Source organism: Dipteris shenzhenensis, chromosome 10 (assembly GCF_047967505.1).
Source record: "Dipteris shenzhenensis isolate YYH24624 ecotype China chromosome 10, Dip_SZ_1.0, whole genome shotgun sequence".
Lineage (NCBI taxonomy): Eukaryota > Viridiplantae > Streptophyta > Polypodiopsida > Gleicheniales > Dipteridaceae > Dipteris > Dipteris shenzhenensis.
In genome coordinates, this window is record NC_141605.1 from 14705249 (window position 1) to 14849427 (window position 144179).

Here is a 144179-nt window from a genome sequence, read left to right on the forward strand (position 1 = left end):
CCTCACGGGCAGACGCATTAAATAAGGTCATCTATGAGAATCACCATCGATTTCTCCCACTTGATCATCCTAGATATGTTGCCCCTTGGAATGAAGTCCTCCCACATTCACTCACCGCGGGAGATTGGATGAGAATTTGGGACAGTTCCACGACTCCTCCACCACTTAGCATGAGCCGGTAAGGATTTGTAACTATTGGCTGGAAGTAAAGATTGGCTATATTGGTTGAAAGTGAGGATTGCACGCTAACACTTTATTTTGTTTAGATACTCCATCTTTTATCGTTTACCATATTGGTCCCACCTCAAGATCAATCACCTGCTCGATCCCATGCATATCTTCAAGAATGTGGCATCTACCATTTGGGAGCATTTGAATGGGACACGAGATTCGGCAGGCATAAGGGAGGATCTACGTACCACAGGAAGGATGCGTGAAGCTTGGCCCCAAGAGAGACCAAATGGACGTGTTTTTTTACCTCGTGCACCGTGGATGTTATCAAAGCTAGAGATGGCGACGGTGAAGCGCGCTATTACTACAATTCGTACTCCCACTGGATGCATGAGGTGTTTGAAGGGAGCCTTTACAAAGAGCAAGAAAAGAGGTGTAGAGCAATTATATGGCTTGAAATCTCATGATTGGCACAAGATGCTCCAAGTAAGTATTTTATGTGCATAATATCTTTTTTCTTTCAAATTTGTGAGTGAATAATTATAAGCAACTAATCAACCACCTCCTTGTGGGTTCAGTTCATACTACCTACTAGCATTTCACGTAGTGCATCAAAGGACGTGAAAGATTGTATTTACAAGATGGGCGAGCTTGTGAGGTATGTGAGCTCAAAGGAAATAGATCCCACCACGCTTAAGAATGCTCGAGTTATGTCGGTGGAGGCGGTTTGTTTAGTGGAGGAGACATTTCCACGTTCTATTCTCACAAGCCAACTACATCTCATAGTACATTTGGTGGATGAGATTGCTATATGCGGTACTATACATGCACGATGGTTGTTCTTCCTCGAGCGCTTCATGAAGACCTTGAAGGGCTTCGTGAGACAAAATGCAAGACCCGAAGGTAGCATGGCCGAGGGTTGGTTGGTACAAGAGTCACTTGTATATATTTCTGAGTTTCTTGTTGATGTGGATAGCTCTCTCCCACGACTATGGAGAGATGATGAAGACCTAAGGATGACCTCTATTGTGCCTCAAGGAAAAGGACGCAACAAAGTAATAGACACGGAGTTGCGTAATAGTATCAACCTCTTTTGCGTGCTTAATAGTGATGTGATGAAAAGATGGGTGACAAGATATGAGGATGCAAAGGCAAGAAGACAAGAAGAAAGGGCCCTCTTTCGTACACACCACGGATCTCGTGTGCCATACCCTTAGCGTCTAAGAGCACTTCCAAAGGATATTCATGTGGATTGGCTACTTGATGAAATGGAGAAAGCAGAGAAAGACGAGGGGATGCATATCACAATGGAAGAATGGGAGTATGCTAGGGGATGCATGAGCAAGGTCGGTATATAGAATGTTATGCATAAGTTAGGAGCTTTTTATAATTTAGATTGCTTATTTAATTGATTTTTTCTTGGTGTAGTGCACTATGTTCAATGCTATATGGTGTGAGGGCAAGCATTTTCGAACACAACGGATTGATGATAAGAGAAACACACAAGATTGCGGCGTCATTGCTAGCTTTGAGGGAGCCAATGGAGTCATGGATGATTATTGTGGCATAATCCAAGATATCATTATGCTTGACTTTCGACGCTTCTTTGTGTATGTTTTGGATGTAAAGTGGTTTAAGGACGTGGTGGAAAGAGGCCCTAATGCAACAATCAAACGCCATGCAAGTGGCTTTGTAACTATTGACTCCACAAAGTTTTGGCGAAGTAGGAAGGACACACTAATACTACCGCAACAATGTGAACAGGTACTGTGCACACACATAAAAATACTCGCTTTTAAATATTTGATGCAAGAAAAGTAACATGATTGTATTTGTGTTTGAATTAGGTTGTCTATCAACCAATGGTGGATAATAATAGGTGGTGGCATGTCATACCTATTATGCCACGTTCCAAAGTGATGTATAGTACATTTACTAATATGGAGCATATGGAGGATGATCATGGCCATGGACGTGATGATGACCGTGATACAAGAGAGGAGGATGATCATGAGATAGGAGATATAGATATTGAGGCCGGCATTACTCATGAGGACGAGCCTACCATTGGAGATCTTGATTTCGATGAGCACATGAGTGGCACAAGTAGTAGTGGGTTGAATGTATTTGTAGATCTAAACACTTGTTTGGATTTTGAAGTAGATAGTTTGGCAAGGGTTGATCTCATTGAGGATGAGATTGAACCGTAGCTCCACAATTGATATTAGCAAAACTATTTTACATATTGTCTCATTCTCCTCATTTCCCTTAATTCTTGTATATGTGGGCTTGCAAAAAATTATGTGCTTTGGTAATCATGGACAATGTTTGGAAAGCAATGATGTACACCAAAATCTCACTTTCTGTATTCTCTGGAGCGCGTCTATTTACGCGTCTAAATGCGCGTTTGATTCTCAGTGTAAACGCGCAAATAAACGCGCAAATAAACGCACAAATACACGCGCTAATAAACGGGATGATAGACGGGTCCGTAATTTCTTTGGTCTAACGCGCAAATAAACGCGAATATTGACGCGAGAAAAGACGAGGATTTAGCCGGGCTAATAGACGCGCCCGTAATTTCTCTACTAAAACAACGCCTATAGACGCACCCGCTATTTTACGCGTCTACCAAGCGCGTCTATAGTTGCTTTGTGTTGTTGTGACCTCTAAAGGATTTCCTTACCACAAGAATTAAACGTTTTAGTAGATTTTCTTTTTTTTCCAATTTTGAATGTGGGATGTAATATGTTTTGAAATGTCCAATTTAATTTGATAATAGGACTTGACACAAACAATTGGATTGAGAATCGAATCTACTTCCTCTTTACCTTACTATGTTGAGGTAATGAACTTCTAATTATTGCATTGTCTATCAATAGAATCTTCGAATTATTATTTTTAATGTTACATTTTCTTTATGACATTTTGCTAAAGTCTTACAAAAGAATAATGGATGTTTGTAGGTGATAAATATGAGTGAGGAGGATGAGGAACAATCCTCTTAAAATATATGGATGTGCCTACGATCGATGACATGTACAAAGGGCTTAAGGCATTGCATGCCGATTTTAGAAAGGCTTATGATAGTTTTAATAGTTTTGCTAGAACTAAGAATAGTCATAGCATTGATACCATGAGAAAGGAGTTGGTATCTTGGCTACTTGCTCATGGCAAAGTTAGAGTACATAATACTTGCAATTTAAGTGTGGATGATGTAGTAATCTTACCTTAGATGCATGTGCATCTTGATAGTGTAAGCATGAAACTACAACATTATTATTTTTTTAAATTGATACAATTTGACTTATCATCCAATTAATATTTACATATTTTCTTTATTGCAAGTTTTATTAAATAAAAATTTTCCTCTTTGTCATATATATGCTTTAAAGTTTATTGATATGTGATTATTAAGAAAGCTAGAATTTGCTTATGTTTATTTAGATCTGATTATTGAGGAAATTATAATTTGCATAGAATTAATAATCAATACAAAATGCCTTCTCTGATTTTAATGTCAAGTGGAGAGCATGAGTGAAGCTCAATCTCATATCGTAAAAATGGCATTGAAAGCATAACATGCAACCATCATACCCTTTCTTAGGACGAAGCAATTTCTTAAGAGGGAACAAGCTTAAAAATTGTATAAATACCTCTATTAAGAAATTCAATATTTAAAAAAAACCTGGTTACAACCTCTATAGGCAATCCTTTATGAATAATTTTAAATGTAGAGAATGGCTTAGGAAATTATCATATATATAAACACTCCCTATATAAAAAACTCTTGAGGAGTTTCTCTATATAGGAAACCATTATGGATAAATTTTCTATGTACTAGATAATAGCATAGGAAATTTCACTATATAGCATACTTATGGATAAATTTTCTATGTAGAGAATAGGCTAGGAAATTTCACTATATAGAATACTTATGGATAAATTTTCTATGTAGAGAATAGCCTAGAAATTTTAGTATATAGAATACTTATGAGTCTACTAAAATTCCCTGGTTTGCCAATCTAGATAATCAACCATTTTACCTAGTTTGCACTTTTCCTAGATATGTTCGTTTCAATCTAGTAAACCATCTAGAAAATTGCCCTTTTTTCTATATAGACATTAGTCTTTTCCTTGTGTTAAGGGGTGTTCAAAAAATCCGTTACCTATGGAATTTTATAATCTACATACACCCTTTTAGTAGAGTAAAATTCACTTTAAAATTACAAAACCCTTATATATGTGTAGTTAATGTAACTCCCCAAGAAAATTTAACTCCTTTTGTTGAACGTATATATTATGTGACATACTGCTTAGCCATGTGTGGAAATTGTAAAGCAGCAGTAATAGTCATTTGTACATAGGTCAAATAAACTTTATCTTAGCAACCTCCTCGAACCAATTTATTTTCCTTTTCCCTCTAATCATTAGATTCAAGATTTATTTCAATGATGCCACATGTGAGGTGTAAGAAATACAAGTGTCCACTATGTTGGTCTCATGAATTATGCACATAGACCTATAATATTTATTTGACTTACTAAGATCTTCTATGGTAAGATTTATATACAATTCCTTTGATTGAAAGTACAATTGCATTGAGAAGCTAATTTTCAAAGAAAGTTCATAAGTATTAGAATCTTTTTTACTATGTTTATTTTTAAAATTTCTTATCTCCAAAAGCACTTATCCTTGTGAAGTATCCCAATACTTAAACGTTAGACTACATAACAATTGAATGTAGATTCCAAGGCATTTAAGACATTTGTCACATATTAGTCGAATCTTCTTCGCGATTGTAATATGTGGATCATGGAAGAGGCAATTATAGCTAGATTGCAGAAGTCTAAGAGCTCTAAGAGTTTTTTGAGGGAAAGTAGAGCATGGAGAAACGAATATGAAAAGGCTTGAAAAGCATAAAAAGCGAAGAAGCACTAAGCTTATCCACATTTCGGGCATAAGCTTGGAACGGACCCAATTCTCGTCATCTTTCGACTTTTTTTCGTCTTTCGTTCAACGCGCATGCTCTTTCGCCCATCTCTGCAGGCTTTTCAGCACATGCTTCGATTGCTTTGCTTATTCTATACGATGAATGCGAGTGATCTCCTTGTAGCTCTAGCTCTTCCGTCTCTCATCATTCCCTCCCAGTCCATGCAGATGTGCTACGTACAGTAGATGCGGCGGAGCTCGAATCCAGAACTGATGTGTGGAAAATGTGAAGGTGGCACGAATAATATGTTTACTGTAGGACTCGACGCAAAGGAGAATAGTACTTTGTTTGAGGGAACTAAGGATACTAGAGACTAGAGGGGAGAGAAGTGTATAAGACGCGCGCAGCGAAAGGCTCGAATTATGGAGGTATACACGTGTGAGGGGTCGAGGTGGTGAGCGATGCGAAAGATAGAGACAGAGAGACGGAGAGAGATTTCCAATGGGGGGGAGATCGACAGAGCGATCAACGTAGCGGGAGAGAGAGACGTCGGTGGAAGGCTTGGAAAGCTCTTTCGAGCTGGTGGCCGTGGTACTGCGCTGTGGGACAAGCTCGCGTGGGAGATAGCTTGTAAAGATTCTATATAATTGAACGCTTGCTTTTGGAATTCTAGACTACATGTGGGCGAATTTATACAGCTGGGAGTGATGCTTGATTGAGCTGGGTGCGCTATTGGGGTGTGTCCGGTCGAGAAGAAGCCGGCTATGGCGACACGCGAAATGATGCAAGACGGGCTCTGTGAGTGACTGAGTGAATAAAGTGTGCACTGTGTATGTATGTGAGTGTGTGTCTCTTTCTGTTCCTTGGCCGACCCAACGATAGTCTTTACTTATCGCCATCTCAAGGGATGCCGCGACTTCTATCAGACAACAGAGCGGAATGGCTGGACGGCCGGGGATCCAACCGAGGAGGATATGGTGAAAGCAAATTTCGCCCGACCAGCGAAGCTGCAAAGCAAGCGACTAGAACAGATGCTAAAAGTTTAAACTAAAAAACTTAGTCATACAGATCGAAACCAAACCGGGGTCCGGCAATGCTTCATTAAGAGCAGCATAGATGATGACGTGGCATAAGTACACAGGCGTCTCTGACGACGTGGCAGGATGACGTGGCGAGACGATGTTGAGCCCGGAGCCACGTGAGAGGGCATTTGGCGGCCAAGATGGCGGCAGCGACGTTTCAAATGCGGCCAAGATTCCGGCCGCGACGTTTTACCGGCAAAAAAAAGAAAGCAGCGGTGCCGGGGCCAAAGGAAAGAAGGGCAAGCACAACCGACCAAGCCCCTCAGAACACAAGCTCACCAGATTGGAAACGGCAACAGCGTCTGGTTTCCACCCGACGAGAAAAAAACGGCGACCATTAAAGAACAACCCAGAACAATGGGACAAATGCCGTCCACAGAACAGAGCAGAGTACTATAAGTAGGGCAACAACTAGTATTAGTAAAGGTACATTCCCACACAAACTTCACTGTCGTCCGGACTGCCGTGCCCTGACCAGATAACTTGTCCTCTACTCACTTTTGAGTTTGTGTGTGACTGTTCTGCAGGTGCACCCAAAGCCCACCCCTTTCAAAGCTTTTACCGTCCATCAATGAATGACAAAGATGGTTGCAATTTCCCTCACCTTACCTTTTCCCAACTCCTCGATTCCTCTTCGGAATCAGTCTCCCCAACATCCATTCCCTCTTCTTCTTCCTTTTTCTTTCTTCTTCTTTGTCCTCGGTACTCCCGCCCTCTTTCACTTTCTGCACACTCTCATTATTCTTCCTTCTCCCTGTCCAGCCCCCGCCTCCCACGCCATTGCTCTCCTTCCCAGATTTGTTCTCCCTCCCTTCCCAGATTTGCTTCTCTCGCATTATATTCCTGTACGGGACGACGAGCAGGCAAAGCTCCATTGCTGGCGTTTGAGCGAATTAATTAAACTTGCGCGGTTCCTCTCTTGTATGTACATCTGCAGTTTGGAGCTACACTTATCTTCTTCGCTTCTCGTGGAGCTCCAGCTCCTGTCTTTCAAGTTCTTTGTTACGTCCAAGTCGTATAGACAGCAGAAATTTTTCCCTTCGCAACGGCTAGCAAGCGTTTGATCTCTTCAGTAAAGCAGCTCTCCGTCCGGCCTCTACTCTTTCCCGTCCATTCCAAGTGTCGTCACGGTTCGTGACGGTTCTCGCACTGCTTGTATGCGCCTTTTATAGCATTGCTGTAAAGAATTGTCGTGAAGAATCAATCATAGAAAAAAGTGTTTCAGCGGCATCGTACAGATCATTTCGGTAAACCCAGCATTCTGTCGCTCGGTTTCCTGCAAGCAAGAAAACCTTACAACGACCAATCTTGTGATCTTAAAATGGCTTCTTTTGTATTGTGTGCAGGTGAAAGCGCATTGGCTCCTTCGTCATACGACCAATAAGCTCCGCGAATGGAAGACGACGGTGTTTTCTAAAAGCCTGGCGGCGTGCATTTGCCCTAGGGATGGACGCAAACCAGACAAGACATCTCACCTGTAAGATATTTTTGCATGTGCAGTGTGCACCATCCGGGTCCATCCCCTCCTACTCTATAAATATTTAAACTTTCCGTTGCGGATCGCGGAGAGTTTTGTATTTATGATATGAACAGTAGAACTGAGTAGACGACACAGTGATCTGATGATTGATCACTGTTGCGACTGCGTAGCTATAAATCATTCGGACAAGCGTACAACTAGGAGCTTCATCGTTATTAGCTGCACACAGGTCGATGTCCTCCCTTGCATAAAGCTCAAAACCGGGAAGGAGCATTGGCCGAAAGTTCCCTCCTCCACGGCCCTCAGCTTCATGTTTCCATGCCGGGAAACCACTCCTATCTTTCCCCCCGTCTCAAGTTCCCCTAAGCGCAAATTCTTAGGATCGAGGAGCCCCGAATGGTTTGTTTAACTACGCTTTCGATACTTGTCTGACATACAATTTCCAGCTTTTCTCCTGCCAGATCGCTCTTCTCTTCAAGGAGTTTTCGTGATCGTGACGAGCGGCGGGCTTATTATGTCTACATACTTCTTACCTCTGGTTTCATCCGAGCACCATAGACCGGTGCAGGAACAAGACAAGAGTGATCAGAGATTAAGAGAAAGTACTGCAAGCGTGGCAGCCAACAAACGGCCTTCGGAAGATCAGTTATGGGGCAAACTTGAAAATGCTGAATTTGATACTTGGAACACGGTGAGATCTGCAGCAAGTTTCCATGCCGGCACTGTGGAGAGTTCGAGAATGATCCCAGTGGAACTATGGGATCCCGAGAGGTTGCCACTGTCTTATGATCAGCGGACCCGGGGTTTCCAAGACTTAGCACAACGGTATCCTTCTTTGGAAAGCTTTCAGGTAGCAACAAGGGACCACCTCTCACCGCTTACACAGAGCCTGGATAAAGCAGATGCAGCTGCAGATCCGAGGAGATTGGCAGATCAAGATCTTGTCGATGTAATTGGAACCACATCGAGAGACGACTGCGTGTTTCGATTTGCTGAAACTTGCGGTGGAATGAAACCTCCACCTCATTTAGATGTTACTTTCGAACGGAATTTCCGTATCCAAGACGGAAGTCCGGGACCGGAGACAGGTCCTGTAAGCGAACCGTCGTCCGCTGCTCATCTGAAGTTCCATTTTGATTGTCAGCTTTCCTCACATCAGTGGAAATTGGCCAGGAACATGGAGAAAGCCGGGTTTCCAGATCACTTCAAGCAACAGGATTACCTTGCAAATATCGGCGAGGGTGTACACACAGGCTTATTTTCAGGAATGGCACTCTCCGATCTTACGATGTGGAGCCGAGACAGCCTTATTAATGCTGATGCACAGTACAAGTCCGTTTATTGCGGTCGGGATTTTGCTAAGAGTCTACAAGCGGAGAAGCAAACAGATTCACAGGCACCACGTCAAAGCACTGCAGCCCGATCAAACTATTATATGAGTCGAGTAGATCAGCCTCAGTTGTGCGGATCAGATGCAGAACTGAAAAAGAAAAGGGAGCGTGCCAGCAGGGGAGATGATGGTTCAAATCCAGCCTCAAGATATGCTCAGGAGCGCGGAGCTGTACAACATACATCCACGAAAGCTGATCGAGTGATACGTCCTTCTGGAGGAAAGGATCGACACAGCAAGGTGAGAACATCCAAAGGACTCCGAGACCGGAGAGTGAGGCTCTCTGTATCCACAGCAATTCAGTTCTACGACATCCAGGACAGGCTTGGATTCGATCAACCTAGCAAGGCTGTCGACTGGCTCATGAAGCGCGCAAAGGCAGCCATCGATGAGCTTCCCAAATGTCCGAACGCTCCTGCAATTTCAGATCCGGATTCCAAATCTTCACAGGTGTACAAGTCTTCCGGCAAAGGCGAAATGCCTGTGTATTCGGCTACAAGCCAAACTATGTCCGGTTCTTCCCATGAAGCTTCAGGTGCACCCGGCCCCAGCTTCGGCCCTGAGCACCCCGATATCCGTGATTCCCAAGCACTTGCATCATCCGAGGTATTGTCCGTCGCCAAATCTTCGTATGCTAAGAACGAAGCGTCTCGAAAGGATGCAGGCTCTCTACAAGCAATAGAGCATCAGGCTTTAGCTCTGCAACGAGGCCATCACAAGTCGAGGGATTCCACGAGCAGCAGCGCATCAGACGGGAGCAGAGAGCTTGAGAGTGGAGCGGGGGGAAGTGGAATTAGCATAGCACGATCGGAGTCAAGGGCGAATGCAAGGAAGAGAGCTCGAGAGCGAACGATCAAATCCAAGGAAGGCGGCAATTTCGGTATGTACATCCGGTATCCTGCTCCTTAATCCATTTCAAAATTCCGTCCTTGCTCCTTCCATTTCATAAATCAGTTCTGAACTTTTAGTGATATCTTGAACGTATTGACAATTGTAAAATCTTACGTTTGTTTAAGAATCAACTCGCGTAAGTTACTGTAATAAGAAAAAACAATAGCCCTAGACTCTGAGCAACTTCGATTAGCTTCCAGTTGAACCGAAATCCTTGATCTGCTCGTTGGATACTTTCTCTTTCCTTAAAGCATCATCTCATTGAAAGATTTGCGGTGTGTCCTGCGCACTTGCCTGGATTCCTCACTCGCATGTGCTGGTACCAGTCACGCATTACCTGTTTGTCATGTGCTGCTTCCCCACAGCGAAAGGACTTCTAAATTCTACTCTTGTTTGTCCAGCTCACAAAACACCTCAGATTTTAGAATCTTGGACCTGAAATTTGCTTGCTCACAACGATGTTTTCATATCCGATGTAATATATCGTATAGTCAGAGTGGTTATCCAATCTCATTCCTGACCGACAAGTATCTCGTTAACGTTTCTGACGAGGGACTCCACATCGAAAAGATCCAATTCCTGATCTGTAGAGTGCCATCAGAACTTCCTAAGCTGCACGTGAAGCCTGCATACCAAGCTTCAGCCTTCAAGAAGAAAAATTCAATTCTTGTGATCCGAGCTCTAATCACGTCTCATTCTTAGACACGCAGGTTGCTTTGTCATCTCGAAGGAGTCGAGAAGCACGTGAAAACTAAGCACAACATCGACAAGTTAGTATCGCCATGTACTAAGGGTTCAAACAACCTAGCCAACTAACTCCCTTTCAGCCAGCTGGTGGAAAGAGTACGTACTTTAACCCCATGTTTTGCATTTGAAAGTACATTACAAAAAATATGATGGAGTCAACTTCCAAGGTGAGAGTCCAACAAAGGGTTGTAGATGTAGGATGTGAAGCTATGCACAAGAGCATTAGTAGAGAATAAAGCTTTATATATAGTAGCTATGAGTTTATTAGAATAGAGGTTTACATCGAGAACTTATTCTCCACAATATTTTTAGGTTGCCACTACTTGATGTAATGCCTATCATTTAGATGTACTCTTTAGACCCCTTATCAATTTACTCATTTAAAATTTCATCTGTGAAACTACTATGCAATGGTTCCGTGCGAGAAGCATTTGTGAAATTGATTTATGAGGGACATCACGAGAGTACCAGTGTGACAGTGGTTGCGATAATTCTTGCCATGACAAGGAGAGTTGCATGTGTCATTACTATCAAGTTTTCCAAGGTTAATCTATCCACAATCACAAGTGCCTCAAGCCAACCATATGTAAGCCAATTAGATTCAATTAACTCAAAATGATTTTAACTCAATAATAGTCCATCTAAGTACATTTGATGCAACTTAGGTCCAATCTACCCGAGTTGGTTCATGTGTCATGTTGATTGCTTGAGAAAAATCTTACTCTTTTGACATATGTTATTAAATTCCCAATGCTTTGACATTCTCATCAACTATTCTTAGTCTTTCATCTTTTACATATATTGTCCTACATAAAGATTGTGTAGCTTTTTAGTTTCTTCACCAGCCTTTTGTCTTCTACCTTGGTTATTCCTAAAATAACATTTTGTAACTTCTTAAGCTTTTCTGCCTAGCATTTCAAGATATGGTAATCAATCAAGATTTACATAATTGTATCCTTTTTTTAAAATGTGGAACAAATCCTAAGACGCTAACTATAATCATATCTAAAAATTGTCATGCTTAATTGTGTCCTTTTTTTAAAATGTGGAACAAATCTTAAGAAGCTCATTGTAACCATATCTAAACATTGTCATGCTTAGGAAAGTCGAAGTGTACCATGTACATTTGTTGCACATTAAGTTAAGAAGAGGCATGAAAGGATTAATTAGCTAATTGGAAACAATATACCTAGAGCCTTAATGGCGAAGATGATATATGTTAGGGTTAATTAAAGGTAGATTACAATAATTTCGAGTTCATTTTGTGAATCAAACAATGTTCCTAGAGCCCTAGTGGCATAGATGATAGTTAACTAAAGGTCCATTACAATAGTTAATAGTTCATATTCGTGGATCAATTCTTCATGGTAATTATAATAAAGGCAATTGGCTTAATCTGATCAAATTAACCATTGTATTAATACCTATTAAATATTAATGATAATTAAAGTGTAAGGCTATATGTAGTTGAAAGTAGCTCCAACTAACAAATAGTTGCATGTCCATTAAGGCCCATATATGTGTTGATTTGTACTTCTAAGTGTCCTTGACTTTTCAAAGGCCTAAGCATCGCTCTAGCAAGCATGTTACTCTAGGATGCAATCCCATTAGGTGTATCTTAGGCATCACCTAGTTTCCATATGTGGGATATAATGCTCCACTTACACCTATCATCAGACAATTTAGGGTCCTTATGTCTTCTCACATTTTAGTAGGCAGGATATAGGGCATAGTTTCCCAAACAATTTAAACTCATATTGCAAGTGAATGCCTCTCTTACACCTATCATTAGACAATTTAGGGTCCTTATGTCTTCTCAAAATTCACTAGGCAGGCTATAGGGCATAGTTTCCCAACAAAAACTCACATTGCAACTAAATGTAGATCAAAACAGAAGACAATTACTAGGCATACAAATAAGGTAGTTGGCTATCATGCATGAGAGACTACCGTGTAGCATATCACAAGTCATATCAATATTCTTCACCCACAATCATGTTTGTGAATGATTTAGACATGTCAAACATCATAGAGACCATGCCAACAAACAAAACCACAAGGTAGTAAGTCTACTAGAATTGGTTAGCATCCATTTTGCAAGATATATGCTCGACACACCATTGATCATAGGAAGTGAATATATACAATGCTATCCCTAAAAGAGTCATGTTTTCAATGTAAAAAAATCCAAGATGATTTAAGATGTTATTCTTAAAGTCATTTCAATAATTAAGCTCTAACATACAATACATAAACTTTGTTCCAAGGGATGATAAATCCATGTCCATGGCTACTAACTTGAGTGCCACTCCATTTCGACCGATGCTCTAGCTTTAGATGGAGGTTCTCTCCAACAAAACCTTCCAAGTGACCTCAACCTCAAGTGCACTTTTCTTGTAGTGCCCTTGGCATCCCTGCAACTTTATTGTTTATAACCAAGTACCCAAACATTAATAAATTGAGGTTCATATAGGCTAACGCTCTATTATGTGACGTGCAAGATCCTTGTTTATTTGGAAGAATCTTTTACTTTCACGGAAAAAGGATCTCAAAAGCTACTCTAGGTTTGTTGATGTTCTCTTTACCCACCTTCAAGCATGCATTATGATTGGCTTGAGCATTTATTACTTTCATGTATGTATGTATCTATGTATGTTTGTATATGTACATATCAATAGTTCCAGTAATAAAAAGAAGAAGGATAACTAGTGATTTTAAATGTGAAACCAAGGAATCATCTTTGCTTTACCAAGGTCTTTACATCAGAGAAATGAAGACAATCTTGCAACAACATCAAAACCAGTTGGATACATTTTGAAAATTTTAGATCAAGCAAGGGATTTCGTATAATAAGCCAAAATGTTAAAGATTAACATGACATGTACTATAAGGAATTATGTATGTATTTATGTAGTTACATGCATCCAAACATATGTATGAATGTATCTAAGTATATATGGGATATATATGTTTGTATATATGTATATGTTGCATATGTATATATGTGTGTATGTATGTACACTTGTATGGATGTGTATGTGTGTATGTAAGTATGTATGTACATACATACATGTGAGTGTTGTGTTTAGATTAAAAAGTTCCATCAATAATTGAGCCATACAATTAATTCCATCAATTGGACAAAAAGTAAAAGAAAGGGGAACATATAAGGAAAAAATGTTTAAGACATCCAAGTTGAAAAATGCAACAACTAGAGTTTGCTAAATTTCCACCAAAATTAAGAATTTTTAATAATATTGAGTTTGACAAATCGAATCCTCAAGAAGTCCAGGTTCCAAGGTCAAGGTCCACTTACCTGCACCATCCAAACAAACTAGGTGTTAGAACATCATAGTTACATTTGGGTAGAAAGGTAATGCATGTTTTCCCCGACTTGTTATCATTTTACCTAGGAATATAGATAACCATACGGATTCTTAGATAATTAAAAAAGAGTTTAAGTCACAAGTGAAGTTTAAGTCATAAGTGGAGTAAGAAGCAAATGAGTGCACGGGTTGAGAACAACAGATTAGTGGAGATATGGGAGGACTAGTATGCTTGGTATATGGGGTGGTTAAAAAGAGAGTGTAAAGGATAGATTTCACCGGGCGTACTTAAAAGAATAATTCATAGTTAGGAAAGTATACACGTGTGTGTGTATGAGAGAGTGTGTGTGTAAAGAAATAAGTGTATGTGTGTGAGAGATACATTTACTAATCACAATTATTGTGTTTGTGTGTATGTGTGTGTCTTCATGCATGCGCATGCGCATGCACACACATACACATGTGCATGTTATTGCATGTGCATCTGCATGTGCACATGTGTGTGTATATATGTATGTGTGTATATCTATCTATCTGTATGTATATCTACCTACTCCTTACCTTTATTATTTCTATCACTTATATGTGCTCCTTACATGCTCTAGGAAAATAGAGCATGAATTCTATTCTAGCATTACCATCATTGATAGCGTACCTTGGAGATTTCACACAACCTGTAGAAAGTACATCTTGGAAGTTTTGCACAACCCAAGATAAGGGAACTGGATCCTACTCAATGTGATTTCTATGAGTATCTTGCCGATAAGGAGAATTATTAAAGATCCTTTTCCATGAGGTAAGTGGGGGTGCCCAGTGTGCTTTGATAGGGGTGACAACCATAATACGTTGGTGGATGTACCCATATCCTTCTTTAGATGTGGAATGCTAAAAAAGAAATAGCAATCTAAGTTCTTAGGACTAGAAGTAGTACGGGACAAAGCAACTTTCCTCCTTTCAAAATGATTAGTATTGAGTTACATGTAGTATGGAATCACTCTCAAATCAGTTTGGCTGTGATGTGTTGTATGTGCATGCATGCTTGCATCTATGTGTGTTCATGTGCATGTGCACATGCATGCATGCTCTATACAAGTGTGCATGTGTGCACGTGTGCTTGCATCTTTGTAGAAATATGTTTATCAAAATTAGAAGCACCATCATTGGAAAAATACAATTTACAACCTTTCTTCTTGCTAAATTATGATACATGGAATATGAAGGTTGTGTGTGCATGAGTACATGTGAATGTGCATGCATGTACTTGATATGAACATTGAGTAGTGCTCATGTTGCTCATGACAATTGTTTGTGAACCTCAAGCTTTTATAGTTAGTAAAACAAGCAACAAAATATTCCATCAAATGAATGGATTGAAAATAGAGTAAGTGTAATGATTATAATAGTCATTCTTAATATATGCTAACAAGTAATATCTAGAAATTACTAAGTTTTATCTATAAAATTAGACTTTAATTACTCAATGGAGGTCAAAATTACTTATTTTGTATGCAATTTATCTATCATTACTAGCATACCAATCATTTACCCCAAAAAGACTACATTTAAATTAGTAATAATTTTCCATCTTATGAGATGTTGATTATAAAATGTACAAAAGAGGAATTTAATAGTTTTATTAAAGCCTTTAGAGGTTTTAGGATGTCCAATGAATAATTAAATCTATGCAGCTCTTTACTTCCATGTCCGTTTTGCAAATTGATGTGTAGGATATGCTCATGAATTTTATCAGCTTGACAAATCTTCTCTTCATATTTGTTTTCAATCCTCAATTTAAAGTTTCCTCATAATATCAAAAGTTCTACTAGCTATATATCTTTCTTTGTTTTGAATCCTTTCTAGATGCACTATGCCTCACTCGCAATTTTGTGATATAAATTCCAATTTTCAATTGCCATTATCTAAGTAAATACACTAAATGGTTAGCTATGTGAAATCCTAGTGTACTCATGGAAATGTAATTTTCAATCACCATTATCTGAGCAAAAATATTAAATGGTTAGCTATGTGAAAGAGTAGAACAACAAAAGTATAGCCAAGTTTCTCAAATGATGGGTAATCAACTTATAGGATGGAAGAAATGTACATAAAATAATTATAATTAAAGATAAATCATTGTAAAGAGTATAAAAACAAAGGACAACGATGTTTCTATCTATTTATAAAGTCCCAATCTCAATTCTTGCTAATTATGTATATAGACAGGAGATAGAGAGTAAGTATCAATTTGTATTTTTAATGGATAAATAGTGTGAATTGGATGACATAGTTAACCAATTTGTAAAATCTCTATTTTGCTTAATTAAAAAATGTCAATACATTTAGCTATCAGTTAGTAATTTAGTTGAGTCTAAGAATTTGAATCATAATAAAGTATCTAAAATCAAATGCTTGAACTTTCATACATTGAATATATGCATAGGCAAAAGGGTAAGACAAATCATACTCCTAGTCTAGAATTACATGAAATATGACTTTGAAATAGCCTAGACCTTATCTCCATATACTTGCCTAGATTGATAAGTAATATTCCTAGCAGTTTGTTGACATATAAAAATAGGCCTACAAAAAGAAACACGCTTTCATTGCTAAATACGTAATCAATTGTGTAATTACAAAATGCTAGGAAGAAATCTACTATGGGAAAGTAATAAACAAAAATAATATCATAAACAATGTTTTATAGATGTTGTTTATATAAATGTTAGATCACTTGGTATTCTAAGATTTTAAACCCTAAAAATCTTGCAGTGTTATGCATATACTACTAGTGCTACTTTTTAATATCTTGGATGTGGTGGTAATTCGCAAGGATTGGAGCTCCTATTTTGTGAAAGTGCAAGCTTATTTTATGATAATTTGTTAAAGAGGGAGTAGTATATTTGACTTTTATAGAAAAGTGCCAAGACATTATTCTAAATTGTTATTTGTACTAGCAATGTATATGTAACAATTAATGTATACATAATAATGGAAACATTTCAAGTTTATGGTATTTCACTATGCACCATTGATTTAATTGCATCTTTAAGCTCCTTTAATATTAGTGGAGCATCAAGTTCTTATTACCAACTAGGGTTGGAGGGGTGTTTAAATCTAATCCTAGTTATAATTATTAACTTAAACCATGTGGCTTATGTAGATTTATTCATGAATATATTGCCAAAACTAATTTACTCATAAGCCCACTTAGTCATAGTCATGCATGCTTTCTTACACATATGTATGGGTAGATTTTCATTATAGATGTATGCATAAGGTAAAGCTCACACAGTAATTGAAACACATCCTTGTTTCTTTCTTAAAATAACAATTCAACAAATGGCTTACCATGCCTATAGGAAAGATTTCATAAATGGTATTGACTTGCAAATATAGAAGAAATCTCATGAAACATGTGCAAATAATATAAGTACTAACGGCACACGATATGGGACCCAAATATGAGAACCACCTCAATGAGACTTATTTCATTTGCCAAGGATACATCCAGTTGTGGAGAGAGAGAGAGAGAGAGAGAGAGAGAGAGAGAGAGAGAGAGAGAGAGGGAGGGAGGGAGGGAGGGAAGGTGAATGAAGAGATAAAATTTTAGAAATGAGTTTTACACTATTTCCAGATGCTTGTTAGGCTCTAAAAGAGCCTACAACATAGTTCTCAAACCAAAAGAAGGTCCACCCATGAAGAAGAGGTTGTGGAGAGCATATGCACAATGGCATTTCAAGGAACTTCTAAGAAGGGAAACCCAGAACTTAGAAGCAAGGAAGAGGGAGAAAAATAGTAACTTTACTCTTTGGCTACGTTTGGGTGTATTACCATGGGTGGAGTATCCCCCAAGTTAATGAGAAAAATTTAGAGATGAAATTTTGGTGCCCATGATTTGGGAACATGGATTTGTAAAATTAGGGCTTTTGGATTTACAAAATCAGCAAGTAGTTACATCCTAGGTCATTGTTAGCCTTATGCAATTGCATCTCAAGTGATAATTATCCTTATCTAATTACATCCTAATTATTATAGTTAGTTATTGGATGAGATGATTCATCAGCTAGCACACCAATTTTGCTAACTAGTCGGTTCATCTTATCAGCTAGTTAGCACATAAGTGATAGCCCATCTCTTGGTGATGAAACCTCTAACTTTAAGAAAAAGTCATAATTTTGTCTCATGGTTTGATAAGCCTTTGGTTCATGGTTTTGATTAGCCATGTTTGGTGTAGCAATCCATGGTTTTTCATGTAACTGATGGTTTGATCCAAACGGACATAGTTTAAATGTAACCAAGCTAATGATCTTAGTATATGTGACCAAATAAGATGGAAATAGCTCCCATCCAATCAAACTAGTTGAACTTAGTTTTCCATCCAACCAAACTAGGTAAAATTGGTTTCATTTAACCAAATTAATGGAATTTTACTTCTTGAATTCTATTTGTCCTAATCGAAGGGCCTAGTATTCACTTCACAAACTAAGAATTTTCTTAAATTTTAACTTTCCCTTGATTATCCACTCACATGTAACTATGTAAATTATTCCCATTTCTCATAAGTATGTCCATCGGCAAGCTAGGCTATTGGAGTCTCCCAAAGCATTGGCACATGGAGTTTACTCTTCTTATTCTCTATATCTATATCAAAGGTAACTTACCATTATGTCTTTCATGCCCATCATCAAGTACCCATCATGGCAATTCATAGCAACATGCCCATTGCACATATAGATGAATATACTAGCTGCATATAGTCTTGTTATACTAGCAACTCAATGAACTAAAGATGCTTGATCCGATTTGCATTCTAGTAATGAATATCTTGGTCACAATTTGCATATAAGTTTCACATGTAAGGGTGAGTTCAACTCTTATTAGAAGGTAATGTATGGTTATGAAAACTACTAGTAGATAGCCCGCGCTACGTTGCTAAAGTATATTGCTTCCCAGTCTGATATAAACAATCTTTCATTAGATGAAGATCGATACGATCAGTCGAAAAGTGCACTCGCTGAACCGATAGATTCCTGGCACAAAGCCTTGCCAAAATCTCTGTAGTTGCTCGAGATGGTCTTTGACCTACAACCACCTAGTCGTGGTCTAGAAAATGCAGCAGAACTTTGTTCGTATGGAGCACATGAACTTCCTTTACGCCGTTGCAAGTGGACCAAGTCGCTTGCAGCCAAGCTTCTCATGAATCTATCCATCATCAAAGGACGATGATTCCTATCTCAAAAAATGTACGTCTCATTCCAACAGCAATGGATTGTATGAGATGTATGCTTGGTCTCTTTTGATCAGACATGCGCATAATTCTCGTTGTGAGAATTCGTAATCGAAATATGAAGAACCTGAGGCTTAAAGATCAATCTTCCATCTCCTCCCCTCGTAAAAACTACAAAGGGAAGAGTCACCTGTTCATCACTCTTACCCTAACGATCCATTCTAAAGTTTTCAGATTAGTTTCTTTCAGACTCTTTTGTTCTTGAACGTCGTGCGATCATCTAAAGTTTCATAGTTTCATAGTTCCATTCTAAAGTTCCAGATTAGCTTCTTTCAACTCTTTTGTTATTGAACGTCGTGCGATTATTTGTGTACAGAGACAGCATATCACATAGTATGGAAGCCAGTTTTCTTAGGTAAATCTTGCCTACAAATCACCATAAATCAGAGAGAGAGAACGGGCGGATTGTCTCATTTTGGTCATGAGTCCAGTGACGTCAAATCCTTCCTGTCGACATCTAACTAAGTTTTAAATCTCGTTGTCCAAGACCTTGGTTGTAAATCGAATACAAAGACCTCGCCTACTTTCACTTCCCAAAAGAAGCAATGGATCAAGCCACATACTGTAATGATAATGCCTTCTTTCCTCCTTAGAGTTGAACTGTCTCATCCTTCGAATCTGTGGGAATGTAGATTGAGTGCAGATTGGCCGATTCCATGTCCACCTACACAGCCGTCGAATCAGCAATAGGAGATTTGGCTATATTACACCAACACAATGATAGGGAGATTACATGACGAATTGCCTGTGAATTGTTGATTGAAACAGCAACAGGAGATTTGGCACATAATTTTTTTATGAAATCTCATGCGGGTGAGGCATCACAAAGGGAAAAAAGACCATCTACTACGTCTGCGCTCTCAACGAAAACGAGATGTGAAACTTCACGTAGTAACTGCAAACGTAAACTGCAAACCCTCCATTCTCACGCACGCTCTAATTTTTAAGAATTAAAATATAATCCAACGGTCTGCAATCCGATGATGGATGAATCTCCAATCGCCTTCCCCCAAAGCTCTCCTTAAGAGAGAAAAAGATACATATAACATTCCTTTCCATTTCTTTAGCAGGTAATCACAACTATTAAGTCTTTGCAGTTGCCAATTTTAATAGAAAATGTTTCACATATAGGCACAATTCTCAATATCTTGGTAGGTCATTATGGACATCCTCTTCATAGCACCATCGTGCCATAATCAACGGTTCTCGTTACCTTACTGCTATAAGTCTTCTTGGATTTTCATATCTAAGATTTCGTAGATTTTAGATTTAGTAAGATCAAAGCCATTGTATGAACCTATTACCTCATTTTAGGGATGACCTCACATTTCTCTAGAGATTCATATACTAGCAATTTGTCAATTTTAATAGAAAATTATTCACATATAGGCATAATTCTCAATCTCAAAGTAGGTCATTATGGACATCCTCTTCATAGCACCATTGTGCCACAATCAACGGTTCTCATCACCATCGTACCTTATCATAGGCATTTGCCTATTTTTTATAGAAAATGTTTCACATGTAGGCATAATTCTCAATATCTTGGTACATGTCATTATGGACATCCTCTTCATAGCACCATCGTGCCATAATCAACGGTTCTCGTCACCTTACTACTATAAGTCTTCTTGGATTTTCATATCTAAGATTTGGTATATTTTAGATTTAGTAAGATCAAAGACCATTGTATGAACCTAGTACCTCATCTTAGGGATAATCTCACATTTCTCTAGAGATTTATGTATTAGCAATTGTCTAGTTCATCTTGATGCCTAAGTAGACATTAGTGTCTAGCAATTAGCTCATTCATTTTGATGCCTAAGTAGGCATCAACCACTAGCAATTAGCTAGTTCACCTTGATTGCTAAGTGGTATGAATCAGCATCTAGCATTAACTAGGAGTTTGTAGTTGCCATTTAACTTCTTAAAAGATCATTTAGATCTCTTACGTTAGCATTTACTTAAAAAACTACAATAGCCTATTTCTTTATCATGAGAGAAAGAATATCATCTTTAGCCACCCCATTAATATTAAACACTCTTTTGGCCACCCCATAAGTATTAAATACTCTTTTGGCATCGTTGGATGCTACACTATTACTTGGATGCTTGGACAATAATATTTTCATTTGATTATTAGATAGCTTTATACATAATGAAACAAAAGTTCACATTATGTGTTCATATATGAACATCAAGCTTGACAAAAAGGGTTTCTTCCATCTTCCATCTAGGAATGATCTCTCTTTTGTAGTATTCATAATGTTCTAAAATTGTCCATATATTTTTTATCTAGGGAAACAAGTCCATATGAATAGGCTTGCTTACTTGCATGCTCTTGAAAGGATCCCAATCGAGCAAGTGGCAAAAGGTATACATTTTGCAAACCCCGTCATGCCATCTCCATACCTCCATTGTGAAAGAAGAAAGAAAAATGCTTCTTCCTAGGAGTTTTTTAAACGGAAAGTTTTAAGTCATTAAAATCAATTAAAATCCATTTGAATCAATTTAAACTAATTTAAATGATTGTAAATTAATAAAAACACCTACTTTTTTGGCCAAATATGATAGCTAGTTAACCAAGAATTTACTAAATATATCTCATTTCATTGCATGGGATACTTACTATATACAAGTAATATTTATCACATCCATGTTTTAATGGGAATTGACCAATCCACTAATCAATAAAGAAAAAACCCCTGTATCAAGCTGCTTTTTTAATAATTTTTATTTTTGAAGATCAATCTAATGAATTTATAGATCTGTTTTGAATCAAACTATTTATAACCATTAGAAACCTTTGCTTCTTCTAATACCAAAGTTTGTCACCCATCTCCCTATATCCGTAGCTTGACAAATGGGTTAATTAGAATCTAAGCATAAGCACAAGATCTTTTATGCTTGAACATATTATATTTCTAACTAGGATTAGAAGTACACATGAATCTAACTATTGTTAGTAGTCTTTAGCTGAATCCATGTGACTTTTATGAATTATCTTTGAATATGCAAAAAGTGATTTATTCATAAGCCCATTACTTGATGAAGCATTCTTAGTCATAATCACGAATAATTTCTTAGTGTTAAGTAAAGATATTCTTTCATAATGCATGTATGTATATAATCATGCATACATGTACATTCTATTTAAAATACAATCATCACTTCTTCCTTAACATTTAATATAATAATTCAAAAAGGGCTTATCATGCCATATAAGAAAAGATTTAATAAATTGAATCAAATTGCAAATAATAAAGATAACTCATAAACACCTACAAATACTATAATTACTTAGGCTCATGATATAAGACCCAAATAGAGAGTCTCCTTATTGAGGGGACCTTGTTGACTAGTTAAGGATAATTTCACTCAGAGCCCTTGATCAATCATCAAGGCACCACGGATTCTTATGATCTCTAGCAAGATGCAAACAGACATTGATACGAGTCTTTCAATAGTCAGATAATGTTGCATTCCCAGATTTTACATATGCAGGGACACCTTGTAAGAAACAGAAGCAATATCAGGCCTAGTGCAACGTTACTAGATAGCTTGCAAGTAGCAAAAGAAATATCAAGTTGAGTGCATATTACTAGATAGCAGATGGTACCTACTGCCTAGTGACATGTTATTACAGCCATAGAGTCCTACTGAGATTGACTTCTTGGGGACATCGAGAGAGTAAGATGAAATCCAACTTCCATGGAGTTAGAATTTGTCATAGTTCAACATATTGAAACTTCAAAGAATATCCAAAATATACTTTTATTGTGAAACAATGTAATAGAACCATAGAAGTGTTTTGAACTTTCTAGATACATTCACAATATTCAATTGGAGCTATATCAAACATCCCAAATCATAAGGATTGCGAGTTCTTGACTTGAGTTAGGAATTCGAGGTCATTTTAAGCAAGTAGAAGATCATCTACATAAAGCGCAATTATACAAAAGAATTTGGAGTTTTCTTCAACCACACACTACTATTACTTGGGGTCACTCAAAGTTTGTAAAAAACTCATGTTGTCACTCAAAGTTTGTAGAAACGTCATGCTTGTAAATAATCATAGAGATGATTATACTATACACATGGCAATTTCTTCAATTCATAAATATTCTTAAGGGTTAAGCAAACCTTTGCTCCATCACCACTAGAGATATAACTAGGAGGTTATGACATGAAGACATGTTCTTGAGAAAGAAAACCATGCAGAAAATCTATCTTTACATCCATCAATTAAAGATGGAGTCCTTGAATAGCTAAGAGTACAACTATCACCAAGAGAGATTATATCTTCATCACTAGGATGTATGCGTTGGTGTAGTTGGTGCCATGTATTATGGGAAGTTGTATGCAACCAAGCAATCCTCGTAGCAAGCAAGAGATCCAGCTACATAATGATTTTCTTTAATAGACACTTGGAATCTACAACATTTTAGTGGCTCGGGTGAGCACCCATGTCCAATGTGAATACATAGAAATGAAAGAAGGAAAGCAGAGAAAGATAGATATGTGCACATGAGAGAGAGAGAGAGAGAGAGAGAGAGAGAGAGAAATGAATATGTCCCTTCTTGATGTTATGTTTGACATGGTAATACCAAATTAATATGCATGGTACGATCATTTCAAGCTTTGTTGTTGGCTATGACAATGCTTGGCTCATTTTTATAATACACAGTGAAGGAAGCCATCAAGGGAAAACTGAGCTCACCAAGAATACCATGAACCCACACACTATAGTGGAAAGAGAGATGTATTCGGCTTCAATAATTGAGGTTGTCACATTAGCCTACTTCTCACTATCCTACAAAATAGGAGCCGAAGCAACTTGAAAGAAGAACTATATAGTAGATTGGTTAGAGTTGATGTCATCATTCCAATCAACATCAGACCAGCCAATGAGCATTGGAACTGGCTAAGCATGATATGTAAGACTAAGTTCCTATGTGTATAGAAGGTAACAAATATTCTTTTGATTAGAAGCTAGTGAGGCATGCCTAGATCTTACATGTGCATGAAAACTTGAGTGGTTGCATAGGCAAGACCTGCTTGCATGTAAGACAAGAGGTATTGTATGCAACGGATTGCCTATCAATATTGGATAGTATTCATCTAAGCTCGCTGGCCAAGGCAATTTGGGGACACTTTCCGTGGCATCTTGAGACCAACCTTCATTTTATAGGAAAGAGTTGAGCATTCGCTATGTTAGGATATCACGAACATAGTAAAGTTATATCACTTGTAGAGGGATCTTGCTGGATGTAGATGCCAAGTATGTATTGTGCAGGACCTGTGTCTGTCATCTCAAATTTCAAAGAAAGCTCAAGCTTGACTTAGGTGAGTAAGTCTAGATCATTACATGCGAGATTAAGATATATATAGATTAATGATGCAGTAGTAATGTTTGCTCTTTTTCAAGTAGATAATGCTATCACTAAGGATACAAAGAAAAGCAATGCTCTCAAGAACTCATGCACATGTCTATACCATATGCATGGAGATTATTTGAGCCCATAGAAGCTTTTTGCGGGCACTTATATCTTGTCTTCATAGTTGGGAGCTACATAGCCTCGAGGCTGCATCATCAAGACACGTTCTTTCAGAGGTAATACATCATTGAGAAAGGCTATCTTCATATCATCCTTCTAATGTACATGAAGTCCCTTGGATGCAGAAATGGTGATGATGATGATGCATAGGCTTTGCATGGACATGATGGGAGCAGACGTTTTTATGTAGTTGATGCTATAATTCTACTGGAACTCACGAGCTACTGGAACTCACGAGCCATGAGCCTTTCTTTATAATGTGCTTGAGGTCCATTAGAGTGAAACTTCTTCTTGACGAGCCACTTAGTGTCAATGATGTGGTTGTTTTAGCATTTTGACATGAGGTACCAAGCTCAATTCTTTTGAAGAGACTGGAATTTGGCATCATCACTACAGCCAACAAAGGGCTTTTGGGTTTGAGAGCGAGGTCAAGAGGGATGTGATCGTATAACTAGGGAAATGATATGGGAAAGTTAAGTGAACAAGGAATGAATGGAGTCCCTGAATCTCTCAGAGAAGGCTTCTCTAGTGAGGTGAACGAAATGCTGAGGCTGTGAGGAGGACATAGGATCAAGAAGAGGAGGTGAGGTTAGTGGAGAAGATTGAAACTCAAGAGGTTGATCCAGAGCATCAAGTTAAGAAGGGCCATCCACTTGGTCATCATGCAATGGCAGTTGATGCTTGACATACACGGTAATGAGATCAAATTGTAGACTTTGAGGAGATTGCAATTTGCATGCAATCAGGAGCACAAGCATGTAAATATGAAAAATATTTTCTTCATGAAATGGGCAACGGTTAGGTGGTAGTTGTAACCGACTGATTGGTGGCAGGGCACAGGAGGATTTGAGGGCAATGCCAAACCAACATGATTGGCTCATCTTCCTCCTCATTGGTGATGATGATATGGATAGATTGTTGACTAGTATCTTGCATTGCACTCGAAGAAACTTGTTTGGTGAAGATCATTATTGCAGGAATAAATAATCTTCCATGTTCGTCAATTGTACAATCTGTAATCCTTGATCCCATCAAGGTGACTGTAGCCAATGAGCACATAGTCCTAAGACTTAGGATCAAAGTCGTGCCAATCATTTGAAGGAATGCATGCATAGGCAATGGAGCTAAACACACGGAGATGATGGAGCTATGGTTTGATGACCAATCCAAAGCTCAAAAGCAGTCATGTTGTGACCATGACTATGATTGGTTTTGAAGGTAGTTGGCCTTGACGAGTGCCTCATCCCCTAGGGAAGCCACTATGTAAATAACTAATATAGCATGTGTAATCAATGGTATTTAAAAAATCCCCTACCTATGGATTTTTATAGCCTATATACACCCTTTCTATAAATTTTTCGATGATTAAAGTATCCCTTATGTAAGAAAATTTTCACTTTTTGAATTAAAAAACCCTTATGTATGTATATTTTGTAACTCCATAAAAATCTAGAACCCCTTCAGTTTGATTGCATGTATTATCTTACATATTTCTTATTGACCCCCCTCGGCTCATCCCAAAAGGAGAGAGAGAGATGAGGTTCAATTCAAAGAGCATGGTGTGAGTGCCCTCTACAAATTTTTGATTCTTTTCTTCAGGCCTCATATTTTATTCATCATTATCTAGAATTGTCTTTTGGTAAAAGATGCAATGTATGTGATAATAGTCCTAAAAGATGTCAGCGTAGTATTCACCACCATTATTTGCACAGAGCATCTAAAGAATTCAACTTGTATAATCTTGGGCCACATGATGAAAAGTGGTGAACCTGTGAGTGCTTTACTCTTCTTGGAAAGGAGGTACACCTTATGTAAGAGTTGTAACCATCAATGAATGTAGTGAAGTAGAAAAAGTCCCCCGATGGAAGCAGTTTGCACTAGACCACAAATGACCTAGTGAGCAAGCTAGAGAAGCTAAGTGACCCATGTGTCTTCGAGGCCAGCAAAGGTCATCTTGTGTTGCTTGCCAAGTGCATAGGATTTGTAGAAGAGTTCTACGACTTTGAGGTGACAAGGGGGAATACCACTACTAGCTATAAATCTTTTAAAGGGATTGGAAGTTGAGAGGAACCATGTGTCGATGCCAAAGATAAGCATCTATCGGTTGAGTGAACACGACATTGTTTTCAAGACTTGGACTTGCATCACCTATGAGATTGAGGTTGTCCATCTAGAATCATCTGATTCAAACATTTTAAGTCAAGTAAATGATGCAATGGTATTGGAAAAACTAGATGCTCACTCCACTACTAGTTTTTGAAATAGAAAGAAGGTTCTTGTGGAGTTTTAGAAGCAGATAAACATCGTTAACTACATCTCGTAAACATTATAAGGTCAAATTTTAATGGCTCTATCTAGAACCAACTTCTTCCAGACAACTAATATCTCCAAGATACACTAGAATGGGCCAAGGGAAAAGATCGAAGACATGTAACCATGCCTTAATTTGAGCTATCATGTGGTGGCATAACACAATGTCAAGATAGCATGTTGTTGGTGCAAGAATTGGCCAAGCAAGTGGCCAGGCAAAAGTATTTCTCCGAGAGGTTTATGCACATAGTAGTGAAGGGTTGGGTCGAGGTTTGTGCACAGTTGGCTTCAAGGAAGGAGAGTATGGGAGTCCATTGATTGTAGTTTAGTTTCCTTTGTTTGTCAAAGTTGTTCCATTCGGGAAGGTGCCGTTCAACTGGGAGCAAAGGGTGACAATTTGTACCTAAGTAGATCTAAAACCCTTAAAGTCAGATTGATTTCCATTGTTATGAAACCAACATTGATTGTTGCCATTTCCTTAGTTGGTAAAGAAGACTAATTGAGCCAACTCATTTTGTGCATCATGCTATCTTCACATGATGTCTTATTGCAAGAATTTCCCTATGATCGAGGGCCAAGTCAAATGTGCCAGGCATGATTATGTCATTACAAAAGGATTCCATGAGAGAGGTAGAGCAGACAATAACCTTGTTAAGTCCAGCACTCACTATTTGATCTAGGAGGGATTACCATTATCGATATTTGGAGAATATTTATCGATGTAGTTTGATTTGTGTTGAAATATTTGTGGTCATAAGTCGCCTTCATTTTATCCCCAACCAACTTCATGGTCTTCAAGGTATGAACCAACTGTACCTAAGGATCCCCATAATGGAGGATGATATCAGACCCCACATTATCATCTATAAGTTTCCATGCTATAGAGACAATTGAGAGGCTGGTGCCTAGATTTATGGAATTTTCATTCATGTGATTCACAATTCAGAATGGCTGAGAAGCATCTCCATCTTGATTGACTAGATGCAATAGTTCATGTTTGAAGGCTTCTTGATCTTGTACGTCCTTGTGCCTGGGGTTGCCATTGTGTACACAATGCTGAAATGTGTGGTCCTAGGAACATTTGAGGACGATGTCAATGGCAATTTACAAAAGTAGGCCAATCATCTTTGTCTAACTTTTGATCCAATAAGAAAGTAAGATGAGGAGATCCACCAAGAAGTCAGCATCACAGGTTCCTCTCAACTCATCAAATATGGGCTGTAAACACAGAACTACGAGGAGGGGCCCCCTTTGGGACCGAAGAAATTTTAGATTTTAAATGGGAATTATGGGTAAGTATACTAACTCTAATACCATGTGAATACAGAGAAATGAATTAGAAAAGAAGAGAAGATAGATATGTACACCCATCAGTGAGTGAATGAGTGTGTGTGTGTGTGTGTGTGTGTGTGTGTGTGTGTGTGTGCGTGTGTGTGTGTGCACATGCATGCGTGTGGGTGTGTGTGTATGCTAAGCATGCATGCACATACTGCATGTGTGTGCATAGATGTACGTGCATGTGGATGCTTATGCATGCGCATGTGTGTGTGTGTGTGGGCATGTGTGTGTGTGTGTGTGTGTGTGAGTGAGAGGGATCGATTGATTATATTGTCAAGAGATGGAGTTACATGTAGCCAATCATACAATCAATTATTTAGGTAATAAAATCAACATGCGGACTTCCATTCATTCTAGATTATAACGTGTGGACCAATTGAATTTGTGTATCAGCACAATATAGGATGATATCGAGATCAATCTTTGTAGTCTACTGGAAGTTGTTCTCTCTATGTATTGAAGGAAAAGAGTGTGAAGCATGGAAGAACGGTAATTAATACATCTCAATATATATGTCTGGCAGTGTCAGCCTGGATTAAAGTAATAGTATCTCCTTTTAATGAACCATATATGAGAATTTGTGAGGCAAAAACATGAAAGTAAAACAAAGACCAAGCATGCACCAAGTCTTTTAAGAACATGAATAGACCAAATTTCAAATGGACATACTTATGGAGCATGGAAACCACAGGTGATTCACATAATTATATGTGAATGGATAATCAAGGGAAAGATGAACTTGAAGGAAAACACTTAGTTTATGAGACAAATACTAGACCTTTGATTGGTAAGAAAAAAGCTTTGGTAACGAACTATGGTTTGTGGTGTGTTTTCTTAAATTCTTTGCATATCGAGGTCCTTTTATTCTCTCTTAGAGGTAGGGACACCAAGATAACACTCTAATAAAGAATACACGTTTTTTCTTATGTTTTCATGTAATTCTCTTGTTATTTACATGCTAAAACTACCTCTAGATCTAGATGAGCATCTAAATGTTATGAGACTTGTTTCCTTTTCCTTCGATTGTTAGAATACAAGGACAAAGATGATGGAATGAGCAATCATGCAAGATGGTAATTATTAATCCATTAACCAAATCAATTTCCATCCATAAGCATATCCCACCTTGGTGGGTTGGATTGTGGAGGTGATCTGTACACTCGTCGATCAATAAAAGGATAAAAGTCTACATGTTTTAAATATTTAGAGGTCCAATCATATGGTATAGCAAGATGCAAGAGATAGTGGCCACCCCAATAGCAACTCAAGAAGCTTGAAAGATACTTGAAAAACCTAATGCTTGAGAGAAAGGTGAAGTGAGTCAGCTTAACTAACCCTTCTTTTTTTGGCATTATGAATTTATATTCTATAAGATCTTAGCATTTATGAAGATTTTAAAAAGAATTCATATTTGGGAATCACACAAGTTTCTAGAAGATAGATAGCATTGTGGTGGTATCACTTGGCAAAAGGGCGTGTTGTGAGAAGTAAGAAAATAATTTGCTTTCATTTGCAAACGAATTTTCTTAGAGTTGTCAATTTATGCATGGTGCATCTAGAAGCTACTATAAGAATTTACAATAATGATTTGCCAGTGTCTTGGTCCTCCTATAGGCACTGAAAGAGTATATTGGCAAACCTTAATGTCATGATATGGGTGCTTGACACTATCTTGCCATCTCTTGACATGTGATTGATAATATTGTAAAGACAAACGTTGACAACATTGTAGCTTTGTCCAAGGAGAAATAATCCAAGTAGAGGATTCCCAAATTCTATGGATAAATAAATGCTATATACAATAATAAGTTAGAGCTTGAAACAACTCAACTACCACTAAAAGTCCAAAGTTATCCATCTTATTTCTTTCTCATAAGCTAAATTTTTGCAAATCTTAAATCTTAATCTTCTTTCACCAAGGCCTTGAACAGAGCCATGTTGAACATATGGGTTTGCTTCCTTGCAATCCTTATTCCTTATACAATCGATTGCTCTACATTCTCCAAGCTCCAAAGAGTAGAGAAGCTTCTAGGGATGAGGACCCTTACTCACGTAATCTCTAAGATCATACTAACCAATTTAAGAGTGTATGGTGAGGGAAAATCAAAGTTATTATCACAGTCAATTAATGAACATTGGATTCCAAGTATTAGGTAATTATTTCTCGAAAGGTATCACTTAAAAAATATAACCATATGACATGGGTTTAACATAACAATTTTTTAATCTAATGAATTCATAGAAATATATATATATATATTTCTTTCATTGAAATCTAAATATACTTGAAGACTAAGACACATAAATACTAAGACGCCTAAATATACTTGAAGACTAAGATGCCTAAAGACCTGATGAAACAAATAACCAACATGGGTTTCAAGCCAATGTTCCTCAAGATTTAATAAAGTAAGTAAATAATGTGCATAATTAACTAATGTGCGTAATGATCTACTGAGTAGAATCTCATAGGAACTAAAAAGCAACATTTGTAAAATGCTAAAAATCTCTTATTAGACCTATACATAGCAATGAGAGCCACTACTTTTCCATCATAGCAATTTTCCAAGCCACTCCAAAATGAGGTGAGAGGAGATGTAGAATGAAAAGGACTACATGCCAATATATGGGCACTACAATCAATCCCCAATATACTGGCTCTACAATAAGTCACCATCAACATGTGGGACAAATTATACATCTACCATGTATGACTAAGGAAGGCAAGTTGAATCCCAATTACACTCACTACTATAGTTGTAGGATGAGCATTACTTTAAGGACATAGCAAGAATCCATATGCTATAGTTGTTTCTATCAACAAATTTTTAACATTGCACATTATAGTATGATAGAGAATAAGATGATAAGATTTTCAAATTAAGGTATACAATTAGCTTACATGATGAAGAGGTTGAGGAATCAAAAAGATACAAAAGCCAAACTTTGGCTTGCCATGCATCTATTTCTTGAGTGGGAGAAAAAAACCAAATGTGACTAAGCGATTCAACATGGGAGACAATATTAATAACAAATAGAGGGACATTAACACCGTGAGATGTTTCAACTATGGTCATTTTGGAACTATGCATAAAATTGTACCATCAAGATGCCAAAAGCTGAAGGTATGCCCAAAAGTCCAAAGGAAGATGTAATGACCGTGGATGATGCTTACCAAATCAAAGAATCATTTGGAGGGTGCTAGTTAAAAGTTAACTCTAGGGCTACTCACCACATGTCCCCCATGTAGTAATGTATGATGGTGGACTATGTAGAGTTCTCTCACCACCACGAGTAGTCCACATGGGCAAATCCAACATTCAGTATGGGCTTGGATTTGGAAGAACTAGCGAGTAGGAGGTGCATTCAACTTCACCAATTCATGTACATTCCTAGCATGCAAAGGAACTTTCTTTTGATAAGTTATCTTGACAACGAAGATAATTCATCATTTTCTCCCATGGCACCTGTGTGATTAAAAAATTTGATGGAACCGTTGTAGTCCATGTCCACTGAATAGGGAACCTCTATGAGTTGGCCACCAAAGATGTTGCCACCAGAGTCTGCAAAAGACCAACATACTGGCAACTTGTGGCATCATGGATTAAGACATACAAGCATGCAACGCCTCATTGAGCTTCAACGATATCAAATGGTACATGACTTGGATCATGGTTTTTTTGAACCACACTTTGTTTTCCCTACATGCTATGCTGGGAAGTACTCATGATGGCCTTTTCCTCATCCTAGTAAGAAAACTACTCATGTTCTCCAACTAGTTCACTTTGATGTTAGTGATATGGTATAGACAAGCCTTGGTGGTTCCAGATACCTGTCGTTAACCTTACTCTCACAAGGTTTTTGTCTACATTCTTAAATTTAAGAGCAGCTTTTCAGCAAATTCTGCTCCTTTAAAGCCTATGCAAAAAAGTAGATGAGAAAGTGGCTTCTTACTCTTCATTCTGACAGTGGTGGTGAGTACTGCTCTTTGCCTTTATTGATTTTTGCCATGATGAAGGTTTGATAAGTTTCCCATGCTAAGCCCATGCTCATGCTTCACAAGAGAATGGTTTGGATAACATGACCCGTTGCATGCTTTTTGATGCCCAGTTACTCACTCCCTTTAGGGCTGAGGTAGTTTGCATAGTTGCTGATATCCTTAAGTGCTTGCCAACACGGGCCTATACCATGTAGACCCCTAAAGAACTCAAGTATGAAATGAAGCTTGATGTATCTCGATTCAAGGTTTTTGGCTGCTACATTATGGTTCAAATTTCTGACACTGCTTCAAATTGGCTCCCAAATCATGTATTTGTTTGCTGATGGGATTACAACTGGCATCCAAGGGCTATAAGCTTTACTGCTTGATGAATCACAAAATCCTTTGCAGCAGAGATGTATGTTTTCTAGAAGAATCCGAGTGACCCTATATATCACGTGTGTTCAAGGCCTATTTATAAAATTCTTTATCTGTAAATCTCAAATGCATTATCTGCTATGTTCATGGCACCCTTAATTTCTCCATCTCTTATCAAGCTAGTGTCTCTACTCTTCTTGGCTATGTCGACACCGATTGTTTCAACAATGACCATACCTTGCAAATCCACCTCTGGCTACATGTTTCTTCTTGCTGGACGAACAACCAGCAAGTCATCTAAAAACCAGGATTGTGTGGCCCTATCCAGTACGAAAGCAGAGTATATTGGCCTCAAGTTCATCGCTTGTGAGGCTCTAGATGGCTTACCTACTTCCTTGGTAAACTTCATCAGCAAGCCACCTCCCCACTTCAACTTCTCACAAATAATCAGGGTGCCATTTGTCTCTTTGAAAATGGATCCTTCCATAAGCGTACCAAACACGTCGATGTACGCGATCATTTCATTCATCAAGTCATTTACGATAGAGTGCTTCATCTACTTCACTAAGCCACTCTCGACTGATTGACATCAACTTCTTTGCAAATTCCTTGGTTGTCTGCTTGGTGGAAGTTCTTTCAGAATGATGGCAAACTAACTTTTAACTAAAGAGTCCATGCTAGTCATTAGGTAGGAATTTGTCAGTCTAGACATTAGGTCGGAGTCAATCATTCAATTTTTTGGATGGGTAGGATGTAACAAATTATGTTAACCTAGAGGTTAGGTAGGATTCAATCATTCAATTTTTCTGATGAGTAGGAGTGATGTAACAATTAACATCAATAATAATGTCATCAAAAAAACTAAAAACAGCCTCAGAGTTGAGATTGGGATTCGATTCTTGGCCTTGGGGTGCTAACTCCCTTTAGTAAGAAAGCCTATCAAAATCTTGAGTATGAGATGAATTTAATGATATGCCATAAGTAGAACTTATTCAAATTAACATGGTTGTATTCTACACTAAAACAGCTTCAAATATGTCTTTACACCTTAAAATTTGGGTAACATATGAAAAAGTTACATTAATTTGAAAGGAGATGGGTTTTCATATTTTAGTGTATTTTTTATTTTACCCCCCTTCATCCAAAAGACACCCCCCCTTGGGCCTCACATAATATGAAAAATATGTACAAATCTTATATATTTTTCAAGGTATATATCTTATATTTTATCAGAGGGGGGACATAAAATTATCATATTTTCCCCTTGCATATTTGAAAATTTCTAAGGAAAGCCATACATATTATATATGGATCTTGTCCCCCCATACCCTGAATTTTGGATGAGGGTAGTGACATATTACATATTAAGTTAGCGCCTCAAGTTCTTGTCGTTCTTTTATTTTGGCACTCTTTGTAATAAAGGCCAATTGATTCCAGTTAATCGAGATGGTAATCAGCATGTTTTGCATTCATGCCATACGTTTTTCCACTTCTCTGAGTTTCTTGAGTTTCTTGGGTTCCTTGAGGCCATTGTTTGCTTCAACAAAAGAATATTGACTAAAGAAAACCCGTAAAACATGTCAAACTTGGTTGATGCAAAGAATCATATACATTTAAGTTTTCGCAGTGAGTTGTCCCATCCTCAGCAATCCATGGGAAGCAATCATACCTTTTGGTATGGTCATGGCATGACCTAAGGCCCTCAATGTGCAGTAAGCTATGGATCAAGAAATGAACTCTCTACAATGCAATTGCTCGTGGATCTTGGTACGTCTTTCAATAAATCAAAATATTCTTGGATCAAAGTGACTTGTTAATAAGAAAATGAAGATAAGTTAATAGCTCACTATTTGCCTATATTTACTCAGTACATCACATAGAGATATATGCCCCTATCATAAAAATGAAACTCCATGTGGATTCATGGGCTACATCTGCATTAAATGGATGTCAAGGCGATGTTTCTTAATAGAGTTCCTTTGGATTCTCAACATGTTTAGATGATATAGCCTCAATGTTACAAAATTTGAGGTGAGCAAAATACGGTCTATTTAATTCTTTGTAATCTCTATGGTCTCAAATGATCTCCTCAAGTTTGTTACTATCATGGGCTTCATAAATATATTGAGTTGATGTATTTTCTTAGAGTTTTTTTATGGCTCAATATATTCAAAGTCCATATAGAGTTCATTATGTCTCATAATCTTGTATGTGGATGATCTCCTCTTGGCTTACAACAACTTAGATTTTCTTCTTCAAACAAAAGTGCAATGCTCGAAATGATCCATAACAGCCCTCCTCAATGTTGTCTTGGCTAAAAGAGATTCTAGATGGATTCTAGTGGGGGAGATATTATCTTCATCAATAGAGATCATTTTTAAATGTTTTCAAATGCAAATGACCAAGCCTATGGCCACGTTGATGGGAGTTAGACTGAGACTCTCCAAACACTATTTGTACAATGTTTTATTATGCATAATATCCCTTACCAACAAGATGTTGGTTGTGTGCGCTACTTGATAACCTGTTCTAGACTTAATATTGTATATATGCTACAAGTCAAAGTCTCTCAAGACCCTAGAATGATACACAAGCTTAGAGTCAAGTGGAATTTTGCATTCTTTCCTAGAATCGCATCATTATTCACATTCAAATTCTCCAACTCTTCAAGATTGGTTCGATATGGATTATGGGGAGCATCTTGATTCCGACGAGTTCACTTCTAGTCATATGTTTTATGCGGGTAGGAGGTCCATTTATTTTGTATTCTAAAATTTAAATTGCACATGGCTCTTGCTATTGCCAGGATGAATAAGGATATTTAGCTTCATACCGTACTACAATCAAGTTACTATTTACATTATCAAAAATAAAACTTCTTTCGGGCACATGAAGCACATGTAAAACACCACATTGATGAGGGTCTGTTTAATATCTCGAAGTCTTGTAATCTGGAAACATGTCAATAAACATACTTACAAATATTCTCCCTACAAGTACACAATCAACATTGTGTGGCATTCTTGAATGACAAATCCATGAGCTCCCTTGTACTTTGTTGAAGTTGAAGTTAAGGGAAGGTATTAGAATAATTATGCTTATCAGAGGTATCGCTATCTAGTACGTCTTGTCTAAGATCGGTTTGGTAAGGATATTCCATTAGATTGTGTTAGTAATTTATAATAAGGGTAATCTTTGGCCTATATGTTGGGTAGGCATATATGGTCTATATGTAAGTTGAGGAATGTAAGCTTTATTTTCATAATCATCACGCCTATAAGTAAGTTGGGTACGTCTATATGGTCTATATGTAAGTTGAGGAATGTAAGCTTTATTTTCACAATTATGACGCATGTTCTTTCCTTGTGCATTCTTCGGGAGTTATGCCGAGGTCAATGCACAACAGTGCATCATTAGGAAAGACAGCAATCGAAGGGTTGTGGCAAAAGGAGTAAAGTGTGTTTTTCTCTCTTATGGACGTGAATTAAAGGCGTTTTTTTGAGTGCTACTTCTAGCACCAATATCGGCTATGGCATGGATAGTTTGTCATGCAAATCTGAGAGCTATCAGAAGAGATGCACAATACAGGAATGCTGACAGGCTTTCAACTTGCAACGGGTTCAAGGCTAAGAAGCTGTGAAGCTTGTATCAAGGACAAGCAACGTCACCATTCTTTTGGAAGCAAGGGTAGACGAGCATAGTACTTCTTGAATTGGTACATAGTGATCTTTGTGACCGAATGAATGTTGTATCTAATATTTCATGACTTTTATAGATGATCTTAGCCGGAAGACGGAGGTATTTTCTCAAGGAGAGAAATGACGCCTTTAGCTATTCACAAGCAGATGGTTGAAGAAGAAGTTGAAAATCCTCGAATCGGAATTATTGTAAGAGGGCATCTTCAGACCGTTAACAGCCCCATATATGCCAGGATACAATGGAAAATCAAGCATTGGTTAATGCTGCAAAAAATATGCTGTCACAGGGCGTGCTTAGAAAGTCAAAGCACTTTCCGGCAGCTGCTGTACAGACGGCTCCCTATGTACAAAATAAATAATGGACGACTGCTTTGGATGCTTGCATTCTGGAAGAGAACTGATCTGGTGAAAAGCTCTCATTGTAGGTGTTTGGTTGTCGTGCCACTTCGAATGTATCTGTCGAGACGTGCACGAAATCATATGCATGGAGCAGAAGAGATACTTGGCCTGGCGAAAAGCTGTGTCTCATTTGTAGGTGTTTGGTTGTCGTGCCACTGCAAAAGTACCTGTGGAGAAGTGCACACAATCAGATGCAAGGAGCAGATTTAAAGAAGAGATACGTTTATGAGATATTTGCAAGGGCGCTATGGGTACAAGCTTTGGAGTGACGACTCCCGAGTCCCAAACAGTCTCGCATCATTGTCAGTAATGATGTAGAATGTGTGTTGATCAATGAAGGAGATGATGTCATGCAATCTGACGAAGCCTAAGAGTGATGTTGGCAATGTTTAATGAATTCATTGATGTCATGCAATCTGAGAGTAGTGTTCACAATGTTCATATGTATCAGGAGACATTCAATAAAGGTCTTATGGGGGGAAATGGGAACTTTAATGCCAAGGTGGCATCTAGTTGACAAAGTGAGGATCCTATTCTCCTAGTCACTAAGACAACATCCTAATACAACACTAATCTACGGAGGATGCAACCTAAGTGCAAGCATGATGAAGAGAGTGCTCATGACATGTATCTCAAGTCAATTAGGCTCCAAGATAGATTAGCTTGGACTCATAAAGAGAATCTTGAGATAGTGCAAAGTGCTTGATTGATATTACTTCAAATGAACCTCCCTTTTATAGGTGAGGGTACTTACATCCATTTGCTTACTCACATGTGGGATATCTCCTCCATGCCATGTGGCAGCTTACCCTTTGCTCATACCTTTGCTCTACATGTACTCATGGCACCACAACTCTCAACACCTCCCCTTGGTGCCATAATCCTTTGGCTACTGCAAGGTGGTCAGATGTGAGTTACAAATCCATCACCTCCCCTTAGTGCATACATTGCTACTTAAGGTGGTCAAGTGTGGCTTTTACATGTCAATACCTCCCCTGGGTGCTTTCATAGCTACTCTCAAATGGTCAGGTTTGATTTACAAAACATATGCAAGGTTGGCAAGGTTTTTGCTTTTCAATACATTGCATTGATGTCACCTTTTGGCTCATGGCTTGATGACGATGCGTTTGCTTCTTTGCTTGGTGTAGCTGGTTGCATGATGCTTTGTGCTTCCATGTGCCTTGATGCTTTCTGTGTGGATGCCATGCTTTCCACTATGGTCATCTCATGCACTTGTGCTTTTGGCATGCTTTTTACATCGATGTTTGCATTCATGCTTTGCTTTTTCATTTGTTGCAAAGGTCTTACCAATTGATTTCTTTCAATATTGGCAGTGTCTAATTGCATACAATGATTCTGATCTGACAGGCGCGTAGAGCTCGGAAAGACGATCACTTTTCCTTTTTGGAGCGTGTCCAAATTCTTCCTGGATTGCAAGTTACGCCTTGTTGAAGGTTTTGTGAAGAAGAGGGGCCTTTGATGATGTGGCTGGGCTATTCACATGCTGCTTGCAGGACTGTGCTTGGGTAGCACTGCTGACTGTGCATGCTTAGGTGGCACTTTAACTCACCCTATCTACTTGCTGACCAAGGTTAATTCTACCCAGGTTACATTAACCAGCAGTCAATGACCACACCCAACTAAGTTAACTCATGGTTACACAAATTTTACTATGGTTCAATAACCCAGGCAGTTGAACCTAACCATAGTTAAATATAATCACCTTATCTGCCACGTGTCCTAAGGTAGACCTTAGACAAGAATGAAGGAGATCTTTGAAGCTTCTGCGACGACGGCGACGAAGAAACTCAGGAGCTGCGAGCTGCGGACGGAGTGAGCCACTATAGAGAAGCCGAGTATGGGCTTGAGAAGCTTGGGAGCTGCGTGTGCATTGCAACGCTCAACTGGATGAATTCATCCGCAAGCGGGCTGTGAAGGCCTTGGAGCAGTCCGATACAGAGAGCTATGAGCCGCGGAGGTCATTTGGAGCTGCTGTGTCGATGTTGCACAGGCCGACTGAAGGACCTCAGTCGTGCTTTAGGACTGGAGCATAGTTAGAGAACAGTCAACCCGTGTGCATGGCGCGGCGCTGGAGTTGGCGAGGGAGCTGCTGAGCCTATGCACTGTAATGTTCCGTCGTCACCAGTTCCTTGTCTGGAGGAAGGCCCTTTGTTCTGTAGACTGCCCGTTATATTGGGGCGACGTATGCTGAGGAGTCGACAATTCGCCTGAGCCACCAGTCGTTGGGAGGCTGCAGTTTGTAGGATAGCCAAACGTGGGCAAGGCTTTTGGAGCGCTGCTCATTGAAGAGGTGAAGACGAAGGGTTGCTGGTCGTGGTAGAAGCAAAGGTTCACCGTAGGGACTCAAAAGGCTTGCTAGTCTATGGATGGCACAGCTGAGCTGCTGTTCTATGAGCTAGGAGTCGGCCTTTTTGTAGACGGAGTCGCTACTGCTTGAGTGAACACTCAAAAACCTCAATATCTCATAGAAGGAAGAAGAAGAAGTTCTAGTTCTCACAAGAACGAAAATATCTCAAATTTTCATGGACGGAATTCTCTCAATCTAAAAACTAAAACTAACCTAAGAGAAAACGTGTGCTCCTAATGCAACCTACAACTAATCTAGGAGACTAGACCTAAGCTCTGATACCATGACAAAGTGAGGATCCTATTCTCCTAGTCACTAAGACAACATCCTAATACAACACTAATCTACGGAGGATGCAACCTAAGTGCAAGCATGATGAAGAGAGTGCTCATGACATGTATCTCAAGTCAATTAGGTTCCAAGATAGATTAGCTTGGACTCATAAAGAGAATCTTGAGATAGTGCAAAGTGCTTGATTGATATTACTTCAAATGAACCTCTCTTTTATAGGTGAGGGTACTTACATCCATTTGCTTGCTCACATGTGGGATATCTCCTCCATGCCATGTGGCAGCTTACCCTTTGCTCATACCTTTGCTCTACATGTACTCATGGCACCACAACTCTCAACACTAGTCCCCCACCTTCTTTTCCCATTTTTTTCCCACAAAACCAGGGAGCTCTTGAGTCTTGAGCTCAATCTCTTGATCTCAACTTGGGGGATTTATGGGAAAATGGAATTAGTGAAGCTTGTAAAGGCTGAAAATGACATCTAATCCACATTTCCACCAAACAATATGATATTCATCATGGGGAATTGACTTTTCCCACTAAAACCTTTTTCCCACCATGTCATAAGGGCTTAAGATGCCCTGCAAATAAATTATATCACATCTTAATAGGTGCCCCAAACATTCAAAAAATCATATTAATTAATTAGTTGGGGGAGGGGGGGAGAGGGGAGTGGTATATGATGGCAAAATATATAAGCATAAAGAGGGGAGGGTGGGCAATAATAAGTCTCAAGGGGGGGAGGGAGAGAGCTTGAATTAAATAAAAAGGGGGGGGGGGAGGGCAAGGGTGTTTACACACTCCTAGTGCCCAAGATGCAATAAATGCATTTGGATCATGGGTGGGATGTGGGGTGAGCAATCTTGCCCGTCCGTAAGCCCCACGAGCAAGTAATTGTGTAAACATGCTTAGAGCACGGTCATGTTAACAGTCCAATTCTCAAATCAGTAGGCTGACACCGGCATGAAACACAACAGACCCATGAAGTACTTCCCTTGCACCCTCGAACTAGCGCCCATCCTCCAAAGGATGGGCGTTGGCCAAGAACCAACTTCGAGGATTATTACCTTCTCTTTCACTAAATACTAGTGAAGAAATGGATTCCACTAGTTGATGCAATTTTTTCACTCCGAATCACTAGTTGGCATCTCTAACACACAATTCATATAAGAAATCTGCTCAACATTACATCATGGAGAAATGTTCTACCGAAGTAGGGTCCTAGCATTCACGACCATGCTCTAAGTATCATGCTTGCATCAATAAACTTAAGTATAGACCATATAAGCTAGAAGATGTTTATTATTATAAGTAACTCTCTAATAGTACGATATGACGAGCCATCCTTACTTAAACTAATGTAGACATGACCTAGGACTTAGATAGAGATACTCCTAATAACACAAGTAGAGTTATTCTAATGTCTCCCTTAACTCTTCCTTAACTCAAACTTAAATTATAAAGTATAGGGGAGCTCATCACTCTATCATCTGATGAATTCCACTTTATAACCATCCCTTTATAAGTATGTCTATAGATTGTATGCAAGCATGTCTATAAAGTATAGGGGAGCTCATCGCTCTATCATCTCATGAAGTCCATTCGATAACTATCCCTTTATAAGTATGTCTACAGATTGTATACAAGCATGTCTATAGACTTAACAAACTCCATGGTAAGAAAAACTTCAAAAACATGATGTTTAATAAAATGATACTTCAAGTTGATGTGTTTCATGTGCTTAGAAGAAGATTCATTTTTGGCAATGAGAATAGCAGATTTGGATTATTGTAGTAATAAAAAAACCAAGTTCACCAAGTGATATGAAGCCAAACACCCTCAGCCATGGTAGCAATAAGAGCCATATATTTGGCTTTAGGAGAAGAAAGAGCCACCGTGTCTTGCATTTTAGTATACTAAGCAATCGGACCCAAATGTGAATAAACAATGCCGACATTATATGTATAAAGTGGGTAACGAAGAAATCATTTGACTACAAGCTACTGAATTATCCTAAGACCTTGCATGTGTTGCTTATAATATATGCAATCTTAGGTCTTGTGTGGGTTACCAAGTATCGCACATAACCAATTGCTTATAGATAAGGTACAGTATGCATGGCAAGGCATTGTGCAAGTGTGAAGAGACATCCATTTGGATAGTATCAGTCCGACTTCCATAGCACTGGCCAAAGGTTTGGTTGTTTGCATCTAAACACATGAAAGGATATCAAGACTACATCTTTATTGATGAAGCTTCATTTCTCCTCTAATAGAATCTCATTGAATTTGAATGCCAAAACAATATTGAGTAGGGCCATTTGACAAAATATGAAGAGGGGAGAAGAGAAGAGTGGAGATGAGGAGAGAGGGCATAGCTAGAAAGCACACCACAAATGACTAACTGTACACTAGATTTAGTTGAAAAAATAGAATATATCCTTTTAGGGTTAGGATTAGGGGATCTAACCCTTTCCTTTATAGCACTCTATAAGGTTAGTGCTATGCATATATGATCACGTGATGGTGCTATGCACACATGATCACATGATGTTGAGCGTGAACTCTCAACATCTTCCCTCAAGATCAACATCATGAAGTAGGTCTTCTCTCAAGATGATGATTCTGGGGAATCGAAAAAGGACTGAGCATTACATTCCATCACACCCCTTTAATGGGAATGTCCTTCCTCTGCGTCAAACTAAGAGCTAGTCGGTGTTTCTTGAATAGCTCTTTACCAAGTGGTTTTCGTAAAGATGTCTGCAACATTTTCTTTGCTATTTGATTGTTGCATCAATTCGAAGCATAAAAAAGAAGCAATAGGGGCAAATAAATGTGTTTAGAAATATTTCAAAAACACGAAAGAAGGAGGGGAGAAAGAGGAAAGAAAGGAGAAGATAAAAGAGGGGAGAAAGAGGGGGACATTGTTGCATGGAAGGGGCTAAATATGAAGGATGGACATGCACTAATGAGGAGAATAATACATAGGATGGATGCATGAGGAGAAGAATGATTGATATAGGAGAGAGGGGATGAATCATAATGCTACAGTGTGATGTCACCAAGTAACACTCTTTCTCTGATGAAGTACTCTCTGACATCAATGTGCTTTGTCCTGGAGTGATATACTGGATTTTTTGCTAATGCTTGACCGATTGATTATCACAGTATATTGTTGTTGGCTTTGACTCATCAAAGTAATCTATTTCTGACAATAGTCTTCTGAGCCATATAGCCTCACATGCACCTGTACTGAGTGCTCTATATTTTGCTTCAGTCGAAGACAAAGAAACAGTTGGTTGTTTGTTTGACAACCATGATATAGCACCTTGACCAAGGAAAAATGCATATCCCTATGTCGATCTCCTGGTCTCATGATCTCTAGCATAGTCACTGTCACAGTATCCATGTAACGGTGGATGACTTCCTCTGTATTCTATCCCAAACTATCTTGTACCTCTGATGTATCTCAAGACTCTTTTGGCTGCATTCCAGTGAGACTGTTTTAGATTTGCCATAAACTATGCTAATGAGCTTACTGCATAACAAATATCTGGCTGTGTGATTGTCAGATATATAAGAGATCCAGTGAGTTACCTGTAGTATCTGTCATTGACTGTAGGCTTTTCTGAATCTTTAGTAAGTTTCAAACTCTGTTCCATGGGAGTGGCTGCAATCTTGCAATCTGCCATATGAAACTTCTTCAGGAGATTGTCAACATACTTGAGCTAACTCATGAATGTGCTATCTAAATCTCTCCAGAAAACAATTCCAAGACAATAGTGCATAAGTCCAAGATCTTTCATGTCGAACTCTACAGATAAGTCTTGTTTCAATTTTCTGATGAAGCTATCCTTGCTTTCTATCACAATCAGATCATCTACATACAAAAGTACAATAGTAATGTCTTCCCCTTGAACTTTGTAGCAGAAGTATGATCTATATTGGATTTCATGTATCCCAAGTCAGCAAAATACTTGTCAATTCTGTTGTACCAACTTCTGGGTGCTTGTTTTAAGCTATAGAGACTTTTCTTGAGATGGCAAACCTTATTCTCCTTTCCTGGTTCAACATAACCTGTCGGTTGTTGCATGTAGACTTCCTCGTCTAGGTAACCATTGAGAAATGCATTCTTGACATCGAGCTGATACACATTCCATTTGCTGAGTGTTGCTAGTGATATCAAGAACTGTATGGAATCCATCTTTGCTACTGGAGCATAAGTCTCATCATAGTCTTTACCATATTGTTGTGCAAATCCTTTTGCAACTAATCTGGCTTTGTATCTCTAAATACTTCCATCTGGATTGTACTTCACTTTATATACCCATTTGTTTGCTATGGCCTTCTTTCCTGATGGAAGGTCACATAATTCCTAAGTATTATTCTTATACAAAGCATCCATTTCTTCATTCATAGCAGTTTGCCATTCTGGCTTATCTACTATATCTTCGAAGTACACTGGCTCTTCTATAGCCATGATAGTAGTCATAAGAGCATAGTTGGTGGTTTCCACCTGAATTGCTTTGCCTTTTTGAGCATATGTCAGCTGGCTGGAGGTCTACTTTCCCTAGTAGACCGTCTGAGCTGCTGTGGCTCTGCTTGGGGTGTTGCTAGCAATTCTTGCTCTTCTTCATCAACCTGTTCTATAGATGATTGTGAAGTCGATGCTTGTATCTCCTGTGTAGGTGAGGTTTTTCATTCTGATTCCTCATCAAAAATTACATCTCTGGAGATAATGACTTTGCGGTTGATGGGATCATATAATTTATATGCTTTGCTTTCTTCACTGTAGCCAACCATGATGCATTTGCATGACTTCGCATCCAATTTCCTGTGATGATCATCATGTATGTGGGCATATGCTATGCAACCAAATATGCGGAGATGCCCAATGTGTGGCTTGTGTCCAGTGAATGCTTCATAAGGAGTCATACCCTATATCGGTTTGATAGGAAGCCGATTAAGCAAGTAGTTAGCTGTAGCTATTGCTTCTGCCCAATACTGATTCAGAAGATGCTTTTCACTAAGCATTACTCTAGCACTATCTGCTAAAGTCCCATTCTTCCTTTTAGCTCTTGCATTCTGTTGAGGAGTATCTGCACATGTGAATTGTCTTCGAATGCCGTGATTTTTGCAAAAGTTCTTGAATGCTGAAGACATGTATTCACCTCCTCTATCTGATCTCATGACCTTGATCTTTCTGCCTGTCTAGTTTTCTACCATGGCTTTGAATTCTTGAAATCTGGAAAACACTTCAAATTTCTCTTTCAAAAAATAGACTCAATAATATCTGCTGTAGTCGTCGATGAAGGTCAAGTAATAAAGTGAACCATTGATGTTGCAGGTCTGGGCATAACCCCATACATCTGTATGAATCAAATCCAGAATTCCTCGTGCACGAGAGGTACTTCTGACAAAGTTGGTTCGCTTTTGTTTGCCAAATTAGCATGCTTCGCAAACTTTTTCAAGAAACTGTAGCTTCGGAATCCCAATTGCCATATTCTGATTCCTGAGATCTAATAAGTACTTGAAATTAACATGACCATATCTCTTTTGTCATTTTGCTGATAGTGGCATCTATTGCGGTTGAGCTGACATGGCATGCTTATCTGGTATTGTAGCTAGCATTCCGTATAAGTGTCCTTCCTTGACACCTTTTGCTACTAGCTGACATCTTTTGGATTTATCTTTGATAGTGCATTCATCACCATCGAAGATGACTTTGTAATTGTGTTTTGTCATTTGACCTACTGACAAAAGGTTCTTGCTGAGCTTTAGAACATAGAGCACATCTTTGACTAATCCTTTTGTACCAGTGAAATTATTCATAGGGATAACACCTGTCCCTTGAACTATATTCGGTGTATTATCTACTGTGTAGATGACATTTTTCTGTCCTTCTAATGGCTTCATTTCTGTGAACCATTCTTGATGATTTGTCATATGAAATGATGCACCGTTGTCGATGTACCAAGGATCCTATTCCACTTAGTCGACTTGATAGCTGTAATCCTCTTTCGGATTGAAATCAGTGTCTAGGTGCATTGTTTCAGTCTGATGCAATTTCTTGCTTGCAAGAAACATATTTCCATGTTCATTTGCAAAATGACTGTGACTAGAATGTCCACCACGATGATTTCCTCTTCCTCGGGAATTCCCTTGATTACTATTGGATTGACCACCTTGGTTGTACTGCTTCTTGCGGCAATCTCTTTCATAGTGTCCAAACTTGTGACAGTAGTTGCACTGAATGTTTAACACATTGGTGGATGCATTCCCTCATCCTTGGAATCTTTCTCGATTGGAATGATTTCCTCTTTGCTGACTCTGATATTGCTAATGCTAATGTTGATTCTGACTTTGTTGATGATGACCACTTTTCTGATATGATCTACCTTTGCCTCTACCTTTGCCTTTGCGTCCGTCTGAAGCTATGAATGCCTGATCATTAGAATGACCTTTACGTTTTTGAATGGCCTGAGTCCTGAGTTCTTCACCAAGTAGGACTGATTGAAGTTCTTCCAATGTTGGAATTTGCCGTTGGATGGCAATACTCTGGACTAGATTCTCGTATCCCTCTCCTAGTCCATTCAGAATTACTTGAACCATTTCTGTGAGGTTCATAGTCTCTCCTGCTGCTGCAAGTTGATTATTATAGTCTTTAATGCGGAGTACATAAGTATGACCAGTTTCATTGCTGTTGCAGAAACTCTGGTTGATTTGGTTTCTCAGGGTGAGAATCTTGGATGTGTTCTTGGACTCGTAGAGAGCTGTGAACATATCCCATGCTTCTTTTGATGTCTTGACTATGTTGAGTTATCCTAGCATGACATCTTGCACATTCTGCTTGATCAGGCGATAGGCATACTTGTCTTTCTTATCCCATTCTCCTTGAGCTCAAGCAATGGTAGGATCTACTACTGGTGCAGAAACTATTTATGTAGATGTAGATCTCGATGTAGATTCGGTTGTTGATGCTATGATAATAGATGGAGTAGAGTACTTGTGGCTGGATCAGCCAATGGTCTAGGTATAGACCCATCGACATACTCCCATTTGTCCTGAAGTACAAGAATGGTCTCCATTCGGTATTTCCATGTACCATAATTGGAGTTATCTAACTTAGCAGATGCCTCCAGATTGAGGTTGCTAGTCGACATGGTGCAAGAAATGTACTCAAAAGTGTCGTGAAGATCTCTGTATGAATCAACTGTAAATACACTAAATATGCCAAGTAAAATCTTCAACGATCTAGTACCCCTAGAATTTGCCTAAAAGAGAGGAATAAGCTTGCATGGTGGCTCAGGAAATGGATGGACCATGTGTGCATAGTGAGTAGCCAAACAAGAACTACTTTAGAGACTTGAATAGAGAGAGAAAAGAATATAGGAATGGAGACTCAAGGAAAATGATAAAAAGTGACTTTCATTGCCATGAGAGTAAGACTCCACTCAAATACACTCCAAATACTACAAACACAAGGGAGAAGAAGAGGTTTCATACATACAAGAGGGTGCGGAAGCTCCAAGACTACTCATAGAGAGAGAATAAAGTAGAGAGAAAACTAGAGAGAATAAACTAGAGAGAGATGGACTCAAGAGTCTACATAAGAGAATATCTACAAGAGGGAGAGAATGCTCATGGACGAAGCTTGAGGAGACTGGAGCTATAGCAACATGAGGCCTAATGGTGGAAGAGATGTTGAACAAGGGAGAGGAGGGCTCCTTTTATAGAGATTTCATCACCCTCCTTCTCCCCTCCTTCACCCATTTACAATTGCTGCCTGTAGATTCCTTTCCCCATCAATCACATAAGCTCATATGATACCATCCATGTCCTTTTTGGCTACTTTTGCCATGTGTCTCATCAAAAGATGCTCAAAACTCTTAAAATATTGAGAAAGGCAAGAGTCTCCCCACATGGACCCCATAGGGACCCTTTCTTTTCCATATGTCCACATTCTCCTTATTCCACATAGGAATTCTAGAAGGATTCCTCTTGACTCCACACTCCTCCACATGCCTTCCACACGCTTGGCATGCGGCCTCTCTTATATTATTGGAACATGTGGACATAAGCTCACCTCTTTATATGAGTCACTCTTTCTATTTTTTAAAAACCCCACAATATCCCATACATAAATAACTCTCATCCCATACCAAGGTATTTAATATAATTCATACCTATGGTATTTATAATGATTCATTCCACTCATCCTCTTAATCCCATATAATATCTTAGAAAATAGAAATAAGTGAGAGCCGCTAGGCTATCACTTGATACTCAAACTCTTATCAAACATAGAGAAAAACAATACCAATGCCAAATTAAAAACAATGTTTGGCATGACAGTGTGTATGCATGTATATGCATGTGTGTGTGCATGTGCGTGTGCATGTGCATGTGCATCTGCATGTGTGTGTGTGTGTGTGTGTGTGTGTGTGTGTGTGTGTGTAAAATTAACCTTAAATCTGAAACTCCGTTTCCATCGTTTCTTCCAGTGGCCAAAACTCCGAAACACCGTTATCACCCGTTTTCGTTTTCCGTTTTTAAAACTCCTAGGAACGATGAATGTGATATCCTTTGAGATTTGAACCAGCCATCGACCACAGCTCCATCATCTCTATGTGTTTAGCTCTATTTCTAGGCACATGATCCTGCAAAGAACTGGTGCAAATTTGATTCCAAGTCAAAGGAGTCTCTATGGGTATCAAGCAAGGCCTATAGATGTATAATTAATAGACATGGAAGCTTCTCTATTCATGCAAGGTGATCTTCACCAAACAAGTTTTTTCAAGTGCCTTGCCCAACACGATTCAATTCAACCACATCATTATCACAAATGAAGATGACGAGGCAGATTTGTTAAACCAACTATCAGTCAATCTGATTGTGCAGTAGTCCCAACCATAAGTCAACTCGCCTCTTAATCCTATGAAACCCCAACCACCTCAACTACAAAGCACAACCTCTTCCACCAATGCCACCTATCATGCCACTTCATCGAAGTTAATCCCTCCGGCTGCAGCTGCATGCCGACGCTCACGATGGCATACAAACTGTGGGTGCAACTCCTTGATGTCTCCAATTTGACCATGTCACTGCACACTTTGAGGATCAATCTCGCTAGTGCATGACGACCATGTGGATGGTGCTTCTTATCTCAATGCTCTTGATCAACTACCCTCTCCTCACTTCTTGGATCCAAAATCCTCTTGAGCACCTCAATGTTTTTCACATTGCACAAAAGAGACCTACTCTGAGTGGTTCACTAACTTAGCTCACTCCTTATTTGCTCAGACTACCCCGAAACTAGCACTCAGTGAGATGGGTAATAATCATGTTTCGCTTAAAGTCACTCTACCGATCTGAAAGCTCTCCAATGGCATGCTACTATGGATGCACGGCATCAACAACATGCCATCTGATTCAACTCAAAGTGGCCCTTGAAGAATAAATTTTTAATGGTGCTTTGGCAAGGTACAAGGATCGACTAGTTGCTTGTGGCTTTTGGCAAATTTATGGCACTGACTACACTGAGACATATGAATTCATTATGTCCATGTAGAGCCTTCATGCCATCATTGCCATTGTTGCCTCACAAGGCCTTCATCTTCATCATATGGATATCGAAACCGTGATTCTTAATGGTGCCTTATCTCCCAATGAGCATGCTGCCTTGATGATAGATCCATCTGGCTATGTCGCTCTAGGAGATGAGAACAAGGTATGCATTCTCCTAAAAATGCTTCTATGTGCTCAAACAATCTTCACGTGTTTGGTACATTAAGTGTTCACAAATTTCTTAAAAGCATCAGATTCCTTGAAATTCTCAGTAATAGTAGTGTCTATTTGAAGAAAATTAAATATCACTACTACACTCCTACTACATCATCAGCCTATACATCGGTGACCTCCTTACATACAACGATGTGGATTGATTTACCTATGTTAAGTCATCTATGCTCTCTCTTGAGTTTGAGATAATAGATGCACGACGTCTTGCCAAATATATCCTTGGCATTCAAATTCAGCATGATCCCTCCATAAGTCCAATAACTCTTCTTTAAAAGCAATATGTTCTTGACATCCTTCATAGGTTCAATGTAGAGAATTCCCGCCACCTTCCTATCTCAATGGAGGTTGTCCTCGATCTTTCAAAGACAATGTCCCCACGTAATTTTGGATAGCTAGCTCAAATAGCTACCACTCCATGCTGACAGATATAGTCAATTGCATTAGGTACCTCGTGACATGTACACAGCCTGATTTTGCCTAATGTTGCCTCTCAAGTGTCCTTGTACATGCAAGATTCTAGCATGCCTCACTTGATTGCAATTAAATGAATCTTTTGCTACCTCCTTTACACACACGAACTCGGCCTCAATTACAATGCTCAGTTAGTTCAAATACTTGTTAACGCTGATTGGGGTGGTGATGTTGATTCTGGCAAGTCTACTATAGTGCTTTTCTTTCAAGTTGCCTCAGATCCTATTTTGTGGTATAGCAAAAAGCACGCTCTTGTAGCCACTTCCACCACTGAATCTGAATGCATTTTTCTTGTCGGACGGTCTATGGATTTGTGGCATTCTTGGTGAGCTCAGGTTTCCTCTACTGACTTCCTTTACAATGTATGGCGACAATCAGTCTAGCATCACTCAGAATGATTGTAGCAAGCACATTGATCTTTGCTACCACTGTAACATTAAAATCATATTCACGAAGGACTCGTTGATTTAGTCTACATCAACACCGAAGATATGGCTATATATCTACTCACTAAAGCACTTCGTGGACCTGCTCACTAGAAGTGTTGTGCCTACATTGGGCGGGCATTGGGCTCACTAAAGAAAATTCAAAGATTCCAAAGTTGACACTTTTGGAGTTAAGGGAGGGTTTGTAATAATTAAGTCCATTGTATAGTCAACTCTAGCTAGGATAGGCATGGGTAACTCTTGCGTAGTATTGACACCAATATGTTGGTTCCATTAAGTGAATAGCTGATTGTATCTCCAGGTGCTTGTATCGATCATCATTTGCAATACAATCAATCGATTTACTTGCCCTTCTCTCCCACGTCCACATTTGTTCTTTCCTTTCTTTGTTTTCAGAAGGTTTTCACAAAATGCTCATTAGTTTCGAGCGAACTATTCAAAAGCATTATACAAATTTCCATCTGGGAGTTGATCGCTCACCTAAAATAACAGCTCCTTTAATTTAGTGAGTACTATTGAATCGTGGTCTTCTTTGTGGCTTTCCGAGGAACATTCGACTGGCTATAGACTTTGTTTGGTCGAGGACAACTAGTATATCCCAAGTGTCTTTTGACGTTTCTGTAGGGCTCACGTGTAGCAATTGGGATGGGAAACGTGTAGCAATATTTGGGTGCTTTCCCATCCGTGGAAAATAGCAAATTTGGCTTTCATATCTCTCCGCACACACACTCCAAGTTCGTCATTTTCCTCTTTTGATCCTTGTGACACCGTTTTTCTCACCATTAAATCAATCGATCAGACGCAATTCCATCGATTTTGTGAGACATCGCTGATAAACCGTGGACGTTGCGCTCAGAGCCCAACCATCATCCACCGTCGTCAAATACTTTCATCATGTTCTTTATCCCTCTTCAGAGTCTTTGTGGAAGTCAGAATCGTTTGATCCGATTTGATCACATTTTCGAAATTATACAACCTGACTAAAACAATCCAATTGAAGACGAACGATCAAAGACGAGACAAAGACAAAAGAGTCGAAAACATGTTTTTGTATTATATGGGCTACGATCGACTCAATCCACATTTAGCATACATATCGATAAGACTGTTTGCTAGGATTGTAAACGTCTCAAGTCCACGCATGCTGATTTGAGAGTGGAGTTGCTTTCCAGTTTCCAAGTCTGCCGTGTTGCCACACAATTTCAACATGGCAAGAAAGGCCAAGCTGGCAATGTATCGAACAGCTGTTGGGCATCAGGCTTTTCATATCTTATATAATTCACTACTGGTAGATGATGACTAACGATGCTTTTTAACCTTATTCTAACATGCTCGTCGACGACATCGTTGATAGTGCATCCGCATCGGCAGCGCCAGGTGGCCCAATTAGTTCTATGTGATTCTTTATGTAACTAAACGTTGTAAATTCGAAGGAGAGCAATTCTGAATGAAGTTTTCATCTACCTGCAGACCTGACAGTAATCAGATCGTTCATTTCATCTGAATGTATTCGTCGTATTAGGGGCCGTATTACTGTCTAGCTACCCAAAATTAAAAAAGGCACAATGTATCACAGAAGTTCTACCGCTGAGGCTAAACTACATTGAGAAGCTCATTTGTATTTCAATCCTCTGATTTCACAATTTTAAAGTAAGCAGACCAGGCTTTTCATAAATGGATAAATGTATGATAACTGTATATAAGTACTTTAAAACAGTGCAGTGACTATGAAGAGTAAAAGCGCTGCGCCTGTGACATGCATACTTATCCTCTAGATAAACAAGCAAATAAAGGCCGATTACGTTCAAAGATTCAGCATGCAAGAATGATTACTGCGATCTAAATTGCCTCGGGGCTGGAAATTCGAGAATTAGAGTTATCGAGACTCATGACTAGTTATAGGTTTCTTTTTAGGAAAATGAAACCGTTGAAGCTAATTAACTTGAAGCTTGACGTCTTCTCGACGCAGGGAGCTTTTGAAGGAAGGTGTCTTAAGACACAGGAGAGATGCATCTGCGAATAAAATGTTCGAGTTTCCCTCTTTGAGAGAAAGGTGTGTATCACGAGGGAAGTTATTATTTGTAGCTGATCCATTCAGCAATAATTATAGAAACATATATTGTTGGTGTTTGAGATAAAATTAAATTGTATACTCATTCTCGATATGAGCATGCATGCTTTACGTCCTCATGAAATGGATTTAGCTGTGGGGCCTCGAGTAGAGTTCTCTCTCTCTCTCTCTCTCTCTCTCTCTCTCTCTCTCTCTCTCTCTCTCATATTTCACTCGTATCTTTCTTTAACCACTGACACGAGGGGAAAAAAATGAGGACACATGGGAGCTTGGAGGATAAGAGCTTACCACGTATCACAAAGAAGGAGCTCTTGGATGGAGGCTTGGAGAGGGGAGGAGGTGGAAAGACAAGAAGCATGCTTTGAGTGGGGAGGAGGTGGAAAGACAAGAGGCATGCTTTGGGAGGAAGGAGGAGATAGAAGGTTAATGGAATGGGGGAGATGGAAGTTCAGCTTTGGAAGAAAGGAGAAGATGGAAGGTCTCAGGGCCATGGGTTTAGACTCAGCCAAAATTTCAAAAGTTGATCCAAGTTTCTGACGATCGACAGCACACATGATGACTACATGAAATCTTGAAGAGGATGCAAAGTGAATTGATTAGCAATTTAAGAACCGATCAATGCATGTGCCAAAAGGAGCTTTGAGTGTTTAAAACATGCATTTGTTTTGGCCTTGGCCATTTCTCAATTACTTTTTGGTTGATCCATTTCCTTGATTCTAGCACATCTTTGCCCGTGCAAAGCATAGGTTCAGTACTCGTTTAATTTGGTCTCCTTAGAAGCTCAGGGGTTGAAGATGTGAGCAATAGGTTGAATGAATAAGCATTCAAAACTTAAAATCAATTGGAGTAAGTCAAAGATTTACGCTTGCAATGGACACAATCACATATCACAATGTGAATGGGAAGTAAAACAAAAACTCTCATGAATTCAAATGCTATGTTTGCTACATCTTTGTTTATAAAGATGAAACAATTAAATTAATATTTTGTTTACATGCCTACATCTACCTATTTGATTTATATGGATCAAGCAATGTTGAACTTACATTCTTGTTTTTTTCATTGTGATCTAACTTGGAATGAAGAGTGTTGATAAGCCTGCACTTGGAAAAATCTCTCTTGGATTACTATGTTACTCCACCAAAGGCCAAAAATCATGACCATTGAAGCTCATTGCACATGTATTCTTAGGCATTTATGGTTGCACATATAGGACATGAAGTCACTTTGCCAAAACCAATCATTGAATCTCTATCAAGAACTATTAGCCAGTTTCTTAGAGTTCTGCTCACATCTTAGGTTTGGGATGTCTCATTTAGTCCTACATAAAACTCTAGCACATTTGAGTGGACCTAATCAAGCAACCTATCATGCTCAATAGGGTCACCACTTGTTTCCTTTGCTCTTTTTTAAGAGGTTTATAAGTTAAAACCAAGAGTCAATAGCTTTTGAAAGATGGAGTATTGCTACTATACCCAATTAGATTTGAAAGATAAGATGAACTATTTTTACCATATTGAATGCAAAGATCAAAGATTTGCTTACAAAGAGGGGACTATGGAGGGAAGGTGGATTAGCACATGCACGTGGAGACATTAATAAAAGGTTGAAGTTTGAAAGAGAATGAACATTTAAAATTGAAGATCTTGGACAAATAAGGAGATGCCACACCCTAAATCAAGGATTGACTTTTAGGCAAAGAGAGGGAACATCAACAAAGATTTGCTAGCAAAGAGGGGACTATGGAGGGAAGGTGGATTAGCACATGCACATGGAGACATTAATGAAAGGTTGAAGTTTGAAAGAGAATGAACATTTAAAATTGAAGATCTTGGACAAATAAGGAGATGCCACACCCTAAATCAAGGATTGACTTTTAGGCAAAGAGAGGGAACATCAACAATAGAAGAATTTGAAGTTTTTGTAGTAATCTCACATCAATAGAAGCTTGAAATCAAGCCTAGGGTGGTCACCCTATTGAAACCACAAAATATGTGGAGCAAACTTACTCAAGTACACCTATATTAAAATTTTCACATTGTTGGTTTGTATATGTGTGTTCCATCTTCCATGCATATATTAAAATAGAAGCTTAAAATTAAACCTAGGGTGGTCAATATATGAAAACCATGAAACTTGTGCAAGAAAGCACACATTCAAATTACACCTATTTTACATTGTTGTCTTGTATATGCCTTAATTATATTGGATAAGTTTTCCTAATCCCTCTCTTATCTGTAAATGGCTCGTAAGACCCCAAATTAATAAGTTCCTTCCATTAACGAACCTACTATGCTACATGTTGCAGAGAGTCACTAACTTGGATGAAATATATAACATACTACATGTATATCTTGATCGATAGAAACTTCTACCTCCTCTCGATTCAACTTTGGAGCATAGTTCTTTATGAAAGGACACATGAAATCTAGCTTGACTCCCAATCTCAATTACATCATTTGTGCCATCGGGGTAGTGATGGACACCATAATTGTATGAGAGGAGGGGCAACACATTACAAAGGTCTTAGTCTCCATGGGGTCTCCACAGATTATTAAAGAAAATGCATCATGGTTGGCTACAGTGAAGAAAGCAAAGCATACAAGTTGTATGATCCCATCAACTGCAAGGTCATTATCTCTAGAGATGTAATCTTTGATGAGGAATTAGAATGGAAAACCTCAAATACACAAGAGATAAACGTACCGATTTCACAGTCATCTACAAAAAGGTTGATGAAGAAGAGCAAGAATTGCTAGAAACACCCCAAGCAAAGCCACAGCAACTCAAATGGTCTACTAGGGAAAGCAAACCTCCAACCAGATTGACATATGCTTAGAAAGGAAAAGCAATTCAGGTTGAAACCACCAACTATGCTCTTATGTCTACCATCAACATAAGATCCAGTGTACTTCGAAGATGTAGTAGACAAGCCAGAATGGCAAACTGCTATGAATGAAGAAATGGATGCTTTGTATAAGAATAATACTTGGAAATTATGCAATCTTCCAGAAAAGAAGGCCATAGGGAAGCATTCAAAGATACAAAGCCAGACTAGTTGTAAAAAGATTTGCACAACAATATGGTCAAGACTATGATGAGACTTATGCTTTAGTAGTAAAGATGGATTTCATACGGTTCTTGATATCACTAGCAACACTTAGTAAATGGAATGTGTATCAGCTCGATGTCAAGAATGCATTTCTCAATGATTACCTGGACGAAGAAGTCTGCATGTAACAACCAACAGGTTATGTTGAACCAAGAAATGAGAATAAGGTTTGCCATCTTAAGAAAAGTCTCTACAAGTTAAAGCAAGCATCCAGAAGTTGGTACAATAGAATCAACAAGTATTTTGTTGATCTGGGAAACATAAAATCCAATGCAAATCAAACTCTTTACTACAACACTAAAGGGGAATACATTACTATTACAATTTTGTATGTAGCTGATTTGATTGTGACTGGAAGCAAGGACGGCTTCATCAAGAAACTAAAATAAGACTTATCTGTAGAGTTCGACATGAAAGTTCAACTTATCTATAGAGTTTGACATGAAAGATCTTGGAATTGAGTGGAGAGATTCAAATAGCACCTTCATGAGTGAGCTCAAGCATGTTGACAGTCTCCTGAAGAAGTTTCATATGGCAGATTACAAGATTGCAGCCACTCCCATAATACAGATTTTGAAACTTACAAAAGATTTAGAAAGGCCTACAGTCAATGACAGGTACTATAGGCAGCTCATCGGATCTCTTATATATCTAACTATCACACAGCCAGATATTTGCTATGCAGTAAGCTCACTTGCACATTTTATGGCAAATCCGAAATAGTATCACTGGAATGCAACCAAAAGCGTCTTAAGATACATCAGAGGTACAAGACAGTTTAGGATAGAATATAAAGGAAGTCATCCAAGGTTGCATGGATATTGTGATAGTGACTATGCTAGAGATCATGAGACCAAGAGATCCACACAAGGATATTCATTTTTCCTTGGTCAAGGTGCTATATCATGGTCATCAAACAAACAACCAACTGTTTCTTTGTCTTCAACTGAAGCTGAATATAGAGCACTCACTACGGGTGCATGTGAGGCTATATGGCTCAAAAGACTATTGTCAAAAACAAATTACTTTGATGAATCAAAGCCAACAACAATATACTGTGATAACCAATCAGCTCAAGCATTGGCCAAGAATCCAGTATATCACTCCAGTACAAAGCACATTGATGTCAAAGAGCACTTCATCAGAGAAAGAGTGTTACTTGGTGACATCACACTGTAGCATTATGATAGCAAAGAGAATGTTGCAGACATCTTTACCAAACCACTTGGTAAAGAGCTTTTCGAGAAACACCGACTAGCTCTTGGTTTGAAGCAGAGGAAGGACATTCCCATTAAAGGGGTGTGATGGAATGTAATGTTCAATCCTTCTCCGATTCCCCAAAATTATCATCTTGAGGGAAGGCCTACTTCATGATGTTGATCTTAAGGGAAAGTGTTGAGAGATCACACTCAACATCATTTGATTATATGTACATAGTACTAACACATATAGAGTGCTATAATAGGTTTGTATATATTCTACATTTTCAACTAAATCTAGTACATAGTTAGTCATTTGTGGTGTGCTCTCTAGCTGTGCCCTCTCTCCTCATCTCCACTCTTCTCCTCTTCCCTCTTTATATTTTGTCAGTTTTTCCATCAAAGTCTTTCAATCATAAGATGTTTCTTCCCAATATCATGGGTAAATTTACTTTTTCTAGCAATAGATCTAATGCTATGTAGTGCTTTTTTCCCCAAAGACCCCTTTCAAAAACTAGCACCTAAGTGTGCTATCCTACCATACACACCCTTGAGAAATAATAGCCTAAATGGGAGACCTTGGTCTAAACTTGGTGGAGAAAATTAGCCATAACTACATAAAATGACTATTTTGATGCATGTAAGTCTACTAAGTGGCACAAAAATCATGATAAATATCAAAACCATATCTTGCCATTTTATTTGATATGTTAGATGACCTAATTTGGATTTGCTAGTCAAAAGATATAGGTTGGCAAAGTTTGGCTATTTTTGGTTATCAACAAAGATCTTTCAACCAAAAAATAGGATTCCATGATCGCCTAGTTTTTTTTCCCAAGCCCAAAATTTCCCAAAATCTACGTTTTGAAAAACTTGATGTGAGGACTTAATTACAAGAAAAATATGGCACCAATTCTACACATACAACCAGAATTGGAAAAAGGAAGAGCGCATAGCTATAAGTCATGAAATTTAAAGATATTGTTCCAAAGACATACAACATTGCTTTTGAAGGCTTGATACTTAACTGTTATGGTATATATGACAAATATCCAAACATCAAAGTAGACATAATAAATGAAGATGAATTAAGTACAATTCTGCTTCAATTTGATGCTACAAATCTAATTGAGAAGTATGACTATGTAATCAAGTGGGGTAATTTTGTGAAAATTGAGAATTTCTTCATAAACACAAGAAAATCCATCAATGAGATTATTTTTCTTCCAGCTAGAATCATTGATGACACTACACTCTTGGAAATATCAAAATCAACAATGTGATCAACCTATTAGAATAATCATTATCATTATTTTAAAGATGGTGGTACATTCCAAGGCAAAAGCTTTACATGTCATACTATAAAAGTTGAAGATGGACTATGATTGAGAATGTTTCAAATGTAGGAAGTCATGTATACAAATGATATACTTAAGACTTTTTATTGAGAAAATCTAGCCATTAATCATCGGTTGTTTCAAAAAGAAAGTGCATTCAGTTTTGACTTTTAGAACAACTATACTCCATGCTATCAACTTTTAACAACCATGTGCTAATGACAACAGCTATGTATTATAATGACAACAGGCATGTGCAAATGAGATGACATGTTTCTAAAAATACTAAATAATTTTGGAACAAGCACGCATGACCAAAATGATATTGATACATCAACTTGATATGTGTAAGAACACCTCATAATGGCTTGAGATTCCTTCATATGTTCTAGTTTTGTTAGCCTAAATTCAACTCCATAGTAAGAATATTTTTTAACAAATGCATGGTGAGGTGTACTTCTTTCCACAAAGTGATGAACATCACTAACATCACTTAATTATCCAAAGACATCAATATAATTGGAGGTTTAGATAAACAAATAAAACTAAACATAAGACTACAAGTTGAATTAGAAAAGGAAAACTACAACAATGTAGATGGATTAGTAGTTGGAGTTGATGGTATATTTTAAGGAGCAACAGACCATGTTGTACACAAAATCATACATATATATTTTATGAACAAGAAGACAATACCTGCTATCAAGAAAAATATGCATATCATTCAAATGGACAAAACAATGGAGACCAATTTTCCCCATCTGTAAAGAATTCCAATAGGACAAAACTGAAATTCTACAATGAGAAGGTGGAATATTTGATCCAACTAGTAGCATAAACAATTCATTGGACACAAGGAACAATGATTGAGAAAGAAGCCCTTTATCCTGTCTAGAGCTCATGATATTTTCTTGCAATTTATACATACCATCTCTTGAAAGATATGAGCAAACACATATCAATTTAGAAATTTTAAACACCCTCTCGTTACAACTTTACTACATAGATATTGAGATGGATTACCATCCATCTCAATATCAATTTAGAAATTTTAAACACCCTCTTGTTACAACTTTACTCCACAAATATTGAGATGGATTACCATCCCCAAACATACTGTTCTTAAATGAAATACTATTGGAAACTCCATAGCTACATAAATCATGCAAAACACAATGTGCTCATCGCAAAGGAAAAAACATGAACATTTTTTTATATCGAAGAAGTCTCAATTTATTTGAACAATATCCAATCACAGACATAGGACTCAAGATAGCTCATTTTAACCAAATGCATGATCGTGTATATTTAGTATAGTGATTCCAAGTATGGAGTATGGGGCTTCATATAATGCAAGAAGACATAATATTCAAAACAAAGCCTTCAAACTTTCCAACTTTTGTTATTCATGATTTCAACATAGATTTTATATGAAATTTGCAATCCACACAAGTGATCATGAGACTAATGCAAGAACACCAATGCATTCAACGAGCCAAGTCCTATAATAGATTACATATTACAATTAGATCATATTTGGACAAATGCTCTAATAGAAAATCACTTTATGGGGACAACTATCACTTATTGGATTTGACCACTTTCCCATTTATATTTCATATCACTTGCCATCACAAATGCCAAATTTTGACATACTTCACATATAAGTTGAACCAAACATATAGCTATGCCAATAAAATCCCTCGAATCTTGGACACAAAGAAACACACATATAAACCTCTACATCATATAATCTAGCATGCATAATAACATTTAGCTTTAGATACAGATGTACATAGGAGGTATTGACAAAAGTACTTCCATAAAAACTTTAAAAATCATTTAAGAAATTTTTTTACAATAAAAGCTTCATAAGAGAAAAAATCCATTATTAGAATGACCATACTAGATTATGCCAAAATAAAGAAATACTAGAACTTATAGACATTCAAAATTTAGGTGAGATCATAGCAACCTAAATCATTCCCCAAATTCTCCTAAATAAAGACAAAGCTCAAAAATTTATAGAAGGTGAGGCTAATCAGAGAGCCCGAGTGAAGGAACCAACTACAAACATTGCATTAACTAAACACTACATTAAAAAAATAGTGTCAATTACAGATATTGATATGAATATCCTTTTAAAGGATGAAATCCAAGGTAATTGAGACCAAGAAAGGCAATTTCATTTCAAATTGAACCCACTTCGCTATTTCCCTAACTTAGCCTTATTAACAAATGAAAAAATCACTCATGCATGAGTTCAAGGAGAGGAACTGGAGGCCAAAGGGAATCAATAATAGTAATCCAAAGCACCAAGGCTATGCACAAAAAGAGGGGAGGACTAAGGAGGAGAGTATCTACATAGAGGAGTGTAGAAGGAGAGACCCCTCAACATGAAAGAGTAATCTCTTTTTATAGGCTAGGGTCTCCTCAATAAATTGTCCCTTCCACTGTTTAGTGTGAGGGAGGCACCATCCATGTCAATGAAGATGCCGCACACTCTCCATTGCATGCGACAATACCTTGCTTAAATTTTCCATATAAATCAAACAACCCTTATCCCAAGTCTTAAGATGCCCCATGGCTCCTTCCTAATTTTATAAGATGAACAGGGATCTAGGAGAAGAAGTGAAGGTCATACAGTCTCAATTGCATGCAACAATACCTTGGCTCAATTTCCCATATAAATCAAACACCCCTTATCCCAAGTCTAAGATGCCCCATGGCTCCTTCATAATTTGATAACATGCACAAGGATCTAGGAGGACAAGTGGAGGGTTGGCAAAAAGATGCTTGCCACCTGTGACCTCATCCATACTCATGCACAAAATTATTTCTAGAGATAGGGTTGGCACAAGATTCCTTGTCACATTAACCTCCTTTACACGTTTTATATTTCCATGCCATTGACCTTGTACCTATCTTCCAAGAAAATATTTAAACATGGAGCTTTCTCTAGAATATAGGAAGGCTACATAAAATTTGAGATCACAACAATAACGTATAACATTTAAAAAATCAAACTTTTGAAGAGGAATATAATTTTAATATAGGCAAAATGGCTCTGGCATAAAATAGATTCTTGAAAAGATAATCAATAGCTATGCTATGAAAAGTAGTTTGATTCAATAAGAAGCTCCTCTCCTCTCACTATTCCTACTATCAAACCTAATTGTACATATTTTATGTGAGCATTAAGCAAGGGATGCTATAATGTGATTAATCATGTATAAAATACGATGGACAAAATATAGGAAGTTCAAGATAAGTAAAGTCCGGTAGATTATTTAAATGATTTAATGTTGCTATGTAGAATGCATTTCATTTAGTCATTGTAATTTTGAACCATTTCACTTTCAAAGTTCCCTAAAAGGTTCATTGGTTTGAAACAGAGCATCATTTAACCAATAATTGGACAACTCTCGTAAGCCATCTACGATCAATAGCTACAATGTTTTTACAATACATTGTTATTTTATCATATGACATGTTGATACTATAATGGAAAAGCTTTATACTCCAATCACATGTGGTGGTGATCTTAAACTAACTTGGAATGAACTTAATGAAGGATGATGTAAATAATTATACTGCTATAGAGCAAACATGACTAGGCAACATACACATAACATTAACAGATATATGTCTCCAAATAGTACATTATTTTTGTACACTTTTCAAATATCGAGAAACTCAAAGGATTTTGCAAACTTCAAGATGATTGTAAGCATTCAGTTTCATAATGTTATCAATTTTTTAAAAAGTATTTGATTGTCATTTTTCATTTTATGAAATACATTACGGTTTTTTAAAAAAGGATTGAAGAAACATCAAATGTAATATGATTAATATTAATCATTTATTAATCACATAGAATTCAAGAAGTAATAGTAATATTAATATTAATACTTTTGATACCATAGAAGGACCTTTATACAACATGTTGTTGGTCACTAAAGGACTTACAGCCTTGGAAGTGGCCCATAATGATTTTGCCACCTCGTTAGCGTTGTATTCCAAGTAGTAGTGCTCTACTAATACTTTGGAAAAAAGTGTCCTCCCAATCAATTTTGAACACTTATCCCATGCCCATGTCTCCATTCACTCCTCTCTATTCTCATTTTGCTTGTGGGTGAGCTCTCTCTCTCTCTCTCTCTCTCTCTCTCACACACACACACGCATATGCACACACACACGCATGCACACATACACAAGGGTGTGTGCTTGGTCTCCCTCCCCCCAACATCATGTGCTCTTTTTTTTTTTTAAGAGAGAAAAATAATGTCATGTGCTCTCTTTGTTCAAGACACACACTTTTGCCACAAATGATGCTATTATATGAACTCAAGTACAAAAATTGGCCAAGGGAAATGTACAAGTTGAATACATTTAAGAGGCCTACTGGAGATGGTGTGCTAAAAAGGGGGTGACTTGAAATCTAAGAGAGAGAGAGAGAAGAAGACTTGAAGAAGAAGAAGAAGAGAGAGAGAGAGAGAGAGAGAGAGAGAGAGAGAGAGAGAGAGAGTCCTTGAATTTAGTCCATTGACATCTCAGTTGAATTGATGGAGATCGGAAGATAGACCTTCCAAAGACGTTTGGGTCTCTTCCTGTTGAACAGTGAATTCAACCTTTGATCTCATCTTTGCTGCACTTCCTTTTAACTTCTACGCACTTCTGACTTCCTTTTTGGACTTCTACTTATACTTCGTTCTCATATTCAATCGGTTGCATTCCAGAATTGGAGAAGAAGTTTGGTCCTAAGCTGAGGATCAGATGATTGGATCTAGTTGTGAACATGTACATAGTAGTGTTGGCGAAAGTGGTGGGACTATGCATGTCGGTAAAATGTTGATCGAGAATCATGCATTCTATCACTTCTGTTTTTTGCACAAGATTGTTGTGAATTGCTAAGAACATTATTTGCTTTCATAGGTGTTTCCTTTATCTTCTAGATTCAACGTTGGATACTGTATTTTGATATGATTGTTACCTTATAGCAGCTTTGGAAGATCACAGATTGCAGGAGCCGGCCAAGCAAGAAGTGGAAGAGGAGGACCTGCTCCATGCATGACGCATCTGGGGCCGTCCCTTCGTCCTGCCATGGTGAATGTGGAAGCTCTTGTGGTTAACTTGGCCTATATGTCATCGTAGGCTGCTCTCCTAAATGTAGTCATTCCTATAGTGGACCTTGGAAATTAGAGCAGGACATAATCGAGGAGAACATAGGTGACAGTGGTATATATATTTCAAAAGCTACTTTTCTTTCATAATCGATGAATTTCCAATCGTATTTGTATGTAGTTCTATTTTTCTATGCAACTTGCCTACGATCAACTTCCACCTTTCACTACATCAATCTACTTCCCGCCGGCTCTGGCATCCGTACAAAATTTTGCTCATGCCTATCTACTTTGCCCATGAACCTCTCAATCGGTCTCCTTAGCTGTCACTCCTCCCTCCCCCTACATACTATTTGAACTATTTCTGTCCTGCATCCTGCCTCTCATTCCAGCTTGCTTGCTTACCTTCCTTCCCTACAATCTTCTCTTCATTCAGGTCTTTTGCCCAACCTTTTTCTTCTATGCCCATGTCACCAAGCTAGTCTCTAACATGCTCCTATACCATATTGCCTTACCTGTCCTCTTCCTCTGACTTTTCTGGGTATAAAGTGGGAAATTTTTCTTATTGTTGACAATGTTTTTTCCATTCAGATACTGTCAATGTGACTGGCATAATGCACACACTAAAAGAGACACAAAGAAGGGCAATGGTATGCTGATAGAGAGTCCCTCTGTGCAGAGACCCCTTTAAAAAGGCATTCCAACAAGCAACCAAGGACACATATGTCGAAGGTAAGCAAGCTTTAATTTCTCCCTGCTATGGTCACTCCTCTTGTAATTGGCTTTTTGTTAGCTTATAGATGTACACGCTCTGCATGATTTTACTTTGCCAATCCTAGACTGTGTGGATATTGCACAACATATGCGGGTTGTCATTATGAGTTATCAATTTTAGAAAACTACTATCCATGAAAGTGGGCTATGTGTGGTGTGGGTATAGAAATTTCACGCTTTTCTTACAGATGTAGTCATGGGCATTGTGCTAAAAAGTAGGTCACTAGTTATTTATTGAGTCTTTTTTCATATTCATCTAGAAAGAAGACATTATGTGGATATTGCATTCCCTAAACTCTCCGTAATAAAGGCGAAGTTCAAAAATTTATAGAAGGTGAGTCCAATAAGAGAACCCAAGTGAAGGAACCAATTGCAAACATTGCATTGACCAAACACTGCATTAAAAAAACAGTGTGAATTACAAAGATTGATATAAAATTCCTTTCAAAGGACAAAATCTAGGGTAATTAAGACCAAGAAAAACAATTTCATGACTTCAAATTCAACCCACTTCCCTATTTCCCTAACTTAGCCTTATTAAATGAGAAAATCACTCATGCATGAGTTCAAGGAGAGGAAATGGAGGCAAAAGGGAATCAATAGTAGTAATTCAAATCACCAAGGCTATGCACAAAGAGAGGGGAGGACTAAGGTCTCCTCAATAAATTGTCCCTCCCACTGTATAGTGTGAGGGAGGCACCATCCATGTCAATAAAGATGTCGGATACTCTCAATTGCATGCGAGAATACCTTGCCTCAATGCACGAAAATTATTTCTAGAGGTAGGGTTGACACAAGATTCCTTGTCACCTCAACCTCTTTTACTCATTTTATATTTTTGTGCCATTGACCATGTGCCTATCTTAGAGTGCTCTCAATGGAAGCAAAATGGAAGAGGGTGAGAGAGAGGGAGAGCCAAAACTGAGCCACACAAGTTTTGGTGCATGCAAAACACCCTACTCTTCTATGTCATCCATATATATATGTGTTTGAGTATTATACATAACCAAGGTTAAGACACAGTGGCCTTTAACCCCCACAACCTCCCACATAAAGGCCAATGTTTCTTTAAGGGAGAACAACCAGTGGACATACTATCCAATGCCCATCAATATATGACCAACACTCAAACTCCTGACTAGGTAGACTCTTGGTCAGCATATCTGTAGCATTATCATCTGTATGAACCTTGACAAGCTCTCTGCACTTGTCCTCAAGTACCTCCCTGATGAAATGGTACCTGACCTCAATGTGTTTGGTCTTTGCATAAAAGACCAGATTTTGTGCTCGCTGAATAGCACTCATGGATCACTATGCAATGTTAGTACGCTTGTATGAATCCCCAAATCTCCCACTAGCTGATCAAGCCATATAGACTCCTTGCAACCCTCTAGGGCTGCAACATACTTGCTCTATGGTAGACAAAGCAACACACTTCTATGCGCAAGACATCCACGACACTGCACCACTTACAAAGGTGAACACATAACCAAAAGTGGATCTCCTGCTATCCACATGCCCTGCATAGTCTGAATCTATGTACTCAAGTACCCGCATCTCTCCTCTGCCAAAGGAGATGCACATCTCCTTGGTACCTTTCATGTACCTCATGATGCAATTAACTGCCTCCCAATGCCTCTTTCCTAGATTAAGCATATACTAGCTAACAACTCCCATTGCAAATGCAATGTCCAGTCTAGTAGCTATCATAGCATACTCCCAACTACTAGTGCATAAGGAACCTTGGCCATCATGGTCCTCTCCTCATCTAATTTGGGACTATCTTCCTGACTCAGTTTCACATATGGAGGCAATGGATTACTTACTTCCTTCCCCCCCTCCATATTGAAACACTACAATACTTTTGTAATATACTCCCTCTGAAAGCCAAAGGAGTTTCCTAATCTGATCACGCTTGATGCGCATACCAAGAATATGACTTGCAGGTCCTAAATCCTTCATGGCAAAGGCCTCATGCAATGTGGCCTTCAATGCATCTAGCTCATAAGTGTTCTTGCTAGCCAATAGCATATCATCCACACAAAGTGCCAAGAGTACGAGGCTATTATCCTCAGTCCTTTTAGTGTAGAGGCAGTGATCAATTTCACTCCTTCCAAAACCCTGGGACCGAATGGAAGCATTAAACTTATTATGCCATTCTCTAGGCACTTGCTTAAGGCCATAGAGACTCTTTTTGCAAACCAAATGCTCTTTTCCTTTTTCTTCAAGCCTTCCAGCTGTACCATGTAAATTTCTTCATGCAGATCCCCATGCAAGAAAGTTGTCTTAACATCCATCTGCATAAGCTGCATATCCTATGTTGCCACAAGTCCAAGTACATATCTAAGTGTGGTCATCTTCACAACCGGAGAGAAGATCTCATCAAATTCCACACCCTTCTCTTGCTTGAACCCTTTAGCAACCAAACGGGCCTTATATTTAGGCACATCATCACCTATGACCATCTATCTATCTTGTAGACCCATTTATAGGGCAATCTTTTCTTTCCATGTAGTAAAGAAACCAAGTCCAAGTCCCAAGTCTTATTCTTCATGAGTAAACTCATCTTTGATTGCATAGCATACTCCCACTTGCGATGATCCTTGCGCATCATAGCCTCTTTGTAGCAAGAAGGCTCCCCACAATTAGTAAGCATCACATAATAGTCTTCCCTGGAACAAATCTCTTAGGCGATCTAAACACAGTTATAGTAGTTGATCTTATCAAGGGAATTTTACTTTGCTGTCCCATTTGCCTATCAAGCTCATTTGGTTCATTATTTCCACTAATAGATGATCCATCATCGGCCCTTGATTGTGTACCTATGGGAGTACCTGTGGCACCATTTCCTACACATTCGGTGCATGGATAACTTGTTGTCTATCAACATATGCAACTGGATTCACATCTTGAAAATCTTCTCGTTTCCACATCCCTCATGGGTGTCTTATGCATCTTCTCATTGAAGACCACATCATGGCTTTGTATGATCTTCTTTGCTTCTGGATCCCAGAGACAATAGCCCATCTCTCCACTTTCACCATAACCCAGAAAGATGCATTTATCTAGCTTCTTTCGAAGCTCTTTTGGCAATGTGCATATGCCTCACACCCAAATATACGCAAATGAGAGTAAGAGGGCTTCTTGCCACTCCATGTCTCTTCAGGAATACCACTATCCAAACTCTGACTAGGTGATCCATGGATCATATGCACTGCTGTCTTCATTGCCTCAGCCCAAAAACCACTAGAAAGACTTGCATTGGAAAGTGTACATTGCAACCTTTCCTGAATGGTGTGGTTCATCTGTTTTGCAACTAGATTTTGCTCTAGAGTACGAGGGGATGTAAGCTCCCTCTTGATCCCACGTGTATCACAGAAATGTTGAAAGTCATGGGAGAGATACTCTCCACCATTGTTAGTCCGTAGGCATTTAAGCATTCTATCTGATTGATTTTCAACCAAAGCCAGCCATTTCTGAAATACCTGGAATACATCACTCTTCTGAGCCATAGCATAAGGCTTAAGCCCACAATTTCCTAGTTGCATCATCAATGAATGTCACATAGTATTCAACCCCGCCTAATGATCATGTAGGCATGGGACCACATATGTCTGATTGCACCAAATCAAGCTTTTCAAGCTTTTTCCTTCCCCTTCTTTTATGGGCTGATTTATTCTGCTTCCCATAAAGACAAATTCACAAAATTCAAAGTCAGAAAAAACTCAAATGCAGTACATAACCCAAATAGCATAAGAGTTTCATTCCATTCTGGCTCATGTGCCCCAACCGACAATGCCACAAAGAATTACTTGACTACTTGATTATTACAACAATGCGATCAGACACCCTTGATACGTGTGAGGGATATAATGTCCCCCACTTCGCACCCCTTGCCAAAGCCAAAGAGCCATTCTAAATTTTTCAAATCTAAAATCCAAAGGTGATCTAAAAACTAGCATCAACTAGCTGACCCATTGAAATGAGACTCTTGGTCAGCTTAGGCACATGTCTCACATTTTTCAAAATAAATGTAGACCCATTTGCAAAAGAAAACTTTATGTCACTTGCTCCCACTATGTCACATGCATAGTTATTTCCAAGATGCACACAACCTGTCTTTCCACCGTCATAAGTGGAGAACCATTCCCTATGGGGAGTAACATGGAATAAAGCACCAGAATCCAAAATCCAATCCTAGGAATATGCATCATCTGAAGTGGTAAGCAACTCAGCAAATATACTAGACATGAAGAGAATATCAATCACTATTATCAGTGACTACATTGATCTCCTCGATCTTCACTTTTCCTTTGTCCTCCCTTGGACTCTCTTCCTTCTTATTTGCACCCTAATTTGCAATTTTTTTTCTTATCCTTTTGCTCTCTTTTCAGTTTTCATGTGGCCCTTCTTGCCACAATGGGAACACTCAATGTTCCATGCCTGGATTTGCTACGAGACTTTTATCTTTCTTGGGACTTCCCCTGAACTGTGATCTGCCCCTTTGCACATTTAAGGCTGCATCCTACTTGTTGCCATAGACTTCCGTGTAATTTCATCGATCAACAAGCTTCCCACAACATCATCAAACTTCAGTACTCCACCAAGTGTAGAGTTACTGACAGCTATACGGAAGGAATCCCAAGTGTAGAGTTACTGACAGCTATACGGAAGGAATCCCAATGCCCATGAGGATGGCAATGAACACAAGAGGAATACTGCCTTAGTCTTCACATCAAAATTCAGCTTATGAGCCTGAAGCTGGCTGAAAATAATATTTAATTCTTTCAAGTGAGAAGCAATGGAGACCCGTTCCTTCATGTGCAACTCAAACAACCTCTTCATGAGATAAACTTTATTAGAGAGAGTTTCCGTCTCATAAGTGGCACATAATTTCTTCCACAAATCTTCCGTAGTCTGCTTATTTGCTATTGTGAAATAAGCTTATTTGCTATTGTGAAATAAACTAACTCTGCAAGATGAAGTCTAACAGTAGACTTTGCTAATGCATCCAACTCATTTCAATCATCCTCAAACATAGCTCTGCAGGCTTAGTTGCAGTCCCTTCCAAGGGTTTAATCTGCTTCTTTTGAATAAGCACATCCCTTATCTGTTCTTTCCATAGAGAAAAGCTTATCCCATCAAACTTTTTAATGCTGAAAAAATCATTTTTAGACATGGAAGAGGATGCCATGATGCAAATAAAGCAAAATCCCAAATGCTAGTGCTTGCAAGAGAGAAATCACACCAAATACCAAGTGCATCCAAATATGTATGCCACAATGGAAAGTAATACGACCAAACCTCAAAGGCACAAAGCATCAAAATACAACTCATGTGCATATACTATGCATTTATATGAGCAAATCTAGACCAAAAGAAAATGCCAACCTACAATGACAAGACAATGGCAAACCCAATGCCACAATAAGAGCCAAATGTCTCAAGCATAAACAGTGTCCATGGGCATAAGCATCAATAATGTCTCATCCAAGAGAGCATAGCACTATCAGTGCATCAACTGCAATGTGTCAAAGCTGTCGTTCAGCATAAAATAGCATCTGTGTGCTAAATGTCCATCAAATTAGCATCCCACTAGGTAATCTAGGCCTATCAGCGCATCCAACAAGGATTGCAATGCATCCAAATGACCTGTGAAGCATCCACTGCAACCCAATGCAAACCACGAATGAGCACACATGGCTCAAACTGTAACCACAGTGATCTACATAAGGCATGTCCCAAAAATCACGGCCCCACGATAATGACCACTACTGAAAATAGGACCTGAGATGCCTTAAAACATGGGCATCACTGCATAATTGGACTTAGCAAGACAATTTGTAAATATCTCTCTTCTTCTGGAACTCCAAAATCCCAACCAATGAATGGGAAACGGGGAGTCAAATCTTGCAATTGACCTGTGATAAAAAAATCACAAGTTTGAACCTTTGAATGGATTTTTGACAGAGAAACAGATGATTCGACGTCTTAGAGAGATGGAACTTCCCCAAATCTCCACGGAATTGCGCAAGAGCTAACAGGTAGGGGTTTTGGGACCTCTAGAACACAATCGTGGTCCCAATCATCGGGGCCAACACATGGTTTTGGAAATCGTGGTCCCAATCATCGGGGCCAACACATGGATTGAAAATGCTTTTGCAAACTGATTTGTTTGTAAACTCCACCGGAGTGTGAATGATGAGCAACACAGAAGTTTTAGGACCTCCTGAGTCCAGCAGAACTGATAGATCTACGAATGGTTGCTTTAAACTTGAGTTACAACACATTGGCAGAAAAACATTGAAGCAGAGACAGTGAGTCAGAAATAAATGATCCCAAATTCAATAATGAAGGGGTTTTCGAACTCCCAAAGTGCAATGGACACCAAAAGCAGGCAATGATTGCCTCTACAGGTCATTTCAGACTCCCAGTCGTTGTCGAAAGGAATAGGGGAATCATCAAAAAATGTCTTTTTGCTCCAAAACCACCTGCAAGCTTGCAAAAACCCACTCAAAGACTTCCAGAAACCAATTGCAGGCTTCTATAAGGTTCAAATACCACTTGGGCATCTCAAACAAGCACCCACAGACTTCCACAAAGCTACAAATGCCACCCACACAACTGTATGGATGCAGAATGACCTCCCGGGCTCAGCTAGACCACCCACAAGCGTCAGATAGACCACTCAGGCTCTGATACCAGTTGGTCTCAACGGAAGCATAATGGAAGAGGGTGAGAGAGAGCGACAGCCACACAAGTTTTGGTGGGTGAAGAACACCCTAATCTTCTATGTCATCTATATATATATATATGTGTGTGTGTGTGTTTGAGTATTATACATAACCAGAGTTACGGTAAAGTTGCCTTTAACCCCCACACTATTTTCCAAAAAAGTCTTTAAACATGGAGCTATCTCTAGAATATAGGGAGGCTACACAAATACCAAATATAGGAAGCTCAATATAAGTAAAGTCTGATAGACTATCTAAATGATTTAATGCTGCTATGTAGAATGCATTTCATTTAGTCATGTAATGTCGAAGCATTTCACTTTCAAAGTTCCCTAAAAGGTTCATTGCTTCGAAAACAGAGTGTCATTTAACTAATAGCTAGATAACTCTTGTAAGTCGTCTACGATCAATAGCTTTAATTTTTTACAATACATTGGCTATATTATCATATGACATTTAGATAATGTGTTGTTGATACTATAATGGAAAAGCTTTATACTCCAATCACATGTGGTGATCTTAAATTGACTTGGAATGAACTTAAGAAAGGATGATGTAAATAACTATACTGCTATGGAGCAAACAACATACACATAGCATTAACAAGGATGAAATGATATGATTTATATCCAAAATTGTTGTATAGATTAATTCTAGATATATGTCTCCAAATAGTACATTATTTTTGTACACTTTTTAAATATTGAGAAAATCAATTGATTTTGCAAACTTCAAGATGATTGCAAGCATTCAGTTTCATAATGTTATCAATTTTTAAAAAATTATTTGATTCTCATTTTTCATTTTATAACATATATTACTGATGTAAAAAAAAGGATTGAAGAAACATCAAATGCAATATTAATCCTTTATAATCACACAGAATTCAAGAAGTAGTAGTAATATTTATATTATTCCTTTATTAATTACAGAAGGACCTTTATACAACATACTATTAATCACAAAAGGACCTACATGTAAGTAGACATTGAAATATTCCCCCTTGACTGTATATCGTATGCCTTGGAAGCGGTCCATAATGATTTTGCCACCTTGTTAGCGCTGCCTTCCAAGCAACAATGCTCTACTAATACTTTGAAAAAAAGTGTCCTCCCAATCAATTTTGGACTCCATTCACTCCTCTCTATTCTCATTTTGCTTGTGGGTGAGCTCTCTCTCTTTCTCTCTCTCTCTCTCTCTCTCTCTCTCTCTCACTCACACACTCACACACACAAGGGTGTGCACTTGCTCTCCCTCCCCCCCAAACATCTTGTGCTCTCTTGTTTTAAGAGAGGAAAATAATGTCATGTGCTCTCTTTGTTAGCACTTCCCTTTGGATAGTGCTCTCCTTACACTTTTCTTAGAAAATGTCCCTCCACTAGGCCACGTTTTACCCTTTCTCTTGTGAGTGACATCTCTCCTGTCCTCCTCCCTTCCTGGTCCCTCTTCCCCTCCCCCCTCTCCCTCCGTGTGTCTTCCCAAATCAACTAGTTCCTCTAAGGGCAGTGCTCACGAGTATTTGTACTCGCTTGTTTTAAGAGGCACACTCTTGCCACAAAACGATGCTATAGTATGAACTCGAAGTACAGAAATTGGCCGAGGGAAATGTAAAATTTGGGGAAAAAGAGTACTGTGTAAAGTTGCACCGTTGGGATGATGAGACACCTTTGGGAGGGTCTAATCACAGACAGATTAGAAAGCTTGAAGCTCGTTGAACTAGGCCAACATGAGATCTAGTGAGGAGTGCAGCAGTCAGCTTTGAACAGTTACATTTCTAAGCACTTTTGATATCAGTTGCATTGTTCAAATCTCACTTCAAGCTCTTGGAGATACCAGTGCTCCGAATACTTCACGTAAGTGCTCTCCAACTAGTCTCTTTACAGCAAGCATCTCCTCGTTCCTCTCCACTTGCTGTGATTTGGCATTTGGGCGGTCCTCCAACTCGTTTAGCTCTGGATACAGCTCCAGTACTCTCAACCTGGCCTCCTCCATGGATATTTGAGCTGCTCTTCCCCTCAGACATCGCTGCAGAAGAACAACTGCATTCGTCCGTTCCATTCTTGCCACCAAAGAGTAGTCGCATCTGGGTGTGAGTATCCTCCGATGCCTTCCCTGTAGGATTAGCCAAAGAGATGTCTACTCAATCGGTATCAATTAAGGATGTGTACTGTGATTATTCTCTCTCAAGGAGCGTACCAGATATGCTGAATAATGTCGCTGGTTTGATTTCGTCGGAAGCGAAGTCTGAGAGTGTTCGACGGAGGAGGAAGGCTGGATCTCCCGCGTTGTATTATGCGTCTGCAATCCTTGTGCGAGTTTTGAGAGCCATTGGGATCCCATCAACCTGGTTTCATTTATCACATCTGGATTTGAAGATTGAAGACTCCCAAAGGCAGTTTTGAATGCTAAGCGTGGTTCCAGCTCCCGTAGATCTGAGAGAAGGTTTCAAGTATCCACCGTTAAAGAACAACTTAAGTGAGCTAAGTGGTACATTTGGATGCGAAAATGAATTCATTAAATAGTAGAAGAGTAAGTTCAACGAGGGATTCTATGCTATGAACATGGCTCCTACTTGTGCAAAAAGTTATTCAACATCCCACAAACCAAAAGGATCTTGAAACCAATCAAACAAGAGGGTATGCGGTGCAGGGAGCATTGCCCTTTTCCCTTTTTTATTTCCAAGACACTCGCAGGTATAAAAAGGGAGGCCACACTGCAAAGCTGGGCACAAAGTGTGTACCTAAAAGCAAAGCAACACAAAAAACATCGACCAGAAATAACTATGTGGGAGTAGAACTCGAGTCCTTAAGAATGACATTACTATGGCCTTAAGGACAGTGTAAGAAATCCATCCTAGTGCCGAATGGTGGTGATGGGGAGATCCAAGTCCGATCCATGCATACTTTTTGCCACAAGTCATCCTTGATATTGTGGACCTGCTGGTGAGTCACGGTCAACGTGGGCACATCCATCGAGTTTGGCATAAAGGGTAGTGATCTACGACATTAAATTCTTTATCTTATAGGTCCACTGCGCAGAGGGCACCTGCATATAACACTGCAAGGCATGCCAGTGAATTAGATAGAAGGGATTTCATCTGCATGTGCTGAAGCAAGGCCTCCCCAATCGCTCCAGACTCTCTCAATTGATTTGCTGGTTTCATGGTGAGCTTAGGCTGAAGAAAAGCGCATCTAGATGTATGGATGTCTCATGACAGCATTCGCTTTCGTTAGTGTGGAAGGTCATGGCCTTAGTTTTGCCAAGGTTGACCTTCGTATCATGGCCATCACAACGTCCTATAGTGCCTAAGTGCCTCGGCTGGCACAGATCAGCACTACGTCATCTGTGTATAGCGCAACAGGGGCTATAGTTTGTGTTAAAGAGAACCCCTCCTCCCCCCAGTGTCGATCAAGGATGCCAGCTCATCAAGGCAGAGCCCAAACAGGATGGAGAAAGGCAGCCCAGTTTCACACCAATAGTGCTTACTAGCTTCTCTAACTTACTCTGTATAGTACAAACCCTGCTTGTGGCTTTGGTAATGCCATGACTGCCCATATGAGCTGATCCTTGACCCCTAGCTCCTGTAGCAGTGAGATAGACGAGTATGTGACACTAAGTCAAAGGTCTTCTGAAAGTCAACAAAGTAGCTGGTGTAAAAAAAGCAGCTATACACTCTCTCATGTTGTGTTTGATCTCCTCTTGGATGGCATAAAGTATGAACCTGTGATCCAAGGTGGGTGGGCTTATCTCATCTAAAGTCTGCCTGGCCTATTGCTCAGACACCCTCACACTGCTGGCATACTCATTGATGCGCATCCCTAGAGCTGAACCTACATATGCAATTCATCCATCACGACCATGATAGTATGATAGTTGCCTGCATGCATGGAATCTCCTGTTTTGTGGATTGGGACAACAGTACTCGTGGTTCAATCGTCCAAGACACAAGAAGCCTTTGCAAAGAACTTCATTTAGAAAGGCTGGCCTGTTGGGAAAGTGGGGTCAACTCCCACCTGTAAGCCCCTAAATGAGGACTATGCAGGGGAGTGATACCTGTAGGGCTGAAAAGGGAAAGAGAGAGGCTGCCACAAGAGTAGGTTGGAAGCTCATTAATTCCCTTCTTGGTTTTGATTATGATCCACCCTTTAGGGCAGATCTGTCTTCCTTTGGGCTACATATGGGCCCTGATATAGAGTTGGAAGGCAGCCGATGCAAGGCACCTTCGGAGCAGCAGATGGGGCTGCAAGAGGAAAGCCTTTTATAGGCTCCAAAGTTTGCTCTGGTGGGCCAGCAGGTCGGCCAGGTTTATAAGAGGTTGGTGACCCCACAGCCCAGTCTCTCAGGCAGGTCCGCCAGTTCAGAGGGCCTTAGCCCTCTACATAAAGTAATTCATTTCAGACTTTGTGGAGTACACTCCCAGGCACTTGCAGAGAATGCTTGGCATATTGGGCAGGCATGTAGAAATCCACAGGGCAGGCCACATGTCACCATGCACACCCACATTCTGCACCAGGTAGGTTTCCCACACCCCACTCCATAGCCATGCACAGCTCTGGGGGGGGGAGATTCTTTAGAGGCCTGTGACATATACATACATGTATACATATATACATACATACACATACATATGTGTGTGTGTATCCAAGGCCACACTAAACCATACATTGTGTATGGCATTAATCACCCCCGTCCATTGCTTGTGTACGTGGGATATAGGGGCCCCTATTGCCTTCAAGGCACAAAAGGACATGTGCCACTAAATTGAGCCATCGTGGGTACAAATCGGAGTAGCCTCTGTTGTTGGCCTTAATTTCCTGCAGGACCTTCAATGGCCCATCGCTGAGTTACCACACAAGTCGTGACAATTGTCAAGATCACACAAGCCACACGCCATCCAACAATTTGCGCTGCACCCACTGCCGGTTTGCCCACAGTCCTCCCGACACTTGCCACACAACTCCCCCACATCTGCGAGCAGGAGCCATTAAGGCTCTCATAACATGTAGAAACTAGGGATGCCCCATGTCACCACACACATGTGAAACTTGGAGAGGGTGTTGACATGTTTTATATTACTCTCACCCAGCTCTCTCTCATGCACGTGCTAACCTTACAACCGGGACCTTTAATTGTGCATCGGTTGACAATGGGAAGGGAGAGACGTGAACCAAACTCTACCGTTCGAGCTATTGGGGGAGCATCACAATGCATTCATTGACAACTATCCATGATAGCCTTTTAAGTATGGATGCGACACAACTCATAAGTATATAAAACAAAAGAGTACTATAGAGTTGTGAATCAGCATTCCATTGCGATCAACAACCGGGTCTAGAATGGCCACATGCCCCTTTTTCATCATTACATGTGACACGACCCCGCAGGATCTGACCCTATCACTGACCTAGAATCTCGTCCTCAATCCAACCAAAATCATAGCGTAGGCACCTCGATCCTCCCGACCACCCCCAAGCATGGGGCCTACAGCTCGAGTCATCCATAGGCCCGTATCTAACCCAGGTGTCCCATACCACTTGAGCCCATCCAGAGGACCTTCGATACACCACCTATGATCCGCCATGTAGATGGCCAGAGTCCCGACCTAGGTCCAAGTCCCATCCATTAGTTGAGGAGCACTCAACTGATCTACACAATAGCACTTGCCCTCCCTCTATATAGAAGGAAACTCGCTATAGATAGCACAATGCTATGAATAGCTCCCTCCATATAAAGCAAGCACTATATATGAATCAATCTCTATATATAGCAATCTCGGCTAAATATAGCCATCCAGCCCTATGCTATCCCGTAACCCATGTTCACCTGCTATCCAACCCTAGGTACACCATGCACATGACATACTGCCGTTCCTCTAAGAACTCACTCCTGAGTTACTAGAAAGCCCGAAAACTCTCTATGAAGATGAGTCAATGCCAATAACTATACTCTGACTATCAGTTTGAGTATGCTATACTTTCCATGAGATTCAAATCAAAGAGAATCTAAGGCCAAAGCCACAAGCTTTGATAACCATCCCAAGGAAAGTAAATCTCTCGATCTAAACAAGGTTATGCATCATCGAGTATCCTTCTCGAGAAATCAAGTAACGCTTGAATCCACAGAGTTAGTTCCATTGACATATCCGTACACAAGCATGGTAAAATCCGTACCTGAAGGTAAATGATTCTATCAACCTTATCTATTGAGTTCTAAGTAGGAATTCGCGAAAAAATATTCATCATGCTGAATACCCTTGAACTCAAAAATCTTAGGTTGAGATAGAGGAATCATTGTTCAAACAACCCCATCAATTGAGCCCCTCGAGGTCAATTTCTGGGTTGCAATTTCTATTAACCCTAATGTCCTGAATTACTTAGTATTAAGAAAATCCCTCAATGGAATACCCTTGTAATTCAAATTCTTGGGTTGAAATACATGACAGACTTTCCATCGCATAACAATTAGGTATCTGTTCTCATGATGGAAGAATCTTCATGGAAGTATCAATGGGCAAAATTTTGACCAAAGATATGGTTCCCCGATCTATCCTCAGAATGCCCCTACATGAGGATAATCAGTAAAAATTCAGTTGGCTATATCCAGTCAATGGTACTATTCTAGACATGGATATAGTCAACCATCATAGGAGTAACATCCTATGTGATCCAAAGAGTACAGAAATATACAATCCGAAATCTCTTAAAACAAGATCCACAATCAGATATCCTGTATAAACTTGTGCACAGTAAACCGCTCCTATCACAGGATCATCCAGTTCTTAGGATCTCTTATCTACGAACACCAAGTTCCAAACAGACAGACCATCATCAAAAGAGATGTGGACCCTCCTTGAGATTGAGTCTAGACTATGGAGCTCCAGGGTTGAACCCAAAAAATACATGGCTTCTCTCAGGGTAAAGAATCTTAGTCAGCCCTCGTAAAAAATCTAATCAGGTTGTTCCCAATTCAATTCGGCCTACTTGTACTTCACCCTAGAGGTCCTTGGGTATTATTTCATGCTGGATTATACCACCACATCAGAGAATCTTAAATGTAACATACCTTAGTGTCCCATACCACCAAAGTATACTGCAAATAAAAAACTCAGTGGACAATATGAGTAAATCAAGTAGCCAATCCCTCTTCAACTCAGATGATCCCAGATTGAGTCAGGGTGGCAAATCCATTCTCAATCCTTTTCTTAATGTGATTATATCACCCTCTTGTGTTACAATACCCCAACCAATAGGTCAAAGAAGAAAACCAGTAGGTAGCATCCCTAACAACTCTTGAATCCTGACTATGCATGACCTCGGACTAAAAGAGAGAATCAGAATGACCCCGCCTTTGGACATGATTCAAAGAAGGTATCCAACAAGACTCATCCTGGTCTAATCAATAAGAACCTTCATATGTCCAAACGGTAACTCAAAGAAACGCCATAACTCACAATCACATGGAGATCAAAACTTCAAATAGAAACCAAACAGGAATCTACGCACCAAGATTCGAGAAAGGGAAATCCAATTGTTTTAGTTAAGTCCAGTTTAAGATGTAACAAAGTCTCAGGCATCCTCAATGTACCATATATCTAAAAAACTGCAAGATATATGGAACAAAAGTACACGTTATATAATTTGAAAAAACCAATCAAATTATAAATGCCACTTAGTTACAAATCAAATCCAAATTAACCAAAACCTGGTCAATTTAATAACAAGACAATTTAGCCAAAAAGAATATTGAAGCAGGTGATGATGATGATGTTTCAACCAAACCCTACAAGTTAAAGTCAACTGTCAAAAAGGCCTTGAAGGAAATGGGCTCCCTAGAAAAATTGAGTCAAGAAGAGAAATGGTGTATAAGTGCTCTAGGAAGGGACATACGAAATATGAACATAGAAAAAAACTGTGAGATTTGTTTCAAATATGGGCATGATGAGTATACTTTCTAGTATGCGAAAAGAAAGATGCTAGAAGGGGAATTCGCCTTCATGCGCTGAAGTGTTGAAGTGAGAGAGAGAGAGAGAAATCCCAAGTATATAAATAGCTAGGAAGCGCCATGAAAAGCTAGGTGAATTTAGGGTGGGTGCTTGATTTAGAGCAAGTGCTTTCCTTGCTAGAGAAAAACAAAAAAGCAACTTGCTTTTTTGACCAAAAAATAGTCTCGCTTTTAATAGATCTAGTCCCGCTTTTCTCCAGCCGGCCAAGAATAGCCAAAACGTGCTAAAATCAAGCCATACACTCCTTCCTAAAGAAGCACCTGCTCCAATCATATCGCCCCTGTCTCTGATGCCGGAATCTCCTACACAAGCCGTTCTCTGGCTTATGAACGCCCTCTCTTTTTCCTACTTCTCAACTGTAGCAAATCTAGGTCTCTAGGGTAGGAATCTCATCCTTGAGAACCTAGAGCGAATTCTTTCCCTAACTACTCTTACGCGTCCCCACACAGCCAATTACATCAACAACCCAAGCATGGGAAGTTATAGGTCAGAAACAATCCATCCTCATATCTCTTGCTGAAAGCATCAAGTCTTCTCATCGCCTACCCTTCTCATCACGATTTCCAAACATGTAGCAACTGAGAGAGAGCACATAGCCTATGGACTTCTATTTCTTCCACAACTCTCCCAATCATGAGTGCACATCATCAGCCAACGATTCAACCCATACCTGAGCGGAAATTTAGATTTGCAAGAGCAATCTCAAAAAGCATACCTCGCGTTGAATTCAATTGTGATAGGACGGCTCTAATACCAAATGACACGACCCCGCAGGATTTGACCCTATCACTGACCTAGAATCTCGTCCTCAATCCAACCAGAATCATAGCGCAAGCACCTCGATCCTCCCGACCACTCCCAAGCACGTGGCCTACAGCTCGACTCATCGATAGGCCCGTATCTAACCCAGGTGTCCCATACCACCTAAGCCCGTCCAGAGGACCTTTGATACACCACCTATGATCCGCCATGTAGATGGCCAGAGTCTCGGCCTAGGTCCAAGTCCCATCCATCAGTTGAGGAGCACTCAACTGATCTACACAATAGCACTGGCCCTCCCTCTATATTGAAGGAAACTCGCTATAGAGAGCACAATGCTATGAATAGCTCCCTCCATATAAAGCGAGCACTATATATGAATCAATCTCTATATATAGCAATCTCGGCTAAATATAGCCATCCAGCCCTATGCTATCCTGTAACCCACGTTCACCTGCTATCCAACCCTAGGTACACCATGCACATGACAAGATGGAAGGGCAGTGGAAGTGCCAACAGAAACCCAAGAGCAGAACAACAAACTGGAGCAGCAAGAAAACTTGAGTGAGAAAGATGGAAATTGACACAAGAGTCAGGTAAAAACTCTACTGATAACTGTTGAGAAAAACCTCCACATGTTATACAACAAGAAGGCAAGGAGGGGCCTTAACCATTGTGGCCAAAACTACTGGAAGAAGTGCCCTGGGAGAAACCAAGGCAAGAGTACTAGTTGCTCGGTTGCAATGTTACCCCCACCTTTGTTCATTTGCATGTCATGGATTCTTCATCTTCTTTAGGAGGAGAGGGGGTTTCCCTCAACGTTGGTGAGACAAGGGAGTGGATCCTTGATAGTAGTGCCTCTAGGCACATGACTCTATCCCCAGCAGAGTTCCAAGACTTTCGGTTGGAATCAGGTGACGCGTCCCTCGGCAATTCCAATACGTGGAGAGGGAAGGCTCAAGATCATTGTGGATGGCAGAGGGGGAATGATCCCCCCAAGGTATTGTTTGTACCATCACTGGGCTTTCATTTGCTGTCAATGCATGAGATGTGCAAGACTAGCAAAGTATTGTTCAATGAACATTCGGTGGCCATTTGAGACATTTTCACAGGACAAGTGGTTTGGGGCAGGAGAGTGGATCATGGTGTTTACAAACTCTCCTTTTTGGCTTCTTTCACCAATGTACATGATGATGATGAGCGGCAGTTGGCTGCAGATACGCGGCGCCAAGCTATTCAGGACTATACAATGGATGGCCTGCCAATTGATGGTGATGAGCGGCATTTGGCTGCAGATACGCGGTGCCGAGCTATTCACCAATGTACATGATGGTGATGAGCGGCAGTTGGCTGCAGATACGCGGCGCCGAGCTATTCAGGACTATACAATGGATGGCTTGCCAATTGATGGCAATACGCAGGGACACTGTTGTACTTGCATAAGTGAGCAGAGGCATTCACAACCACATGAGTTAGCCCCCACGGACTCAGGTGGACCTATGCAGACCACCAACTCTGGAGCAGAGATCCTACAGATCGAGAGGGGGTGTCTTGTTCCGCAGCAACGGTTTGTACATGAGCCACTGGACACTTTAGGGTCAGCAGATTTCCTACGAGGGTATCCAAGCACCAGTTGTACCATGGATGGTCCTTGTGAGCAGATTGCTTCCGGTTGTATTGGACGCGGGTAGGTTCATCCATTTGGTTGCAGCTTACTTGATTGATCCTAAGGCTTACAAAGGGGGTGTTGGCTCATTTGTATAGATGCCTTGGCACACACGATTGCGGTTCCTGTGGCAACGGCTGCATATGAGGATCATGGCAGACAGTTTGCACCCGATGGAGTGGCACAGACCAGGGAGGAGATACAGACATGAGGAGATTAACATCTGGATTGGGAGCATGTAGCTCAGCATCCGAGGCAGGTTGGCTGAGGCGGCCACACGACAGGATGGGGTTTTCCTGATGGAACCTACGACCATTTGATTCGGCAGTCTTCTTCAGCACCGGTGGACCACATAGCGGATCTGTTTACCAAGCCTCTACCACAACAGCTGCTCGGTGAACATTCCAGCTCTTTTTTGGTTGATTCGACATCCAGGAGTTGAGAGGGTGTTAGATTTAGTCATCTCCTATATGTACAGTAGTGAGAGAGGGCTTCTATGTGGGTGTGCGAGAAGTGTAGTGTTTCGATCCTTTCTCAGTGTATTTCAGTAAGTTAGTGGCAATGGTAGCAGGGCTGGTTTGAGGCCTGGGTAGAGGTAAATCATGTTGGAGATATCATAGCCAAAGAGTGTGTTGGTGTGATGTGTTGGTGTGTAGTACTAGGTGATCTAGTACTAGTTCATGTGTGTGAGTGAGTGCCACATGTCATTATCCCATATCTACTAGGTGCTAGTGTGTGAGTGAGTAGCCTATATAAGGCTTGTACTTCTCATGATTATGAATAGGATAGCCTTTCATTATGTTTTCATTCATGTATCATTTCCTCACATCCTAACCTTCTCTCCCTGTTTCTAACAAATCAGAGGCCAGTTATAGGCTTGGTTGGGGACCCTATCCAGGGTCGACCAACCAGACCGGGTCGGCCAGGTCACCCAACTTGGTTGGGTACATTAGCAGGCCCGTGCCCCCTATATATAGGGTCATTTGGCCCTGGTTCTGGTGTGCTGATGGAAAGTTCGATGGCAGTCTTTTGTGCACTATTGAGCCTGCTGATTGGCAAGTTGTGGCGCAGTCCTTTGTCTACTCCAGTCATGTACTAGTGGCTCAATTCGGCCATGGGGTTGTGGTATTACACTGTGGATGTTTTTCTCAGCATTTTCAGCAGAATTTTCCCCCCGACTCCTGTGTCGATTGCACTTTCACAAATCTGTCATCTCAAGTTCTTGTAATGAAGGAGCCTTTGTCTCGGCAATGTGGGCCATGTGGCTGCCTGTCAAAATGAGATCATTGACATACAAGATGATCACCAGACCCTTCTCCCACACTGACCTCCAAAACCCCTTCCATAGAAAGAATGCATCAATCTTATGATTCCATGCCCGAGGCTCTACGTCAGGCTGTACAGTGCCTTCCTAAATCTGTAGACCATCCCCTCTGAGTTGGTGACGTCAAATCCTGGGGGCTGTTCCACATATACCTCCTCGTGCAGGTTGCCATTCAGAAAGGATGATTTAACGCCCATATGGTAGATTGGCCACTGTTGATGAGAAGCAACTGCCAGCACTGTCCGTAGTGTAGCCATCCTCTCGGTTGGGGCGAAGGTATCTTTGTAATTGATTCCTATGTTAGAACATTGACCTCTCACACAGAGGGTATCCTGCAGGGGAAGACTGATAGTTAGCACATTACATGCGGAAGTATTTCACTATGGAATCAATGCTTCATCAAGTGTGTACTTCACAACATTTATGTGTAAGTGCAGACTGGCAAATAGATTGTGCTCAGAGACAAATAGAAGCAACACTTTATACTTCCTCCGTCTACAAAATGGACAAGATATAATACCAGAAGGTTCTCCTCCTAAATGCCTAGCACCTCTAGATCTCTGAGCCCGCGTGCTCCTGTGAGCATATGTAGATCCTTTGTCCAAAGGATCCCGCCACCTTGCTGTCCAGAACCTCAGCCTAGGTGGGCACCTCCTTCAAGCTTAGTCTGCAGCTCTCCAGCCCTCTTCTCTCCTCCAGGATAAGGCCCAGAAGATGCTGCTCTGCTGCTCCTTGGAAGGCTGCTCCAAGTGATGTGAAATAAGGCCACAAGGGCCACCTTTTATAGGGCTCCTCCCTGCTCAAAATAACCAACCAGGCAGGGGGATATTGGCCGGCCCCCTGCCCCAAAAGCAACCCTATGAGGGGTCTACTGGCTGACCCAGCAGCCCCCCCAATGGGCTCACAAAACTAGGCCTTTTAGGCCCATTTGCAGGGATGACCTGTCACGTGGCATCGCACCACTGGCCAGGTCCCTGCTGCTTCTAAACCAGGGCCTGGCCTCTCACTTGCCCATAGCCCCTGCCAATCAGGCGCCTCATAGATCTGCTAGTTCTCCCTCCTGCCAGGCCTGTCCTGGCCCTAAACACCTCGTAACAGCGCTGTACTACCAGTGTCATGCCTTGTCGTACCATGGATGACATCATCGCCTCTTGTCCCGGGCCTGTTTCTCTATTCGCTCTTGGCTCCAGCCAGTCCTTGATGGCAGTACCTTGCTTCTTCTTGTGCTGAACACATGGCAGTTCATGTGCTGCCCATGTGGCAGCCCCATGCTTCCTTCTCTCTCTAGTCCACCACCCTGATGCACACCTCATTTGGGGGCTCACAAGTGGGGAGGTGACCATTCATTTTCCAACATCCTAGGCACTGTGTGTACCCTTTAGCTACAAGTCAGGATTTGTGTTTGTCCACAGCTCCATCTGCTGTGTACTTGGTCTTATAGACCCATTTGAGATGTATCGAAGCTTGTTGCAACAAAGGCCGTGGAAATTGTTCCCAGGTCTGGTTCTTCTCATCCGACTCAATCCGTACCTGCATGGCTCTCTTCCATGTCTCCTGAAAAAGCACTTCTTTCACCGAGGAGGTTCCTTGTTCTGCAAATTTCGAGACATCAAGGCATAGTGAGGTGTCTCCTCCAGGGCTTTGGCTTTACCATGTTGTGATCTGCCGGATCCCTCCTCCTGGAGCCACTTGGGAGGGATATTTGTCACTTTAGAATCTCGCAGGGTCTCTATCAATCACCTAGGAACCTGATGAGAGCTTTGAGCAGCCTCCTCCTTTGGGGGCTCAACATCAGCTTCCGGGTCATGTGTTGGTACTTGCTTTGGCTCAGGGGCAGGAAATGTAGCTCGGTTCTCATAATCACTTGGCTCTCCAAGAACTTGTAGCTCCTCAACCACAAAAGTCCTTGCTTATTAAAGAGCACATCTTTACTGTCTACAATCGACCTCCTTATGAGGTCATATAACCTAGCTTTTGGGATTTTGCGTCCATCTTCCCCCTTTGATTTGTTGGAACACGGACATAAGCATCGCAGCCAAACACTCGGAAATAAGACACATCAGGTTTTTTACTAAAATATGCCTCGAAAGGAGTTACCTTCGGGACAACAGTTGTTGGAGAATTATTAATGGTGTGGACTACCATGGCCACTATTTCCCCCCTAAGAGAATGGGGGCCATCACAGTGCTCCAGCATTGTCCCCCCCCCCCCCCCCTGCCCCAAGAAAAAAGTAAATTCTATTAATGCTTTGAAAAACCATACAAACAGCTTCCAAAAGGAGCTGTCGATAAAAATACAAAGAAAGACAGGTTGCCAGCTATATGATAGCCACCTGTTTTTGGATCTCGCAGCTCATCGCCTAGAGAGATTCCAAAACAGGAGCTAGCAACCAAGATGGTGGTCTATACATTCAACGAATACCCCTCGTTTAAAGGGTGTAGAAGGCTCCTGCAGGCCTCATTTGGTAGAAGCGCTCTTGCCTTTGAGCAGTCACTCTCGAACCTGGAGTACCGCACTCCCAAATGGTGCGCAAAGTGAAAATGATATCCTGCAAGATGGCTACTAGGGTAGCCATCAGAGGAACCGGTTGGCCTCCTATCACCTGACTGCACCAATGTGACCCAGATGTTCCTTTGTCTTCCGCACACTGTCCTCTGGTAGAGGGGGGTGGGTGTGAATGGGAGGGCTGAGATGCGTCCTGTATGACGGTGCGACAGGATCAAGCAAGAAGGCGTGTCCACCCTCGATTAGCCAGGCCGCCCTCCCCAAAGTGAAGTCTCTACTCATCCTCTGTGTGCTAGCCACAATCTTGAGGAATGCCAGCCATATCCGATGTGCAACTTACTAGCCCCACAGATAACTATGCATCTGCCATCTACCCCGCATCTGCTCCAGCCAAGGCCCAATGGACAGACCTTCGTGAACCAGCAACTGGAAGGAATATGAAATCTTGCGCGGGCGCAAGCTCGTCCAAAGGGGAGGCCAGAAACGGTAAATAACCTCTCTCGGGATGTCCTGCTTTAGCGAATGATGATCCCTTGAGGCGAACCATGATGTTGCCTCAAGCTGTAGGCGTTGCCTGGTACGAGTCGTGTAGGAAAAGGAGACCTCCTCCACCTAGTCCGATTGCCCCATGCAGGTTGGCTAGAACCACTCTCTTGGATCTTACTAAATGTCGCATAAGGGTCTGCCCTCCTAAATCCACAAGCACCACATTGATCCCTCTGGGTCGATAACACTGGTTGGGATCAATATGCCAGGCCCTGCTTAGGTGGCCCACCATCCTGACCCTCTGCCACTCTAGATCCTCCAGGTCCACCACTGGCTCATCCTCTACCTCTGTCTCTACTTGCAGCAAGCCTCCAAGTCCCACCCTATAAAACCGTGACTGACAGGATCCAAGGGTCTCACACAAGAATCGTATCTTGAGCGGTACTCTTGTCCGCAAGAATTACCGTGACCAGCATTGGGGGGTCCAAGGACTCTACAATCCGTCCCACCACGAATCTAGGATCGTTGCCTTGATCTCCATCATCCTGGTACGTGCCCCTTGTAGGTGAGAAAGAGCCTGATTCTAGGCCTCTATCTCTATGGGAAGCTGCCGCCAAGCCGCCAAGCCCTAAAGGATCTAGCTGGTCCATTGTCCCATTGTGCCCAGCCAATGTGAGTCCGCTGATCTAACATGCACTCCTCCGAGTCTTTGACCTCTAGGTGCCAAATGAGTGGCTGTCTCTCAAACTCCTCTCTTCAAGACGGCCTAGCCCGAACGAGTCCTCCTGCCAATCTCTACCACACTTTGTAGAGACTCGTCATCAGTGGTGGAGAACCCTTCCCTGTCAAGGGAGCCTTGGAGAAGATCCCCTGTAGGACTGCTGCCACTGACCTCCTGTGCGAGGAGTGTTCCCAAGAAGGCCCCGTCGGCGGAGCAACTTCCAAGGTTCAGCTCCTTGGGTGAAGCCTCTCACCACCAGCTTGCCCAAGAGGGCTCTGCTCTCTATCTCCGGATCAATAATGCCCAATCCACCCTGCACCTGAGGTAAAATCACAGTCTGCCAAGCCACGTCGTATGCCTTCTCGAAATCCAGAAGAAGAATGGCGAGTGGTTGCGACTCCTCTCCAGACCAGTCCACTACTTCCTTGAAATTGAAGATGTTATCTAGAATGCTATGCTCCTGGACAAAGCCGGTGTGCATCTCGTGGATGATGTTTGGTAAATGGGGTGGCAGAAGTAGGCTTAGACCTTGGCCAAGATCTTGTAAGCGGTGTCAAGAAGGGTGATCGGCCTCCATTGGCGTATGTCTTACCTATCACCCCCTTCAGAATCAGGCATATCCATCCTCTGCTCAAGGAATGTGGGAGGGGATTGGAGTCGAAGATCTCTTGGCAGGCTAACCTGAGTGGGGTGGAGATATACTCTTGTCAGGCTGTCCTTTCCAAGGCACTTCTGGGCTGGAAGAGCTTGTAGGGCCTCCCAAAGCTCCTCATTAGTAAAGGGTGCCTCCAACCGTCTACTAAGACTCTGTATAACAACTGAGGGGACCTGCTCCCAAACCGCTTCTCGGCCACTAGAGGCCTCCCAAAGCTCCTCATTAGTAAAGGGTGTCTCCAACCGTCTGCTAAGACTCTACATAACAATTGAGGGGACCTGCTCCCAAACCGCTTCTCGGCCAGAAGAGTGATGGGTGAAACCTCCTCCAATGAAAGAGCTATTGGTAAAAGGCCATGGTCATCTGAAAGATCTCCTAAGGGTCGGTGTGTATTTTTCCTTGTGAGTCTCTGAGTCGCTAGAGCTAGATCCTTGCAGATTGTGGTCCTGTGATCTAAAAAAACTGTCTAGTCATCCTGTCATCCTGTTGGACCCATCTGGCCCAGGAAGAGTGATAGGAGAACTCTACTCTGCAAACCTCTAGATCCTGTAGCTCCAATCATGCACACTCTAGGCTGTCCCTGAGCCACTGGGACCCTGGATCCTGCTCCCTGAGTCACTCGATAGAAGCTAGGTCTCACCAAAGTGCTGTCTCTCGCTCCTAAAGGGTAGCTCTCCGTCTGAGAGCCTGGCACTGTCGCTCCTGATTGCTATGCTGAATCCTCTTAGCCACCCATACCACCCACCCCTCAAGGGGTTTGTCCTCGGGCTGTCTCCAAAGTTCTGCTATTGCTTGATGTACCCCCACCTCCTATAGGAAATCATCTGGTATATGGACCCCCTTTTGGGAAAGTCCGCGATGAGGTTGCTCCAAGTGAAGAACCGCTGGAGAATGGTCCGACATCGTGGTACTTGCTAGAATGCCGGTGGAGCCACCACAGAGTAGAGCCTAGTCCCTTATGTAGAATCTGTCTAGGCGCTCTAACAGCTCGTCATGACACCGTTGTCCAAAGGAGAACTGCATGCTGCCCAGAATCTTGGTAAACTCAGGCTCGCACCATGGACCTGTGCCACTGATCGCAAAAATAAATTGCTCCCAGGTAACTCCTCTCCCTAGCTGACATCTCTGCGAAAGAGGCTCCTCCTTGCTTATCCTCCATGAACTCGAGGTTGTTGAAGTCATCTCTAACAATCCACGAGTCCACCTCCGGGAGGCAATTTATGAGCCGCTACCAGAAGGTTGGCCGGTGCTGCCTGCAAGCGGGTGCGTATACATTCAGGATACCAATCTGGGCCCAAGACCTATTCATACTGCACGACGTGGAATGAGCTCGCCCTATACAAATACCTTTGGGGCTACCGCCTGGGATGCCAATATACATACCCCTCCACTCCTACCAATTGCGGGGGACCAAACCTCTAGGCTATCCTAGGAAGGAAGTGGTGTCGATGTGTGATTTTCGTTGCTGAGAACATGTGCTCTGAATCAAGAGGAAGTCAACTGGTCTGCCTACCAAAGCCTGCTGCAGTTCTTGACAAAGGATCAGATAGGAGGGGGAGGGGTGGGTGGGAAAGGAGAAGAATTAGGAGGTTGGGGAAAGAAGAGAGAAAGAGGCCGAAAAAGAGTGTGGGAAGGGAAGAACAGGCTACTACGCCGATGGTTGTTGCAACAACTTCTCAATAGTTCCTTGCTATCCACACCTTGCAATATCTTCTCGAAGGAATCTCCTTCTACCCCAAACTGGCCTCGCCTTCTTCAAGCGCTCCTCTGCACCACCTGAACTATCGACGCCTTCAAGCAGCAAACTCCATCAATGCCAAAAGGTGGATGAATATCTATGCCTCTCTCTGGGCGGGCACACCCCACATAGCAGCCTTCACTCACTATTGTACATATAGGAGATGTCCAAGTCTAACATACATCACATGCGGGTTCCATGTGCGCCTATGCTGCTCACATGTTTTGAACTTACCATTCAGCTAGACTTAACTTGGACCGTGTCTTCGTGGTCTGAACCCTAGGGGGTACTCTGGATTGATTGGTGTCAAATTTCTGATGGGAGCATGTTATGAGCTTGCTCAGCTTGATGAGTTTCTATAGTTTAGATCCTTCAGAGTGACCCATGCCTCTACTGACGTCTCGGCCATCTGGATATGTGGAAGAATAGAGTCCGCCGTAGTCCCTATGATTAGTGCCAGGGCATGGGCATCTGTGTCTTCCCAAGCTTCGAGCTCCTCTCTATCTACTGCCATGAGTATCTTCCCTTGCCTATCCACCATGTCCTCCGGCTTCGCCTCCACTCTCGCTGTCAGCTTCCACAACTTCCGAGCCAATAAATGACTCCGGATCTTCACTTTCTAGATCGGGTAGTTGGACCCATCTAGTTTCCCAGACTCTCCGAAGTTAGGGATAGTGAATGAGAGAAAACTAGGGAGGAGGAAGGGAGAGTAGGGGTTGAAGAGGCTGTAGCGGTTGACATCTCTGCTGTTATACCACACAGCAAAGTCAACCAAACTCAATTTTCAGTAGACTAGAACTCTAAACGCACTTGACCAAACCTCAGTCACCCTCCTTCTCGCAAGGGCACAATCATCCAGTCGTGGAAGTCGATTCCCAAGAGCTTTTGAATCAGGGTCGTCCTTCAGCAAGGTCCCCCCTACCTTCAGGCTCCCACAATTGTGAGCCTTCTCCTTGGGCTCTCATACCGTGTTAGAAATTACCCAACAGAGGGTACGAGGAGCTCACATAGTGTGCGTGTGTAACTTATGTACATAGATGTGTAAGCTAGTAAATAGACAATGCTCAGAGACAAATATAGAAGCAACTCTTTATATTTCCGTCTGTCCACAAAGTAGGACAGGATACAATATCAACAGGTTCTCCTACTAGATGCCAAGCACTGAGAGGGAAAGAATGAGGGAGAAGTACAACCGGGGAGAGAGTGAGAGAGAGGGGTGACACAAAAGATGCGGGTGTGAAGTGATGAGCCACACCACAAACTCATAGGTTTTATTAGGATTAGGTTTTTCACCCTATGACTGTCTTAAGGCAGTCATAGGTGTCACATCTTTAATAAAAGGGTGGCAATGTGCCTTTACCCCAACAACCTCCCACCTAAAGGCCAATGTGCCTAAAGGGGAGAAAAGAATAAAAATTACAGCAATATACAATTACTGTATACAAGACCATAAAATAAGAATGGTCTCATCCTAATCCCATGATGTGGCGGCAATGTGCAAACCGCTCTGTAGGCAAGCTCTTAGTGAGCAAATCTGCAGGATTATCATCAGTATGCACCTTCACAAGCTCAAGTCGCTTGTCTTCCAGTACCTCCCTGATGAAATGGTATTTCACATCTATGTGCTTGGTCTTTTGATGAAAGACCGGGTTCTTTGCCAACATGATAGCACTCTGACTATCACAATGCAAAACTGGCATATCTCTTGTAATGCCCAAATCTCCCACCAGCCGAGTAAGCCATATTGCTTCCTTGCAAGCCTTAGTGGCTGCAACATATTCAGCTTCAGTGGTTGACAGTGCAATGCATTTCTACAACCGAGACACCCATGATATAGCACCTCCTGCAAATGTGAAAATATAACCGGTAGTTGATTTCCGGTTATCTGCATTCCCTGCATAGTCTGAATCTGTAAAACCATGCACCAATGCATCCTGCCTACCATAGCATATGCACAAGTCTTTGGTACCCTTGAGATACCTCAAGACACCTTTCACTGCTTCCCAGTGCCGCTTGCCTGGATTTGCCATATACCTGCTAATGACTCCCACCGCAAAAGCAATATCCGGACGAGTGGCAACCATGGCATACATCAAAGAACCAACTGCAGATGCATACGGAACCTTGGCCATTTCAGCCTTATCATCATCTGATCTGGGGCTGTCCTTACTGCTGAGTTTTAAATGTGGAGGCAACGGGGTACTAATAGACTTCCCCCCTTCCATTTTAAACCTCTGCAGTACTTTGTCAATGTACTCCTTCTGTGACAGAAACAAAAATCCCTTGGACCTGTCCCGAGTAATCCGCATGCCAAGAATATGGTTTGCATCACCCAAGTCTTTCATGTCAAAAGACTTATGCAGTTGTTTCTTCAAAGCACTAATCTCATGCTGAGATTTACTGGCAATTAGCATGTCATCCACATATAGAATGAGTAGCATCAAACTGCCATCCTTTGCCCGTTTGGTGTACAAGCAATGATCGGTCTCACACCTATGATACCCTTGGGACTGCCTGAAGGCATCAAACTTCTTGTACCATTCTCTTGGTGCCTGCTTGAGTCCATACAAGCTCCTCTTGAGCTTACACACAAGCTGCTCTTTCCCTTTAATAGCATATCCCTCTGGCTAACTCATATAGATCTCATCATGGAGATCTCCGTGAAGAAAAGCAGTCTTCACATCCATCTGACATAAATCCATGTCCTCATGAGCAACAAGAGCTAACAGTGCTCTCAAAGTAGTCATCTTGACTACAAGGGAAAAAATCTCATCAAAATCAATGCCCTTCTCCTGCTTAAATCCCTTGGCAACCAATCTGGCCTTATACCTCGGTAAAGCATTTGAATCAACTTTGACTTTGTAAACCCACTTGCATGGCAAAACCTTTCTGCCTGCAGGTAGCTGCACCAAGTCCCATGTATCATTTTGAAGTAGGGAGTCCATTTCAGATTGCATGGCTTTCTCCCACTTCCTTTTCTCTGTTCTTCCCATAGCTTCCTTGAAGCTGGAAGGCTCACCACAATCTGTCAGCATAATAAAATCAGCCACATTATTGGCTCTTGGAACAAATCTGTCAGGAGGCCGTTGTACACGGGTGCTCCTCCTAACAAAATGTTCCGGATTAGGCTGCTTTCTAGCCTGTTCGTCATGCATGACGGGTGGCTGTACCACCATATCTGGCTGTTCTACAGCCCCATTTGCTGGCATATTCAGTGGTGCATCATTGGCAAAATTATCTGGCTGATTTTCAGCTTGTATACCCTCTTGAACAGGGTTATCTGTAGCAGCCTGCTGCTGCATATAAATGGGCATTCTTTGCTGTCCGACATCATCATAAATAACCCTCCTGTATTCCACAGGTTGCAAGGGTTCTTTGTGTACACTATCCTCTTTAAAGATGACATCATTGCTGCGTATAATCTTCCGTTTAACAGGATCCCATAACCTGTACCCCATTTCACCTTCGTCACCATAACCCATAAAGATGCATCTGGAAGACTTTGGCTCCAGTTTGGTGCGCAGTTCTTTGCGTATATGAGCAAAGCACTCGCAGCCAAACACACGTAAGTGCTTATATGAAGGTGGCTTGCCAGACCACACCTCCTCTGGCACTTTCAACTCCAAAGCCTTGTTCGGCGACCTGTTAATTATGTGAACTGCTGTTTGCATGGCTTCTGCCCAAAAGCCATGGGGCAATGCAGCATAAGACAACATACATCGAACCTTCTCCTGAATAGTTCGATTCATCCGCTCACTTACACCATTTTGAGATGCATTATGAGGGGCTGTGAGTTCCTGTTTAATGCCCTTAGCTTCGCAAAACTGTACAAAAGCATTTGACACATACTCACCCCCATTATCGGATCTGAGGCATTTCAGCCTGTGACCTATCCGATTCTCAACCTGAGCGACAAACTTCTTGAAAGCATCTAAGGCATCGCTCTTATGCTTCAAGAAATAGACCCACACTTTGCGTGTGGCATCATCAATAAAAGTAATGAAATACTTTGCACCCCCTAGTGATAGCTGTGGCATCTTACACAAATCAGTGTGCACTAGATCAAGCGGTGCTCTATTTTGGGGAGTTCTTCTCTTATGAGGAGTCATAGAATGCTTGCCAAATATGCAATGATCACAAGTAGGCAAATCTGAAAATGAAAGAGACGGCAGATAACCCAAACGTGACAGTTCTTACATTCCTTTAACGGACATGTGTCCCAACCGGCTATGCCACAATGAAACCTTTGGCAGCTCGGTTATGGCAACAACATGATTACCTACACTGGAAACATAAAGAGGGTACAAGGTATCACTCTTAAAACCCTCAGCCACTACAACCTGGCCATCAGTAATCACCCATTTGGAATCCCCAAATGTGGTGTGGTAACCATTGTCATCCAACAAGCCAGTGCTAATCAGATTTTTCTTGATTTGCGGCACATGGCGAACACCATCAAGCATAAATATGCGTCCATCAGGGAATACTATCTGTATACTGCCAATCCCTGCAATCTGACATGCATAGTTGTTCCCAAGGTGAACAACTCCATGAGTACCTGTGTAGGAAGTAAACCACTCCCTATGAGGAGTAACATGAAAAGAAGCACCTGAATCCAAGAGCCAGGTGTGCATGTCATGGCCATCAATAACCAATGTATGTGCAATTACAGCAGAAGAGCATAAAACATCATGTCTGTCAGTGTCACTGTCCTCTGCTGCAACATTCACTGCATCCAAGTCATCTACCTTGGCCTTGCCTTTGCCTTTGCTTCCACTGCTTGCATCCTTTGCCTCAGCCTTCTTGGCTTTCTGATCCCGTATAAACTTGAAGCACTTAGACTTCACATGTCCCTTCTTGCCACAATAAAAGCATTCAATATCCTTTTTGCCACGGGACTGACTGCGGGATTTGGACTTACTAGCAGATCTCCCCTTCTGCTGAGTCCTGCCTCTTTCCTGTACCTGTAAAGCATTTGAAGACTTGCTGCCCGCATTATTCTCCCTGCTCATCTACTCCATGAGGAGAGAGCTCTCTACATCAGCATATATAAGAGTGACATTTGAATTAGACAGGGTGGTCTTGAAAGTGTCCCAACTCTCAGGGAGGGTACACAACAAGAAAGTAGCCTTGAACTCCTCATCAAGGTTCAACCCCTGTGCAATCAGCTGTGTAAAGATGGCATTGAACTCACTCAAGTGTGAGGTCATAGCTGTACCTTCCTTCATGCGAAGATCAACCAGCTTCTTCAACCAATAAACCTTACTGGTTGAACTCTTTTGGGCATACAATTCTGCTAGCCTCTACCATAGGCCATAAGAGGTCTTTTCAGCCTGAACATTGAACACAAGAGAATCACTGAGAGTAAGCATGATAGCAGCCCTCGCGGACAAATCTAGCTCCTCCCACTCATCATCTAACATCCCAGATGGCTTGACACCCTTCACCCTTATGGGCTTTGAAATCTTCTTAAGCAGAAGTACATTCAAACACTGTTCTGCCCATAATGCATAATTGTGTGCCCCTTCCAATTTCTTTATGTTCAGAATTGATGATTCACTTCCCCCTGATGCCATATCAGATAAGGAAAGTACCTGACTCCCTGTAAGTCAAAAAAAAAAAAAGACTGAATAAAATTCTGATTTCTCAGAAAAAAAAAACCTGCTCTATCAAGAGCCAGGAGCACTCACAATAGTGCTGTTTTTACTGTCAAAAAATCTGCAGCAAAACAGAAAAAATTTCCCTCCAGTTACTGTACCTTCTGACACATTGTACCGTGCTCAAATAGGCATAAAACAGTAATTTCAGAATGCTGCAGCTGTTCCACAAGTGCTTTAACAGTGCATCATCAGCTGACAAAGCACAAAACACTGCTGTCTTGGACACTTCTCCCACCTCAGATGAGGTATTGCACTGATTGTATATGCATAAACCACTTGTCATACACTATTTTGTTCACTGAAAAGAGGCTCCAAACACTTCAGCCTGTCACAAACCTGCAACAGAAAATGGGACAAATCCCAAGCAATCACCCTTCTGCCAAGGGGATAAAAGGCATTTGAAGGTCTCAAACAGTAACCCAAGTGCTCTCAAGCAAAATCTGGGCAAAAGCCCCTTGATTTGACACCTGTACCAAGTGAAAAACACCTCAACACTGAGGTAGCATACAAAATACAGCGCTCTCCTGGCACTTTCACCTGACAATGCAATGCATAAACAGGCCTGTGTACACAATAACAACACAGATCCCAACGTACAAACACTGAAGAGAAAATCTTTTGAGCACTGTCAACGATGGACAGTTAGGGACCGAGTAAACTGGATGCGCCCTGGCCAAGCGTGGCTCAACTGAGATTTTCCAAGGTGTCGTACACAAAATGTGACCTGCAGAAATGTCACTAAATACACTGCGGAAACAAGACCAATGTGGGCTCCCTGGCTCCACACTGCCTCAAGGCATACACTGCATAAGCTTCCAAGCAAAAGCCCTTTGAAAATGTCACCCAAAAGCTGAGATTTGCACTCAGCAAAAGCATAAAAGCCCTCTGCAAAATCAAGGCATTACCTTCCCGAAACAAGATAACTGTGCAACCACCACACACTGTGGTACTAGTCACCTCAAGCACGAGGGACAGGAGGGTACTTGCTGTACCTTCAACACACAGTTTTAAGAACTGAACAGCCGGGAATGTGAAGAGCAGAGTGCTCTCTCTTTTTCTTCTTTCCCCAAAGAAAAACTGCTGTACCTGCTGTACTTTCTGTACCTGTGTACTTGTGCAGGGTACTACTGTACCTGTTGTACCTGTGCAGGGTACAGATCCAAAAGAAATTTCGAAATGCACTTCCCTGACGCAGCTCCCTGAGGCAGCTCCCTGACTCAGTCCGTACGGCGGCGTACGGTGTCCGTACGGCGGTATGGACGGCCGTACGTCCGTACACAAGCTCCCTGCGCGCCGCCCTGTTCGAGGCCCTGAGGCTGCCTGGGTGCGCGCCGGTGTTGCGCACTAGCTGCGCCCGCTTGGTAGCGGGTAGCAGCTAGCTGCTGCTGTTGCAGCTGCTGGCGCTGCTCCGCGCCGCCCTGCTCTGCCCGCACGCGGTGCTGCCCCGCGCTGCCGCCCACGCTACCCCGCGCTGCTGCCCGCGCTACCCTGCGCTGCTGCTCCGATGTGAGCTCGCTGCTGCCGCTGCTGAGGGCACGAGTCCCAAGGGGATAAGGAGGGGGAGAGGTAGGCAGGAGTGGGGAGGGAGCGATGAAGGCTCTGATACCAGTTGAGAGGGAAAGAATGAGGGAGAAGTACAACCGGGGAGAGAGTGAGAGAGAGGGGTGACACAAAAGATGCGGGTGTAAAGTGATGAGCCACACCACAAACTCATAGGTTTTATTAGGATTAGGTTTTTCACCCTATGACTTAAGACAGTCATAGGTGTCACATCTTTAATAAAAGGGTGGCAATGTGCCTTTACCCCAACAAGCACTTCTAGATCTCTGAGCCCGCATGCTCCACCTCGAGCATATGTAGACTCTCTGTCTAGATCCCTTCCACCTTGCTGTCCGGAAGCCAGCCCAGGTGGGCAGCACCTTGAGCTCAGTCTGCAGCCCAATGTCAGCCTCCTTGTCCTCTTGTGTGTAGGTCCAAGGGTGGGCTTGCTGCTGCTGCTGTCTGCTCCCCAACTGCTGCTCCAAGTGATGAATGAATGAGGCCAAATGCCTCTCCTTTTATAGGCCCCAAGGGGGCTGGCAAAAACCGACCTGGTAGGGGAATATGGGCCGACCAGACTGCCCCTCCCTGCCCGACTTTGTAGTCTGTAAACCAACCTCGAGGCAGCCCTTGATTGGCCGACCTGGGGCGGCTCTTTTAGGCTGCTGCCAGGCCCTAAGGACAGCCCGTATAGGGCCCTACCCTTGGGTCCTTCTAGGGCTGGATGGCTGCAACTGTTCCGCCATCAACAGGCCCTTCTTGCAGGCGCCCTTGCCCTGCCATGCTGCACCATGTGCTCCTGCCCTTTGCCAGGCTCTCTCCAGCCACGTGTGCAGCGCCGTACTGAGCCGTACTGCTGCTGACATCAGCACCATCTCTTCGCAGCACATAGCTTCTGGAAACCCTACACAATCTGGCCTGCTCCAGTCGTGGACAGTCATGTGGCCATTCCACCTTTGTTCTGCCCTCCAGAAGGTGCCTTCTCTTCCAAGTAAGTCCATGAATATGCTGCCCACATGGCAGCCTGTTTGCTGCTCGTGTGGCAGCCCCTATATGTGTCTTTTCCTTTCTGTGAGGTGTTGCCCATGTGGCAACCCCCTCTCCAAGCTTTTCCCTCTGGGCATGTCTTGTTGCCCTAGGTCTTCCTACCCCATGCTCTCCTCATATTGGGGCTTACAGATGGGGAGGTGACCATTCCTGACCATTCCAACAGGAAGATGGAGAGCTCCTTGATGAGTTTGTACGAGGAGGAAGGTCAGAGAATAAGTCTGAACAGTCGTGGCTTGCTGTTATACATATGGTTTTGCTGTGATAGCAGACGGGCTGCTTGTGCAGTCTTTGGATGATCCAAAGATGTGCCTCCATGTTGATTGCCTTGGAGACGGCTCGTTTGTAGCTCAAGTGGATACAGAAAGGTGGAGGACAGCAAGTGTTACTCAGATTCCTGGACTAAGGATGAGGTCATCAACATTGAGAGGGATGAAGAAGCAAGTGTACCTTCAGAATGGAAATTTCAGGAGCAATTAAGCCAAGAGTGTTGCAGTATCAAGTAGAGAAAGAATCGGGATATATAGACTTGATGCTAGGTCGGGGTATCCAAGCCCACTGAAATGAAGGGGACGAAGAAGATTCGTAGAAGAGGGAAGAATTAGCTGAAGGGAGAGAGAAAAGCCGGAGGAGTGAGATGTGAAGGGAAGGGCTTAGTGAAGGGGTGGGGGAAGAGAGAGAGAGAGAGAGTGCATGGTTGGAGAGGAAGGAGGAGAGCTGAGTATAGATTAGGATTGTAGGAGTCATATCAAAAGATCATCGCAAACGAGGGAAGGGTACTTATATGGTACTTCCTTATCCCCTTTGACACCTCTATCTTGCAAATACTCCCAAGTACTAATAATCCTAACCCCCATAGATTAGGATTGTAGGAGTCACATCAAAAGATTATCGCAAACGAGGGAAGGGCACTTATATGGTACCTCCTTATCCCCTTTGACCTCTCTATCTTGCAAATACTCCTAAGTACTAATAATCCTAACCCCCAGTAACTGGGCAGCTTTTGGCTTTCATTACAACCATCCCCGCTCAGTATAATTTTGTCCAAAAATTTTCAAGTGGTGGTTAAAATCCTTTGCTATAAAAAAACAAACGCCACCAGGGTCAAAAGGAAAAGTCCTCTTGGGTCATGTACACGTTGATCCCAGCTAGCATGCTCATCATCAAAAGCTTCACTATCACATAGCCATTGGCTGTCTCAGCACTCCATGGAGTCTACTTTGCACACCTCTGTGTGCCTTACTATCCTCTTTTGCTTACATTGGAAGCATTCATTGCTTTTCCATATATCCACTACATGTTTGGCTATGTTGTCCTGCACAAATGCAATATACTGAAAATCATCTTCATTACAGTGGCTCTATTCAGGCTCAAACAGTTCAAGAAGTTCTTGTCCTTTCTCAACATTCCAAGGATCTTTAGTCCTCACATGTAAGGCTTTCAGCCTCGGGCTGTAGTATGTATCACTGTAATTTTATCTATCCATGACACCCATGAGGTCTTTGAAAGCTGCCCATGTGTAGGGCTGAAGTCCTCATCTTCAAACAGGTGTGGGAATGGCAAATTCATCATAAGGAATCTTTTCCTCATCATCCATTGGATATATCCTTCCAATGTTGAGAGCCATTCTTCCAGCTCATTAGGATCCTTGGTCTCTCCTTTGAACCTGTAGATCATCAAAATATCTTGTGTCTACCACACACCTGTCCAACCCGGCCCCTGCTAATCTATGTAAGACAAAGCCCTAACCTCAGATGGTAGGCCAATGTAAGCATAGTGTAGCTTTGACAATGCAACATAATGTCCTACTCTCTCAGTGAGCCCATGTGCTTATGGTGCATGTGACCTTCAACATCAACCTGTACAAGGTGTTCATCTGATTGAGGCCCATTGCTCTTAATAGGCATCTTGATGAAATAGGGCTGAAAAATAAGTGGATCTCCCATAAGCATCTGCATGAGAGGGGGATATGCCAAATGGATGCAATAAATATTGGTCTCAATCGAATTGTTGAACAGCCGGCCCAATGGCATCACCCACTGGCAAAGTCACAGGTGGGAGTGACTTACTGTAGCTGTAGACAAGCTCATAGTGAGTTGTTCCCCTACATGTTTCCCAAAGACTGAAAACTTTATTGGGTGTGTAATGAATAGTTTGCATGCTGTCCGCGATAACGAAGTCCCCATGCATCATGCTTGCCTCATCAACATCCGTATCCTTCTTTCAGTGACAATTCCATGTGCATATATTTCATATGCACTCTTTTATGGGTGTACAGATATTAGTTTGCAAGAACTGCTCACCAACATTATTACTATGTCCATCCACCATGTTACGCTCTAGCCGAGGTAGCATGACCTCGGAAGAATCAGTCGACATTTCCCTTAAAGGATCTATCTCTGTAATATACGTGTTTGCGCTTCGTGTAAATGATCGGGAGGGATTTAATGTCAAGGTCCTAGGTGAGGGCTGATAGCACCAGACTAGATAGATCTGAGACCAAGGGCCTAGTGCTAAGATTGTGCCTAGGGGCAAGGAATTAAATGCATCCCAAGAGAGGGGTGAAATGTTGCATTAGGAAGGCCCTATATGGATGACATGTGGCATCTAGATCTATCTAGGGATTTGGGGTTTGCTAAGGCTAGAGAGAGAAGAGAAGGATTTGATTCATGTGGATTGATATAACGTAGCTCTCTGCCTCGCTGTGAGCCTTAGCAAGAATTGGCTGGGAGGAGAATCATGGTGCTGCTCCCGTGATCCGTGAAGAGGCTAGATTAGGAAAATTGTTTGACAATTGGTATCAGAGCTCAAGGCTACAGAAGAGGAGAGGTGTGAATTCGAGATACAGGCTTAGATAGCCCGAGTGGCGAACGGTGACTTGTGTTAGTGCTACGCTATGACAGACGGAAGGTGGCGAGGAACGTGAAGGAACTGCTGACTGTCGACGTCGAAGGGCCTGCGAGATGACGTGGGGTTCCCGTAACGTTTTGACGGACCTACGAATCGGCGGGGCGCTGGACTACCTCAACGGAAGGTCTATGCGTGCATTTAACGAATAGTATAGGGCGACTACAGCAAGACCACAACGGGGGTGCCGTGACGACGGACAACTGGGGAGCTACGATAGTATCTGGTGACGCAGTGCAGACGTGGAGCGCAGAGTGATACGAGCGGTTGTCGAAGGACCAGAGCGCAGATGTGAGATGCAAGGTGTTTCGTGGGTCTAACGGAGAAATTGATCGACGCTCATTTTCAAATTTCTGCGTCTGTAATAAACAGGCAAGCTCTATCTCCAACGGATCCGAGAAATTAGGTGGTCACGCAGGCTCACGGTCGACGGGAATAATAGATGGCTCGTGTTCATCTTCGGGGAGATCCGTGGATGGGCGATACGTAGCCAGATTGTTAGTTGGGACTTCGTTGGCCACTAGTTTCAATTACCTGCTGTAGTAACGATTATCGAGCAGGCAGTACGTGGCGGGCTGATCCGTGACAGAGTTTTGGCCTGAGTCCCTCATACAGGTTTCGATCAGAGAGCAGGTTTCGTGGACATCTGTATTCGTGACTATCTCGCGGATCTAACTGGGGAACGAGTTCATAGACCAGGGGGCTCTCTGTCACTTGTGTCAATTCTGTGTTTTCTTCTTTTGAGTTAGTTTGTTGATGTTCCGCTTGCATAGAGTTTACGGTCTACGATGTTATAGGAACATATTATGCCTGTGCAGATGCCTGTGTGCTTCAGTTAGAATTAGACTGCAGGAATTTCCCTAGTATAGGGAAAAGCGCCATCTGTGATATATGCCTGTATCAAATGCTTGATCAGTGTGAATGTGGGATTGCAGGAATTCCCTAGTATAGGGAATTGTATTCAGAGTGTCAATACACTGAATTGTGTCAGCTTGTGATTACAGTATTCTAGGGGTGTTTTTTTTTTTTTTTTTTTTTTTTTTTAAAACCCCAAACCAAACCACCTACTGAACTAAATGGAAGCAGAAGAGGGGGCTTCCAGGAGGGACCCTGGTGAATCCGGAGTCCGGCCGACCCAGCAGGGATCGCGCCCAGTAGCTCACACTTTATCTGGCAGGATTGCATTGCTGGAAGATGCCTTGCAACAGTTGTTAGCGCAACAATTACAAGCCAACGCAGGGCAATCTGAACTTAGGAGAGCGTTACAGAGTATGTTTGCCAGACCTTCTCGAGAGGAGAAGGGTAAGGCTCCAATGGAACTGGAGTCTAGTGTCCATACGGTCGAGCCTAGGAAGGCTAAAGTGCCAAATATTGCCAATTACAGACCGGAAAAGTATTCTGGTCGGATGAACGACCGTAGCTCCGATGTCATTGAGACCTGGCTACACAAATGGGACGAGGCGTTCGCCATTTGTGAGATCAGAAATGACATCAAAAAGATCCGCGAGGCCACCCATATGTTTAGTGAGGCAGCGGATCGGTGGTGGATTAAACAACAAAAAGATGGTATAGCATCCACTACCTGGGAGGGGTTTAAAAGAGAGTTCAGGAAACACTTCTTACCTCCTGACGAAGCATCCCGAGCTTGGGATCAATATAGGAACCTTCGTCAGAGAAATTTATCAGTGGCAGAATACACTGATAAGTTTCGAGAGAGTGTAATGAAGGTTGACGAACCCCTGCCTCAATCAATCCAAGTGAAAGATTTCATATTTGGATTGAATGACCGAATAAAAATGGAAGTTCGGGCTAAGTACGCGAACACGCTAGATGATGCAATAGCTATAGCCCTGAACTACGAGGATGCCAAGGGCAGCAAGCCAAGTGGGTTTGCACAGGTCGGAACCCAGTATGGGTATCCGAAGAAATCTGGGTTTAAGAAGAAGTGGGCTAGTAGAGGGAGTGGTTCGCAGCCGAGTGGTCAAGCCAAGCAGGCGAGACCGGCTGAAACTTTTAAACCAAGTACCACCATTGGAGTGAAGAGGAAAGTAACTCCAATGGCAGTCCGGGCTTGGTCTAAATCTCCCTTGAACCCAGAACAACGGGAGAAAGCGAGGAGAGAAGGCTTATGCTTTGGTTGCCTTCAACCTCATCAGTGGAGAGATTGTCCACGTAATAAAGATCGTCAGATGGCTGAGATGGTGATCTCAGAGTGCGACGTGGAGATGCAGGGAAGTCCCAGAGCGGAAGAGATGCAGATTCAGCTAGCGGGATCTTCTCAGAGGTTAGTACCTTGTTTGTTATGTGTATCTGTTGCTAAGTTAGTGACGAGTGCACCTGATAACATCCTATCTAAGCCCGCAGCAACGGGGTATACAGCCTTCAATGATACGGAGTTAATTAAAATGAAAGGGCAAGTGGCTAGTCATGATGTCATTGTGTTGTTTGACTCAGCGTCAACTCACAATGTGATTAACTCCAAGCTCGTGAAGAGGCTGAAACTAAAGACAAGTCCATCTGACTATGCGTACACAGTCAGGATGGCAGATGGAAGTTCAACTGAAGTATGGGACCAAAGGGTTACCCAGTTGGAGCTTCAGATTCAGGACTATGCTGAGAAGCTTGATTTTGAAATAACCAAGCTTGCTCATGCGGATATAGCCCTGGGAATGGCGTGGCATTCTAGGAAGAATCCAGCCATTGATTGGAAAAAGCACGTATATCAATTCAAGATGAATGATGTGCTTTATGTCTTGCGAGGTGAAAGAGATATACCTCAGGGACCGTTGGTTTCCGTGATGGAAATCAGAAAGGCTCAAGCAGAGTTTTTGTACCTTTGCACAGCATCGGTAGAGTCGGTGAATGATTCTTCGACTAGCACTGATGTTACGCAAAGTGGTGAGATGGCCAAGCTGGCTAATCTTATAACAGAGGAGTTCTCTGAATGTTTTAGGGATGAATTACCTTATGGGTTACCTCCAGAGCGGAAAGTTCAACATAAGATTGAACTGATCCCGGGGGCAGAACCTGTAAATAGAACGATTCGGTACCGAAGAGAAAAAGACAATAAGGTAGCTGATGCGTTGTCTCGCATTATGCACAACCTGAGTTTCACGGTATTAGAGAGTGCTCTAATGACCGAGATAAGAGAAATTCAAAAAGTGGACGAGTTTGTCCAGAGCTTATGGCCTAAGGCTCATGTGTTAAAACCCGGGGAAAGTGAAAAGGATGACCTGGCATCCAGAAAAGGCCAAACTTATGCAAGATATACCATAAGGGATGGTATGCTAGTTAGAAATGGCAAGGTTGTAGTACCTGGTCAGAATGATCTCAGGCAGAGAGTCATTCGACAGTGCCATGATAGCCCGTGTGCGGGACATCCAGGTGTCGAGAAGACATATGATCTCGTGAAGCGAGATTTCTTTTGGCCAAAGATGAAAAAGCATATTCATGAATATGTGACACGATGTTTCTCGTGTCAGGTAAGTAAGGCCGAGCGGGTGAAGCCACCCGGACTTTTACAGCCCTTGGAAGTACCACTAAATAAGTGGGAGAGCATTTCCATGGACTTTATTGTAGGGCTACCTGCAACGCAAGGAGGGTATAATTCTATCCTTGTGGTGGTTGATCGTCTAACCAAGATGGCTCACTTCATTCCGACTAGAGAGTCTGTTAGTGCCCCGCAAGTAGCGGATTTGTTCATTAGACATATATTTCGTCTGCATGGATTGCCTAGATCCATAGTGTCAGACAGAGATGTCAGATTTACCGGTCATTTTTGGACAGCGGTATTTGAGACACTAAGGACGGAGTTGGGAATGAGCAGTGGGGATCATCCTGAGACGGATGGTCAGACGGAGAGAGTCAACCAGACTTTAGAGGATATGCTGAGGGCATATGTGTCATTGAGGCAACATACATGGGACAAGTGGTTGCCATTGTTGGAGTTTGCCTACAATGATAGGAAACATTCATCTACTGGGTTCAGTCCGTTTGAGCTTTTGAGCTGAACTATGGTTATAGACCAGCCAATCCGACTATAGTTGGAGTACCTCAGAAAGTGCCTAGTGCCGCGAATTTTGTAGTTCAGATGCGGGAGATGCTAGCACTTGCGAGAGCTAATCTCCGCCAGGCTATGGATAGAGCCAAGGTGTATGCGGATGAAAATCAGTCTATAAGAGTATTTGAAGAAGGAGAAAAAGTTTTTCTCAGAATTCCTTCGCACTCGAAGTCGTTGACTTCAGGAGAGTGTGCTAAGTTATCACCTCGATACTGTGGGCCGTGGTTAATTCTAAAGAGAATAGGCAGTGTAGCCTATAAATTAGAATTGCCACAGGGGTGTAAGGTGCACCCGGTTTTTCATGTTTCACGTTTAAAGAAATTTTTACATACTAGTGACTCACTAATCGAAGGTGTGGTTTTGTTTCAGGAGATAGAGGATATTGCAAGGCGCAAACCAACAAGAATCCTGGACCGAGGAACAATGCAAATACGAAATCGGAAGATACCCACGGTGTTGGTTGCATGGCATGGTCAGCCTCTATCCGAAGCTACCTGGGAATCTGTATATCAGTTGCGGAGAGTGTTCCCAGACTTTATCATCGAGGACGCTGATGTCTGAAGAGGGAAGGAATGTTACGCTCTAGCCGAGGTAGCATGACCTCGGAAGAATCAGTCGACATTTCCCTTAAAGGATCTATCTCTGTAATATATGTGTTTGCGCTTCGTGTAAATGATCGGGAGGGATTTAATGTCAAGGTCCTAGGTGAGGGCTGATAGCACCAGACTAGATAGATCTGAGACCAAGGGCCTAGTGCTAAGATTGTGCCTAGGGGCAAGGAATTAAATGCATCCCAAGAGAGGGGTGAAATGTTGCATTAGGAAGGCCCTATATGGATGACATGTGGCATCTAGATCTATCTAGGGATTTGGGGTTTGCTAAGGCTAGAGAGAGAAGAGGAGGATTTGATTCATGTGGATTGATATAACGTAGCTCTCTGCCTCGCTGTGAGCCTTAGCAAGAATTGGCTGGGAGGAGAATCATGGTGCTGCTCCCGTGATCCGTGAAGAGGCTAGATTAGGAAAATTGTTTGACACACCAAAGCATCATCCTGCCCAATGCATTGTTCTTCAAAACTGTCATATATTCCACACCTTCACAACTGTGGTACAATTGATCCCAGCACAAGAATCCCTTTCTGTTTGCACAAGTGAGCTGTCCAGAGAGAGACCTGCGAATTGTGTTCCAGCCGTCAGAGGTCTGCCTACCTGCTGCAATAAGGGTTTCCAGCCTTTTAAAGTGCTCTAGGATTGCTGTGAATTAATTCAAGGGGTCAAGACCTTGCTGCGAATTGATGCAGGAGGCCCAAATACTGCTGTGAATTCATCGAGGAGGCAAGACTTGGCTGCCTGTCCACCAGTTCTTTTAGTAGCTGCGAAATTATACCATGAGAGGTTTTGGGAGTGTGCCTGGAGTTGTTTGCAATGGCTAGATCTTCAAGAAGGTGAAGTCAGCTGAATAAGAAAGGGAACCCAAAACAGTGCTCTGATACCAATATAATGAGGGGACAGGGAAAATTCGGAGAAGAGGGCAGAATTAGGACAATGGAAAGAGGAAGGGGGAGGAGTATGCCCATGAGATGAAGAAGGTGAAGTCAGCTGAATAAGAAAGGGAGCCCAAAACAGTGCTCTGATACCAATAAAATGAGGGGACAGGGAAAATTCGGAGAAGTGGGCAGAATGGGACAATGGAAAGAGGAAGGGGGAGGAGTGAGAGGTGAGAAGAGAGAAAAAAAGAGGTGGTAGAGATAGAGTGCATGGTTGGAGAGGAAGCAGGAGAGATTTGGATTGTAGGAGTCACATCAAAAGATCCATTGCAAATGGGGGGATGGTAATTATATAGTACCTCATTATTCCCTTTTGACCTCTCTATTTTACAAACATCCATAAGTGCTAGTAATGCTAACCCCCAATAACTTGGCCAACGTTTGGCTTTCATTACACCCTTCTGCTTCATACAATCGGAAAGGACCTGGTTCTAGAACAATTGACAATGCACCAAGGCATACTATGGAGAGGCCGAGCTTACAAATGTAGAGCGGTGGGGTCCCTTGTGCACTACCATCTCAAACCTCTAAATTCATTGCATGTCATTGTAACGTCAATGCACAATAGAGAACCTTGTGAACAAATGCTGAAGCTAATCTGAGGATCCAGCACTAACAAGATGAGCTGGTCAATAGAGAAAACATGCACTATATATTCTCAACATTGAAGCTCATTTGAGGACCTAATACATTACTTATGCTTTAGCAGTATTAGCGGACATGCAAATTTCACCTTGTGAAGTTTTCATCCAAGTTGCGGCCTGTTGGTATTGTGATAATTCTTTCTTTTGTTGCCCTATCAGCTAGATTTAGATGCTCATTTGGGAGAGACTAAATGAAAAAGTTTAGACTTCACAAGCAGTTGTAGCTTGAATGAAGAGATTTTGACTTCTTTTTTTTTAGCCTTCTCCTTTAGTGCTAGCCTTCATCATGGCTGAGTTTGCCCTTCACCTCCGGAGTGCCGACAAAAACTCAGTACAAAGACTTTGTATAAATGGATGCTCAAGTATGTGTGGGTGTGTGGATGTGTGAGAGCATATTTTTATACTATGGTCTACACCCACTGTTGGGCACTGATGACTTAACTGCACTATGTTGTGGATGAGTTTGGGAAATTCCTGGATTCATCTAGGTATATGTATATATATTACTTAGCATCATCAGATAGTCCACACATCATTTATACACGTTTACATTGTTTTTTGTTGAACGTACGGTGAGCAGTATTTGAAGCCGTGAGCATACCGTGCAGAGGCAATGATGTGAAAGGTTCAAGAACGTGACGATTCTCTTCCTGCGAAAGTGCACAGAATTCAGTCGAGTTCCCTGTGGCTTCATTAATAGTAACAGTCTATCTATCGACACATTATATATGAGACCCTCAGGCAAAAAACGTCAATAGTTCGAGAAGTCTCCAGCACCAGGATTTTGGTGAAAGTGTCTTGCTCTGTAATTTTCCCGGTAGAAACCAACGGGGCTGTTCTGACAGATTTCTTTTCTTTTCCTCTAGCGAACAAAAGGTTGGATGGCTCTTTTCTGGTTTCCGGTAAATATTCTGCGCCATTTTGTCTTCTGAAACTTACAGGGCAACCTGCAAATGAGACAAAGTTTTGAGCACCAAAGTGTACGCACGAAGGGATACATAGTGCGCTTGAGATTTCGCCTAATTTGAAGCAAGCCTAAACTGCACCGTGCAATGGGATGGAATTGCAGGTGGCATTGGGGTGTGAGGACTCTTTCCGGTAATGCGGACTCGATTTTGGATGAAATAAAAGGTGCCCAATTGGTTTACGACCGATTAATTAATGGGAGATGGCGAACCTTCAAGGATCCAAGGGTCGGGACGGGCGGTTTGCCAAGGCTCAAGAACGGCAAGATGGAAGGAAGAGGCTTGCGATTCGCTATCCCGGTACTCTGTTTGAGTTTGCACGTCGATTCCTGTCATTAGGAAACTCTTCTTCGAACAGAAATCGGATAAGGAAACGTGCATGGGAGGATTGTTTTGAAGCGGATATATGAAAATTGATGAGATCACGTCTATATAAGAGATCACGTTTGTGTATGTCTAATTTTATAAGGAAGTCCTAAAAGTGGATACATCAATAGATGAGATCACGTTTCTTATTAATTAATTAATTTATCACCTCCCCCTCCATCTCAATTAACATCAGCTTTTGGTTTTAATCAACCTAATTAAACAATCTAGCCTAGCTCTCTTTGCCTCCTTGTCGTCGCCCTCAAACTCATGTACTATATCAATCGAAGACAAAGAGACACCTTAAACTTGAGAACCTTCTACGTCACAAAGAACACAAAAATCTCATTTATGGGGATTGCAGAGAGAACAAATGTAAACTATTAAAGGCAAATGTGGTGCAAACTATCGGCATGCATGTAAAACATGATCAAGACTACAGACAAAGGCAAAAGTAAAAATTTTATAATTTTGACGCAAGTATGTTACTTTAGGTTGGAAAAAATAAGAACTCAAGAAGGAAAAAATAAGAAAAGGCAACATATTGAGAGTACATACTCTTAAATTATACATCTTTGAGAGAGCAAATAGTGTTCAACAATCAAAAGCTATAAGTTCGAGATTCCTAATCATTGGTTTCTTAAATCAAATGGTATTCCATAAAGAGTAGTATAGACAATGATCCCATACTCTAAAGACAATGAGGCCATTTGAAGGAAGAATGGAATAACATGAAGATATAATGTAGAGATTGATGTTCTAGTCTAATATCAGAAGCCTTTGTTAACCAAATCCATTACAAAGGATGATCACTCATTGTGTTGTTATCAAACCTTCTTAATCAACAAGAGTGCATGTATGCACAAAAGCACTAGCTGCGGCTTATGAGGCTCTATTGAAAAGAAATTTAAGGGCAATTTTTGCATCCATGTACTTGGAAAAATGCAAGGTTACTTTAAAGTGTGGATAGCCTCTACTTCACCTTGAGAGATTCGCTTATTATCACTAATAGCTCTCTATATTCTAAAGTTACTTTTTTTTGTCATAAAGCAAATAATTACAATCTTAACTACAAGAGCACATAACTACTTTCTTTTTGTTATGAAGCACATAACTACAATCTTAACTATAAGAGCACATAACTACTTTTTTTTTTTTTTGAAGCACATAACTACAATCTTAATGAAAATATCATATAGAGAAAAAAAGGGAATGAAAAAAATATAAACATGAGACACGACCCAATCCTCCTTGCAAATGTTAGGGGTAGTTTTTTATTATTGTCTTAGTGATGTGCAAAGATTTGCACCTTTTGGGAATTAAAGCCCAATAAATACATGATCAAGACTATGCGCAGAGACTACAACTATATAAAATATCATCCTTCTGTCGACTTTGAAACTTATTTGCATCGAGAACATGTATCAAAAGAGAGAAATGTTGTAAGAATTTAGACTGAAGCAACATCAATAATATTAGAGTCCAATGGTATCAACTAAGTAGTTTATTGTATCGAATAAGCAATCATTGGGACTATGTTGTACAACTTCATCATCAGTTTGAGTTTTTGTTTCAACAATTGGCTCAAAGCGGTAAGGGTGTATAGAATTGTCTTCATACAAGATCCGTAATGGGACCGATACGTTTTCATTGCCACACTAAAATACATATCTTTCCGATTGCAGATGACCACACTTGAATTGGCCTTTGAAGAAACTTTAAAAGCCATGTAATGGCAAATCTATCTCCCCAAATACCATCACGTGATATCAAAACACTCATTCATGTAAGGTATTTGTTATGCGTTTTAACTCCATGTTCACATATGAAGCTCAAATCCAAATATGTGTCGAAACAGTTTAGTGCTGGTCATTGTTGTGCAAGTAATAAAAATTTTGGATTGTTATAGACCGTAGTTGTTCAAAGATCATCTCGTTTTTCAACAGGTATGCGACTACATCAAATAGACAATTGCTTGGTGTGTAACCATAATGCATGACACAACTTGAGTTATGTTTGTGCAAGATGTTATCAATTGTTTTGTTTAGCTCCATTGTTGTTGTTTTGAACGCCAGGCTCGTCATTTTTTTCTTAAAAGAGAAAAAATCTGTCAACAGGGCTACCTTTATAGTTTTAAATGAATCAATTTGATGTCCTTCTAGAAGCCATGCATAGCTTAGCAAAGAGAATAGAAACTACCTAAAATAATGAAGGTTTTATAAATGATATCTCCTGGACTAGTAGTTATATGCAACGTGTTGATGGCAACTTTTTCTTTTTTTTCTTTATTTGACTTCTTTTCTTTTCTTTTACAGTCTCAGTAAACAACAATCTTTTCACCAGCAAGCATGAAGCCCGTTAGGTAGGCATGAATAAAGCCCATTTGGCAGGCATAAAGTCCGTTTGGCTAACATAAATCCCTTTCAACAGGCAAACATCAGTTTTCAGGCGAACCGGCTTTTTTGGTAAACGGCTTTTAGGATTGCAATTTTTTTCCTTCTTTCCAGGCAACGGCTTAAGTAGCATACTCGTCCTTAGCTTTTGAATTCTTCAAGAAACATTCGTCTTCAAGATCTAATATTGGTACATAGAAAACCAGTAGATTTTAAAATCATCATCAGTATTCAAAAGTGCATTTAACCATATATATACAGTGAATTAAATCCCATGCGTTATCTAAGGAAACCCTTTCAAAATATCTTGAAGTAGATGGTACCAAAACGCTCTCTATAACGGAGTATTTAATGAAACAGAGTGGGCACATTCATTGATCCGCTTTTTGCAAATCCCATGTGTCATTTAAGCAAACCCTTACAGGGATACCCCAAAGCAGATGGGATACACAAAAGTAGACTACAACAAAAACATTCCACGGTTCTTTCTTTTTTTTTTAAAGAAAAATTCTGGAGGAAGAGCAGAGTCATTCACTGACTAGCGCCTTTGAATTCCATGTGCCATTTCATCAAACCTTTGCAAGGATACCCCAAGAAGATGGAAAACATGCAAACTTTTTTATGTGTAGGAGTACTTTCAACAAATAGATTGGAAGAAAATCAAGACATCATCACTTAGGAGTATTTAAAAGTGCACTCAACCATACATATACAATAATGCTAAGATCCCTTGTGCCATCTGAGCAAACCCTTCAGGGAATAGCCCAAAGTAGATAAGACTAGCGCTCTCTTTCTAATGAATTTAAACATTGAATGAAAGAGAACGGGCACGTTCATTGACCAACCATACATATACAATAACACTCAAATCCCATGTGCCATCTGAGCAAACCCTTATGGGGATATCCCAAAGCAGATAAGACTAGCGCACAATCACTAATGAAACATTTAATGAAAAAGAACAAGTGGAATGCACAGAAGTAGAGTACAATAAAAACATTCCACAATGTTCTCATAGATGAAATCGAATGTCTATATAGAAGCATGTGTTGCTCCAAACAGAAATTATTTTTGCAAAGTGCAAAGGATAAATTCAATTCATAAACATTCACTTCAAGGCGTTGGGGCTCTAATCAGAATACTTTTCACTGGTTTTGTTTATCTAACCAGCCTTCCAATGACACTAAATGGGAATATCTAAACAATAAAATCACAGGAAAATGTAAATTTGAATCATGAATGAAAATCGTAGCAATATGTGGAATAAATTATAGTACCCTTGAAGTCCCGGACTCACGGCTTGGTCCTCAACAAAAGAGGGCATGGATCACTATGACAACAAGCCCTATACTAGGATGACTAACGTGCTCACCAACCATATACAAGAGTGGACAAAACTCTAGCCAAGTGCACAAAAAAGTATGAAGGAAAAAAATAGTTTTGCTACCTGCCAATGCATGTTATTGGAACGCATTGCGCAGTTTTTTCCTTCTACCTTGGCTGCTCAAGCTCTTCTTTCTTGTGCATATGCTCGTCATTTTGCTGGAGGTAGTCAATTTGCTGGAGGTACCAAGTAACATTTAGAAAACATTGCACCATGGCAGAATTGGATGCATGTAGTTTGAAATCAATGCATAGAGACTTCAGAAGATCATTTTTGTAAGCGACGTTTTTTTGGCTGTGATTCAAGCATCTACTTATTTTGTGATCCTTGTGCTGTACTTCTGCCAGCTCCTTCAACACACACAACAATGCAAAAATGCACTAGCACTCACGAGCCCATTTGTAAAGGCAAGTCTAATAGACTAGGCAAGTCCCAAGAGATTAGGCAAGTGAGAAGATCATTCAAGTTGCTCTACCGGCTAGAAGATTTGGGTTTACAAGAAGCCAAAATATTCATTGAGGCAACAATGCAAAACAACTTTTGATAGCTACTTGAGACACAACGAAATCATGTAGAATGAAAGCTTGTGCACAACTAACGAAAAGTAGAGCATCTATACTCCAATTGCGCTTTGTCGTTAAAGTAGCTAGAAACTACGGGCAAAATATTGAGTCTATTTAATGGGTTGTTTGTTAGCATGGGAGGTGCTTATGGTGCTTATTTTGTCTTCTTTTTTTGATGTTAGTATGTTTGAAGGAAAATCAGCCCATCATTTAGCCCACAATGAAATGCTCACACATAAATTGGGGTTCGTAAGCATTGGAGTAAACTTGGCCTTTTGCCAGCTTCAGGGTATCCACCATAGCCACCAAGGTTGCCTTCACGTCTCTATTCATCGCGAGAGGCATCCTTAACCTTGGCTAATTCCATTGCTTTCTCTTTAAATTGAAGCACAAGAGAGAAAAAGAGGGATCGAACTGATCGGCATGAAGCAAAAAGTGCACCTGCGAACGAGACTGAGCTCAAGAGACCGAGATGAAAGGCTTTGAGGGCTTACGGAGGTAAACAATCTGCATGGTAGCATGATCCTCCAAGTGGCGTGGCCTCACAGATTTGGCCTCTAAAAACGAGCAGTGACCTTCACGGGGAGTGGGGGTGACCTGCACAACTACTACACGCACTGGCAACACTAGCTTGTACACAGCTCTACATTCAATCTATACTAGCCATCGTCGTCCCCGTCAACTATAGCAACATTGCAATTTTATGGGACTTCTTGCATGGCTCACAGATTGCACACCCCTTCACGTAGATGGAGTATGTCTCCTACAGCTCTCAGGCTAAACTCGTCTCTACTCTATTAATCGAAAGCGGTGCTGTAATTTCGAATTCTTCCAATGGATCCGGACTGCTGTGTCCTTTAATCCCACGCAGGCGAAAGCAATCTTGTGTAGGAAGAGGATAAAGAAGCTAGACGTCGCCATAAGGAGCCAAGGATCGGGACTATTATAATGATTCTTTGATGCAACAAAAAATTCAGTATGAGGAGCTTGGCTGACTCAAGTTTTGGGCACCTGTGTTCCACATAGCTTGTTTTGCTCGTTGTCATCATCAGTCAAGCTGGAGAAAAGAGCCCCAGTCGTTTTGAATAGGGAAATCACCTTCACGCAAGCTGTAGGTAAATCGACAGGAGTCTCTGTCATGAACTCTGTCATGAAGCCCATGAATAGGAGCGGCTTGCATATCGTAAGAGATAGTAGCTTGTGCAGTATGGGATGGATGGGAAGCAGCTCGAGCTTGGTTGTGGAGCCTCCTAGTTTGGTCCCATTTGCCCTTGTTATAGTTATTCCGCTCAATTTGCCCTTGTTTTAGTTATTCCACTCAATCTAAGACCATGAGGTGCAAATTTCAAGCTCGCATTGATCCCTTGGAGGTGGCCAGAATCAGATCAAACTAATTTGCTCATATAATTACCTGTGTGTAGAATCATTGTGGGACACTACCAATCCACCGATGAAGTAGAATGCTCTCAAATGAGCAAAAACTCTCCCACCAACTGAAATCGATAACTCCTCCTCAATTGAGATGAGTATCAAGCTCCACGAACTAAAACGTGGACCCTTGTAGACATCCACGACTTCTCATGTGCAAGCAAAAGGTCCTGGCAATCAAATTTTCAAACCCCTGAACTAATTGGCCCACCTTGTGATCACCCGCTACCCTTCAGACCATTGAGGTTTCGAAAGATTCCAAAATCTTTTGGGTTAACCGAGTGCTTACTAAGATTTGAAATCCCAACCCAAACAACAAAAACTTCAATAGCAAAAAGGGAGAAACAAATCAACGAGCGCGATCCACTAACCTTAGCTACCATTCTTTTAAAAGCTAGGTCCATATGTATCAAGCCAACAGAGCTAGGACTTTGCCAAACCTCCTCCGCCCTGAAGAAATAACAATGGAAACCACAAAACATACATCTGCGCAACGCATTATTCAGAAACGCATGAAAACCTGCTAATTCCTCAATTTCAACTAATCTAGATAGCTAGCTATGCCGAGCAGCAAATATCTTCACGTCTATTTACAGTAGCATAAATAGTCAAACACCTTGTCCTAAAGAAAACCCGTCATGCAGCGAGCCTCTGTTGTGCTCAGAAACTTCAAAACGCAGAGCCACGATATTAATACTCGAAAGTTCAAAGGAGGTTGCCTACAAATCAATTTCGCTTTTAAACCGCCTAAAAGACGAGATATCCTGATGACAGTTGAAGAGCCATGTTAAGCAAAAGAGAGAAGAGCGTCTAATTTTGGGATCGCTGAGATTTTTGTATTCCCGGACCTCTCTGGCGGCCATGGGGAGTGCAGCAACTTTTGAAGTACAGCCTTCGCTTTTGGCACAACCTGATCGTTTCTAACACAAGCAAGGTGTATTGGAGGGCAGGAATGGCAGAAACCGGAATCATGGAAGTGCGAAAGTGGACGTTCGAACTTTGAAGTGATAAGAACTCCAAACTTGGAGCTTGGCCTACTTTAACGTGCTGTGGTGCAGCAAAAAGGGCAAAAAGGATAGTGATTCTAAACAGGGAGAGGAATCTAAAACGTGGGGAAGCACACAAAACATCATATTATGCAGCAGGTAGATAAATAAAGAAAGCAAATGCGGCAATGGAAGGGATTGGAGGAGCTGAGTACCTTGGATATGAAGCGGTGGGAATCAAGGTGGAGGTTACGCAATTGGGCAAGCTGTCCAAGCTCCTCAGGCGGGTAGTGAAGCCATCGTAGCCACTCATGTAGAGGGTTCTCAACTCGACAAGGCTTCTAATAGCTGACGGCAGGCTCTTCAAGGGCGCTGCTCTTGCCACCAAATCCAGAACCCTGAGCTTGGTTAGCTTCTCCATTAAGCGCGCAGACAACTCCTCTGGAAGTGGGAAACCTCTTATTTTAAGCCTTCACAGCTGCCGAGCTCGGAACTGCAACGGATCAACAATAGCGAGTCGTAGAAACAATGCTGCCGTTTGTGAAATTCTCAATCTAGCTTGTCGCCATCTCTTCGTTTGTAAGCTCAACGTTGTGGATGTTTCTCAAGCTTAGGACTTTGAGCTTTGTCATCCTTGGCATCAATTCTGAAACTTTGAGCTTAACACTTCCAGCTTCCTTCCGATTGCTGCCACGCAATTTTAAGAGCCGAAGCTCGTGGCTGCTTAGTGGCTTGCGCTCCAACGCCTCCACGTCCATGGACATTGGACATGCTTGCAATATCCCAACCTTGGACATTCCCTGAGAACCCTCGAATTGAGGGTCGACAAGGAAGAACAAGAGAGTGAAATGTCAGCACGGAGTCGTCGCGAACACACGCAAATTTTCAAAATGATAGACGAGAAGATGGCATACTAATTAAACTTTCAAAATGAGAGACAAAAAGATGGCATACTAATCGTCAAGGCTAGACTATGAAAAAAACTTAAAGGAGGTCGCTCTTGCCGATCACACTGTAACCGTGTGCAGATCGGCCAATGCCTCTCGCGAGAACTACCTCCTCTGTCTTGGTCTTCAGGATGAGGTTGATCAACTCAAGCTCGTAGAAAGTCAACATCGTTCTAGGAGGTGGCGGGAGGTTGATTCTTGGTCTCTCGATCAGAGGAGCCGTTTGCTAATTTCTCCCAATCATCTATTATTTTACTTGGATTAGCGTTTTTGGATGTCTCTCTCGTTCACGACAATCAAGGTTGGATGTTGATGTTTTTCGAAGTCGCTTGCAGACTTCCAATATTCAACATCCATTGCTGCTGCTGCCTGGCTCGCAATGATCCGATGGGATAAGGAAGTTGCGAAGCTGGAGATGGGGAGGGAGGATATGGCTAGCTATGGCAAGAGCTGTGAAGAAGAGATCAAATAAACTTCACACATCGCTTTGAGCTGTATGTAACGGTAGGAGTTGGAAGGTGGGGATGAATTCTTGTCGTAGAGGAACTAGAGCGCTAAAGCGGGACTTCCCTCACCCAAAAATGGAGTTTGGTAATTTAAAAAACAAAACAAATAATCACAAAACTTGGGCCAAATCCTTAAGCACTATCTCTAAGAGAGCCCGTGCTAACAAAACAAATAATCACAAAACTTGGGCCAACCCAATCCTTAAGCAGTGTCCCTAACAAAGCCAGTGCTAATAAATGATACATAATTTACTATTAGCATCACAAAATTAAGTTTTTCCAAATGGTAGCACACTTACAGCAAATTACATGGTTTACACTACTAGCAAAAAAATTGCACACCTAGCCACAAAATTACATGGTCATGAAAAAATGTTCCTCTCCATGATTACACGAGAATGCATCACCAAATAAGGGATGGATAAAGGTGTTTGCTATTAAAGGGCATCACAAGAGGACCAATAACACAAGGAGGGAGATTGCGAGAGAGAGAGAGAGAGAGAGAGAGGACAATGGCATAATAGAGCTAAAAAAGGCAAAAATAAAAATAACAGAGCTACAAAAAAGAGGATAAATTAAAAATAGCACAAGGGGGTAAGTGGAGAGGGTGCTGATTGGAGAGAGATGGGTTTGTAGTAGTAGGTGCAGTGTAGAGGAAGGACTAGGCCTACCCTTCTTGAACTCACATGGAATGATTTTGTAGGATAGAGACTGTGGTCCTAACCTTAAGTTAGGGTGGAATAGACCCTTTAGGTTAATGGAAGTGTTCAACAAATGGCAGCAATAGCTACTTGATTTGCAAGGGCGAGTAATTCTTGTGGTAGTAAGTTCAAGCCTTACCAAGTGGCCACCCTTCACATCTCCAAGGGTGTACTCACACGTGCGAGGATTGCAAAACAAGGCTACCATTTGCAACCTCATGCAAACGACATGCAAGCAAGCCTACCATTTGGCAACATCATGCAAATGACATGTAAACATTCAAGAGAGGCGCACTCCATCTAGCACCTAAAACAATGGCACTAAGATTACAAAAGAGAGATTTTCATATAATCTCATACTGTGCTCTCACCCCTCATCTTCCAACACACTCTCACGATCTCTGTTCCTTTGTCTAGCTTCTATAACTTTTTCAATGCACCTCCTTCTTGCCATGTCATCTTCTTTAAACTACGCAACAAAACCCATGTTGATCAAGAAGATGCCTCACAAGAAACCCTCCTGCATCATCCCTCCATATCTTGTCAGCTAGACTCCTATGATCCAGTCGATGTTTATGCACAACAAACTCAAGTTGTTTGCATAGCTTCCATGGGTGGAGCACTTCAATGTCATTGAAACAACAACCTATCCTCAGCATCTACAATGATGCAAATCAAACACTCCTCATGGAAGGTACAAAGTTGGTTGTCCACAACAACCTCATCACCCAAGTCTTCTTGTCGCAAAGTACAATACATCGCACTCCCTTCTCAACCTTAGCACTGTGATAATATTTCTAGGAGGGGAGCTAGAATGCATCCTGGGGATATCTAATCAACTGCATCAAGGACAAGGTGGTAAGAGCTTTCTTTAGATTCTCATATGAGTACATTGATTTGAAGACGAGTGTGGGCAATGTATCGGAGGAATTTCATCACCAAGGCACCCGCAAGGTCTTTTGTCACCAAGGCACTCGCAACACACAAGCATTGGCATGCAGTGGGTTGGTTCACAATCTTCTACAACAACTTCTTAGGCCAACTGTGAGCTTGCACAAGGGGCTAAGCCCAATGTAATCTTGATGCTCACATGTGCATTCTCAAGCACAAGATTACCTCGAGACAAGTTCCTTAGCCGGAAGTGCATGGCCCATCCACAACAGCCAAGTCTGTAACACACATAATGATAGGGAAGGCACCTATCTCTAAGTCAAGTGTCGATGGGGAGCCAAATTAACTATACCGCAAAGTAGCAGATTGTCCCCAAGGATGAGGACACCAAATTTGATGAGTGCAGGGAAGTGCCTCAAGACCGCAAGCCAAAACACTAAGAGTCAATGGATAGCAACTCAAAGAACAACACTGAGGAGAGAGACTCCACATTTACCAAGTGGTTGGAAGACCAAGATGGGCAAGAACATAACCAATCTAAGGACACCTTGTAGTCACAAGTGTCCATAGCAAAAAACATAGGTCAGTGCCCCTCCACCTTTTTTTTTTTTTTGTAGAAAAAAGTGTGAGTTTTATATTATGTTCATAAGATTTTACGATATTGTTCTTGTCATATAGCTCTCCAAGAGAAGATCTGAAAGCCTCATAGGAAAGAGCATGTTTATATAGACAGTCACAAAATTTTGATGAACAAAAAGGTTACCCACATGCTCAATCACCAAGTGGTTTCTCTTTAAATGAGAAGAGGGAGGGAATGATGTGGCCTTGTAGGTTTTGGAGAGGATTGTTGCATCTGCTGAAGATTTTATGATGATCTTTAGTTTCCTTCTGTAACTAAGACAGTTCAGCATTGTAATCATGAATATCTTGATCAAGTAGCAATTTAGCCTAAGGCAGGATAGTAATAGTAGATTGATCTCATCTCTAAAAAAGATAAGCATCCTTGAAAAGCCAATGAGCAAATAGATCTTTGGCAATAATAGACTCATCATTAAATTGTAGAGCATCCCTAGAAATCCAAATAAACCTCAATGCCAGAGCCCATGAAGCTTGAGTGCATACCTTAGCAACACAGATTTCCAGTTCAAAGGTTCTTCTAGATGAAATTGCACAAATTTGCAAACTTTTCAGGTAGCTAGGTAGGAGATGAAGAGGTGGAAGACATCTTCTTTGAAATCATAGGTTTCCTAGAGGGCATCGTTGGAGCTGATGGAGCTTGTTGTGCAAGCTGCATTAGCTACATATAGACCATGATGCCCTCTGGGCAATCTATGAGGCATTATGCACATCACAAGATCAAGAATGCAGCACACGAATGGCCATCGTGGAGGAAGCCAAGTACTAATGGTCCCACTACAAATCACAGCACAAAAAGATAAGATAGAGCGAGAAGCACAGGTGGCAGTGTGGGGCTTGACCAAGTAGGGTTTGACATATCACTCATGGTCGGGCAATATTCTCTTCAAGAGAAATAGCCTAAGGGGATGATATAACTAAGGCTCTTCCCTAGATTCAAGACTTTGTCTTGGTCTTTGGGTTCCAGAAGAGCACTTCTCCAAGTTGCAATAGTGCCAGGGCTTGATGACCAAGGTGGCAGTTAACGACCTCAAGGACCTTGGTCACATCTAGGCGGGCAATCCATACCTAGAGAACTATGGCAATGCCATAGTAATCCTCCACCAAGTACCACCAAATGGATCCGAGTGAGATAGGACTAAAACATTCAGTAGCCCAAGTTGCCTCGCTAGGCAACCAGTCACCTACACCCACCATTCTCTTGAGGAACAACTTTAGCTCCCAAGAGGACTAGCCTCGCTCACCCATCTCCAAACTAAGCTTTCCTCTACCTTCTAAAGGCCTACGTGCCTTGCCCCCACATCCAACTGTACCATCGTCTCCCTTATGTACCCGACCACCATTTCGTCACCCGTCTACTAAGCTGACATGGTCAACGTCCCCTCTCCTATACCAAGTTGAGATGATCCTTGATGCTAAGCCCCCCTTCTAACATCCATCCATCTCCCTACCCAGTGCTAGCCTTCTATGATCAATCATCAGGTGGGAGAGCCTGCCCATCGGGTACCATACTATAGAGGTCAAGAAATAGACACCCTTTCCCATCCAGACATACTAGCCACCATCCCTGGTGATCCCCTTAGACTATCTCCTAGTAGAGACTATATTGTATGACCACATGAATAGGAGCATGATCAAACAACCAAGGCGAAGGCAAAGTAGGAGATGTCATGTTATAAGAATGAATGATGGGTCATCATGATATGGATCACATCCTTGCCTATACCTACTATAAAAATGCTACCAACCAATGTCACTCATGTTCTCCAATGAGTACAAAAGCTCCTAGCCAAAGAGTGACCGTTGACGATATTGCAGAGGCAACCAAACGGATGCACAAACACATTTTCCTTGGTAAGGCACAACAATGATGAAGCGAGGTTTGTTGCTAGTGCTAACGCTAGGGTTGGAGCTAGACTAGTAGCAGAGAGCCAAAGAGCAAGAAGGAGTTGTATTCAATCTTAGGATACTTTACACTCACAGTTGGATGCACATCACACAATCTTGTCTGGTTATATCTACGTCTTGAGCCTCTCTCTAATAAAAGTATTGTGTTTCCTTCACTCTGAGCTCCCTTGTGTTCATTCGGCATGTCCATATGTTTTTAACCACATTACAACAAATCTTAGTCTAGCACAATACCTTCCGAAAATACTCAAGACAACATTAGGCTAGCTACGTAGGCATATACAAAATGAAATCCGGCAAGCCCACATAGCCTAAAAGCTTTGTCACTATTCTTGGGCCCATCATGACCTAGAGGCACACCAAATCTTGTCCCATTACAAGACACAAAGCCATAGATTTTGCCTTACCCTACTAAACATCCATCAGTGACACATAATGTGAAAAAAGTATGCGCATCCCAAAACAAGGGCTTGCGGTACTCCAAATACAAAGAAAACTAGCATAAATATTTTCCCCACTGTGATTCATATTCCTACCAATTTTGGTCCCATTTTGATCACCAATGCCCCACTCACCCATGCAATACCATCGTTGGTGGACCCACGTGTTTAGATGCATGTGCTTAGGGGCATAATAAAAAAGTGCATATGTAGACCTATCTATGAGACAAGACTTGGAACAGCAGTTATTGGCCCCATAGTTACCTACAGTCACACCAAGTCTTGTCCCATTACAAGACACAAAGCACTCCATTTGGCCTTACCCTCTAAAAATCCATCATTGATGCATGTGGTAAGAAGAAACTTGCGCACCCTAAACTAGCCATTGTGCTACTCCAAATGCAATGAAACCTAGCATAAATATTCATCCCATTGTGATTTAGAGGCCCCCTAAATTTGGTCCCAATCGGACCACCAATTCTTGAATTCCCCATGCAGTACCAACGTTGATAGACCCTTACGTGCCATTCAAATGACAAGAATAAATATTCAAAGATGATCATTAAGTGATTTCCATGTCAACACATGTCGTCAATTTTGTATCCCATGGAAGTGACAGATACATAGATTTATTCAAAATTCATGTAAAAATTAGTCAAAATATGACTACGTCACTATTTTCGTTGTTATTTTCTATCGAGAGGAGTATCAACAAAAATACTAATGAAAATATCAATGGAAATTGCGATGCAATACTAGACAAAACTCCTTGTCACTCTCCTTTCTCTAATTTAGGCTTTCAAGTTCTACAAAGCTCCCCCAAAAGTTTCAACACACCTCCTACACACTTCAAGAATTCACAACATAGCTAGAGAGGGCTTTCACTCTTTAAAAATGATAGCTATCTTCTCCAAGGTAAGCTTTGTGAGGCCTTTTGCATTCCTCCATTTGTCTCTCTTTCCTCCTCAGTTTATCTCCATTTCTCTCCCTTTTTTCCTCCCAGTTCTCTCTCATTCTTGATTTCCCTTGAACATGACTTGAGCTTGAAGCTTTCTTTAGCAACAACTGTGAACTGAGATGGGGGTCATTGATGATGACTTTTGCTTTTGCATGCATAAAAGAAAAAATGCAACAAAAAAAGGGAAATGATGCTAGATTTGAGGAAAAGAATGTATCTCTTAGGTGTTCTTGGTCTAGATTCATCACATTGTTTTTTTCTTCACTGCTTGTCTTGTGGTTTTCCTAAAAAATGACGCGTTCATTTTTTTTGTAGGCATCGAGCATCCACCTCAAGACATAGTCCATCCCTAGACCTAAATCCAAGCAAGTATTCATCTCACCTGTCTCAAGGTTGTTGTTTTTGTTTATTATTTGTTAGTTTATTGTTTATTAGTTCGTTATTTTATTTATTTCCCCTCTCTCTCCCCCCTTTCTCCCTTGTTTCTTTTGCCCCTTCCAAATTTCCTTTCTTTCTTTCTCCCCCTTCTAAAATTTCCATTTCGAGTCTTTCTCCACTCCTTTCCTCTGCCTTTCTCCCTTCCTTCTCATTCATTTCTCCCCTCCTCCTTTCTCAACCTTCTAAGTTTGCCATTTACCCGTGTCCCCCTTCTTTCTTTCTCCCCCTTCTAATTTTCCCATTGCCCTCTCTTCCCTATTACCGCCATTGCCTCCTTTTTCCCCTATTTCTCTCCTTCTTCTTTCTGCCCCTTCTCCCCTTTCTCCCATTTCCTCTTTCTCTCCTCCTTCTTTCTCATCCCTTTCTTATCCATTTCTCCCCCATTCCTCGAACATTTCACTTGTTTCTCCCCTCTTATCTGGCACCTTCCTCCATTTCTCCATGCTCCGATCCCCCCATTCTCCCCCTCCATCCTCTTCTTAAACTTAGCTCCCCAACCCCTTATAAATTCAGCCCACCCTTTAGCCTAAACCCATTTCATATTCAGCCCCTCTCTCCTTTATCTATCATTCAGCTCTCACATGCATCCATGCTATCCATGTTATGTGCTATTCCTTCATAAACTCATCCCATCCTTCATATTTAGCCCCTCCCATGCATCCACATCCCCCTCCCATGCATCCATGTTTAGCCCTTCCATACTCATCCTCTCCCTTAAACTAAGCCCATCCTTCATATAGCCCCTCTTTCCTTTGTCCATCATCTATATCCTCTCATGCATTCATCCTATCCATCTCATGTCCTATTCCCCTCATTAGGGCATGCCCATACTTCATATTTAGCCCCTCCATATTCAACCTCTCCCATAAACTCATCCCATCCATCATATTCATCCCCTCTCTCCTATATCAATCATTCTTCTCCTCATGCATCCATCCAATGTATTATTCTCCTTATTAGCGCATGTCCATCCTTCATATTTAGCCCCTTCCATGCAACAATGTCCCCTCTTTCTCCCCTCTTTTATCTTCTTCTTTCTTTCCTCTTTCTCCCCTCCTTCTTTCGTGTTTTTGAAATATTTCCAAACACATTTATTTGCCCCTATCGCTTCTTTTTTATGCTTCGAATTAATGCAACAGTCAAACCCTCACCAATCTTCTTTTGCGAATCTCTTGATAATAGGGGACATGGATTCCTTACTATCTCATGTTCAAGAGAAACTTGAATGTGATAAACTTTAGATAGATTTCAATGTGTCCATGGGTGAAAATGTACCTAGACCCGAAGTAGAATACAATTTGAGAGAAACACTCCACCATGGGAAAAACATAACTTACATAACAGCAACAACCTATAGAGAGATCAAGAGATCCACTTATGGACAAGTCAACCCATGTAGATTTGATCATGATCAATTGCTCATGATCGATGTTGATGACTTCATGGATCAAAAGTACATTATCCAAGAAGAGTAAAATTAAATTCATGAAAATCCAAGTGATGACAAAGAGATTCCTAGTTATAGTGATAGCAATGCTAGTCAGTAGTTTGATTTATCTCTATTTTGTACAAACATTATAATCTCTTTATATTTTTATAGAGATTTCAAACAATAGCTAAGTATTTTCACATTTATGAGATTGACAAATGCCATTTTAAATTTCATATTGTTATGTATCATTGGATTTCATATTGTTTTGTAGCATTACATTTCATGGGAGGAGTTCTACATAGCTCTAGGGAGGAGGAGAGGGAGAGAAGAGGAGTCCTGTCTTTGACTTCCTTTTCTCCCTTTAGGTTTATGATTTTCTTTTTTATGTTTCATTTTTATGCTTTGGTATTTGTAGTATTATCTTTTTAATGTCTGGGTTTATGCATTTATTTTTTATGATTCATATGGGCAATGTACCTTTGGAATGGAGGATGTCAAGAGATGATGGTTCTCATGGTAGAAAAAGGGGCTCTTCCACCACTTTGGGGCAAAGGTTGCTTGCAAGTTTAAACCCCTCCATAAGGGAGACCCTCTTATAGGAATTTATAGAAAAAACAGAGCGGAGGCAACCTACCTCTATCTCTATCTCTCAAGGGATAACCTGAGTTAGGAGACACTCTGCCACAAGAGGTGGAAGTACTAGTGTGAAAGCTGACTCATAAGCTTCCACAATTCTACCCTACTTGGTTGATGACCAGCAACACATAATCATGGATATATGAGGTAAAAGGCTCATCAACCAAATGCACCAACTCTGTATCTTACCATTATAAACTCATTGTGGTCAGAATTTTTGGTGCCAAAACAGGATGAGTTTGACTCTTGGTAATTTTGGGAAAATGTCTCGAGTCCTTAATCAAGGATCAAATTCGTAAGGCCTTGAGACATGGAGAAGGAAAGCCATCTTGAGCTCACTAGGATTACTAGAAGAAACTCAAGAAGGAGATGAAGAATGTGCCCAAGAAGTTTGACCAATGATAGGGGATCACAGAACTAGGATGGCTAAAGTGGGCCAATCCACTTAGGCTTAAGAGGCATGAATACTTCCTTTAGGTTTTGTAAGTTCAATACTCTTTCTCTTCTTGTCTTCTTTTGGCATCTAAATCATTGGAACTAACATATATTCTTGTATATGTATTATGCCAGTCTATTAAAATGGGAAGGAGTTGTACGGGTGAAAAGTATGGTACAGAGGCACTCTTCAAGATGCTGGCAAAAAGGGGGGAGTTCACCCCCTTTGTTTATGTAAGCTATTTAAACTAGATATAGTTATTTTTTATAAAATGCTTAAATTGAACAAATAGAAGATGTACAAACCTCTAATATGTGTACTTGTTGAATAGACTCAATATATGGATAAAGCCTTGGATGAGGCTTGGTGTGCTAAGGAAGCAATCAGATGGGAAACTCGAGGGGGAGAAGACAATAATGAGGGAGGGAGTGTGGCAATATTCATGAAAAACTTGCAAACAGTCACAATGGAATTATTTGCGTGGTGGAATCAAGGGTTTCTTTAAATTTAAAAAGTTTCTAAAAATTGGAAGTTTTAAGGCCATATAGTGATTTTAAGGGAAGATATAGGATTTAAAGGTAGAACTATTTGAACAAATTTAGCACTAAAGGTTTTTCAGTTTCCAAATATGTTTATTAAAGGCTTTAAGATTTAAAATTATAAATATACAATTTTTAAATAAGTAAATCGTGTACTTATCTCTAGCCTCCTCTCCACAAATTATATCAAAGGAAGTCCATTCCAATCGTCTATGACATCATTGCTAAGACTTCCTTTGTTCCCTTCCTCTTCCCTTCCTACTCACCTTCAACCACAGTTTCACTTCCACTTCTCTTCCTCTTGATCCCTCCCCTACCCACTTCCCTTCCCCTTCACTTCATCCTCCTCCCCTTCCCCCCTTCATTTCTCTCACATCTCTTTAGCTCCTCCACCTTCCCTTCTCCCGCATTGCTCTAGATCTTCCTCCTTTTCGCATTGCTCTACTCCTCCTCCTTCCCTCCATGTAGCTACTACATGGAGGAAATATTGATGTGGTGTGTGTTAAATTTGTTTCAATGTAGCTACCACATTGCAAAAGAAGACATTGAATTTTTAAAATTTTGTCTCTATTAAATCTTCTAGAGTTGTGTGGAACTTAATCTCCTCCTAAAGACTTGTATCATAAAGAGAAGGCTACTATAGTGTTTGCATCATATATCAATGAATCCATCTCAAATATCATAGTAAAGAAAGTGTTAAATTCTCATTTTTTGGGTATTCTTGTGGATGAGTCCATAGAGAATTTAGTGACAGAACATATGATTGTTTATGCCACGTATTTATATGATTGTTGGGTATTTTGGAAACTAGGGACAAAACTGCTAAAGGTTTGTACGCTGTATTGGTTGACATGCTAAACTTGTATGGTTTTACTGACATGCTAAACTTGTATGGTTTAGATCAAAGAAAAATAGTAAACTTTGTGACAAATGGAGCATCAGTGATGGTTTAGACCAAAGAAAAATAGTAAGCCTTGTATTGTTTAGACCAAAGAAGAAGAGTGAAATTGTATGGTTTAGATTGAAGAAAAATAGTACGGTTTATTTCAAATGGAGCATCAGTGATGGTTGGAGCAATCAATGGTTTGGCAACTGTACTAACAAATTTTTGTGTTTTTAGATAGTTTAAAAAACAAAACGTATGTAAAACATACTAATGTGGTATTGAATGATATCTCTTATCTTTCCAAAAAATTCTCTAAAAGGTCATGTATATTGCTGAGTTTACAAGAAGAGTTGATTGTCCTACTTCAAAGATGGAAAAGGTGCATCAAATAAGGTGGTTGAGTAGAAACAAAGCCATCGAAAAGTATGCGAGTGTTACAACCCCTTCTTGTTCATCCTCAAAGGAGAGTGCAAGGCTATTTCAATTAGTTGCAAATTTCAAGTTTATTTACACATTGCACTTTTAAGTTGATGTTATCAAACACCTTTCCACCTTGTCCTAATATTTTAGAGCACATATGCGGATGTGGCTAGTATTGCAAGTCTTGTTGATTCACAACATTTGATTTCAGTGGACATGATTTGGATGTTTTAGCAAAGGTCTATGGTGAAGCAAAGACCATGGAAGGTGGTAGAAATGTTCCTTATAAGATGTAAAGAGATTTTGATGTGCTAAGGCTTATGAGATAGATAATACAAATGCTTTAATAAGGATATAATCATATGCAAAGGGGAATATAATGTAAAACTATTTCTCGCTTTTAGCAATAATATATGCATGTTTCATCAAAATGAAAACATATGCGCCTTTAAGATCTTGGGAATGCTATAATATGTGTGCAATGTGCATTGTTGCTTATTTAGTAAAGACTTCAATGCTCCTTTGAAGATAACTTTGATTGAGAGCACCCCATTTAGATCATGAGAAAGCATTGAGAAGGGAGTTTCATGCATTTAAAGTTCAAGGGTTATCTAATTGGAAGGGAAAACTTTTGAAAGAGGCATGGTATTTGATTAGTAAAAGTGAGTCTTGGAGTACAAAGTATCCTAATCTTCTTCATCTTGCTCCAATTGCACCTATTTTTTCACATAGATCTAAACATTTTTTGAACTCATTCTTAAAGTGTAGATTTTTTGCTATCTTTATTTGGGTTTCAACCTATTTTGATGTATAAAATTTCATGGACTACAAGAAAACCTTCATGAGCTCTCCATTTATTTTTTGAAATTTGGTTCAAATGTTCATCTATGTCAATCTTGCTCATGTTGCAAAATCAAGTCTTTTTAGCTACTCTTTTTGTAAGCGCTTGTTTCTAATTAAGGCTTATTGCACATGCATTGTGCGCACGTGAGCTACACCCACACAACATCTTTGCAAAGTCTAGAACAAGTGACTAACTCCAAATAGTGTTCAATTTATTCATCATAAAATATTTTACATTCATTCAATCACTTCGTGTTGTCAATGGACCCATCGGCTGCCTTGTCTAATTCTATTTTATATAGGACTTCCAAGAAACACATGTCTTACTCTTGTTATGAGATGAGCTTTTTTTGAAATTCTCAATTCCTTTTCCTTGTGACCCTTGAGAGTCTTGCTTGACAACCATCTATAAAATCAATCAACCAAATGGATAGAGGCCCCCCTTTTCTTCACAAAGCACAGTGCATGTGTGTAAGAATTATCATGTATACATGAACACACATCATAACACAAGAAGGATTACTATGTAAAGTGTAGTATGTTAGACTCCCAATTCTTTTATCATTCATAATATGTTGTCTAAATGTTGGCCTAAATCTTCCCAAAATACGTCTCATCGATTTGATCTTGTTAAAGCAACTTTATCAATGCATCAAAGCTTTGTCCTCTCAAAGTGGTTATTTGAGGATGTGAAAATTGATTGGAGTGTACTTGCACAAAGACAATCCTTTTTCTCCAACAAAAGATGTTCTATAGATTGTCACATTGTGCATATTGCACTTTTTTCCATATGTGGGAGTGGGCTCTCCGCATTCACTAGCTTGCATAACCATTGTCTAGGTGTGGACCAAACGATTCCAATAACCAAGCAATCCATCATTCCCATCCCCAATAAACTAAACAAAATCATGCATTGTATGAACGGGAGTGGTCTCTTGTGTGGAAGGGTCTACAAGATACAAGTCGCCTTCCACCAAAAGTTTAATATGCCCTTACAAAAGAAGCTTGTGGCATTCACTTTCAATAGCTCTCCTACCCCTTGAACTTCATGTGCTTGCATATTGAGCCTCCAGCTACAAGTTCAAATCATAATTGTTTGAGATTGGCTTTGTATGGCACCATGAGTAGATACAAAGTGCACAAAGATAATAAAGGTCCTTGATAGCTGAATAAAATGGAGGAAATAGAAGACAAGATTGGGGTAAGATACAACTAAGGCAAGATATAGAGGAGGAAAAGAGGCAAGCAAAAATCAAGGCTAGAGCAAAAGAAGGAAGCAACTATGGAAAATGAAAAGTGCACATAGGAAGGACATGTAGGTGGGAGGGAGTAGATAGGATGAACAAGGAGCACGTAGGAGGAAGGATGAAGGAGCACACAGGTGGGAGGAAGTAGCCTAGGATGAAACAAGACAAAGAAGTGAGGAAGGATCACACATGTGGAAGGATGTAGGAGGAGCACAAGCACATGGGGGGGAGGAGCTAGATGTGTGTGGGAGGAGTTGGAGGAGCATGCAATTGGAGGAGGAGAAGGCATGTGGAAGGAGAAGGGAGGATGATGGTGGAAAGTCAAAGGAAGAGAGAAGGGAGGAGCAACTAAATTTAAAATTTTGAAATTTTGAATCTGGGAATGGCATCCTCACTTCATTGGTTGCAAATAAAGAGGCAACCTTGGAGCTTAGGACAATGTTATATATGGCCACTAATTCAATGATGCTCTTGGGGTGTTGAATTGTGATGGTGGATGTTTATTCATGCATAATTGAATAGGCTTGGGAGAGCTATACAACTGTGAGGTGGTGTAGAGGCAGTGCAATCCAATGCCATTGGTTACATAGCTTTGTAGGTGCATTATTGAGTTTGAAAGCATATAGAAAAGTTCTTGAACAAGCCTTCCTCTTAGGAAAGCACTTAAGGCTCCAATCTTTGAAATCTTCCTCCTTAAGCTCTCTTGTCCCATTATCTTAAGTGAACCCTTATTGTATTGGTTTTGTTAAGTGGAGGCATTAGGGGAGAAATGTGGTCTCAAAAGCCTAATGCAGACCCCCTCTTGGGATCCAAAGGAGGCTACCTGATTGAAAGGAGAACTCACCATCTAAATAGCCACCTAATTCATCCATTAGTTTATTGATACCTACATATTTTAAAGGCTCTTAACCTCAACAAAGTTTTCATATATATAACATTATATAAGGGAAAACCTAAGTAAGACCTTAATTTTTCAAAGGAGAAAATGAATTAACTACCTAGATTAAAAGACAGAGATAGAACACTTAAAGGTAAGGTCAAGGGGCAAACTTTAAAATTTCATGGGAAGGGGAGATTAGAGCTCGAACATTGTCCATACACTAGTTCCACTAGGCTACTGTTGGCTCTTTCCCACAACGTCCGTAGTAGGAAGAGCAGGGTAATCTCAGTATGCACAGTTTCACGGCTTTTTGTCACCTACAAATATATCGCGATTATCATTTATAGTATACGTATAGCTTAGGATCTCGAGTCATATTCCGGTGAGAGACGTAGGCTTAAGTGTGGTAAGCAAAAATAGTGCATGCATGTGTAAAAGGAACGTGTATCATCATGGTTGAGGTAATGAAGGCTTTCACCTTAATTGGGGGTTGCAAGGTTTAGGAGGAGTTTAAGGGTTAGAAGGAGGTTCCAAGGTTTAGAAGGAGGTTCCAAGTTTAGAAGGAGGTTCCAAGGTTTAGAAGGAGGTTCCAGAGTTTAGAAGGAGGTTCCAAGGTTTAGGAGGTTCCAGGTTTAGAAGGAGGTTCCAGAGTTTAGAAGGAGGTTCCAAGGTTTAGAAGGAGGTTCCAAGGTTTAGAAGGAGGTTCCAGAGTTTAGAAGGAGGTTTCAAGGTTTAGAAGAAGTTCTAGGGTTAGAAGGAGGATCCAAGGTTTAGGGTAGAGTACATGGTGGAGAACTCGTCTCCCTCGTAGATCATCGAGGTTAAGGGTTGAGGAACTAAGGGTTTAGGGGAAGCATAGGAGTGGGAGGGAAAGAAGGTGTAAGAGCATGGGGGGAAAGAAGAGCGAGGAGGAGGGAGGAGGAGGAGGGAGGAGGAGGAGGAGGAAGAAGGAGGAGAGGGAGAGGAGGAGGAGAAGGGAGAAGGAGGAGGAAGGAGGAGAGGGAGAGGATGGGTTGCAAGGTTCGAGGAGAGGGGAGGAGGAGTTGCAAGGTTAAGACATGCTTTTGGACGTGGAGTGCAAGGAAGCATGGACACTTGAGACAATTGCTTGGAATACCAAAGTAGAACTCAACACAATGCCCCAAAGAGTGTGGGCTTCATTCCATTATGGGGTATTTAGTTGGAGAGCTTCTCTCTCTACATGTAGGAGTTGTAAGACATTCTCTCTCTACATGTAGAACTTGCATATAGAAGTTGCATGTAGGAGTTGCAAGTTGCATGTAGAACTCGCATGTTGCAAGTTGCATGTAGGAGTTGCATGTAGAACTCGCATGTAGAACATGCATGTAGGAGTTGCACGTAGAAGTTACAAGTAGAACTTGCATGTAGGACTTGCATGTAGAACATGCATGTAAAAGTTGCATGTAGAACTCTCATGTAGAACATGCATGTAAGAGTTGCATGTAGAAGTTGCAAGTAGAACTTGCATGTAGGACTTGCATGTAGAACATGCATGTAGGAGTTGCATGTAGAACTTGCATGTAGGAGTTGCATGTAGAACTTGCATGTAGAACATGTAAGTTGGATTTCTAAGAGGAATTATATTCCTAGCCTTATGCAAGTACAAGCGGAGCTTTGCTGCTCCTCTATCCACACATTTTGTACTATCTAAGTCCATGTTGGCACAGAGACAACGTACTCTCAGATCTATTTTATTACCCATCCTCAGGTTATGGCTTATTGCAAGCATGTAGTTGGATTGCCATGCCTTTAGTCCAGCAGCTGTGGAACTTGTGTCATGCCAGTCGATCTTGCTGTAAGGCCTTGGCACCATACAATTTTTGCTTAGTTTTCAGGTAGCTTGTATCCACCATTTGTTCGAATAGAGATATGTGGCATGCTTCTAAGAAGATCACTCTTTGATAGAGTCAGCTTGTAATCTAAGCATCGACCCGTTCATTGGGATTGAAACTGAGTGGAGGCAAATGGGTATCAAGGTAACATGGGACCTCTAGAATGAATTCCAATGTTTTGCAGAAGATGGCACTTGGGTGAAGGAAGCGATCAATATTGCCATGCATTATTTGCTCATGCCTGTTGAAGTGCTTGGATCATTGTGCCTTGGATATTCCATTCTACACCAGAGTATGGTTCGATCATTGGCCAATTAATGGTGTGATCTTCATCCAAAGTGTATATGTTGGCTTCCCATTTTTTACGTCGTGGAACTGCATAGAACTTGGAATGGGTTCTCAGACATGGAGGTGCATGTAGGTACTCTTTCAAGAAGATTACATCAAAGAGCTTGGGATGGCACCAATTAGGTTATGGATCCAACTTGCTTATCCAACCTTCACTAATTTGATGCTAGTGAAGGTTGGTAGGAAAGTTGTCCAGGGTCCATCCACCTCGAGTTTTCATATCAAGATATTTGGTCCAAAATTCCTTGATGGGGTTACTGGGAAGTGGTATCTCATCAAAATCATGCCCATCATTGGAACTTGGCATGGGAGTATGAATTGGATTATCCAGATCTTGATATTCTAAATCAAATACTGTGTCATTTTCTGCTGATGGAAGCACAAGTAGTGGCAGAGGTGATGACAGGATAGGGAGAGAATCTGGGGACATAGGGGAGAAATATGGAAGAGTGTTAGTTGTGGAAGGGGGAGCAGAGGGGAGGGGGGGAAGAACTAGGCAAATGGTTTGAGCAGCTTGGTAATCCTCAAGGGTAGGATTAGCAAGGGAAGGAAAGAAGCTAGGCGTGAGGGGCTCGTAAGTTTGTGGCTGTTGGGTTAGTTGAAAATGGTGAGAGGCATGAGCAAAGAGACGATGGAGGGAATAGATGTTAGGATGGAGCTTGGGGAAGGTTAAGAGGGTGGTAGCAACAAGGGTAAGTGAGGTTATGAGGTTGGCAAAGAGAGTGGTTGGATATGGGAAGTTGGATGTGAGATAGGCCTTGTCATCCTTTGACACTTCTTTTTGCTAGTGTGATGGGATCATCAGCTGCATGGGTGGGATGTCGGTTATGTCATGCCTTGCAAATAATATTGATGGCCTTTGTAGCAATGGCAACAAACCTACAATAACCCTGAGAGGAGGACTATCCATGAGGCATACATATGCAATGAAAGCATCCTTCTTGAGTGCTATAAACCCAACATGTGTAGACAGGCAGAAGATATTTTTCTCATCTTCAGACAAGTCTTGGCAAATTATGCACAGAGTTTTGGTCCCTATATAACGTTCCCTTTTGATTGTTGGATGAGTAGATATGATCCTGATTTGGAGTTGCTTCCATTGGATAAGCACACGTGCGTTGAGGTGATCTTCCACTTGTAGAGCAGCCACAAGCTCTTGGTACACCACCGTTGTGCATCATAGTAGGGCTTCATTGGTGTTATCTTCCATTGCCTCATTGTTGTGCACTAGCAATTGGAGTTCAAGCTTGGAGATGATTATCTTTTGGGAGTGCATCTCATTCATTTTTTCTTTGTATTTCTGGTAGATGGTTGTATATGCCTCCTTAAGCTTTCTCATTTGCAAGGTGACCTTTGCCTGTTGAGGAATGTCTTCAGTGGTATTGGACCATTGGTCCAAGACTTGTGCTTGTGAAGTGCTGGCCTCTTTAGCAGTAGCAAGTTTGGTCCTTTAAGATTCTGCATTCCCTTGTAAGCTCGTCAATGCTGAAGGCACGTACTACCAAAGACTGTTTCATGTCTTCAAGCTTATCTTTGCAATCCTCGAGCTCTTCTTCTTTGTGAATTAGAGTGAGTCGGGCTTGTGCCACTGAGGTGCCACTACCTCTGTCTGCTGAGCATGTGTGGAGGTCAAGGAGTTATAATAGGTCTGTAGGATTGCCTTTGCTTGTACTACTGCTATTAGTTGTGTTTGGCTTTGGTGGAGGTTGGAGGTCACATCCCTCACTGCCTTCTCTTGAGCTTGGAGAGCTTGGTTCATGCGCACTTCTTCTACCTACTTCTCATCTATTTGCACCCGAAGTGCCTTGACCTGTATGGCGATTGCCTGGAATTGGTCTTTGATTTCTATTGTAGTCTGTCTGTCCAATTCTCTTGCATATTCTTCCTTGGCCAAGCTAGTGAATAGTTCTGACATTTGGATCATTTGGCTAGCTTGATGTTGGAGAATGACATACGGTGATGAGGACTGGCAATACTGCTGATATAAGTGGTGCCCATGTAGCCATCTTGATGATTCTGTAGTACTTGTGGGAGGTTGTTCCAATCGTATTTTAGTCACTTGTGTATAATAGTCATATTATTGACCTGGCACTAGCTCCCCTTGTGGCTCATTAACTAGCATGGCATCGATGGGTGGTTCTAGTGCTGATGTAGCCTCAGCTCTTGTGCCAATCTTTCCTCAGGCTCTGGTGCCGCAGGCTCTAGTTGCTACTATTGTTGGAGATATATTGGTTGTAGTTGTGCACCGAGCTGTAGCATCTCATGGGGCAATTCCTCAATTCTGACCTCCAAAATAGGTATTTCTTCTAAGGCATCTACACTTGCCAATGTGATAGTAGGAGAAGTTGGTGACGGCTCCCATACTGGTGAGAAGGGTATGTCTAACTCCTCAATTGGTTTTGGTGACTGGGGTAGAATCATTTCTCATTCTTGTAGCTCTTTTTTAATGATTATAGCCAATAAGTGTGGAATTTTACATTTTTGGCCTGATGAACCATCTAGTTTTTTTGTAAAGAAGATGGCTAAGTACTGGATCCAGTCTTCCTTTTAGCTTCCTACTCAGTAAAACAAATGTGCAGTGGAAGGGATCGATTCTTGCTACACTTAACCTCCAGGATTATGGATAGGAATTGTGTTGCTTCCTTGATGCGAGGTTTAAGGATGGTGCGAAGTAATATGCCATCCCTATGGAACAGTGTGCCCTTGGCGAGGAGAGGTTGTACTTCGAGAAATTTTGCATCGGCTGGTCATGTAGGGTATTTGGCACCTTGTGTTGGGAGTGAGAAAGCCCTTTGAATGACTATACTATCGAGGATAATGCTGAGTGGACTTTGATGTACAGTGATGATACCGTACCCCTTTGCTCTAAGTAAGATGTTGCTTCTTAGGAAAGAGCATAAGTCGATGTAGGTGGCCAAACAAGTTCCAGTGACTGGGCCCCATCAATGGTTGTGTAGGCCGGTGGTGACTGGGTTGGCATTTGTTCTTCTTGGTCATGCATTGAATCCTCCTCAGAGCTATCGCTCTGGACCACAAATGCATGTGGTCACTGTGGTTGAGAGGATGTAGATGGCTATGAACTCTAAAGGGGGTCTCGTGATTGAGGCTGTGGACTCTTTCTGTGCATCCTCTTTAGTGGCAGCATTTTTTCTAAACCGACATCCATGTGCATGTGGTGCACCATTGATCATTACATTAGTTGGCATGTAGGTATGACCTTTGTGTGTGTTTGTGAGAGATCTTATTTTTATACATGCTTTGAGAGTGTGGAATGAAAGTGTGTCGCACAATTATTCATGCAATCATCTATGTGTTTAAGTAAAAGCGTGTGAGTGCACGTGACCTAGTAGCTAGGTAGGGACTAACTATATGCTTCTTCTTTTTTGCTCGGATTTCATAGGGCAGCTAGAACTCAGGCATCACTTCTAAGCCCTAGGTTAAAATCGATTGATGCTACCTATATGTGCAAAGACGTACATATGCAAGTGAGTGCTCGTGATACAATCTAATCCTAAGTAAGGAAGACTTGGTTTCCCAAATCTTCGTTTTTATCGGGGATGGCTTGCATGTTAAAGTAGTAGCGCTTCAATCGGCTACCATTTATTGTTGTGTTGAATTGGACTCCATCCAATGTTTCTAGCAGCACAGCTCCGATGGGATTCATCTTTCTTACTCGCTACAGTCCTTGACCTAGATACTTCAATTTCCCCTTGTGTACTTTGGCATTGTATAACAGGACCAAGTCACCTTCCTTGATGTCTTTAGCTTTAAGATTTCTATCAAACCATGCCTTTCTTCTGTGTTTTTCTATTGTCATGGCATGGTAGGCGACTAGTCTTGTCTCTCTCTGTATGCTTCTCCAACTGATAGAGTCTTTCTTTTAAGGATTCATGGTCTCCCATGCATTCATGTATTGCTATGTATAGGCTTGGTATTACAAATTCTAGTGGGACCACAGCGTTAAGGCCATACAGCAATTGAAAAGGTGTGTTTTCTGTACTGACCTTGAGTGTGGTTCTGTATGCCCAAAAGGCTGCATTCAATTTCTCTCCCCAATCAGAACACTCTGGTTCTACTACCTTGGTGAGGATAATGCATAATATTTTGTTGGTGGATTCGGCCTATCCATTCCCTTGGGGGGTAGTAGGGTGGGCTTTTTCTATGGATTACCATAAAGCCAGACAAGAGTTCTTGGATTACCTCATTGACAAAATGTGTGCCTCTATCCGATGGAGCATCTGAATCGGATGATCACATTTTTCATATAAAAATCTTGCTATGCTTCTGGCATCTGCCTTTCTGACTGCTTTAGCTTCAGCCCATTTTGTAAAGTAATCAGTGGCCACAAAGATGTAGCATGCCTGTGTTCCTTTTGCTACTAGATGTATGGGACCCACATAGTCAATCCCCCATTATTCAGATGGCTTTTGTGCAACAACTGTTGTTAGGGGATTGAAGTCTTTGTGATGTGGTTTAGTAGTCCATTGGCATACATCATAGCCTTTTACATGTTCATAGGCATCTGCCCACAGTGTTGGCCACCAGTAGCCTACGAGGAGAACTTTTCTTACTATGGCTTCCCCTTGGAAGTGTCCTCTTGCAATGCCTTCATGGACTTCACTCAATATTGGCATGATCTCATGAGGCATTACACATCTTCTTAATACCTGGTCCTTGCCCAACTTGTACAATTGTCCTACAATGAGTTGATAGGGTGCAGCCTTTAGAATTAGTTTTCTAGCATCTACTGCTTTCATTTTAGGGGGTGGTCTTCCTGCCATTAAGTACCCAATGATATCTCCACACCACTCTGGAACAACATCTATTTGAAATAGTGTGGCATCTGGTAAGTCGTCTTCAACTCCAGTGGCTTCTTCTCTCGACTTGACATGAGACATGTGATCGGCAATGTAGTATTGGGCACCTTTGCGGACCACTATTTTGAAGTTGAATTCTTGAAGCAAGAGGAGCCATCTAGTTATTCTTCCTATTGTACACGGACGGTTCACAAGATAAAGCAATGCTTGATGGTCAGTGTAGAAGCCAAAATCATTTGCCAGTAGATAGTGCCAAAATTTCTTAACACTATACACCATTGCTAGGGCTTCTCTTTCTGTGGTGGTATAGTTGATCTCTGCATCATTGAGTTGTCGACTGGCAAAGTAGAATGGGTAGTCTTTCTTATGTGCACTAGGTTGACAAAGCACACTCCCAATTGCATACTTGGATCCATCAGTATGAACATGAAAATCAATATCCCAATTGGGAGATATAAGGATGGGTATTGTGATTAGGCACCACTTTAAAAGCTCAAAGGCTTCGTCGCACTCTTCTGTCCATAAGAATTCCACTAATAATTTGTAAAGTGGTCTAGCTATCATGGCATACCGCAATATAAATCTTCTATAATAGCCGACATGTCCCATAAAGACCTGTACACCTTTGGAATTTGTAGGAGGCGGCAATTTGATGATGATTTTGATTTTGTCCATGTCAGTTTTAAGAGGCGATGTGTCCCAAAACAACTCTGTGGATGACCATGAACTAGCATTTTGTTGGATTTAGCGAGATGCCATACTCCCTGCATTTGATTAGTACTGCTTCAAGACATTTGAAGTGGTCTTTTTTGTTTGAATGGATGCACAAATCATCCAAGAACACCTGTAAAAACTTATTCGAAAATGACTTGAAAGCTGTGAACATGACTCGTTGGAATGTGGCCGGGGCATTGCAAAGGCCGAATGGCATGACTCTATATGCAAAAATACCCCATTCTATAGCAAATGTTGTTTTTGATTGGTCTTTAGGAGCAATTTGCACTTGGTTATAGCCACTGAAGCCATCCAAGAAGCTATATATTTCAAAGCCTACCACCTTTTCCAACACTGTTTCTGTTAAGGGTAGGGGATAGTGATCCCTAATTGTGGCGTCATTCACATTTTTTAAGTTTACGCATATTCTAAGCTTCTTGTTGCGTTTAGGCACAATGACGACGGGTCAAACCCAATCAGTGTGCTCTATCTTGTAGATGAATCCGGCATCAATGAGTTTTTCCAGCTCGTCTCATAAACCATGGTGCCATACTTAGGATTTGTGCGATAAGGTCCACATACCTTAGGGTGAGCACCTTCCCTTATAGGTGTCATGTGTACTGCCATGTCTGGTGAAATTCCTTTCATCTCTTTGTATGACCATGCTAGGCAATCACGGTATTCCATTAGGAGTGCTTTGAGTTTGGTTTCATCTTTCTGTTGAAGTTGTTTCTCAATGAAAACCAATTTTTCTTCCTCCCCTTCAAGGGCGAGGTTTATTGTGTGTGTTTTTGCCGATCCCTCATAGATTGGAGTTTCTCCAATGCTATCGGTTTCTTGATCTTCAGATTCTCTTAGTGGTCTTGGCATTGCTATTGGGGCACTACCACTTGTGTAATTCTTGAAGTACTCCAGCAATTCTTGAAGATTGGCCTCTGATGGTGTTGAACTAGCCTGACATGTGCCATGTACTAGCTGGCATAGTTTCATTTACCAATTTGTTAGGATCTTTTTGACTTTCTTTTTCTAAAGTCTCTTGATCGAGCTTCATCTGCAATGTGGCTTATATTTCTAAAACTTCTTACATTGGGAACTCTGGGGTAACTTTTCCACTGGTAAGGTGTTTCTAAGTAAGGGTTCATTTGCTGCATACTCGTTCCAGTCCCTTAGGGGACCATTCAAGAGGTGGTGGTTCTGATTTTGAGGGAGCTGGCTTTGCAAGATACAATTCAATGATCCTTGTTTGGACTTATTCGAATTCATTGAAGTATGCAGCCTTGGCTTTTCTGTAATTTCCTCCTTCAGCTTTCTTACGAGATCTTCTACTGTTATTCAACTTTGGAGGTTCAATTTTTGGGAGCTCGACTACCATTAGGGCATGCCAAATGGCTAAGTCATTATCAAAGATTTAATCTTCAATTTTAGCATTCTCAGCCTCAATTTTAAGGTCCCAAGGAAAATATGAATCATCATTGGTATGGGTACCTTCTTTAGGTTCATTATCCCACTCGAGGTCAGCCATAAAGAATGGCATCTCTAGATCGATTGGTTCTTCATGTGTGAGTAGAGGATCTACCTATAGCACCTTAGCATCTATCTGTGAGAAGATGGGATCTAATGAATGGTAGTTGTCGATGGTTGCCAATGTTTGTATCCAATTATTGAGATTGCTTTGTGAAGCGCCTGCTATGGCATGATATTGTAGGGGAGCTGATTTGCTTGAGATTGTAGTTGAAGATGTGTCATCCAACGCTCTAGGCATAATTGGTTTTATAGCTCCTGTCCTCACATTCACCCTCACTGCGGTGTCACGATTTCGGATTGTCAGTCTATCAGTTCCCCAGTCATAAAGGATTGATGCTTCCCATAACCAAGGACGTCGTAGTAAGATTTGATCAAATTTTTTGGGGAGATCCAAGCTTGTGAATTAAAGGGAAAAGCGGACTCCTACGACCTTTGTGGACACGCCATTCACTATTCCCAAGGGTTTAGCCCGTGAATCATCGGCAAGATGTATGTTGAAATTAGCCTTTTGCATTGGTAGGAGACCCCATTCATCATAGAGCTCCTTTGATAGGACATCTACACCTGCTCCACGATCCACTATGGCTTGGACTTCATTATATGCCTTGTGGATCAAAGGCACAATAATGTTGCATATGTCATCTCTCTCACCCATCCACACAGGGATATCTTCGATGTCATCCATAGGTGGAGAGGGATTTGCAAGTTCAATCCATCCTTTGAAACTCTCCCAAAGATTGGGACAATTTCGTAGGAGGATTCTGATGGGAATTGACACAGGGCAACTCAGGATGCTAGAGATGCAGCCCCTTCAAGTTGACGTGGCGGTACATTATGTTGTGGAGTCTATTGTTGGAACAGAGGCTTGAGTACAATATCAATACTTTGTGGGGCCAAGTCATGGATTGGGTCTTGAGCGTGTTTCTTAGCCTCAAATTGATCTTATTCCTTTTGTACCCATTGTTGAAGTGCCTGAAAACGAGCCTTCTCCACCTCTGCATTTGGGTATGGAGCTTCTTTTATTTGAGGCTCGGGAGTTGATGTGGATGAGCTCGGCTACTCATTGCTTGGTGAAGGTGGAGGCACTTGTGCTTTCTTTTTAAGAAGTCGTCTAGGTTGGATTGGAATGTTAGGGTCCTTGGTGGCCTCTTTCTATTGGCGTGCAATTACATTCACAGGTTGTGATATTACGCTTGCTGGCCCCAGACTTTGATGGTCCACCCCAATGATGTCGATTGGGATGTCAGGCTTAACCTTTGTTTGTTGTCGGACCTTATTTTTCATGGGACAATCCATACAGGCATGCCCTATGCCATAACCACGATGAGACCACTCTGCGATCCAGTGATTTTCTCCACAACCGTAGCACTTGTTCGATCTTGCTTAGTTGGAGAGTGGGATCATCTTGTAGCCTCTCCATTTGAAAGCATCTTTTGAATTCTATTTAAAGCATGTCCCATGTGGCTCACTCCTCCACTAGAAGGTCTAGGTACCATTCAGATGCTTCATCAGTTAAGGCCATGGGAAACCAGGCCACCTTGGTTTCATGGGATTGATCTCCACCTGCTTGGTATGCGGCATCAAAATGCTGGAGGAATCGGGCTGGATCTACCCTACTATTATATTTGGGAAGTTCTAGTTTTCCCAAGGGGCGCTTGCCTTGATTGTTATTATTTTTGCGATTAAAGAAATTGTCAACCTCTGCATCAAGGTCAATATCCCCATCATCATCGCGACGACATCCAGCCATGTGGTGTGGAGGAGTTAAAGGGATTTCTTGAATTTCAGGCGGGGACTCGGGGTAGAGGATTGTCAGAGGCGGTGGTTGTAGCAGAGTGTATGCAGATTTAGCGAGCGTTGGAGTTGGAGGCATTGGTCGCAGCATAGCTGCATGTAGATTGGGCGAGAGTTACAAAGGGTATATCTGCCAACAAGTGCGGGTGTTGATGTAGTTTTGTTTGGAGGGTTAGAGTGGTGTTAGTGTTGTAGGGACCGTCGTGTTAATAATGTGTCTAAGATTGTCTCACGTATGTAGGGAAATGTGCCAGTGCAGATAGATCATCAATCGGAGGTCACGGCATACAGATATGAGTGAATTAGTATGAAACGAGGCCCACACGGGGGCGCGGATGAGCAAGTGCTATGGATGCCAAAATGGTGTGCAATAGGTTGGAAAAATGCCCCATAGCATGGTGTTTCCATGTGTGAAATTTTGGTTCAAATGGGGTCCAGTTTGGGTCCCAAACGGGCACGACACAAAGTGTTAAAGTAGGGGTAAAATTGGCCTGGGGGGGCTTGGTCTTAAGGTTGGTGTGAATGGACTTTATGTCCAACTGAGGGGTTGGAACCAAGTTAATTCTAGTTAGTCTAGCTAGCCAATTAGACCAACTGCCTAATTACTATAACTAGATAGTTACTTTGCTTAATCTAACTGGCTACATTTAGTTACTAATTGAAGGTCAGTTCAACTAACCTAACTAGACTATAACTAGGCTATCCTAGGTTATGCTAACCTAACTGTAACCATAACTAACTATAATTAGTTCAACTAACTAGAGAGGGTTAATTCTAACTAAACCTAGGTCAACAATCTAACCTAACCTATCATACTAACCCAATTTGCCCTACTAACTTAACCTAGGTTAGTTTTAGGGTTAGTTAAATTTTTATTTTATTATTTTTTTTTTTAAATAAAAATTTCTTTTTTTATAAATTGTTTGGGAGAGGGGCATCGCATGGCGAGGGGAGGGGGGAAAGGGATCGCTAAAGGAAGGGGGGGTTTTGGCAAGAGGGGTGGTGGAGTGGGTGAGGGAGGCGTGGGTGAGGGAGGATGGGTGGAGGAGGTTGAGGGAGACGAGCGCCAAGCGAGTGGCTACTGAGAGTGGGAGGAGATTCGCAGGGGGGGTGCCGCCGCCCATTTGGTTGATTCCACCTCGGGCGAACCACTGTTGGCGTGCCACCACATGGGTAGTTGTGTCACCACGTGGGCGGGTGATGCGGATGCGTCACCTTGAGCTCAGTAGGCGCTACTCTTGTAAGGGCTTATAAGCCCTTGCTTAATAGAAGGGCTTATTAGCCCTTTAGTTAGAAGTAGGGTAGGGTAGGGAGTGGAGCGGTCAGCGAGGGGGGTAGAGAGAGAGAGAAGGGGGAAAGAGAGAGAAAGAGAGAGAGAGAGAGGAGGGGGGAGAGAGAGTGTGGCGTGTCGCTGCGTGGGCAATTGCACCACCGCGTGGGCGGGTGCTGCGGATGCACCGCCTTGATGCAGGCACTGCTCTTGTAAGAGCTTATAAGCCCTTGCTTAGTAGAAGGGCTTATAAGCCCTTTAGTTAGAAGTAGGGTAGGGTAGGGAATGGAGCGGCTAGCGAGGGGGGTAGAGAGAGAGAGGGGGGCAGAGTAGAAGAGAGAGGAGGGGTAGAGAGAGAGAGAAAGAGAGAGAAGGGGGGAAAGAGAGAGAGAGAGAGAGAGAGAGAGAGGAGTAGAAGAGAGAGGGGATAGAGAGCGAGATAGAGAGGGAAGGAGGGAAATAGAGAGAGAGAGAGAGAGGGGAGGGGAAATGAAGAGGGGGAAAGGGGAGGGTGGAAGGGAGAGGGGGGGGGGGGATGGGGGGTGGTGAAGGGGGTGAGGGAGTGGTGGAGGGAGTGGTGAAGGGGGTGAGGGGGTGGTGGAGAGGGGGTTGGAGGGGGTGGCGGTGGAGGGGGTCGGGGTGGAGGGGGTCGGGGTGGGGAGTGGTGGAGATGGAGGGAGAGGGGAGGGAAGAAAGGGGGGTAGATGAAAGGGGGGATGGAGGGAATGATGGAGGGGGAGAGGGTGGTGGTAGAAGGGGGGAATGGTGGAGGGGGAGAGGGTGGTGGTGGAAGGGGGGGGGTGGAGGGGGAGGGGGGGGAAAAAAACTTGACAAACAGAAAACTTTGACAAAAATCCAAAGGGAGGAAGAGATGGTCACCTGAACACTCTCCAAGTCTTTCTCAATGTAACAGGATTGTTGAGGACGAATGGACGGTGGGTGGATAGCTAGGTTATCGCTGTGAGATGGGCTCGAAGTAACTCACCATGTGAGGATAGGAGTAGGGTGGTGGTCGTTGGAGAGAGAGGAGTGTCTTGCGTAAGGCTCGGAATGAGTAAACATGTATGCGTAAGGGCGTATGTTTACTCATTACTTGAGACACTAGTCTCCCTGGCAACGGCGCCAAATATTGGCTCTTTCCCATGACTTCCGCAGGAAGAGCATGATAGTCTCAGTATGCAGAGTTTCGAGGCTTTTTGTCACCTACAAATATATCGAGGTTGTTGTTTATAGTATACATGTAGCTTAGGACCTCGAGTCATATTTCGATGAGAGACATAAGCTTAAGTGTGGTAAGCAAACATAATGCATGCATGTGTAAAAGGAACGTGTATCATCATGGTTGAGGTAATGAAGGCTTTCGCCTTCATTAGGGATTGCGAGATTTAAGGAGTTTAAGGATTAAAAGGAGGTTCCAGGTTTAGAAAGAGGTTCCAAGGTTTAAGATTTAGAAGCAGATTCCAAGGTTTAAAGGAAGGTTCCAAGTTTGGAAGGAGCTTTCAAGGTTTAAAAAGAGGTTCCAAGGTTTAAAAGAAGATTCCAAGGTTTAGGTTTCAAAGTTTAAAAAGAGATTCCAAGGTTTAAAAGAAGTTCCAAGATTAAAAGAACGACGATCCAAGGTTCAAGATAGAGTACATGGTGAAGAACTCATCTCTCTCATAGATCATAAAGGTTAAGAATTGAGAAACTAAGGGTTTAAAGAAAGCATAGGAGTGGGAGAGAGAAGATGTAAGAGCATAAAGAAAAAGAAGAGAGGAGGAGAGAGAAGGAGAAGGAAGACAGAGGGAGGAGAAGGAGAAAAGAGAGAAAAAGAAAAAAGAAAGAGAAGAAAGAAGGAGAGAAAGGGAATGGGTTGCAAGATTAAAGAAGAGGGGAGGAGTTGCAAGGTTAGGATATGCTTTTGAATGTAGAGTACAAAGCATAGACACTTGAGATAATTGCTTAAAATACCAAAATAAAACTCAACACAATACTCCAAAGAGTGAGCTTCATTCCATTATACAAATTGAAAAGCTTCTCTCTCTGTATGTAAAAATTATAAGACATTCTCTCTACATGTAAAACTTACATATAAAAATCACATGTTACAAGTTGCATATAAAACTCGTAATGTAAGAGTTGCATATAGAAGTTACATGTAAAACTTGCATGTAAAACATGCATGTAAGAGTTGCATGTAGAACTCACATGTTACAAGTTGCATGTAAAAGTTGCATATAAAACTCGTAATGTAAGAGTTGCATATAGAAGTTACATGTAAAACTTGCATGTAAAACATGCATGTAAAAGTTAAAAGTAAAACTTACATATAGGACTTGCATGTAAAACATACATGTAAGAGTTGCATGTAAAAGTTGCATTTAAAACTCCCATATAAAAGTTGCATATAAAACTTACATGTAAAATATACAAGTTAGATTTTTAAGAGAAATTATTTCTAACCTTATTCAAGTGCAAGCGAAGCTTTGCCACTACTCTACATACATTTTATACTATTTAAGTCCATGTTGACATAAAGACAATAGCTACATGAGACTAAAAGTTTTATTATAAAAAAAGCAATGTATGAAAGAAGATAGCAATGTATGAAAGAAGATAGATAGCAATCCATAGAGAAAGTATAATACATAAATGCCAACCATGTTCTTTGAGCACTATAACCTAACTAGCTCTAAACTCTAGCCAAAGCAATGCATGAGACATGGAAACTCGACAAGCACGATAGTTAAATTAAAGAACAAATATCGAAGGAAAGAAATGTTATGAGAATAGTTTGGGCCAAAGAGAGCTAGATGGCAACATCATGTGTTAAGGTATGTGGAGGGCGTTCTTGGTTGATTTTCTAGTCTCAATGTAGAGGTTGAATAATTGGACATCTCTTATAAAGAACGTTCTTATTATCTTATCCTCAGTGAATTAGATAATCCTCAGTGAATTGATACACAGTTCTTTAATAGCAAAACAGAAAGGCAAGGACAAGATAGTAACCATTAACTTTGGGCGATAATACCACATTACTCAAAAAGATCACATGAGAGCCAGTTTCCACATTAACGAAACATTCTCCACATGTAGATA

General features: G+C 41.2%; 3 protein-coding genes across 4 annotated transcripts in view; 1 reads left to right on the top strand and 2 right to left on the bottom strand.

The window, feature by feature from the left end:
* Nucleotides 1-6780: 6780 nt before the first annotated feature.
* LOC147897444 (uncharacterized) lies at nt 6781-52506 on the top strand. Of its 2 annotated transcripts, XM_087380171.1 has the most exons (5): nt 6781-7107; nt 7533-7663; nt 8113-9936; nt 21607-21681; nt 52313-52506. In XM_087380171.1, the coding sequence occupies exons 2-5, from the start codon at nt 7633-7635 to the stop codon at nt 52321-52323; spliced, it is 1941 nt and encodes a 646-aa protein (XP_087236297.1). In that variant the 5' UTR covers nt 6781-7107; nt 7533-7632; the 3' UTR covers nt 52324-52506. The 2 variants fall into 2 exon arrangements, with proteins under 2 accessions (XP_087236297.1, XP_087236298.1); XM_087380172.1 differs by lacking the exon at nt 21607-21681 and having other exon boundaries at nt 6783-7107.
* Nucleotides 52507-72263: 19757 nt separating this feature from the next.
* LOC147897445 (uncharacterized) lies at nt 72264-107253 on the bottom strand. Its single transcript, XM_087380020.1, has 5 exons — nt 107130-107253; nt 106730-106971; nt 106554-106602; nt 72890-73125; nt 72264-72829 (listed from the first exon to the last, which is right to left on the bottom strand). The coding sequence occupies exons 1-5, from the start codon at nt 107251-107253 to the stop codon at nt 72509-72511; spliced, it is 972 nt and encodes a 323-aa protein (XP_087236146.1). The 3' UTR covers nt 72264-72508.
* A 36894-nt stretch (nt 107254-144147) lies between these two features.
* LOC147897446 (uncharacterized) overlaps nt 144148-144179 on the bottom strand; it is a 1625-nt gene continuing 1593 nt past the window's right edge. Inside the window, exon 2 of the mRNA XM_087380990.1 lies at nt 144148-144179. This exon is cut by the window's right edge and continues 802 nt beyond it. The gene's annotated coding sequence lies outside the window, so the exon portion shown is untranslated.

What these genes read in the sequence shown, in the direction of transcription:
- LOC147897444 (XM_087380171.1), top strand. Translation starts at nt 7,633, where the DNA reads ATGGACGCAAACCAGACAAGACATCTCACCT. An exon ending in CCAGACAAGACATCTCACCT is followed by an intron (nt 7,664 to 8,112) that starts GTAAGATATTTT and finishes TACAATTTCCAG; the next exon opens with CTTTTCTCCTGCCAGATCGC. An exon ending in CAAGGAAGGCGGCAATTTCG is followed by an intron (nt 9,937 to 21,606) that starts GTATGTACATCC and finishes TTTTTTATCTAG; the next exon opens with GGAAACAAGTCCATATGAAT.
- LOC147897445 (XM_087380020.1), bottom strand. Translation starts at nt 107,253, where the DNA reads ATGACAGGAATCGACGTGCAAACTCAAACAGAGTACCGGGATAGCGAA. An exon ending in ACACTTTCACCAAAATCCTG is followed by an intron (nt 106,603 to 106,729) that starts GTGCTGGAGACT and finishes GCACTTTCGCAG; the next exon opens with GAAGAGAATCGTCACGTTCT. An exon ending in GACATTATTCAGCATATCTG is followed by an intron (nt 72,830 to 72,889) that starts GTACGCTCCTTG and finishes CCGATTGAGTAG; the next exon opens with ACATCTCTTTGGCTAATCCT.